At 39.0% G+C, this 144,179-nt stretch overlaps 1 protein-coding gene and 1 long non-coding RNA gene across 5 annotated transcripts; one reads left to right on the top strand and one right to left on the bottom strand.

The window, feature by feature from the left end:
* Nucleotides 1–45,209: 45,209 nt before the first annotated feature.
* Nucleotides 45,210–142,441, bottom strand: SMAD4 (SMAD family member 4). 4 transcript variants are annotated; one of them, XR_011646001.1, is made up of 13 exons: nucleotides 142,052–142,425; nucleotides 96,654–97,033; nucleotides 95,394–95,568; nucleotides 94,917–94,946; nucleotides 88,921–89,133; nucleotides 83,553–83,672; nucleotides 83,343–83,459; nucleotides 81,952–82,002; nucleotides 62,969–63,152; nucleotides 61,067–61,235; nucleotides 52,951–53,089; nucleotides 52,315–52,427; nucleotides 45,210–51,481 (listed from the first exon to the last, which is right to left on the bottom strand). XR_011646001.1 is itself a non-coding variant. In XM_004461407.5 (12 exons), exons 2-12 carry the CDS (start codon nucleotides 96,900–96,902, stop codon nucleotides 51,270–51,272), a joined length of 1,659 nt encoding a protein of 552 aa, XP_004461464.1. In that variant the 5' UTR covers nucleotides 96,903–97,033; nucleotides 142,052–142,441; the 3' UTR covers nucleotides 45,210–51,269. The 4 variants fall into 4 exon arrangements, 2 of the variants coding, with proteins under 2 accessions (XP_004461464.1, XP_004461463.1); XR_188319.5 differs by lacking the exon at nucleotides 142,052–142,425 and adding an exon at nucleotides 116,562–116,694; XM_004461407.5 differs by lacking the exon at nucleotides 52,315–52,427 and having other exon boundaries at nucleotides 142,052–142,441.
* On the top strand, nucleotides 116,898–121,240 carry LOC101433441 (uncharacterized). Its single transcript, XR_011646002.1, has 2 exons — nucleotides 116,898–116,994; nucleotides 117,483–121,240. It is a non-coding gene; the product is annotated as an uncharacterized lncRNA (long non-coding RNA).
* Nucleotides 142,442–144,179: the final 1,738 nt, after the last annotated feature.

Genomic DNA, 144,179 nt, shown 5'->3' with positions numbered 1-144,179 from the left:
CACTTCAGGAATATCCTTCTTGGTGCCTGTCACAAGGAGTTATTGTGTCATCAAATCACCCAAGAAAAGTCAAAGAACAATTGAACTGCCCAAGTGAACGCAGGGCAGGGTCTCGATCAGAAGGCAGACCCGGAAATGGGGTAGGGGGAGTCCTGGACGGGAACATGGAAGTCCAACCACCCAGGAAAAAATAACCAAATCGTGGGGTGTGCTCAGAGAACAACTTTATTATTTTATAATTTCTCCTATCATTGCCCATTTACACCTGCTCTGTGGGGCTTAGGTTCTGAGCCTGCCCATGGGTGAATCTCCAGCAACAGATTCTGTGATTTTCCTCCTCTCCAAGAATAGTGATTCGGGCTATGGGTGGGAGGCTGTTATCTCTTCCTAGATAAACTAAACTGTTTGTGTCCTGACTTGTGGGTGTGGGACGGTAAGAGGCTGCAGTCCTGCCCTTGGTAACCATGGCAACGACTCCAGTTCTGGGAAACAGTTTATCAATGCAAACTCTATAAACTTTAAATATCAAGGGAAAATGCAAACCAAATGTGCTAAAAGCTTATCTAGACTGTATAAAGTCCATACTAAAAGCTTACTTAGGATGTGGAAGATATATGCTAATTCTAGCCTATTAAGCACTGGAACAAAGAAACTATTTGGCCCTTCCTCTCTGTATAAAAGGAACTCAAAATTCTTGTTCTGGTCTGGGGTTTGAAACAGGAAACCCCTGAGTCCGGCTGGCCATCAATAAATCATTTTTTCCTACTCAAAATCATTCCCGAGTCCTGGCCTTTCTATATGCAAATAATTAAACCACTCTCAACTTCTACAACAATAGAAAGTCCTCTGGTCATTTTTTAAAATTGTCTATTAGGGAAAATTTCATACATAACAAAATTTTTAAAAAAAGAAAAGAAAGGTATAATGAACCCCCATTTAACCAATTGCCTATCTTAAACAATTATCAACAGTCATTCTTGTTTTTATCAATTCCCTTCCCAACCCCCCCCCCAACACAAACACTTTGCTTTTGCCGGAATACTTTAAAGCAAATCCTCTGATTATTTTGGGAAACAAAAATAGCCTTAGTTCAGTAATGAGTAAATCCAGCCCAGTGAATAATCTGAGAATTTCAAACTGCATTTAAAATTAACGCTTACTCTCCTGCCCAGGGCTGCTGCAGGCTGGGTGCTTTCCTTTCAAAAGGGACCTAGGTAAGTGTCTTCACTATTCCCCATCTCAAGTATCTCCTCCTCCTCCCACACACAGCTGCCTCTGATTTCTTCAGGTTTCACAGGGGTACAGTAGGAGAGAAGGAGGATGATCCCTCTCCTTCATAGGTTAGAGGCAGTGGTCAGCTAAGTCACTCATGTCTTCTTCAGGTCTTGCCTATTCAGAACTGTCCCCAGAGTTGATGAACTGATGGTGGAAACAGATGCCTGTCTAATTGCCTAGGCTGAAGAGCAGTGCATGGTGGGTAAACTGAACATGACTTGGTTGGTCAGCCTTCACTATGAAGGCTTTTTTTTAGTGGAAAGAAAGATTTGGAGGGAGGGAACAAATGCACTCCCTTCACCCACTAGGTGAAACAGAATTCTCATCCCACTTTAGGTGATCTGGCATTTCACTTGGGAATGTGGAAGGAGTTGGCACATATGGTCTTAGAGCTACACTGTCCACTATGGTAGCCACTAGCCACATGGATTCTGAAGACTTGTTATGGAAAAAATAATTTAAAATGTCTGTGATGGTTAGTCTTATGTGTCAACTTAGCTAGGGTCTACTACCCAATTACTTAATTAAACACTAACTGGGTGTTGCTATGGTTAACATCTACAACCAGTTGGCTTTAATTAAAGGAGATCGCCCTCAATAATACAGGAGAGTGTTACCTGATTTTATCTAGGTTCTTTGACTATGCTGCAGAAATGAATTTCAAGAGCACATCGGTAAGTTAAGCTAGTAATTTATTCATGTAGGAAGGGACAAGAAATGGAAGAAAATAACAGATCAGGGGCCCCAGGTAGAGAGGAAGGGGTTGAAAAGTGATAAAGAGGGCTGATTTACAGAGTAGATTATAAATCCCTCAGTTTACTTGCATGGCCACATGGCAGAGGAAAAATAGCGAGAGCAGTGCACAGAGGGCAGGATGGGTCCACAGGTGAGAAAGCTCACACATTCAGGCCTCACCATCTGCTTTTTGAACCATTAATTATGTCACCCCTTTGCTAATGCAGGGGAGGGGTTCCAGCTGTTTGCTGTTTTGATTGATTACCCCACCTATCAATCCCCCAGGAGGACCCAATGATAAATTCCTTGGGGAATATCCAGGGCTTCTCCTGGCTTCCAGAAGAAGTCTTTGCTCTGAATAGCAGAATCTTGGGGGTGGGGATCACCCAATGCCATCTTGGGGGTTACTGATGTCCACGTGGACTCTCTGCCAGGTTCCGGGTTTGTCTATTGATGCTCTGTCTTATTAGCTGGCTTCAAGAGGTTCAGCCAATCAGTTGAGACCTAGAGAGCAAAGACTGAGGCTTCCAGAAAAAGAAATTCTACCTCAAGAATGCAACCTGGGGAAGCAGATATGATTCAAACAGTTGGGTGCCCACCTACCACATGGGAGATTCTGGGTTCAGTTCCCTGTGCCTCCTAAAGAAGACAGCGAGCTGAAGCAAAAAGATGACAATGCAACAAGATGTTGATGAACAAACACAGAGGGCAGACAGTGGGTGCAAACACATCAAGGGGAGGAGAAACAAAATCTTTAAAAAAAAAAAAGAACGCAGTCTGTTTCCAGCTGCCAGCTGGATATGTGTGTGTGTGTATATATATATATCTCCTATTGGTTCTGTTTCTCTGGAGAACTCTGATACAATTGACACCATATCTTTTAATAATTTTCTATTGATTATATGTTGAATTGATAACATTTTATCTATTGGGTTAGATAAAATTTACTAAAATTAATTTCACATAATTCTTTTTAATTTTTTAAATGTGGCTGCTAAAATAAATTCCACATGAGACCCATATTTATTTTGAACAGCTTGGCCTTAGGGAGTCAGCTAAAACTGTGAGTGAAATTACTACATTTTAATACCATAATAGAAAACCTCTGCCCACCCCCCAAAAAGAAATTAGTCCTAAGGCCAAGGAAGGTTTAATCTGGATAAGCAGCTAGTTCAGGCCCTTCATTTTACATTATTGGTTGCCCTGAGGCCAGTGGCATCCCACTGCAAAGTCCTGATGCTATTTTGAGCTGCTTCTGTGGAACAGTGGGAAAGATGGGTGCCTAAGAGCTACCATACTTTCAGAAAGTCCTCAGAATGAAATAGTTGAGTATCTTGTAGCTGAATAACAGCTGGGGAGCAGGGAGGGCAGGTCTGCAGACTTCCCCTGTTGCCTGCAGTTGTGAGCCAGTAGGCAGCACATGGTCCTGCAAAGGTCTGTGTCTGAGATCAAGGAACCAGGGAAGCGGACTTGGCCCAGTGGTTGGGGCGTCCATCTACCACATGGGAGGTCCACGGTTCAAACCCCGGGCCTCCTTGACCCGTGTGGAGCTGGCCCATGCGCAGTGCTGATGCGCGCAAGGAGTGCCATGCCACGCAGGGGTGTCCCCCGCGTAGGGGAGCCCCATGCACAAGGAGTGCACCCCATAAGGAGAGCCGCCCAGTGCAAAAAAAAGTGCAGCCTGCCCAAGAATGGCGCCGCACACACGGAGAGCTGACACAAGAAGATGACGCAACAAAAAGAAACACAGATCCCTGTGCTGCTGATAACAATAGAAGCGGACAAAGAAGACGCAGCAAATAAACACAGAGAGCAGACAACGTGGGCAGGGGGTGGGGGGAGGGGAGAGAAATAAAAAATAAATCTTAAAAAAAAAAAAAAAGGAACTGGCACCCTGGGGCCTAAATCTGGCCCTCAAACCTGTTTCTTATTGGCCTGCAGTGTTTTAAATTTCTTTAAAAATTATTTGCCAACATTGGAAAATGTCATTAAAAACATGGGCTTCTCTTTTGAAAAATTAGATCCAGCGACATTGGGCTTGTTTTCCTGCCTAGCAATAGCCTGCTGGCGCTCGGTAGCACCACTGCCTTTTTCGTGTGAGATCACACCTTCTCCACGCCCTGCAGCCCTCAGCCTGCCCCATCCTCTCCCCAACAGGGGCCCAGCAGCAGTTGACAGCTATCATGGACTTGATCTATCATTTTTCTGAGGGCAGAATTAAGAGGAAAGGGAAGTCGTTTTTATACCTATGTCTCTACCAAAAGGCTAGAAAATGAAAGCTAGGACATGAGGGCTTCATATTTATTTACATACATTTTTCACCTGGCTGCTTCACCAATTTGCATCACCTTCTTACTCAACACAGACATTTGAGTTTACCATCCCAGTCTAATTTATTTCTGCTGTTTCCCAGGATGAAATGAAAGGTGACCCATTTTACCCATTTTCCATAAGGAAATAGGTGCTGAGAGGTGGCCTCAGTGTACCTGAGGGCACCTGAGGCCCAGGGGCCCTCAGGCCCAGGGTTCTTTTCCAGCTCTCTAACATTCCAGAGCCATGTCATCAGAATTTGTCCGGCCAGGGCTTGAGGTTTTTCTATCCCAAGGGTGGGAGTGTACCTCTGGGAGGGCAGAATACAGTACAATCAGCTCCCCCAACCCAGGCACAGAAAGGAAAAGGGCAGAGTGAGCCAAACCAAGGGCAGGAAGCAACCGAGAGAAAGCAGTTAACTCTGGTGAGATTTTCAGCTTGGTATTCCTGTTATTTTTTCTGTTATCCCCTCATCTTCTGTCCTTGGTCGGTGTAGCAGTTTGGTGTTGTTTATGACTTCCAGAAATAGATATTGGATCATGTTTGTAAACTGCTCTGTTCTTCTGGGCATATTAAATTATATTGGATCCAGAAGCTTCACTTTTACTTGCTTAAATAATGATTAAGGCTTTGATTGAGCCACATCAGTAGGATGTTGAGTTCCTGCTCCCTTGGAGCTCACAGAGAAAACAACATCGCTGAGGAGAAAGCTGGAGTTTTGTATGCTGGAACTCCAGAAGTAAATACACTGAGCAGCAGATATGAGAGGAAAGAGAGAAGGCTCCATGAGACACAGCAGAGGCCCCAGGAAGAGAGACAAGCAATGTGCCTGATCGTATACAGCTGGCCTTGTGGAGAGAGCAGAGCAGCTGAGCCCAGAGAGAAATGAGCCCTGGGAAGAGACAAGACTTATCCCAGCCTACAGCTGATATTGGGAGAAGCTGGGACCACAGAGCCTTAAGAGGAAGAGGAAACCTGAACCCTTGCCGATCTCGGCAGCCATCTTGCTCCAACACATGGCAACAGACTTTAGTGAGGGAAGTAACTTATGCTTTATGACCTGGTAACTGTAAGCTTCCACCCCAAATAGATACCCTTTATAAAAGCCAACTGATTTCTGGTATTTTGCATCAGCACCCCTTTGGCTGACTAATACAGGAGGCATTCTACCTTCAGGGACCTGGAGCTTAGTCCTGTGTCTTAGGGTATGTGCCATCAGCCACACCAGATGCTTCCAGCTTTCAGAACACGAAAAGCTGAGTCCCAGACAGACCTGCACCAGGGCTGGCTCCTTGACTGGAAATAGGCAGCTTCCCAGAGCCATGGGCACCTCTCAGCTCACCCACTGAAGGACTTGGAAGCTCTTACTTGTGCCCAAATGAGCAGGCAGCAGGCTGCCTCTGAAGGGGAGAGAGCTGGCCTTTGCTATAACCATGGCTTATATGTTTTAAATTTAGAACCCAATCTATTGGGGGAAGAGAGACAAAACAGAAAGTGACAAGTCAGAGCAGGCAAATGCCCCCAGCAGTGGGCAAAAGCACATTTAGAACTGACCTCAGATCTATGAATTAACACAGAAGCAGATACTTGCCTAATTGCCTGGACAGGGGAACAAGGCCTGATGAGCAAAGGCTCTGGGTCCTTCCATTCACTAGCAAATAAAGAGAGAGATGGATGGGGACAAGTGGTTAGACTGCTTTGATCTACCAGGTGAGCCACTAAATGCAGGATTCTCTTTTGCTTGCTTATTTAGCAGTCACAGCATTTGTGCTTCCATTTGCTTGTTTTTTCCCTTTGCTTGTTTTTTTTATTTTTAAAAAGTATCATGCACTGATATAGAAAGATTGCTAATTGCAAAAAGGGCAGTGTAATTAGTGTACTACTTTTATGTTAGAATGAGGAGAAATAATTTTATTCAGGCTTGCTTGGATTTGTAAGCAAATCCAATGGGAAAATGTGAAAGGATACACACACAGGCTAACAAAAATCATCGTTGGGAAACAAGGTAGATTACGACAGGGTAGAAGGAAAATGTCTGAAAGTATACATTTCAAACACAAAATGAAATTTAAAACAAATAGAAATATGATGAACTTCATAAATAATTTGAAAAGCAGAGGAGGAAAACTCACCCCTAATCCAACCACGGTAAAAGCATAGATATATTCATTTTTGCTTATTCTTTTCCTATTTTTATTAATACACTCTTACATATTACATGTGGATACAATTATACAGCACATAAATTTGTCTCCTAATTATTTCACTGAACATTGTATGCATTTCCTACGTTGCTAAATAGGATTCATTTGGTGGAATGCATAAAATTCCACCAGGTTGTTATTCCTAAAGGGCCACTGTAATTTTGAGACCTCTTCCTTGGAAGTGGGACAAGCACTGGTGAGCTGCACTTTGCTCACTGAGCTCAGGGTGAGCAGGGGGCTCAGACTGATGAACTCTAAAGCTGCTACTGGGCTTGAGGTGTACACAAAGCAGAGAAATAGCCTTTTTGCCAAGGCATCTGTAACTTGTTCATTAACCTTGCATGCCTGAGCCCCCACAGAAGGGTCCTCCATTCCCCACAGCTAAGAGTTCTTTAATATTTGCTTGTTTACACTTTATTTTGAAATAATTACAGATTCACAGGAAATTGCAAAAATAAAACAGAGAAGTCCTAGGTACAATTCACCCTGCCTCTCCCCGCCCCAAAAACAGTTACTTCTGACGTAACTATAGCATGGTAGCAAAGCCAGGAAATTGCCATTGATACAATGGGTGTGTCTAGTTCCCTGCCATTTTTTTTTATCACAGATGTAGATTCATGTAACCACCACCACAATCAAGACAAAGAACTATTCCATCACCACAAAGATTCCCTGCATGTTATCCCTTCTCTCCCATCCCCAAAACCTGAAAAACTACTGATCTCTTCTCCATCTCTATAGTTGTGTCATTTCAAAGATGTTAGATAAATGGAATTTTGAGATTAGCTTTTTCACCCAACATAATACCTTTGAGATCCATTCAAGTTGTTGCATATAGTAATAGTTTGTTCCCTTTTTACTAAGCAGTGTTCCATTCATACGTAGTATGGATGCACTATAGCTTGTTTATTCCTCTCTGAAGGACATCTTGGTTGTTTCCAGTTTGGGACTATTATAAATAAGGCTATTATGAACATTTATGTACAGTTTCTGTGTGAACATAAGTTTTCGTTTTACTGGGATAAATGCCCAGAAGTGTGATTGCTGGGTCATATGGTAAGTGTATATTTAGTTTTTTAAGAAACTGTCAAACCATTTTCCAGAGTGTCTGAACCATTTTACACTCCCACCAGCAACACATGCAAGATTCAGTGTCTTGGCATCCTCACCAGCATTTGGTATTGAGCATCTGACACAAGTAGGCCAATCCACCCCTTTCCTGGACATTAGCTGACAATTTCGAGCAAAGTAAAATTCTTTACTGGGAGTGCTAATTGCAAGGATGAGGTAAGCGTGTAGCTGCTGGTGGCCAACTTACCCCACACAAGGAGTGCCCACCTGAGAAACCAAAGGAAACACAAGAGGGTGTCCATATGGAATCATTTCAGGCCTCAGATCTAGCAATACCTAAAGACACCCCGACCTCCTAGTTACATGAGCAATTACCAGTTACTTTTTTTTGTTTTGCTTTGGTGTAAACTATTTTGCTGTATTGTGTTTGATGCACAGACGGGCCGGGCTGACCCCACCCAGACGCTGCACTATGGTAGACTGAGATCCCCAGAAGCACTGTGGAAGTTGTCCTTGAATTGGCTACAACTTAGCAGAGGAAGGATTTGCAGGCAGGCGGTGGCCCGGAGGCCCAGGCCAGAGTGGTGCTTATAGGGAGACCATTCTCTGGACTCAGTTTCCTCAACTGTAAAAGGAAGCAGTGAAGTTGGATGTCCCTATGGGCCATGCCTGCTCAGATTCCCTAATTCTCTAAGTTTCCATTTTAAAGGAAAAATTAGACTAGCTGGCACTTACAGAGGGTGTACGACACTATGTGCAGGCACTGTGCTGAGTGACTTATATAATGAATTCATTTCATCCTTATAACAACCCTATGAAGTTTATTACAATCCCCATCCTACAGATGAGGAACCGGAGGCACAACAGACGAGTGCCAAGCTCTTGTGCAAAAGAACTGGGATTTGAATTAAGGAATCTGACTTTGGAATTGTGGCTTATGACCACCGCTGGGCTCCCTCAACTTGCCTCTCCAATCCAGATGAAGGATTTTCTCCCGTTGTCTCCCCCACATCCTCATTTTTTTCAGTCTTTTCCTTCCCAGACTTAATAATGTCTTTTTTTTTCATTTTCCTTAAAAGTACTAGATTCTATTATTTAAACACTTGCATTTCTCTCTAAATGCCCTCCCATGGTTTCCCTCAAGTAATTCCAAAATGGGCATACGGTGGGGGGACCTTCACGCTGGGGGCCAGGTCAGGTGAAGACCTGTGGCAAGGCAGGGAGTGGCATATTACACAGCCCTGAAGAACAGCGTTCCTGGAACCCAAGCGAAGGAGTTGGGGTCCATCAACAAAATGTGGTAATATCCATACAATGGGATATTATTCAGCCACAAAAAGGAATAAAGCTCTGATACATGCTTCAACATAGTTGGGCCTTAAAGTATTAAGCTAAGTGAAAAAAAGCCAGACATGAAAGAGCAAGTACTGTATGATTAGACTTACATGAATTATCTAGAACAACAAATTCATAGATTAGAAGTTACCAGGGACTGAAGGGAGGGGGAAATGGGGAGTTATTTAGTAGGAACAGAGTTTCTGTTTTGAGTCATGAAAACATTTTGGTAATGGATGGTGATGATGGTAGCACAACATTTAAATATAATTAATGCCATTTAAAAAATGTTAACTTACAGCAAAGAAAAGCCCAGGACTAGCTGCCTTGCCTTCACAGGTGAATTCTACCAATCATTACAAGAAGAATTAATACCAGTCCTTTGAAAAAATTGAAGAGGAGGGAACACTGCCTAACTCGTTCTATGAGGCCAGCATCACCCTAATACCAAAGCCAGATAAAGTTATTATAAGAAAGGAAAATTACCCACCAATTTCTCTTATGAATATAGATGCAAAAATCCTCAACAAAATACTTGCAAATCAAATCCAACAGCATATTAAAATAATTATACAAAATGATCAAGTGGGTTTTATCCCTAATATGCAAGGGTGGTTCAACATAAGAAAATCAAATAGAATACACCATATTAACTGAATAAAGGGGAAAAAAACCACATGATCATCTCAATTGGCAAAGAAAAGGCATTTGATAAAATGCAGCAAGTACCCTTTTCTTGATAAAAACACTTAGAAAAATGGAAATAGAAGAAAACTTCCTCAACATGATACAGAGCATATATGAAAAGCCCATAGCTAACAACCTACTTAATGGTGAAAGACTGAAAGCTTTCCCCCAAAGATCTAGAATAAGACAAGGATGGCCACTGTCATCACTGATATTCAACATTGCGCTGGAATTTCTAACCAGAAAAGTTAGGCAAGAAAAAAGAAATAAAAGGTGTTCAAATGGGAAAGGCAGAAGTAAAACTTTTACCACTTGCAGATTCATGACATGGCCCTATAAACAGAAAAGCTACTACAGCTAATAAACAAATTCAACAAAATGCAAAAATCAGTAGTGTTTCTATACACTAGCAAGGACCAAACCAAGGAGGAAATCAAGGTAAAAACTCCATTACAATAGCAGCTAAAAGAATCAAATATCTAGGAAAACATTTACACAGAAAACTACAAAACACACAATAAAATTGTCTTAAAAGGCAAGGATAGACCTCAGCTCCTACACTCTGGTTTATTGGACTTACCCCACTCAGCTAACATGGAGTTGAAGAATGTCAACCACCACACCATGGAGCCTAGAGTGCCTACAACTGAAAGCAGGAGGATTACATCCAGTATCCATGTGGAATCTAAGCCTCCTCTTGACATAGATGTGGAATGGACACAACCAATCCAAGGTCCACAGAGAAAATGTGGCATTGGTGTGGGAAAAGTGGCCATGGTGGCTGCTGGGTGCGGGGAATGGGAGGAAGAGATGAGATGTGGAGGCATTTTCGGGACTTGGAGTTGTCCTGGGTGGTGCTGCAGGGACAATTACCGGACATTGTAGATCCTCCCATGTCCTACTGGATGGAACATAGGAGAGTATGGGCTATGATGTGGACCATTGACCATGAGGTGCAGCAATGCCCAGAGATGTACTCACCAAATGCAATGGATGTGTCATGATGATGGGGGAGAGTGTTGCTGTGGGGGTGAATGGGGACCTCATATTTTTTGAATGTAATATTTTTTTAAAAAATTAATTAAAAAAAACAAGGCAAGGACTAGGAATGAGATAACCCTGGAATGGGATGAGACCAGAATATGGATAATCTTTGGGAGCTACTGAATCAGGCAGCTGGCTCTCCTCCATCTCCCATTTGTGAAAATCCATGGAATAGATGCTCTCTTTCAGTCTTCCCAAAGCACTGTAAGGTAGGTTTCATCCCCCCCACACACACACCACCAACCACCACCACCACCACCATTTTATAGATGAGGAAACCTACCCATATTATTCTAGCTGATAAGTGGTGTTTCTGGGATTTACATCCATATCTGACTTCAGAGCTTCCTATGTGTAGTTCTTTCTACACATTCAATAAGTACTTCTTCAACAGTCCTGTGCCTGGCCCTGCAGTTATTTGTGGCCAGCAGGGGCTGGCCCCTACATGGGCAGGGACCTTGTGAAAGAAGCTGAAGTCAACACATGGTAAGTGGTGTCGGTGCCAGGTACCATGCTTGGAGACCCAAGGCCCACAGCAGCAGGCAGTGGCAGGATATTTTGTCCCTACAGCTGACAGTCGAATTGAGAAGAGAGGCTCTTGGGTAACAGTGGCCTTGAAAGTCTCTGCCACCCCGCCTGTGGAGATATGCCATCCTCAAAGAAAAATGTACCTCGTGGCACGTGATGAGAATGGGATCCCCACACCCTCACACTCCCCACAGGTTGGCACAACAGCATGTCTGAGCTTCCTCTAAGGCCTGCAAGGTTTGAGCTGTAATGCAGAGGCAACTCTTAAACAGGTCCCCCACCCACAGTCCGCCCTCTCCTCCAGCTCTCATGGGGTCTTCTTGCTCCTTCCCTAAGACCTGGAAAGTGTCTGAGCAGCTCATTCTTCCTGAGGAATGGGGTGTCCTCCCCAGAGACCAGTGCTCTGAGCCACAGGCTCACTCATTCTAAGGGTGAACCCAGCATTTCCACCATCAGGGTCATAAAGGGCTTCCTTCCAGAGCAAACCGGCTTAGGAACGTCACCGAGGTATCTGCATTACCCACACGGCTCTCAGCAGACCCTGCCCACCAAAGGGGAAAAAAATTAATGTGAAGCTCACTAGAAGTGTTCTTCAGCAATTTTTCAAATGCTTTCACCCCAGTGCAATGTATCGAAAAAATACATCCTCGCGGTCTCATCCCACACTGTTCCTCTTACCATAAAATTGTTTGCAATGCAATAATTCATTTAACATGGTGGGAGGCGGGGATTCTCCTCCTGATGCAAGGTGCTCTGAGCCCCTTCACATGGGCACTTTCCTTCAAATCTGTTGAATTTTCAGGGAACCTGGAGAGATGGAAGAGCTCTGTGCCTGGGTTTTCTCATTTGCAAAAAAAAAAAAAAGTGATGAAAATTCTCTCATAAAGTTGTAATAAGTATTAATTACACGTAATGTACTTAAAAACAGTGCCTGACACATAGTAAGTGCTTCCTAAATTTTGCTGTCGTTAATGCTCTGTTTCCTGCCTCCTGTGTCTCTTTGGTCTATAGCTCCCCCTGCCGGGCGGGCTTCCGCCAGCCTTTCAGTGACGGACCCTAAGGAGGGCTGAGACTGGGTGGGGTATGGGTAGGAACTTTACCTCTGAGACGCTGAGAGCTAAGTCATTAGAGAGGCTGTGAACCCCGCCCACTTGGGCCGCTGCCAGATGCCCTGCAGACCCCCAAAGTTGGACAGTTGGCAGAGAGCAGGTCTGTGTCCTGAGCAGAGCCTCGCCCTGGGGAGACCGACTGTGCCACGTTCCTTTGCTGGGCAAGTGAGGGCATGGCTTAGCTCCTCCGAGGCGTCCTGGGGGCCTAAAACGACAGCTGTCATAGGATATCTTCCGGAAGTCTTTGCACCACCCAATTAAATATAATAAACAGGAGGACACATGTGCCACAAGCATCCGGGTTCACCTTGGTTCGGGGCTCCCTGGCGGGCCGCTGGGCCCCGGGCTTGTCCGCAGGCGGCACCCCCCTCCCCGTGCAGGAACCCCGCCGCGCGCTGCGGGGACCGGCACCCGGGTGACCGGGTGACCGTGGTGAGCGCCTCGACGCCGAGGCCTGGTAGGGCTCAGCTTCGTGACCCTATTTATTCCTTGGACGGCTTCTATCACCTAGGAGGCGCCGGGGGAGGGAGGCGGGGAAGGCGGCGCCTCGCAGGCCGCCCGCTCACGCTTCCGTCGCGGGGCAATGGGGACACCTAGCGGCGCTGGCCGGAAGGCGGGAAGCTGGGTTTCCAAGCGCAGAGCCGGCGCCTCCCCGTCCTCCACCGAGCTGCCCTCTTCTCCTCCCGCGTTTGATGCTCCTCCCTCCACCACCCCCAGGCCCCTGGACCTCAGCTTGCCCCCTTCCTTTGGGACGGCTCCTGGGTCTCCTTTCCCAGCCCCGGATCACCCTCAGCACTGTCTGCCCCAGACTTCCGGCAGCCCTCCCAAGAGGTAGCCCAGGGCAGCCCGGCCCAGGGGAACCATCCCAGGGTGGGCGCCGCCTCGCCCTGCTCACCAGGTTCTCACCATCCAGGGGATCGTCTGTGGCCCTGAATGCCAAGGATTTGACGCACATCTCTGCCTGCAGACTCTTCCCCAGGACACCTGCCCTGGCTCCCCCCGCAATGAACGCTGCGCCTGCCAGCGCCCGGGCTCCGGTTGACAGTTCTGCCGGGGCAACTCAGAGCCAGTACTGAAGAGCCTACCGGAGAACTGAGGTGTCCCCTGCCTCATGCCCTCTCCTGGTAAAGGGCTTACTCAGAAACTAAAATCTGGCTGCAAAGCTCAGAGTGTAAGCCCCAGGATGGGGAGGTGCTCCCTGCGACCCTGAGCGCTAGGAAGTTCCTCAGATAAGGTGAGTGAGCACGCGTGGAGGTGGGGGCAGGCTGCCCGCTCCCCAGAGGAGGACACAGAAGCAAACTCCCTTGGTCAAGTTTATATTTAGGTCCATCCACTGCAAAGGGACATCCCTGAACATACTGTTTTTCCATTAAGGCACATTGTTCTCCATCTATCCTCACACCAAACCTAAGATAGTAAGTACTCCTGTCAATGTTTTCCAGATAGAGAAACTGAGGTTTTAAAGAAGTTGGATAAGTTGCCAAAGGTCAGGCCTTGAATAACAGAACTGAGATTTGAACTAACTCAGGTCTGACAGATGCCAAGACCCTGAAACCATGACACATATACCTTTAAGTGTTGCCAGTTATCCACCTAGGTGAGTCTTTGTTTTATTTTATTTTATCTTTTAAATAAGCACCCTTTTTTTTTAAGATTTATTTATTTATTTCTCTCCCCTTCCCCGCCCACCCTGGTTGTCTGTTCTCTGTGTCTATTTGCTGCGTCTTCTTTGTCCGCTTCTGTTGTTGTCAGCGGCAGGAATCTGTGTTTCTTTTTGTTGTGTCATCTTGTTGTGTCAGCTCTCCGTGTGTGCACCGCCATTCCTGGGCAGGCTGCACTTTCTTTCACGCTGGGCGGCTCTCCTTACAGAGGCACACTCCTTGCGCGTGGGGCTCCCCTGCATGGCAGGGCACTCCTTGCCCGCATCAGCACTGCGCATGGGCCAGCTCCACATGGGTCAAGGAGGCCCGGGGTTTGAACCGCGGACCTCCCATGTGGTAGACGGACGCCCTAACCACTGGGCCAAGTCCGTCGCCCTAGGTGAGCCTTTAAAAAGTCACTATAGTTATCACAGGTTCGTTCTCGGTGGACTCCCTGTGTGAGGAGTCCTTTTTTGTCGGTCCTAAATATACCAAGGAAAAGCACCTCCAAGAGCCCGGGATGTAATATATAAATCCTCTTGAGCTAACTCTGCCCCACGTGACCTCGCAGACTTGATCTGACCCCATCCCACAGTCCTCCCCACCTGCCTTCATCCAGCCCAAGGCCTGGTGATCACAGTGGGTTCACTTAAGGACCTTTGTAACATGTCACTGTCCTGCCCACTACTCACTTCTCCTGAGAGAGACCATCCTGTCAGGGTGAAGTCGCCCACCCTCACCACCTCAGGCCTCCAGGGCCACCACCATCCAGCCAGGCCGGGAGTCGGCCTGAAGCCACCAGCACCCATCACAAATGGAGCACGAACAAACAAACAAAGGAATGACATAATATGTGTTCAGAACAACTTGCTGGTGGCCTGGTTTTCCAAGAAAACGAAAAGCTCTCCCGGGCTTGTTTAGTCAGAGCAGCAGGTCAGCAGCGTTTGTGAAGTGGCGCTGGCTTCACACTGCGGGGATGTACTTGCTTCACCTGTGGCTTCTTTCCCTTTTTATTGGCCCATCAGTAATGCTTTTGTGGTTGCTGGCCTGGCTGTGTTTACTCCAGCTTTAAGTGCCCGTGTTTTTCTCTCACCTCTCTCATGTCAGATGTTAAAATGGAATATTAACTTGGAATATAGCCTCTCCCTCCCGGGCAGTGGCAAGAAGCATTCTAATGTCAAAATAAGCCAATGACCTCTAATTCTTACTGAAATTCAAACTCCTCTGAGCTGGTACTTAATCTTCATCATAGTCTAGCCCCAGCCCTCCCTCCCTGCTGTTGCTCCCTTCACTCCCATACCCCTGGGACCCCAGCTGCTCTGGCTGCTTGCCAGCCTCATGGAAATGCCCAAGGTGCATCCACACCCATGCATTTTCGGTGTCATTCCTGCAGTCCCTTTCCTGTTTCCTGTTGAAATCCTCCACAATCTTCAAGGATCAGTTCAAAGACCACCTCCTCCAGGAAGCCTCCCCTGATCCTGAGTCAGAAACACTGAGTTCTTCCTCAGGAGGCTAGTGGCCCTGGTTGACCCTCTTTTAAAGTACTGACCACATACTGCTTTGGCCTGAAGCAAATTTATGTTGCTCCCCTAAACTTACTAAGCAGTAATGGAGATAAGCCTAAAGACCACTTCACTTAATAGTTGAGGAAAGCAGATGCGGTTCAAGCAATTGGGCTCCTGTCTACCATAAAGGAGACCCAGGGTTTGATTTCTGGGGCTTCCTGGCAAAGGCAAGCTGGCCCATGCAGCGAGCAGGCCCAAGCAGAGAACTGGCCCACAAGGAATGCTGGCCTGTGTGGAGTGCTGGCCTACACAGAGTGCTGACCTGCGCAGCATGCTAGCCCATGCCGGAGTGCTGGCCTGTGGAGTGGGGGCCCACACAGAAAGCTGGTGCAGCAAGATGATGCAACAAAAAGAGACACAGAGGAGAGACAACAAGACACAGCAGGCCAGGGAGCTGAGGTGGCACAAGAGATCGAACACCTCTCTCTCATTCACAAGGTCCCAGGATCGGTTCCTGGTGCTGCCTAAAAAGAAGACAGGCAGACACAGAAAAACACACAGTGAATGGACACAGAGAGCAGATGGTGAGCACAAAACAACGAGGTGGTGGGGAGGGGAATAAATAAATAAAAATCTAAAAAATATATATTTGAGCAATCAATAAAAAAGGCTGAGAGTTCCAGAAAGATGGTGGACTAAAAAGACATGGGACTCCTCTCTCCCAGAAAAATAGCTAGACAGGCAGAAATGGCCTGGAAAAAAATCTCCTAGGATTTAGGACACTAGGGGAAGGATGGGCCCCATCCAGAGGAGAGAGGAACAAAGGATAAGAATCACAATGGCAAAACTCTGAGTTAAAAGCACAGCAATGCTGGTATTCTCCCCCACCCTGTAGACACTTTAGAGTTCTCAGATCTCAGGGACAGTAGCTACAGACAAAAGGGACCCCAGGGATTTACCTCCCCAGGAAAGGGGAGAAAAAGGGACACAGCTAAGGCTGACTCAGGTTTTGACCCACGAATTTGATCTGCTGTGTCCCACGAGCCCTTCCAGGCTTGGCAGCCTGCCAGGGACTCAAGAGATCCAGACTACTCTTCTCAGTCTCCCTCTCTACTGAACAGTACTGGTTGTTGAGAATGCAAAAGGACGTGGAATTATTTCCTACCTGGGGAAAGGGAGGGGGTTGCCGGCAAAGCTGGAGAACTCTCTCTGAGAAATTTTGAATGACGAGGCTCTTGGCCTCCAGAAAGGAACCTCTGGCACATTGATCCTGTCCCTGTTGCAACAAATACACTCTGACCAAGCATTGAACTAAGAGGGCTTCTAAAGAGCACCACCTGCTGGAAAACCAAAGAGGTACAGGTGAAGAAATTAAAAGTAAGGGGCTTTTTCTGGCCTTGACAGCCTTCCTCCCCAAGGCCCTAGGAAACAGGTCTGTAACCCATTACTGGGTCCAGAGCCCAGTTTTCATCAACTAACAGGGACACTCTTAAAGACCCAGAACATGTTGAACAAAGAATCAAAGAACAGTAGTAACACACAGCCTCCCACTACTAAAACCCTACAAAAGAGAGAGAAATAGAGCATCTGAGTACACTCACCACCCTAATCAGAAGCCTACACATCAGCAAAAAATTTAAAGCCATACTAAGAAAATGGAAGGAATAGCCCAAGGAAAGGAATATATCAAAGACCCAGAAGAGATGCAGGATTTGAGACAAATAATCAGAGATGCCCACAAATTTCCAAAATCAAATTAATGAGTTACAAGACAATATGGCTAAAGAAATACAGGACATCAAGAAGACAGTGAGCACAAAGATTTTGAAAGCCTGAATAAAAAAGTAACGGAACTCATGGGAATGAAAGACACAATAGGTGAGATCAAAAACACATTTAAGGGGGAGTGGATTGGCTCAAATGGTTGTGTGCCTGCTTCCCACATACTAGGTCCCAGGTTCATTCCATGATCCCCAGTACCTAAAAAAAAAAAAAAAATAGTGATCTTTCTAGAGCAAGAAAGAAGCTTTGACAACCCATATCCATGAACCAGTGAATGGATAAATAAAATGTGATATATACATTTTTTAAAAACCCAAACATTAAAGGGGAACAGATGTAGCTCAAGTGGTTGAGCACCTGCTTCCCATGTATGAGGTCCTGGGTTCAATCACAAGTACATTCTTAAAAAAAAAAAAAAAACTAGAGGCATATAACAGTAGACTCGAAATGATAGAAGAAAGAATTTAAGTGATAAAAAAAGATAGAGCAGCTGTAATTGAAGAGAGAAAAGAATGGAAACACTTGAGCAGGGGTTCTGGAAGTTGATTAATAACATGAAACAGGGAAACGGACTTTGGCCCAGTGGTCTACCATATGGGAGGTCCGCGGTTCAAACCCCGGGCCTTCTTGACCCGTGTGGAGCTGGCCATGCGCAGCGCTGATGCGCGCAAGGAGTGCCGTGCCACGCAAGGGTGTCCCCCGCGTGGGGGAGCCCCACACGCAAGGAGTGCGCCTGTGAGGAAAGCCGCCCAGCGTGAAAAGAAAGAGCAGCCTGCCCAGGGATGGCGCCGCCCACACTTCCCGTGCCGCTGACGACAACAGAAGCGGACAAAGAAACAAGACGCAGCAAATAGATGCCAAGAACAGACAACCAGGGAAGGGGGGGGAATTAAATAAATAAATAAATCTTTAAAAAAAAAAAAAAAAACATGAAACACAACAACATACGTGTCATGGGAGTTCCAGAAGGAGAAGAGAAGGGAAAAGAGGCATAAAGAGTATTGAGGAAATAATAGCTGAAAATTTCTCAACTCTCAGGAAAGAAAATGAATTTACATGTCCAAGAAGCACAGTATACCCCAATCAAAATAAATCCAAATAGACTTACTCCAAGATACATACTACTCAGAATGTCAAATGGCAAAGATAAAGAGAAAATTCTGAGAGCAGCAAGGGAGAAGTAAATAATCACATACGTGGGATACCCAGTAAGACTTAGTGCAGATTTCTCATCAGGAACCATGGAGGTGAGAAGACAGTGGTATGATACAATTTGGATACTGAAAGAGAAACTGCCAGCCAAGAATTCTTTATCCAGAAAAATTGTCCTTTGAATATGAAGGTAAGTTTAAAATATTCACAAACAAACAGACACTAAGAGAATTCATTAAAAAGAATCCACCTGTGCAGGAAATGTTAAAGGAAGTCTTACAGGCTGAAAGAAAAAGACAGGAGACAGAGGCTTGGAGGAGAGTATAGAAGAAAGAATAGCAGAAAAGAAAACCAAAAGAGTAAAAAGACAGACAAAAATAAGATATGACATATGAAAACCAACAAATGAAATAGTGGAAGTAAATAATGAATTTACAGTAATATCATTGAATGTGAATGGATTAAACTCCCCAGTCAAAAGATATAGGCTGGGGAGCAGATGTGGCTCAAAGAGTTGAATACATACCTCCCACATAGAAGTTCCTGGTGCCTTCTAAAGAAGACAAACAAACAACAAGCAGACATCAAGCAAAAAAAAATCAGACAACAAGCAAAAAAACCAAGCAGACAATGAGAAAAAACAATGAGAAAAAAAAAAAAAGCAAGAAAACAAGCAGAATAACAAGCAGACAACAAGCAAAAACAAAACCAGCAGGGAGCGGATGTAGCTCAAGCAGTTGAGAGCCTGCCTGGGAGGTCCCAGGTTTGGTTCCTAGTGCCTCTTAAAGAAAAAATAAACAGACAATGAGCAAAAAACAATGAGCAGACAACGAGTACATACAACAAGCAAAAACAATGAGCAAAACAGATGAAGGAGCCATTTCTGGGGGGAATGTAAAAAAAATCAATGTGAAAAAAAGGTATAGGTGAGGAGCAAATGTGTCTCAAGCAACTGAGCGCCCACCTCTCACATGGGAAGTCCTAGGTTTGGTGCCCAGTGCTTCCTAAAGAAGACAATGAGCAAACAATGAGCAGACATCAAGTAAAAACAACATGCAATGAGCAAAAACAATGAGAGGTGGTGGATGTGGCTCAAGCAGTTGTGTGGCTGCCTCCCACATGAGAGGTCCTGAGTTTGACTCCAGTGTCTCCTAAAGAAAAAAAAAAAAGAGCAATAAGAAGAAAAAGAGATCACAAACAACAAGCAAAAACAGCAACAAAAACAATGAGCAAACAGACAAAGGAGTCATCTCAGAGGTGGGGGGTGAGATATAGGCTGACAGAATGGAAAAAAAGCATGAGCCATCCAAATGCTGAATATAAGGGACTCATCTTAGACCCAGGGATACAAACTGGCAGGAAATGAAAGGTTGGAAATAGATACTCCACAAAAACAGTAACCAAAAATGATCGAGAGTAGCTATACTAATATTGGGCAAAACTGACTTTAAATGCAAAAAAGTTGTTAGAGATAGAGAAGACCATTATATATTAATAAAAGGGACAATCCATCAGGAAGAAATAACAGTCATAAATATCTATGCACCTAACCAGGATTCCTCAAAATACATGAGGAAAACTGGCAAAACTGAAGGGAGAAATAGACATCTTTACAATAATCGCTGGAGACTTCAACACAACCCTTACATCATTAGATATAACAACTAGACACAAAATCAACAAGGAAACAGAGAAATTGAACAATATGATATACAAGCTAGACCTGATACATATACAGAACATTGCACCCAAACTCAGCAGGTTATATATTCTTCTCAAGTGCCCATGGATCTTTCTCCAGGATAGACCACGTTAGGTCACAATGCAGCTCTCAATATATTTATTGGAATTATACAAAGCACCTGAAACTGTAAATTACCAAAAGATAGGAAAGAGGTAAATTTGCAAATGAGTGGAGGCTGAACAACACACTCCTAAATAATTAGGTCAAAGAAGAAATTGCAAGTGAAATCAGTAAATATAGAGAGAAGGATGAAAACAAGGACAAAACTTTATCAAAACTTAAGGGATACAAAGAGGCAAGATGGTGTCAGAGTAAGTGCCCCATATTATCGTTCCTACTAAAAAATGGCTGAGTGGGGACAAAATCCTGTCCAAGTGAGCTGTTTTGGGAACCCACAAAGCAGGCAGCTGCTGGACATCGATCCAGAGAGAGCACAACAAAAAGAGTGATAGCTCAAGGTAAAACTGCAGGTTTCTGCCGCTCCCCCAGGGCAAGAAGCCAGTTTTCCCTGAACCTCAGGGACACACAGCCAGAGGAGAAAAACTCCAAGAGTGGGAGGGTTCTGTTGAAGGGTGGAGAGGGGTCCTACGAGTGTGGGTTCGATTGTCGGGACCCCCCCCTTTTTGGGCTTTGAAGAGCATACCAGCTGGTTTGAAGAGAAACCAGGAAGAGAGGAGAGGCGAATCTGCTGAGGCAGCTCGATTTACCTAACCTCTGTGGGTTACGTGTGGGACAAGGTAGAGCCAGGCAATTAACTAATCCTGTGCAACACACCTAAGGGAGGGGGATAGTAGGAAGTGTTTGGTAGGCTTCCAAGAGCATATTTAGGGTTCCCAGCAAGGTGTGGATGGTCTCTCATGCTGAGATCAGCTCAGCGATAGGTTGGCTAGAAGGGAAGGCAGTGCAGAACTTTAGGAAATAAAGGACAGAGAGAGACACACAAGAAAGGAGATAAAGATGGGACCAGGGGACTCACAGCTTCTGGAACTGAGAGGCTCAACCCTAGTTTCTGCATCATATTTATTAGGAACTCCAAAGCAGCTGTTCCTCATCAGTATGGTGACATTTACAATAACTGGGGACATGCAACAAACAGGGAACAGGTAAGACAGTTTCCCACAACACTCTCTCAAACAAACTGAGAGACATTATTTTCTGTGGTCATTTGAATTTTGGAGGGGAGCTCTTACACAGGCTTCCTGCTGCCCTGAGAGAGGAGGAAATAAGAAAGGAAGAAAGGGGGAAGGACAGATTTCTAATTAATTTCTTCAGTTGCAAAGAGTCTACCCTACCCCTGGAAGAGGATTTTTTTGAGGAGCAGGTCGACCCAGAAGGAGGATTTAGCTCCATGGAGGAGTCTCAGCCTTGACTGTGCAAGGTCTCTGGTCAGTTCCCAGCTCCTCTTAGAGTAGTGACACACTGGGAAATTAGCTGATACTTTGAGACAGGGAAAACATAGATATCATCCTTGTATTAGCGTCCCTTGGGTCTCTTATTTTCCCTAAATAAGAGCTTAAGGGGGAAGTCTGGTTTTGTTATTGTTTGGTTTCCTCCTTGTTTGAGGGCTTGTGTTGTGTTTTTTTTCTTGTTATCTACTCTTTCCTTCCTCTTTATGCCCCCCCCTTTTTTTTCCTTTTCTTTTTTTCTTTTTTCAATTAGGTGCCACAGGCTTGTTTATTGTTTGCTGTGCTTCCTCATCCTCAATATCCTCTTTTCTGTGTGTACTGATTTTGGCTACCAGTGCTATCTCTTTTCCTTCCTACATCTTTCTAACTTCTGCTGTTGCTCCTATATTCCACCTTTCTTTGTTTAGCCCCCAATTTTTCTGGCTTTTTATTTCTAACACTTCTCTTCTGTTTTCTATCTTTTATTAGCTCTTTACATTATTGCCTTTTTTTTTTTCTCTTTCCCTCTTTCCTGATCATGCTAGCCTTTTAATCCTGAATAGTGAAAGATATAGTGAAAAAGAAAAATGAACTCAGAGGAATCACACTACCTGACTTTAAAACATACTACAAAGCTATAGTGCTTAAAACAGCATGGTATAGGCACATGGATAGACATACTGACCAATGGAACTGATTTGAGAGTTCTGATATAAATCCTCACATATACAGTCATCGGATATTTTAAAAGGCCACCAAGCCCACTCAACTGGGAGAGAATGGCCTCTTCAACACGTGGTGCTTGGAGAACTGGATATCCATATGCAAAGGAATGAGAGGGGATTACCATCCCCCACCTTATAAAAAATCAAATCAAGATGGATCCAAGATCTAAATATAAGAGCCAAGACCATAAAGACCTTGAAAGACAATCTAGGGAAGCATCTACAGGACCTTGTAATAGGAAATGGCTTCATGAATTTCACACCCAAAGCACAAGCAGCAAAAGTAAAAGATGAATGGGACCTCCTCAAAATTAAAACCTTTTGTACCTCAAAGGAGTTTATCAAGAAAATGAAAAGACAGCCTACCCAATGGGAGAAAATATTTGGTAACCATATATCTGATAGGAGCCTAATATCCAACATATATAAAGAAATCCTATATCTCAAAAATAAAAAGGCAAACAACCCATTCAAAAAAATGGGCAAGAGACTTGAACAGATGCTTCTCCAAAAAAGTAATGCAAATGACTAAAAAGCACATGAGAAGATTCTCAACATCACTAGCTATTAAGGAAATACAAATCAAAAATACAATGAGATACCATCTTACACCCATTAGACTGGTGGCTATTAAAAAAACAGAGGACTACAAGTGTTGAAGAAGATGTGGAGGAATGGCAACACTCATCCTCTGCTGGTGGGAATGTAGAAAGATCCAGCCATTCTAGAGGACAGTTTGGTGGTTCCTCAAAAAACTAGTTATAGATTTGCTATAAGACCCAGCAAGTCCACTGCTAGGTATATACCCAGAAGAACTGAAAACAAGGACACGAACCAATATATGTACACCAATGTTCATAGTGGCATTATTCACTATTGCCAAAAGTTGGAATAAACCCAAATGCCCATCAACAGATGAATGGATAAACAAAATATGGTATATACATTCAATGGAATACTACTCAGCTGTAAGAAGGAATACAGTACTAACACATGGGATAACATGGATGAATCTTGAGGACCTTATGTTGAGTGAAGCAAGCCAGGCTTTGAAGGACAAATACTACATTATCTCTCTGATATGAATTAAGCCAATCAAGCTGTCTCAGAGAGCTAGAGATTGGAAGATAGGCTTAAAGGAAATGGCAGGGGGGTGGGGCGGGGAGGAGGAAGGTTGTGAGCTGATGCCTACAAGGGTGAAATCTATGATAAAGTGGAGGTAAGTAGTTGTACAGTGAAGGAATAAGACGGGGGCATAGCAATACTATTGGGTGGGCTTTACAGGCTTGAGGGGGGCTAGGATTGGGAGGATGGGTTAGATGGTCTATGAAATTGGAGAGAGGGTTTGGAGGGAGCACGTGAACATGGAAGATTGTCAGGTAAATGGTTGAAATTATAATGTTGAGAAAACTCTCTAGAAAATATAATAAGGGAGGATTACTGGTTTAAGGTATTTGACGGGGGGCATCTGGCACAGGGTGCACCTGGGGCAGTCTTCTAGAGAACGTGTAAGTGCTCATCTTGTCATAGTGTGTTATATCAGTGAGTGGAGACCCATACAAAGAGTGGGAAGGTGTTGTACCCCCATCCTGTGGAGGCCTGATGTTCTCAAACAGAGGGGAGGGTTTCTCTTGAGAGCATGAATGACTCCCAATGGGGGAGGAGAGAGTAGTGTGTCAAGCTCTGAGCACTGTTGTAAGTATCTATGAATGTTGTCCTTCAAGCAGTGAAGTTTGGTAGTCATTGTGGGCCCTGAGAGGAGGGGGAGAGAGGAATAGTATAGATGGAACGGGGTAACTGGGGGGCAATGGAAGTGTTCCACAAGGTCATGCAACAATGGATATAGGCCATGTTAAATTTCACCAAAAGGTCATATAAGTGTATAGTCTAATATGTAAACCATACTGTAAACCATAATGTAACCAAAAATTTATAAGTGTACAGTCTAAAATATAAACCATAATGTAAACCATAATGGAACCATGATTAGTAGCTATGTTTCAATATCTGTACATCAGCTGTAGCAAATATAACATCCATATATAAAAAGATCATTTCTAGGGAAGGGGAAAAAGGGTTTGATGTTGGGTATATGGGAGTCCCTTATATTGTACATTTGACTTTACTGTGATCAAAAACTTTTTTGAAGACATAATAAAAAATTTTTTTAATTTTTAAAAAGGATATAGACACTGAGGAAGGAATGGAAGAAACTGTCTTACCACTGTACATATAGGGCAACACATAGTGATGAAAGGCAAAACATTGAAAACAAAGTTTTATGATAATTTTCATTTTTTAATACCCCAATTTATTTTTTACTTTATTTTAGTTTTTCTAAATTAATATGTATTCTATTTCTAATCTTTAAACCTCTCATTACTATTTCATTTTCCTACTAATTGAATTTGGCAACGTATTAGGCTTCATTTTTGAAGAAGGTCTGGATCACAGAGAGGTTCAACTATGGCAGGGAAGGAGTTGTGGGGTGTCATTGATGGAGAATGCATGGTGGGGGGAGTTCTTCAGGGCATGCATATAGTGTAAATAAATATATTCAGATATTCTTTGGGTATTGTCATAGTAGGTAGAGTAACACACGACAACTGAGGGAATGCTGAGTTTCCATCCAGGGGAGCTCTGTCACATTCCCCAATGGAACAGCAACAATCCTCCAAGTGCAAGGGCAAAGACCAGTGAAGAAGGATGGTCCAATGATGGGCCCTTTATACTAATGACTATGCTTATGAGTCTGTGTGTTTGAAATTTCAACTAGACCTAGAGCTGCAGGGTGCCTAAGAGTTTCCTCCTGAGAGCCTCCATGTTGCTCAAATGTGGCCACTCTCTAAGCCAAACTCAGCATGCAAATGCATTACCTTCCCCCCAGCATGGGACATGACTCCCAGGGATGAGCCTCCCTGTCACTGAGGGATTACTACCAAGCAACTAGTGTTTCAACTAGAAAAACACCTTGAATAAAAGGGAAATGGTAAAGACAAATGAGTTTATATGGCTAAGAGACTCCAAAATGAGTTGGGAGGTCATCAGAGGGGTTGCGCTTATGTATGTTTCAGCAGGATCCCAGAGACAGCCAAAGTAGATACAACCCCATATAGTGGTGCTCCTGAGGGCTATAGAGACACTCAAGTTCTATGATCATGGCAGATGGCTCTGAAGTTCAGTGCCTTGCCAGTGGACCCTACTTTGAAATTTGTGCTCCTGAGTGTGATAGAGTTGGACTCAGATGTGACCTTTCTACACATGCATCTTCTGTCACTTTTACTGAACCTGTGGTTGGCTCTAGGGTTGGTGTATGCTCAGGAGACTTGAATCTCTGGACTGTTCATGTGACAGCTGGGCCATGAACATCAGCAGAGTTGCAACACCTACTCTCTTTTTCATGGGACTTACCTAGGTCAGCTAAAAGGGAGGTGAGAATGGTCAGCCACCAACCAGGGAAATGAGAGAGTCTACAACTGCAAGCAGGAGAATTGCATCCATTGGCTATGTGGGATCTAAGCCCCCCCTCGATTTAGAGGTGGAGTGGACATCGCCAACCCAGGGTCCACCAGATGAAAGAGTAAAATACCGATTAGTGTGGTATTCTACTATAGAACTATTGTGACTCTAGCAATGGAAAAAATTGTATCATTGATGTGGAGATTGTGGCCACAGGAGTTGCTGAGAGCAGAGAGAGGGAACAAGAGGTGTGGCATGGGGGCATTTTCAGGATTTGGAGTTGTCCTGCATGATATTGCAGGGACAGATGCAGGACATTATATATCCTGCCATAACCCACTGAATGGACTGGGAGAGAGTGTAAATTACATTGTAAACCATAATCCATGCTGTGTATCAGTGTTCCAAAATGTATTCACCAAATGCAATGAATTTGCCACACTGATGAAAGAACTTGGTGATATGGGAGGAGTGGGAGGGGGGTGTGGGGGTATATGGATCCTCATATTTTTTAAGGTAACATTTGTATGATCTATGTATCTTTAAAAAAATTAAGAAAATATGTTTTTTAAAAAACTTAAGGGATACAGAGAAAGCAGTGTTGAGAGGGAAATTTATAGCCTTACATGCCTATATTTAAAAAGAAGGAAGAGCTAGAGTCAAAGATCTAACTGAACACCTGGAGGAACTAGAAAAAGAACAGCAAACCATTCCCAAATTGAGCAGAAGGAAATAATAAGATGAGAGCAGAAATAAATGAAATTGAAAAAAATAATAGAGAAAATCAACAAAAATAAAAGCTGCTCCTTTGCAAAGATCAATAAAATTGACAAACCCCCAGATAGACTAGCAAGTAAAAAACAGAGAATCAAATAAATGAAATCATAGGGAAGTGGATGTGGCTCAACTGACAGAGCATCTGCCTACCATATAGGAGGTCCAGGGTTTGGTACCCAGGGCCTCCTGACCCATGTGGTGAGCTGGCCCACATGCAGTGCTGCCATGCACAAGGAGTGCCATGCCATGCAGGTGTGTCCCCTGTGAAGAGGAGCCCTATGCTCATGAAGTGCACCCCACGAAGAGATCTGTCCTGTGCAATTGCAGCCTTCCCAGGAGTGGCGCTGCACACACAGTTGACACAGCAATATGACACAACAAAAAGAGACACAGATTCCTGGTGCCACCTGACAAGAATGCAAGTGGACACAGAAGAACACACAGCAAATGGATAGAGAGCAGACAATGGAGGGGAAGGGGAGAGAAAGAAATTTTAAAAATAATCTTAAAAAAAAAAGAAAGCATCTCCTAATGACACCTTATTAAAAAAATGAATGAATGAATGAGGTGAAGTTACTACTGACCACACAGAAATAAAAAAGGATCATAAGAGGATTATGAGAAACCATGTACCAACAAACTAGACGACTTAGATGAAATGGGCAACTTCTTAGAAATGCACAAACAGCCTAAACTGACACTACAAGAAATACAAGAACTTAGCAAACCACTCACATTTAAGGAGATTGAATCAGTCATAAAAAATCTCCCAACAAAAAAATCCAGTACTAGATGGCTTCAAGGTGAATTCTACCAAACATTTTGAGAAGAATTAACAGCCTGTTTAAACTCTTCCAAAAAATTGAAGAGGAGGGAAAATGACCTACCCAACACATTTTATGAAGCCAACATCACCCTAATACAAAAACCAGTAAAGACATTACAAGAAAAAAATTATAAACCAATCCCTCTAATGAACATAATTGCAAAAATTCTCAACAAAATACTTGAAAATCAAATCCAACAGCATATCAAATGACATATACCATGACCAAATGGGATTTATTACTGGTATGCAAGGCTGGTTCAACATAAGAAAATCAACATAACACACCACATTAACAATTTGAAGGGGAAAAAAAACACTTGATGCAGAAAAGGCATTTGACAAAATCCAGCATCCTTTCTTGATAAAACACTTTAAGATAGGAATAGAAGGAAAATTCCTTAGTATGATAAAAGGCATATATGAAAAATCATAGGCAGCATCATACTCAATGAGGAAAGGTTGAAAGCTTTCCCTCTAAGATTGGGAACAAGTTAGCATGCCCACTGTCTCGATTTTCATTCAACGTTGTACTAGAAGTTCTAGGTAGAGCAGTTAGACAAGAAAAAATAAATAAAAGGCATCCATGGCAGTTTGAGATTATTTATAAATCCCAAAAAAGAGAGATTATATTTGTAAACTGGTCTGTTCTTCTGGGTGTGAGCACCTTTGATTGTATTAGATTCACCTGAAATGTCTTTGATTAAATTACCTGTTAAGATTAGGGTTTTGATTTGACCTCCTCAGTAGGGCATGACTCAAGGTTGATTCCCTACCCCCTTGGTGGGCTGAAAACCACTCACTCAAGAAGACACATGGGAGAGGAGACCACCCTGTCATGCTTGATCCTGGGGCCCCAGAGAGTGCTGAGTCATTCACCAGGTAGTTTGCAGCTGAGCAGCTGAGTAGTCAAAACAAGCCCTTCCAGACTGATAAAGGAAGTCCTGAAAGGTGAGTCCCATGCCAGCCTATAGCTGAGATTGGAAGAAGTTGAGCCATGGAGCTTTACGAGGCAGGAGAGACCAGGCAGAGATTGCCCACCATCTTGCTTCAACATGTGGCAACTGTCTTTGGTGAGGAAGCAGCCTTGAATTGGACTCTTCAGGGCCTTGTAACACTATGCTTTTAAACCCAAAAAAATATCCTTTATAAAAGCCAAGAGATTTCTGGTACTTTGCATCACATCACTTTGGCTGAATAATACAGCCTCCAAATGGGAAAAGAGGAAGTAAAACTCTCACTATTTACAGAACACATGATCTTATATTTAGAAAATTCTGAAATGCCTACAACAAAGTTACCTGAGCTAATAAATGAGTTCAGCAAAGTGGGAGGATATAAGATCAACATGCAAAAATCAGTGATGTTTCTGTACACTAGAATTGAACAATCTGAACAGGAAATCAGAGAAAAAATTCCATTTACAATAGCAACAAAAAGATGCAAATACCTAGGAATCAATTTAACCAAAGAAGTACAGGACCTCTACACAGAAAACTACAAAACAATGCTAAAAGAAATCAGTGAAGACCTAAACAAATGGAAAGACATTCTGTGTTCATGGATTGAAAGACTAAATATAGTGAAGATGTCAATCCTATCCATACTGATTGAATTAGTCAGCCAAAGGGGTGCTGATGCAAAATACCAGAAATTGGTTGGTTTTTATATAGGGTATTTATTTGGGGTAGGAGCTTGCAGATACCAGGCCATAAAGTATAAGTTACTTCCCTCACCAAAGTCTATTTTCACATGTTGGAGCAAGATGGCTGCTGATATCTGTGAGGGTTCAGGCTTTCTGGGTTCCTCTGGGCTCAGCTCCTCTGTTTTCTCCACAAGGTCAGCTGTAGACTTTGAGGCTCTCTAGGCTTTGCCTCTCTCCACAAGGTCATTTGTAAACTATCAGGCAAACAGATCTGTCTCTCTCCCCAGGGCTCCAGCTTAAGACCAGCATCAAACTCCAACATCAAAACTCCAACATTAAGAGCCCTCAACTCTGTCCTTTGCCATGCCTTTTATCTGTGATTCCCCACCCCTTGATGGGCAGAGACTCAATGCCCTAATGATGTGGCCCAATCAAAGCCCTAATCATAAATTCATCATGCCCAGGTTCAGACCAGTTTACAAACATAATCCAATATCTATTTTTGGAATTCTTAACTATGTCAAACTTCTATACTGATTAATAGATTTAATGCAATGCCAATCAAAATTCCAACAGCCTACTTTACAGAAATAGAAAACGCAATTAGCAAATTCATATGGAAGGGAAAGTGCACCCAAATAGCCAAACGCACTCTAAAAAAGAAGAGTGACATGGGAGGAATCTCACTGCCTGACATTGAAAAATATTACAAAGCTACAGTGGTCAAAACAGCATGGTATTAGCATGGTATTGATAGACACATCAATCAGTGGAATAGACTTGAGAATCTAGAAATAAACCCTCACCTCTACAGTCAACTGTAGGTTGACAAACCTACCAAGTCCATGTTGACTGGACAAAACAATCTCTTCAACAAACAGTGCTGGGAGAACTGGATATCCATAACCAAAAGAATGAAAAAGGTCCCCTATCTCTCTCCCCATATACAAGAACTCAAAATCGATCAAAGACCTAAACATAAAAGCCAGGACCATAAAACTAGTAGAAATAATATAGGGAACATCTTCAAGACCTTGTGGTAGGTGGCGGCTTCTTGGACCTTATACCCAAAGCACATGCAAAAAAAGAAAATATAGATAAATGGGACCTCTTCAAAATTAAACACTTTTTCACCTCACAAGACTTTTTCAAAAGGGTGAAAAGGAAGCCAACTCAATGGGAGAAAATATTTGGAAATCACATGTCTGATAAGGGTTTAATATCCATTATCTATAAAGAGATGCTACAACTCAATAATAAAAAGACAAATGACTTGATTAAACATGGACAAAAGACTTGAATAGACATTTGTCCAAAGAGGAAATACAAATGGCAAAAAAAGAAAAAGAAAAATTATTCAACATCACTAGGGATTAGGGAAATGCAAATCAAAACTACAAGGCTTGTTCTTTTCACCATTCTCTGGTTCAGGCACACCTCTGAGTTGAAAAGAACTCTCCACTGGTTGGAATGTTCAGCTCCAAAAAGCTTACTGGTATGAGGATGAGGACAAGATCCTTCTACAAATGGTTGGTGGCACAAGGTTCTGGAAGAGCTAGTCATACTACACTTAGATAGCACCCTTTGATGTTACTGTACAAATTCAGATATACAGTGATGCTCCAGCTTATTACCAGTCCTGAGGAAGTCATCTTCTCTTGCGGCAAATTCAGGTTTCCTGATGCTCTATTCATCTGTCTTCTATAAGTTGCTTCTGATACTATGGAAAATAAGCATATATAAGACTGGCTTGATGCATTATGGATCTGAACCCATTACCCAATGAACTAATTTTACCTTCAAGGTAGCCACCAATATGCCCAGGGTCCAGTTGCTGGAAGGAGCTGAAAGTAAAGTGGCTTGTTTCCAAATGACAAATGACTCCAGTCTTAAAAGATGCTGTTGGTAAGCAGCTTATTGGTTAAAAATTCCAGTACCTTGCCTGGAGTCCAAGCAATGATTTGAGGGAAACTCTTGAGTCATATATTTCTGCTGGACTCCAGTTTACAGTTAAAGGAACTCAAATCTTGGAGGACATTTCAAGGCAATTCCAGTCTAGCTGTTCAAATTAGAATACAATTCAGCCTTTCTACTGTCTCCAAATAAAGGTTTTTTAATCTTAAAAAAAGTACAATGAGCTATCATTTCCTGCCTATCAGAAGGACCACTATTAAAAAGACAGAAAACTACAGGTGCTGGAGAGGATGTGGAGAGAGAAGAACACTTTCATTGTTGGTGGGAATGTAGAATGGTACAGGCACTGTAGAGGACTGTTTGGAAGTTCCTAAAGAAGCTGAATATAGATTCGCCATATTTAAGGTTCTTAAGGTTTAGTAAACAAGTAAGAGAAGCCAGGAAAACTAAAAAAAAGCAATAAGGGGAGAATTAACTGTACCAAATATTAAATCACATTATAGAGTATCAAAAACTAAAACTTGTGCTACAGCACATGAATGTGTGGACAAAATGATGTATTAGAATAGAAAGTCCAGAAAGTTAAAAACTTTTGTGAATCAAAGGACCTTATCATGAAAGTAAACAGACAACCTACAGAATAACAAAAAATATTTGGAAGCTACATAAGAATTTAATATCCAGAATATATAAAGAAATCCTACAACTCAACAACAAAAGACAAACAACCCAATTAAACAATGGGCAAAAGACTTAAAAAGACATTTCTCCAAAGAAGATATACAAATGGCCAAAAGCATATAAAAAGGTGCTCAACATCATTAGCCTTTAGGAAAATGCAAATCAAAACCACAATAAGATACCATTTCACAATGACTAGAATGGCTACTACTTTAAAAAATGGAAAATGACAAGTGTTAAAGAGGATGTGGGAAAAAATGAACACTCATTTATTGTCAGTGGGAATGAAAAATGGTACAGCAGCTGTGGAAGGCAGTTTGGCAGTTTCTCAGAATATCAAGTATAGAATTACCAGACACTCCCACCTGTAGATACATGCTCAAAAGCCTTGAAAGCAGGGACTCAGATATTTGCACACTGATGTTCATAGCAGCATTATTCACAATTACCAAAAGATGGAAGTTTTGATAATGGGTGGTGGTGATGGTAGCACTACATAGTGAACATAGTTAACAGTACTAGCTGTATATTTGAATATGATTAAAAGGGAGAATTTTTAGCTTGTACATATGTTACTAAAATAAAAAATTTTAAGTAAAAACTGAGGTCTGTACAACACAAACAAGGAATCCTAATGTAAACCATGGATTCTAATTAATAGTACAATTATAATAATATTCTTTCTTCAATTGTAACAAATGTACCACAATGCAGGGTGTCAATTATGGGAGGAAATATATGGGAACTTTATTTTCTAAATGATTTTTCTGTAAATCTACAATTTCTCTAATAAAAATATTTAATGTAAAATCACAATGTCTGGAATCCAATAAAAAATTAGTAGACATACAAAGAAATTGGGGGAAACGGACTTTGGCCCAGTGGTTAGGGCGTCCGTCTACCACATGGGAGGTCCGCGGTTCAAGCCCCAGGCCTCCTTGACCCGTGTGGAGCTGGCCCGTGTGCAGTGCTGATGCGCACAAGGAGTGCCCTGCTACACAGGGGTGTCCCCCGCGTAGGGGAGCCCCACGCGCAAGGAGTGCACCCATAAGGAGAGCCGCCCAGCGCGAAGGAGCAGCCCGCCGAGGAATGGCGCCGCCCACACTTCCCGTGCCGCTGACGACAACAGAAGCAGACAAAGAAACAAGACACAGCAAAAAGACACAGAAAACAGACAACCGGGGGAGGGGAGGGAAATTAAATAAATAAAAATAAATCTTAAAAAAAAAAAAAAAAAAAGAAATTGGAAAGTGTAACCCATAACCAGGAGAGAAATCAGTCAGACCCAGAAACAACAGAGGTGATAGAATTGCAGAAGACATTAAAACAGCTATTATAAATATACTTAATATGACCAAGGATATTACAAAAATAGGAACCCAATGACAAGAGAAATGGAAGCTGTAAAAATTATCAAATGGTACTTCTAGAAATAAAGTTCACTACACATTATAACAACAGATTAGACACTGGAGAAGAAAAGATCAGTGAACTTGAAGACATACCAAGAGAAACTGCTACTCAATGCACAGATTAAAAAAAATACCGAAAAAGGGGAGAAGGGGGAAAAAGCCTCAATGACTTGTGGGAAATATCAAGCAGTCTAACATATGTGTAAACAGAGTACCAGAAACATAGGAGTAGCAGAAAAAATATCTTAAGAAACAATGGCAAAAAAAAAATCTTCCAAATTTGATTAAAACTATAAACCTTCAGTTCTAAGAACCTCAGCAAGCCCCAAGCAGGATACACACATACACATATAAATGCACACACACATACACACACACCAAGGCACATCATAATCACATGGCTGAAAACTAGGATAGGGAAAATCTTAAAAGTAGCCCAGAAAAAAAACAAAGGCACATTATGCACAAAGGAACAAAGTTAAAATTACTACAACCTTCTCATTAGAAACTATGCAATACATAAAACAATGGAATATAATCTTTAGAGTGCTCAAAGGAAAAACTGCCAGCCTAGAATTCTTTATCCAGTTAAATATTCAAAACTGAAGCTAAGAGAAAACATTACCAGCAGTCCTGCACTACAAGAACTGTTAGGGAAATTCTTCAGGCTAAAGGGAAATATGCCAAATGGAAACTCAAAACTACACAAAAGAATAAGAACACTATAAATGGAATGAATGTGTTGAATTAAAGCAATTTTTAGTTCTTTAATGTCTTAAAAGATAACTAAATAAGAAACAATAACAGTGCAATGTGGGATGTATGACACAGATAAAATGTATGACTACAATGGACAAATGAAGGATGAGAGGAAAGAAATTGGTCAGACTCTTACATTATGAGTGAACTTTTTTTCAATATAAATTTTTCATTAGAAAAGTGTCTAGGTTTACAGAAAAATCATTCAGAAAATATAGAGTTCCTTTACACCATCCCTCATTATTAACAGCTTACATTAGTGTGGTATCTTTGTTACAATTAATGCAAGAATATTATAATTGTAAAAGTGGTATAATCTTATTTATAGGTAGACTGTTAAGGATATATACTGTAAATCCCAGAAAAATCAAGAAAAATAAAACAATAAGACAGTTGTGGAGAAAAAATAGTATCATACAAAATACTAAGTTAATCCAAAAGAAGACAGGAATAGAGGGGAAAAGGAACAAAGGACAAATGGCATAAATGGGAAACAAATAACAGGATAACTTTGAGGAAAATCATATCAATAATTACACTGACTATAAAGGATCTAAATATTCCAAGCAAGAGAGAGAAAGAGATTGGATTCTGTCCCTTGCTGGAACCACTGCTTTTTGTTCCCATCAGACACCTATTTGTGGAGGGGCTTGCCTGACTTATCTATTTTAAATCCTCTCCTGTACTTTCTGTAAGTTTGTTTCAGGGATGCTTTTTGCCCGTTTCTCTAGGTTTTCACTAACAACTCACTAAGGAGTGATGTCCTCTACCTCCCACCTTCACCTTCTGGTCTCCAAAGAAATAAACCTTGATGACCCTATCTCTGCTGGTGAAGGGATGTCCATGGATGATAACTTTGAGGCAGGCCTAGAGAACTGCTAGCCCAAGTTGGAGCAGGAAGGCAGAGGGCCACCTCCATAAAAATATATTAATGGAACTGAAAAGTTACCTGATGTAACTGATGATAATGAAAAGAATTTTATCATCCCTTTATAGTTTGGGTCTAAATAAGAAGTACATAGAAAAATAAACACATGGAAATGTTGAGGCAATTAACTTCAGAAGAAAAGTGGGATAAAGTTACACTTGTAAAAAAAAAAAATGTACACCAAGTGGCTCAGATGTGAATACTGAATAAATCAAAAGTTATGATTTAATCCCACTAGTGAATGAGTAACAATGGTGGTATTGGTACTTTGAGAGAGCTAAAGTCTCATTTTCCATAGTAGGAAGTAAAGGATGCTAAATTTAAAAATAATAATCAAGAAATGAGAGGGGAGCAGATATAGTTCAAGTAGTTGAGTGCCTGCTTCCCATAAATGAGGCCCCAGGTTCATTCCCCTGTACCTCCTAAAAACAAACAAACTAACTAAAAAGTCAACTTTCATTGGGAAGCAGATGTAGCTCAGTGGTTTTGCCTGCTCCCTATGTTTGAGGTCCTGGGGTTCAATCCCCAATACCTCCTAAAAATGAAAAAAAAAAAAAAATGACAGCGTGAGTAGATTATTTAGAAAGATAGTGGTAAAACCAGAAGAAACAGGAATAGGAGTAGAGAGAGTGGGATAAGAGGCTATTATCTTTCATCATAAGCCTCAAAGTAATGGCTTTTTTTGTTGTTAATGAAAACATTTATTTTGCATTGTATACAGAACCACCCGGAGTCTACAACATGACTTAACAATTACCCAGAGGTTTACAAACAGTATGTCCATCTCAACAGTGTGGTTTTGGGGATTGGAAACCCACACAAATACAGGCAGGAGTTGTGAGGGAGGAAGGGGACACAGGAGGAGTGTATTTCAGTCCTTTTTCAAAGAAAATGCAGTAGAACATTCTGAGTCACTGAAAACCTGTGCAAATGGGGCTTCTAAAACAAATGTCATTCTTTGAACTCTTACAGAAGAGATGGGAAAAGGACCTTGATAAAATAAGGGGGTATTTTCATGTAACAGGAGGTAAAGACACAGGCTTATTATTTTTTTTAAGATTTATTTTTATTTATTTCTCTCTGCTTCCCCCCACCATTGTCTGCTCTCTGTGTCCATTGGCTGTGTGTGCTTCTGTGTCCGCTTGTATTCTTGTCGGTTGCACTGGGAAATTGCGTCTCTTTTTTGTTGAGTCATCTTGCTGCATCAGCTCTCCATGTGTGTGGTGCCACTCCTGGGCAGGCTGCACTTTCTTCACATGGGGCAGCTCTCCTTACGGGGCACACTCCTTGCCTGTGGGGCTCCCCTACGTGAGGACACCCCTGTGTGGCACACCCCTGCATGGCACAGCATGGCACTCCTTGCACGCATCAGCACTGTGCATGGGCCAGCTCCACACGGGTCAGGAGGCCCTGGGTTTGAACCCTGGACCTCCCATGTGGTAGGCAGATGCTCTATCAAATGAGCCAAATCCGGCTTACTATTTTTAATGCCTCCATCTCAGGACCAAAATATTCAATAAGGACCATGCACAATCTCAGATCACTGCCCTGTTCAAAAAAGAGCTGACAGTACCCCTGGGGCCAGACCATGAAGATATAATTCTAGAAATTCCTAAGTCCCTGTTCTATGCCTTATAGCCTGTTAAAAAAAGAAATTTTTTTAGAAAGATCAGAGGGCAGTGGTTTATTTTTTGTGGAAGTATAAAGCTTAGTTCACAGTCAGCACTTGTAAAGCCAAATGAATGAGAAAGACCAAGATCAGAAAGAGGTTTATACAACCTGCTGACAAAAGGTCTCTAGTAGGGAGCAAGAGAAGAAGGCCCAGAGCATCTTCAATGTGAGGCACAGCAGGTATAGAAAGTCTGAAAGAAGGTGGGTAGTAGTCAGAAGAGAACACCCCCCCAAACCTTAATTTTAATGGGACAACTTTTAAAAGGGAAATGAAAATCAAACATTAGGGTCAGTCATGACAAATGCCATGGCATATGGAATCTATGCTCACCTGGTAGCCCTAATGTGGGACATGACTCCTGGATTACTATCAATCACTAGCTGGTGATGCAACTAGAAAGAGACCTTGAATAAAAGGGTCAACTCAGACCAGCAGAATATCTTAGCCTACATGTAGGATCATGTGTTAAAAACTGCTTTTTGACGTTGAATTAAAGGGGGAAACGGCAAAGACAAATGAGTTTATATGGCTAAGAGGCTTCAAAAAAGAGTTGGGAGGTCATCAGAGGGGTCACGCTGACACATGCCTCAGCAGGACCCCAGAAAAAGCCAAAGTAGATACAACCCTAGGCTACAGAGACCCACAGGGTATATGGTCATGGCAGATGGATTTGGAGTTCTGTCATGTCAGAGGGCCCTATTTTGGAATTTGTGCTCCTGAGTGTGATGGAGCTAGACTCAGATGTGACCTTTCTACACATGCCTCTTCTGTCACTTTTCCTGAACCTTTGGTTGGTGCTAGGGATGGTATATATTCAGGGGACTTGAATCTCTGGACTGCCCATGTGCCAGCTGGGCCCTGAGCCTCAGCAGAGTTGCAACTCCTACTTTCTGGTTCGTTGGACTTACCCTGGTCTAACACGGAGGTGATGATGGGCAACCACCACACCAGGGAATCAAGAGTGCCTACAATTGCAAGCAGAAGAATTGCATCCATCATCCATGTGGAATCTAAGCCCCCTCTTGATCTAGAGGTGGAGAGGACATCACCATCCCAGGATCCACAGGATGGAGGAATAAAATATGGATTAGAGTGGACTTACTGATATTCTACTATAAAAATATTGTGACTAGTAATAGAAGAAATTGTAGCATTGAGGTGGAGAAAGTGGCCACAGTAGTTGCTGGTGGTAGGGAGAGAGATGTGATGTGGTGGCATTTTTTTGGACTTTGAGTTGTCCTGAATGATACTGCAGGGTCAGATGCTAGACTTTATAAATCCTGCCAAAACCCACTGAATGTACTGGGGGAGAATGTGAACTACAGGGTACACTATTATCCATGTGGTGCAGCAGTGCTCCAAAATATGTTCACCAAGTGCAATGACTGTGCCACAATGATGGGGGAGGTTGTTGGTGTGGGAGGAGTGGGGTGGGGCAGTGGAGGTATACAGGAACCTCTTGTGTTTTTTTAATGTAACATTTTTTGAGATTATGTATCAAAAAAATACAATTTACAAAAATGATGGGGGTAGGGGTGGGGAGTGGGCTTTATGGGAACCTCATGTTTTTTAATGTAACGTTCTTTGTAATCTATTAACTTTTATTTAAAAAGTATTAAAAGAATTTTTTTTAATGACAAAGCCATGTCCAGCTCACCAAATAGGTCCTGGCTGGGAGATATTTTGTGTGCATAGAAGAGGGCAATGGGCTTTAGTACACCGTGAATCTTTTGGCAAGAGAAGGGACAGAGTCCTGGTTGCTGACCTATTAAGGACTGGACAGAGTAGAACTAAAAGCTCCAATGTGACTGCAAATTCTCTGTAACCAGCTTTGACCCAGGGAAAAGGGGCTACATTCCCAATTTAGAGATGGTGGGGGGCAAAACTGACATGTCACATGCATTAGTCCTGGTCATCTTACAGTTGATGGGCAACTCCTATCAGGAAGGGGAAGGGAGCTGGTTGAGGGAGAGGGAGTCACTTCATCTTTTAAAGTCTTAATCATACTAATGACTTTTTAAAAATTAACCTTTTATTTTGAGATAATGGATTCACATGTAATTTAAGAAATTATACAAAGAAAGTGCATATACCCTTTCTTTACTCAGTTTCCTTCAATACTAACATCATTCCAAAGTACAGTATCGCAACCAGGATATTAACATTGATTCAGTTAAGATATAGAACATTTCCATCACTAAAAGGATCCCTCATGCTGCCCTCTTATATTCAGACACACTTCCCTTTTCTCCTACCACTCCTTAACCCCTGGTAACCATTACTCAGTTCTCCATTTCTGTAATTTGTCATTTCAAGAATGTTATATAAATGGAATCATATATAACTATATATTGGCTTTTTTCAGTTTGCATGATACTCTGAACTCCATCAAGGTTTCTGCAGGTATCAATAATTTGTTCCTTTTTATTGCTGAGTAGCATTCCTTTATATGGATATATCACAGTGTGGTAGAATTATGTATCCCTAAAAAGATATATTGTCTTAATCCACATTCCTGTGGGTGTGAATTCATTTGTAAACAGTGCCATTTGAAGATGTATTATTAGTTAAGGTGTGGCCCAATTGCATCAGGGTGAGCCTTAAACCACGTTACTGGAGTCACTTATCAGCAGAAAAAAATCTGTATGCAGTGAGTCAGAGGTCACAGCAAGAATCCAGAAGTCAGAGGACACTGAAGAGCAGACACAAGATGAGATCACCATGTGATAGGTGGCAGAAATGCAAGACAAAGAACCCCAAAATTGCAGCAAGCCAGCACTAGAACACTACAGACTTCAGAGAGAAAACATGGTCTTACTAATGCCTTGGTTTTGGACTTCTAGCCTCTGGAGGAAACTGTGAGACAATAAATTCCTGTTTATTAAATCACCCAGTGTGTGGTATCCATCATAGCAGCCTGGCAAACTAAGAGTTTGTCTAACCACTCATCTGTTGAAGCACATCTGGGTTGTTTCCAGTTTTTAACTATTTTGAATAAAGCTGCTATAAATATTTGGCACAGGCTTTTTGGTGAACATGCTTTCATTTCTCTGGTATAAATGCTCAGGAGTGCAACTGGTGGGTCATATGATAGTTACATGTTACATTTTTTAAAAGAAACAAACTGTTTTCCAGAGTGACTGTACCTTTCTACATACCCACAAGCAATGTATCAACGATTCAGTTTCTCCATATCTTTGCCAGATTTGGCATTGTTATTATTTTTTATTTTAACTAGTCTGATAAATGTGTGATTTTGATTTATCTTTTCCCTAATTGCTAATGATATTGAACATATTTTCATATGTTGTTGTTTTGTTGTTTTTTTTTTTTTTTTGCTATCTGAATATCCTCTTCAGTGAAATGTCTCCATGTCTTTTGCCCATTTTCTAGTTGGATTTTTGGTTGTATTGTTGAGTTTTGAGAGTTCTTTATATATTCTACATACTAATCCTTTGTAAGAAATGTAGCTTGCAAGTATTTTCTCCTTGCCTATTCCTTGTCTTTTCAGGCTCTTAACAAGATCTTCCATAGAGAAACATTTTTAATTTTGATGAAACGTGATGTCAATTTTTCTATTTATGGATAACACTTTTGCTGTCAAGTCTAAAACCTTTTTTCCTAACCCTAGATCCTAAGGATTTTTTTTCTAAAAATTTTATAATTTTAGATTTTACATTTAAGCCTGTGATCCATTTTGAATTTTTGCCTGAAGTGTGAGATTTAGGCTTCAAAGCAACTTTTCTTTTTTTTTGCCTATACCTGTCCACTTGCTCCATTACCATTTGTTTAAAAGGCTTTCACTGAGTTGCTTTGCACCTCCGTGAAAAGAAATCAATTGGGCATATTTGTGTGGCTCCATTTCTGGGTTCTTTATTCTGTTCTGTTAATCTGTGTCTATCCCTCTGTCAATACCATACAAACATGGTACAGCTATGTATTAAGTCTTAAAATCAGATAGATTGCTTTCTTTTACAAAATTATTTCATTCTAGCTCCTTTGCATTTCCACATACCCTTTAGAACAATCTTGTCTATATCTACAAAAAAAAATCTTCCTGATTTTTTTAATAGGAATTGCATAAAACCTGTATGTCAGTTTAGGGAGAAGTGACATTTTTACTGTGTTGAGTGTTCCAATCCATGAGAGTATGCCATTCCATTTACTTATTCTTTGATTTGTTTCATCAGCATTATGTAGTTTGCAGCTTACAAGTCCTGTGAATGTTTGGTTATATTTACAACTAAGTATTTTGTGTGTGAATAGAAATCACATGTACTTTTAATTTTGGTGTCTATAATGCTCACCACTAATATAAAGATTTATATTTTTGTATATTGATCTGGTTTCCTGCAACTTTACTGACATTGCTTATTAGTTCTAAGAGTTTTAGAAATACATTGGTGTAGTAGGATATGGGTTATAATTAGTTCGTAGTTTGTAACAAGTGTTTCACAACCATGAAGGGGGTGTTGGTGAGATGATATATGGGGGTCCTGTGAGATGATATGCATGTTTGTTTTGTAAGTTTACAACTTTTACTATACACTTAATGTTTATGTATATGCATGTATATGCCAATAAAATTTTATTTATAAAAACACTGGTGTACTTAGACCATTTACATTTAATGTAATCATCTATATGTTAGGTCCTTAAGTCTGCCTTTGTTTTGTTTTCTGTTGTGGTTTTTGTTTCTGTTCTCATTTTCCTGATTTTTTTGTAGATAACCTGAACATTTAGAATTCCATTTTGACTTATCTATAGTGTTTTTGAATGTAGGTTTTAAAGTAGCTTTTTCAATAATTGTTCTATTAAATATATGTATGTAAATAGTTGTTCTATATACATACCACAATCTACTTGGGTCATTAATTTATCAGTTTGAGTGAAGTACAGAAAACTTAACTCCCTATACATCCTTTTAGTCTTCCCTGTTTATAACTGTCTTAAATATTTCCTCTATATGCATATAGAACCACATTAGACAGTGTAATGTAAATTTTGCTTCAGCCAAACCATGCAAAAAACTCAAGAGAAGGAAAGTCAATTGTATTTACCCATATTTTTGCTTACCATGTTTTTTCTTCCTTCCTGATGTTTAAATTTTCCTTCTTTTTATCATTTCCTTTCTGGTTGGAGAACTTGATTTTTTTTGGATAGGTGCAGGCAACTCTTGCTTCTCCATCTGAGAAATGTCTTGATTCCCCCTTCCTTCCTGAAGGATATTTTTACTGTATATAGGATTCTGGATGGACAATTCTTTTTCAGCACTTGGAAAATAATAAGACACCTCCAGTTGGCCTCTATAGATTTTGATATCTGTTGTCTATTTTGTCTATTTTTTCTTTTAGTTTCCTTAAGTTTGGTTATATAACATAGTGTGGATTTGTGTTTATCCTAGTAGGAATTTATTCGGCATTTTGATTCTGTAGATTTACATCTCTTGACTTCAGGGAGTTTTTATACATTATTTCAAGTACTCTTTCAGCCTTTCCTTACTCCTCTCATTTGGGACTCCAGTGATACAAATGTTAGAGCTTTTGTTGTAGTTCCAGAAGTCACTCGGGCTTTGTTTTTTTTCCCCTTTTATTTTCTTTTGTTAAGATTGGGTAAGTTCTACTGTTCTATCTTCCAGTTCACTGACTCTCTCCTCTGACCCCTTCATTCTGCTGTTGCACCAATCCATTGAATTCATTTCAGTTGTTTTCTTCAGTTAAAAAAATTTCCAGTTTTCTTTTCTCTGCTGAGACTTGCATTTACTGTCTCATGGGTTTGAAGGCTAGAAGTCCAAAGTCAAGATGTCAGCAAAGCCATGCTTTCTCCCAGGATCAGAAGTGTTCTGGTGATAGCAGCCCTCCATCACGATGATGTCCTTGGCCTCTTCCTGCAGATCTGACTTGTGGCTTCTCCTGGTTTCTGGTCTCTTTGTGTCCAAATTCCCTTTCATTATAAGCCTTCAAGTAATACAGATTAAGATTCACCCTTATTCAATTTGGCCACACTTGAACTAATAATAACATCTTCAAAAAGTCCTATTTTCATATAGGTTCACACATACAGGAATGCAGATTAAGAACATGTGTCTTGTTGGGGACATGATTCAGTCTGCCACTCTTTGCTGAGAGGTTTTACTTCTTTGCTGAGACTTTCTATTTTTTCCATTTGCTTTAAGCATTTTTTTTTTTCATTTCTTTTTCAAGTAGTTTAATAATGGCTGTTTAAAAATCTTTGTCAGATAATTCTAACATCTATGCCCATCATGGTGTTGGCATCTATTACTTTGTAATCCACCTTGAGATCTTCCAGGTTCTTGGTGTGATGAATAATGTTCAACCGAAACCTTTATCTATTTATATTGTTATGAACTGTGCATCTTATTTGTTGGCTTTTTTTTTTTTAAGGAGGTACTGGGATTTGAACCCAGGATCTCATACATGGTTAGCAGGTGCTCAACCACTGAGCTACATATGCTCCCCTTAGCATCTTATTTAAACCTATTTTACCTGGCTTCCTATGACACTGCTCAGGCAGGGGAGGTGGGGGATGCCATCTCCCACTGCCAGGTGGGGGTAGAAGCTTATGTTCTCCACTAACTCTCCACTGACACCTAAGGACTGTGTGGCTTGTTACTCCCCTATGGCAATAAAAGTCCTGGTTCACCCTAACACACGGGTTCTTAACAAGGGATCCCTGAGCTTCATTTGAAATTTTTTAAAACTCTTCTTGGGGGGGGGGTGTTGGTGTAGGTGTGATGTATTTATTAAGTAATACACAGTATAATATGGACTTAGTAAGGGGTCTGTGGTTTTCACCTGACTGGCAAAGGGGTCCAGGGAACAAAAAAATGTTAAGAACCCCTGCTCTAACATCATCTCTGTAGGAGATAAGGATTCCCCACTCAGTCTTTGCTGGTGTGGGTGGTGGTAGGGCCACAGGTTTTTCTGTGGTGGTTAACTGGTAAAGAGCAGTTACTTCTAAAATTTTAATTTTCTATCTTTATAGGCTGCCCATTTCCTGTACTTTGGCTAAAGACAGGCTTTGTGTTGGGGCTTTTTTGTTATGTACCTGTTGGCATTTCCAGGTTGCAGGTTTCTACAGCTCCAAATAGGGATATGGGTGGGGGGGGGGGGGGAGGCCGGACAGAAAACAGTGAATTCATCACCATGTCATTCCTCAGATGCTGAGATCCTTAGCCAGAAGTCTGCCGCCTTCTCCCTACATCCACATTTCTTATGAAAGTTTTATACATTAATGCATAGAAGTTTTAAATATATTATATTTAGGGGGAGGAATAGGGAAAAATACATCTGCTCCATCCTCACAGAAACAAAAGTCCACAGTAGTGAATTTTGAAAGTATGTGTATGTAAAAAAGTTTTGCTTGATAAAAAAATACACGTGTACACATTTACTTTATAAAAATTAAAAGCATACTTCCGTCAGTTTCATATATAACAACATAACAAATGGCAAAAAAAAAAAAAAAAAAGTCTTTTAGAATAGAACAAGATTGTAGATGGCCTTAAGCCAAGTAGTGAAATTTTAAGATAACAGGAAAGAGGATAAGAACTTTAGTATTTGAGCCAGCAAATGACCTAACAAAAGGATCTTCAGAAATCATATGGTAGACTGGAATAATAGTGGAGGAACCAGCAAGCATTGGTTTGATGGTTAAACAAGAGTCTATTTGGCTCACCAAAGTTCATCAGTCCTGCATTTAGCATCACATACAAACCCAGGAACCGTGAGCTACCCATGTTCCCTGCTACAGCTAGAAGGAATGCTGGGGAAAAGGTGGCTAAAGGCCCTGCTCTCTTATTGACCCGTTCTTCTGCCATACTAAGGATTTACCCCACTCTTAGGCCCCAGTCAGATAGCTTATCTGCCATCTGAGGATAGGGTGAGAGCGCCCTCTTCCTTCCCAAGCACAACACAGTGCAATTTAAAGTACCTAAGTAGGCTACACAGCACTTGGCATGTTAGAGTTTACTATCCAATGAACTGTCATTTCATAAGGTCTTCCTGAACCCATTTTGTTCATCTGTCTGAAAGCAGGTGTTGGCTGAACACATAAAAATAAAGAAGTGGATGCAACCCCAAAAGTAGACCCAGATGTAACAGAATTATTCTTTTAAACAGAAAGGACTGAGGGTGAAAGGCATTACAATTTATCCCACTAAGACAGATAGGCAAAGGCTTAAAGAGGGATTGGGTGTTTCCTAACTTTTGAAGTTGACATTTAAAAATAAAGGGTCAAAAAGAGAAGGCAGCCAAGAGATGAAGAATACACACAACCACCCATTCTCCTGAAGCACTCCACAAAGCAAAGTGTTTCCCCCCATCTGACTGTCACTTACCTTCCCCTTCAAGTTCCAGGTTAGAATACTAGAAACATAAAAGTTGGCAAAAGGTGAGAACAAGTCTCTCAGCCTAACATATGTCTATGGCACTAATGCCAGCAAGATAAAAACACTGATTTGGTCATGCTATTTACAAGCCATTGCTATAGAATCACCGACACACACCCCCACCTCGACCCCCATTCCATAAAGGAGACAGGCAGATAAGAGGGAAATACCTTCCTTAATCCTTAGATGGGCAATGGCAGGGTCCCCAATTTCCAATTTCTGCCTCCCCTATAAGCAACCTGGTTCTCATAATGCCCGAGCATCCATCTCTTCTCCAACTACTCCCCCCAACCCTACTCCATCCTCTCCTTTTAGAAATGACCATAGAGTAGGTACTGTTCTTCCAGGGTTATATCTGAAATGTTGTGTTTCCATTTCAGTGGTTACAAAGGAATGAAGGAAAATGTTGACCTCAAGTTTGATAATACTCTAAGTGTTGAAACTCTTTCTAGAATCAAGACATTTACAAGCTTAAGAAAAAGAATGAGGACATGATTTAATTTAGCTTTCTCTTTTAATCAAAAACACACTTTGTTACAGAGTTCTCGGGAAAGGTTCAACTATTTTTCAGCCACAGACTTTAATCAGGCAAAAGTATATGGAAAGCCACAAAGGAACTATCGGCACTTCAGCTGACCAGTTTTCCCAAAGGCAGAAAAGCTAAGTGTGCCTCTACACTGGGTTTTGGAAGAGCTGTATTCATCAGACTTTGGAGTCGAAGACAGGGTTGGGAAATATTGCCACCAATTCTGTCTCCAAACTTCCAATCCTCTTTCATACTAGCCTCTGAAGCTATCACATTTCTAAAGTACTGATAGAGCCCAATACTTGGAGGAAGTTTAGCCATGTTTAGTCTTTTAATCAATCCAAGCCCATGAGTCCTTCTATCAATGACAAGCAGCCTTGGCAAGAGCAGTTGGTTTCACCCTTTCCTCTCCAGCTACCACATAGCTGGCCTCTACCAGGACTCTTCACCCCCAAGGAAGGCTTCCCAGGTCCTCAAAAAGCCAAAGTTCATTAATTTTGCTCATCCAGACCAGGGTAGACTTGACAGAACTCTGAAACGAATGGTCCAGACAAAAGTCTTTTAAAATCAAAATGGACCTAAAAAGAGCCAAGAATAAAGTGAATAACTATCCACTGTTTTTTTCTTGAGTTATATAAACCTTTGTAATTGATGTAATTCAGAGGAATGTCTGTTTTGAGCAGAGGAGAGTTCAAAAACTAAAGACTCAAAGTAATGGCCTATAACATCACTGGGCCTTAACTGTAGGTTTTCAGTCCATTTCAGTTGGAAAAAATTTACCAGCACATAGCACTTAGGATTGTGTCACACACATAACCAACCCAAGAGCTAGAATGTCATGGCTCAAAGAAAGACTAAATAATCTGTTTAAGAGAGATGATAGAAAACTGTGGCTTCCCTTCTACCACTTTTTTTTTAAATTATTATTATTTTTTAAGTATTTTATTGCAGCCTCCAAGGTGGTGCTAGGCCTTTGGTTAGAATTTAGTCTTAAGGACATATTATGTAACTTCTGTCCATAGAAGAATATTAATAAAATATCAAGCCTAGTCTCATTCGAACAATATGGAAATAAGTAAAAAGGCCCCTCAAACAGCAGAGTAAAGATAAGGAAGAAATAAAAAACTGCTGTAAGGTAGGCAAGGTCACTTAAAATTTCAGAGCTGGAAGAACTAATCTAGTCCAACTCCCTCATTTTACAGATGAGGTAACTGAGGCCAAGAGGAAAGTAAATGACTTGCCCAAGGTCACACAGCAAATCAGTGGCAGAGCTCAAACTAGAGAGTGTAACCATCTGGTCCTGGCCCAGAGCCATTCATTAGTTTCAAGTTGAACAAAAACACTGGCTCTGAGACCTCTTGAGAGAATCCTAAATAAATTTTGTGCAAAGTATCTACATAAATGGAGAGAAATGATTGTCTTCATCAGAGTTTTCTCCTTAGTCTTTTCTGTATTTAAAAAAAAAAAAAAAAGGTTTCAGTCATTATGCAAGTCTGATGTTTTAATCCCTGAAAGCATCAGCAGTTATTTTAGCTACTCCTTGGGGTGGGATATCAGAACCTCAATTCTCAACAAGGCACCTATAGGTCAAAAATATCTGCAAAGGTGAGGAAGGCAGAGATAGGGCTTAAAAGATCCTAATTTGGGAACCCTTATACCCCAGTTTTTGTATGAGCAGCTTCAAGTGGAAGCAATGAAACCTTTCAAAATAGAAAACACAAGTATGGCTCACTTCTCTTACCTACCTGAAACCCAACAAGAATCAGGAAGCACTCAGCAGTCAAACTAATGTCAAATGCCAATGCACTGAGTGCTTTTCAACATTTTACGGCAAAATTTCTCAGGTCCAGTCCCAAAATTTCTACTTCTGTTCTAAAGAAAATACTAGTTAAGTTTGGTTATCTGGTTTCCTTGCCCAAGCAGTTAGAAACAGTGAATCAGAAATGGAATGGGAAAGTACTAAGAGGAGGAATATTAACCACCACCCATTAAGAGGTAGCTGTCACAAAGGAAGCAGACTAGGGATGGAGTAAAGAAACTAGAAATTGGAAACCTTAGCAGTCTGGGACCATGTAGTAAAGATAAAATAGTGCTGCCTGTCCAAGTATCCCCTGAGGTCCACAAAGACAGCTAATTATAAAAAAAGAACTTTAATTTTATATATTCTCTAATCTACATATTCAATAACACTGTCAAAATTGACTAAAATAAAAAAGACTTAGTGCTTAAATAAGGCAAGTTTGGATCATGTGGAAAATCCCATTCCACAGTGATACCAGATAAACAAGATAATCAACCTAGCAATGCTGGGACAAGAAATGAGAGACAAGGTTGAGCCACTTTTTATGTCCTTCCTGGTATCTTAGAAGGGAAGAAACTACCTAGTTGCCAGAAAAACATGGAAGGCTATTCTCTAAATCTTGCAAAGAAGGGTTTAGGAGACTATTTACAGGTGCAACAAGATGGATTTTGCCGTTAGAACAACAACAACAACAACAAAGCATGTCTTCATGCCAAGTGTTATGTATTAACTTTTCAGCCAAGCCCTGCCCACAAGAGTTGTTAACTGACTTTACAGGTAAATGTTTTCACAGGATCATTTACCTCACTAATCTAAATTCTTCATTTTCCCCATCTACTATTCTTAAGTAAAATGCCAGAAAAATAAATTGATGAAGAGAGCACACTACAGAAAAAAGTATTCTACCCTACTCAGATAATAAAACTTCTTCCAAAAGACTCTCAGAAAGGATCTAAATTTGACTTTGCATAAAACAGCTAGTGAGTAACTATTAATCAATTACCACCAAACCATGAGTAGAAACTTAGATTCTTTAACCACTGCAGATCCCTAAGGAGCATTATGAAAAAAGACAATTTTTCCCTTCCCCAGATGGGAACAGTCAAAAAGACAGCTGCAACTTGTCATTCACAAATGGCAATGAATTTTTACAATAAGATCTTTATCATCTGGAAGACAGGGATTTTATTTGCCCTCAAAACTTCTATTACAAATACCATCCCTCAACCCCCACAACAAACTCATCCCAACAAAAACTGATTTTTAACTCTGAAATACAACACAGTTAATGTGTTCAGTTTATTTGGATGTTGCAAGTATGGTTATCCCTAAGCCATACCATACCATTCAACCTGTAAACTTGAACTGTTTACAGTAGGAATGGGTCAGGAAAACTATTTAGAGATTAAGTCAAACACAAATGAGGCATGTTTCCCAAAAAATAAGTTAATATGGAAGTGATTTATTATCATTATCTTTTGTGTACCAGGAAGAATCAACTCCTTGGGAAAAAATGCAAAATCACTAAGGATTCTCTTTGATAATGCACTGGAAGGCACTGGACAAAAGAGGAATGGGACTCATACTGGAATTTTAAAAGTACTTAGATCATCTCTCACTTGGCTTTCACTGAAATCCAACATTTTGAGAGTTTCTGAGATGTGAATTAGCTAGAGAAAATCCACCCATGTCCTCAAAATAATCAGATTCTGAGAAATGCAGAAATTCTTTTACCCTTAAAATATCCATAAAATTTAAAAACTAGTATTCCTTAGTCTTACTCAAAGATAACTACCTCTAAGAAATAGAAACACAGTTTAACAACAAAGCTCCCTGGAGTACCTGATTGTAACATTCTACTAGATGTTTACTCAAAAGCATGCAATTGAATTTAGGTACAAAGGAAAAGCCATTAATAACTAGAAATGCGTCTATATTTTTTGGCTGTTGGTAGAAACAAAATGGGTGACTTGGCCCCAAAGAGAGACGTGTTAGCAAATATTCTCCACATATGTTCTCCAGATGATTAAATATAAAAATCTTCCTTAAAGTAGAAAAAGAGGCAACAGATTCTATCACAGAATGATTAAGGTTCTAATCAAATAATCTAGATTTTTAAAAAATATCTGTTATTCCAAAACTCTCTTCCCTCACTACCATTCTTCATTCACAGTAAAATGGACCTAAAGTCAATAATTCCTAGAGAATAGAAAAAACTTTTTAAAAATCTGCCAATAAAACTTAAATCATTAAATTGTTAACAAGTTAAAACTAGATCTTTAACTCAAGAATTTTAAGTACTCCTTTGAGTACAAATGAGTTCTGGTAGAGAAGTTATTTACAAAACAGGACACATGTAGCTTGAATTAAGATCTATGTTTTAATCACTGCAATAAGCAAACTCGGTGGTTTCTAAGATGGTCTTAAGACCTTCTGAACAAGGAAATAGAAAAATTACTCATTTAAGTTAATATAAGGATGACTATCGTGCATTAAGTGTTTGTCTAATCTCAAACTTATAACACACACCTTTAAAAAAATCTTACAAGTTTACAAAGGTCCTCCAAGCAAAATTTTTAAGCATCTGAAAGATAAGCCTTGTTTTCATTTCACACTATATATCCTGCAGACAACCTATTTATCTTGTAGATAATCAAGCCTATTTTTGCTACAGTAAAAAAAAATAACCACCTCTTCTCATGATTCATAATGTCCATGGGGAAGTCCTGGTAGAGTATGAGGGAAAAAAACCAAAGCTGCCCAATGGTACCGGCTGTTGCCTGTCATTTAGTAGAAGGGGTCTCACCACTGAGATTGGACTCAAAAGTGCAAAAGGGTTGGTAAAAAAAAATCTTAAAAATCAAACCTAGAATTCAACTTTGTATGTCGAGATTTTTATTTTTACGACTAGCTAGGTAAAAAGCATACATATTGTGTCTGTGGTACAGTCAATACATCTGCAACTTTTCTACTTAAATTCTCTATACAAAGTCATTGCCAACTGATATGGTCATTGATGGCATAGGGCTTAGAATAACCAAAAGGTATAAAAAAGTCTGCAGTCTTGCCCCAAGATAAAAACAAAAAACAAAAAACAACCGAATTTTAAACAATGTTATAACATACATACATGATTTAAACATTATAAGAAAAAAAATCACACATCAAATCAAGTACAAAAATATCCAAACTACCTATTATGAACTGCATTGTTTCCATTATTCTGCACAATATTTAACAAAGAATTTAGCAGTTTCCAAAATACTCATTATTTAGTTTAAGCATTGCCACCTTTGCAGAACAGTAAGATAGTAGGTGGAGTGACACTGCTTTTAGTGTTTTTGTTTTTAAAAAATACAAAACCTTTCCCTATGAATTAATGAAGGAAAGAAACCCCTCTCCTAGGCTTCTTATAGTAACCAACCTTGGTGCCTACAAATAAAGAAGAATACATCTACTGTTTAACAGGGGAAAATTATAATTCTTGATAAACAGTTATCCAATGGGGATAAAAAATACAATTTTAAATGACAATTCTTTGCCTGGTAATTTTAAGGAATTCTCAATAAACACACAGATTAGTGTCTTCCCTTGGCAAAAATAAAACCAAAGTGCAAGACAATCTGAACTGAAAAATCATCTTCACTAGTTTAACTTGCAAAAAAAACAATATTCTGGATTAAAGGTTATAGTACATTACTATCTTTTTTTTTTTAACAGAGTAAAGTTGCTCGTGGTAAAATTAACTCACCCACATGGCACAATAATTTGGAGTAAAGTTTGTTAACAGTAACAACTTATACACAGAATAACATAGGTGAATTAACTTTGAGAACTTCTCTGCCTTTAAAATCAGCAATATTGAATTTATTCTGTAGAATAACACACATATCTATGTTCTGCATATAAAAGGCTCTAAGACATTTTAAAGGGCTATGTTTTCCAGCATTGGAATGATTCCTTCATATATAACTGGTGAAGATTTAATAAGAATGTGTTTTTCCTGATCTTCAAAGCTTTGGAGCCATGCCTAAAAAGTTCTAAATAGAAAAAAAAAAATTGTTTAAATCCAGTTTCTGTCTGCTAGGAGCAAGGCAGCAAACACATTTTTCAACCCTTTATGAAAAGATAAAGCAGAACAAAAGTGAAATATATCTTCAGATTACAAACAGGATTGTATTTTATAGTCCACCATCCTGCTACATTAAGGGCCCAAAAGTAAAAGACCTCAGTCTAAAGGTTGCGGGTCTGCAATAGGCATGGTGTGAAGCACTTCATCTAGGAGTTGGAGGGCCCGGTGTAAGTGAATCTCAATCCAGCAAGGTGTTTCTTTGATACTCTGTCTTGGGTAATCCGGTCCCCAGCCTTTTACAAAACTCATCCTGAGTATGCATAAGCGACGAAGGTCATCTACACCAATTCCAGCAGCAGCTGACAAACCTAACAGGAAAGATTTAGAAGACATCAGATAGACAGGCTGATCTCTTCCCTATCCTCCCTATATTCTTATATTAATAAAGTGATCAGCTGTGTTTAATTCATTCTCCTCAGCATACAACTTCTCTGTCAAAGTGCCAAGAAGTAACTGTAGATCTAAACTTTATAGGGACCAAAAACTTTTGGTTAGGACAGTTTATATTCCACATGTGTCTTCTAGCTACCACCACTTACAATATAAATTACCACAATCCACAAACACCCCACCTATTTTTCTCTTTAGAAGTAGAGGTGAAGGGATAAGAAACAATTGGTTTTAAAGAGGCAGTACATATCTGGAGGTTGGTTATAAGAACCATAATGTCTGTCTAAACAGCTTAGTTCAGTGAGACAAGACTGTCAACAAGATAGTTAATATTCCCAGTTCTACTAAAGACCTCTTGGATGACCCAGTTCATGTTTCTGCAGTGTAACAGAAATAATGCACTCAATATTATTCAATGGGGGCAGGAGATGAAAATGAGAAACTTAATATTTCTGGATTCTTTAGTAAATGCTGTTTATAACATTAAAACTAAGAATTTAATTAATGGTTTAGATGCCCAAAATTTTAAAAACCAAATTCTCTAAATAAACATGCCTTATCTACCTCTAAATTAGAAACTCCTGAACATAATTCACAATGGAGACTCTGCATCTAATTTTCCAGTCAGAACATACATATAGTCAATGTGCATTCACCAATATTACAATGAAACTAATGGGAGGAATTTGCATGTACTGTAGAGAAACCTGCAGGGCCACTGCAGTTTTCTTAGCCAGTGTGATTTGCTTACCACACTGAAGAGGTTAAGAACAGGGGTTGAATGAATCACTAGTTATGCCTTCAGACGTGGAAGATGGGTGCCACGTGTTTCCATCATAAAAGTCTATAGTCAGGAGTTTAACTCTGCAGTAAAAAATTCCCCATCAGTGTGAAACCTGGCACACAGTTCAATTTTACCCTAAAATTAAAAAAAAGTCTACAAGTTATCAAAATACCACCCTCACTTTGTTTTTCTCCATGCTTAAATTTTTTTTTAAATGGAGAGATGCCCAATTCTGAAACTGAAATATGCTTTCCTTACTAGAATAAAGCCAAGCACTTCAGTGATTACAACCCACCCTAAGTTGGTGAGGTAAGAATTATAAGCATCTAACAAAAAGGGAAGTTGGATCAATATAATATAACAATAATCCCCTTCCTCCTTCTTTATCCATACTCCCTTTCTGATATAAAAAGAATGAAAACAGGGCTTTAGGTAAATGGAAACTATTACAAAAGAACAGTTTTTACAAATTCAAAATTAAGATCATCCCAGTTAAAAAACATTTTAATTTCTATTATTGCTTAAAGTAACTTATCAATTGAACAAATAAAGATAAAATGCCAACTATGACACTTTTTTAAAAAATATCAAAATCATACTTACTGATAGCTGGAGCTATTCCACCTACTGAGCCTGGGCCAGGGATGTTTCCTGCAACGGCTGCTGCCTGGGCGGCAGCTGCAGCTTGTGCAGTGGCTGCCTGCTGTTGCATCTGACGATGACACTGGCGCAAATCAAAGACCTTTAAATGAAATAAAGTATAAATTTAATGTTATTATAAGTCCATCAAAAAAGATCCTATACAGCAAAAATCAATTTATTTAAAACTCAGATTCATTTAGCTGTCACAAGAAAAGAATTCATAATTTTTTATTTTTATGTAGATTATAATTGGTATAAAATTAGTTCGGAAAGATGGCTTGGGGCTCACACCAAGAGACAAATTTCACTATCAGAACAGCACGGTTTGCCACATGACTCTGTATCCTTTTACTAGTTCAGTGCAGGTCAGTTGTTACTCTACTTGTGAAAAGTCACCCATCTATGCAAAATAAATGATTAAGAAATCACCCCCAGCCTTTCATAAGTAAATTGCTGGAGAGTTTTCTTCATGATGGAGTTGATGGTGCTGGTCACATTACCATCTTCTTTTCCTTATCTTCCTGCATCATTCTTGCTATTTAAAGGAGTGATAAATGACATTATTACAATATAATGACAATAAATAATGAAAATGATAAATGACTATTACTATATACAAAATATCTACATTTTTCAGAGATGCATACTACAGTACACAGGGCAAAACAATACATTTAGGGCTTGTTTCAGAATACTTAAGAAACACAAGAAAAAAGAGATCAAGCAAATGTAAAATCTTAATGACTACTGAAACAAGATGAGTATATGGAATTCACTGAACTACTTTTTTCTGTTTGAAAATAATCAAATTTTTTTTTTAAAAATGCCCTAATAATGATTGAAGTGATGAATGTACAACTATGTGATTATACTAAATACTATTCATTGTACATTCCGGGTGAATAGTACACTTTATTAATATGTATCAATAAAATTGATATTTTTTAAAAAGGTTAACTTCAAACCCTATCACTGCTATCTGCTAACCGGGTAAGTTTATTAATCTCTGTGGAGCCTCAATTTTCTTATTTATAACATGCTAAGTGTACATACTTTTATAGGCCTATTGTAAACTTGGCATAGTATACAGTAAGCCGTCAATAAATATTACTTATTATTTGTTACTTATCATTTTGTTTTTGGCATCCTCTGTAGTCATTTACGTTTACATGAGGTGAAGCAGAGCTTATAAGTAATTTCCGTGTTCTTTATTATTCAAGCCAAGGACTGGAATACTAAGGAAGAAATTGCTACTTCTACTGTTATCCTCATGAAAATTCTAAAATGTTCTTTCAATAAGCAACAAATTTGGAATTTTTCCTGTAAATCACATATTTCCACAAGATAAAAAAACACTATAAAAATAAAATATGGAACATAAATACCCATTGTCAAATCTAAAATAAACATCTTAGAAAAATTTGTAAAACCACCTTCCTAAAAATAATATATTTGCTTATATGTGCATTAAAAAAAATGCAAGAGCACACAAAAAGTGTCAGTGGTCACCTATAGAAGTTGTGGGAAAGGAGGACAAGGACAGCATTAAAAGTAAGGCTGCTCAATGAAAACTTTTTAATTCTGAACTGTGTGACAACATACTCTATTCAAAAAGTAAACTAAATTTTAAAAAAGCCTCCCGGTATGCACAAAACACCCAAATGTAAGCAATCAAAGAATGCCTAACTTATAACTTTGTCAGATAAGTTTTAGGATCCAAAACATTAATTTTCAATTAAATTTTCCTTGAAAAACATTGTCTTTAACCAGGGTATTTACATGGCCCACAAAAGCACACAAATAACAGATAACAAAACCACTCTCTCCAAATAAAAATCATACTTCTATTTACTTATTTCCCTACTCAATACCTATCCCCTCAGAAAGTCTTTTCCAAATGGCATCAATGAAGGACAAAGCTTAGATTATCCCATTCTCTTAAGAGATATGAATGTCAAATATATACATGTCTTAAGACTTCAAAAAAGAGTATGACAAAGGCAAGTTTTAGAAATCAGAGATCCCATAATGCCAGATAAAAAAACACTACATTCTCATGAGTTCACAACAGTCCATTAGACTCTGAACTTTTCCACTGGGCTATAACCTCTTGAAGACATTACCTAGCACAACACAAAGCAGTGCCTCGAATATTTTGAAAGCTGAATAGCTCTATGTATTAGTCAGCCAAAGGGCTGCTGATGCAAAACAAGAAATTGGTTGGTTTTTATAAAGGGTATTTATTTGGAGTAGGAGCTTACAGTTAACAGGCCATAAAGCATAAATTACTTCCCTCACCAAAGTCTATTTTCACGTGTTGGAGCAAGATGGCTGCTGACACCTGTGAGGGTGTTCAGGCTTCCTGGGTTCCTCTGGGCTCAGCTCCTGTGTTTTCTCCACAAGGTCAGCTGTGGACTGAGGTAAATGGCTCCATCTCTCTCTCTGGGGCTCCAGCTTCAGCATCAAACTTCAACATCAAAACTCCAACTTTAAAAGCCCTCAACTCTGTCCTTTGCCATGCTTTTATCTGTGAGTCCCCATGCACCAAAGGGTAGGGACTCAACACCCTACTGGCACAAGTGGATTACATGATTACTTAGTCAAGCAAACCTCTGAATCCAATATAATCTAATCTTCCCAGAGGGAAAGACCAGTTTACAAACATAATCCAGTATTTCTTTTTGGAATTCATCAATAATATCAAACTGCTACACTATACAACTATTTTTGTTAGTAATGTACATATGTAATCTTAATACATGGATTAAAACTTACTTACAAAATCCCAGGTTCAAATATGCCTACAACATTAAGACTACACACACACGCACACACAGCCATGAGTTTTAAAAAATAACCAAGTGGTCCTCACACATGGGTTCTCTATGACGTTGGAAACACCTGCAATTATGACTATTCTAAGAGCAGCAACACATATTACAGATAACCACAAAGATCAAAGAGAAACGTTCTGGCTTTTATCTGCAGATATAGTAAAAACGACACATTAGGCACCCCTGCAAACCTTCCTTCATAGTGAATTATTTAAGCAATTATAGCATCAAAACCAGAAGACATAATTATTGGCTATACTGCTAACTGAAACCTTACTATTACATATATACAGATCCTTTTTTATACTGGATGGTAAAATTAAGGATATCACTGAAATGCTACCATCTTCCTTTGAGAATCTGAACAATGCAATTCAAAGTAACCAAAAGTGTTAAATATAATTTTTGGCCCAGTTCCATAATATACTGCCCATACCCCATACTTGAACTAACAATTCAACAATTCTGCTTTCGCTTATTTGACTGTTTCCTGTGGTTACTCTCATATAAGCTTATTACAAATCTATCACAAACCTATTAACACAGATGAGTATCTTATAATGATCACTGTAAACATCTTCAAGATACTGTCTTTCAAATCAGGAGACAAATTTTGGCATTTTTCTTTCACAAGGCTTAAATGAAAAACTAGATCAGTTAGAATCAACACTAGGAAACAATAACCCAGAAAGAGAAACTGATGATGGTAGTATATGAGATACCCAAAAATAAAACTGTGAAGTCCTATTAAGGACTTTCTAAGTTGTCTAGCCTAGAGACAATAATCTCAATATATGTGATGATTTGAAATAAATTTAACTGGAAAACATAAGAAAATTCAACCTAGGCGACCTGGCTAAAGTTTAGAAGCACCCTGTGCCCACTTCTCCAACATGTTATCTGTTCAAAAACAATCCTGATTCAACATTAGTCATAAGGGAAATGCATACAAAACCACAATGAGATACCAATTCACACCAACTAGGATGGCTAAAATAAAAAAGATAAAAAGTGCTGACGATGTAGAGAAATCAGAACCCTCATATACTGCTGGTGGGGATGTAAAATGGTGCAAATCACTTTGGGAAAAAGTCTAGCAGTCCCTCAAAAAGTTAAACATATAGTTACCTTATGATCCAGCAATTCCACTCCTAGTTATACACTCAAGAGAAATGATAATATATGTTCACACAAATACTTGTACATGAATGTTCATAACATCATCACTCATTGTAACCAAAAAGCGGAAACAACCTAAATGACCATCACCTGATGAATGGATAAAGGAAATGGGGTATATCTGTATTATGGAAAAAAGGAATGCAATGCTAATACATACAACAACACGGATGAACCTTGAAAAACACTATGCTAAGTTAAAAAAAAAAAAAGTCAAAAAGACCACAATTACATGATTTCATTTATATGAAATGTCCAGAAGAGGCAAACCTATAGAGACAAAAAGTAGATATGTGGTGGTCTAGAGCTGGGTTAGTTTCTTTTTAGGTCAGTGAAAATGTTCTTAAATTGACTGTGGGGATGGATGCACAACACTACAGAACGTATTAAAATCATCAGGGAGCGGATGTGGCTCAAGCAGTTGAGGTCCCAGGTTTGGTTCCTGGTGCCTCCTGAAGAAGACACACAAACAGCAAACAGACAACAAGCAAACATCAAGCAAAAACAACAAGCTAAACAACAAGCAGGCAATAAGCAAAATCAAACAAGCAGATGTGGCTCGAGCAGTTGAGCGCCTGCCTTCCACATTGAGAGTCCTGGGTTCGGTTTCTGGTGCCTCCTAAAGAAAAAAAAACAGACAACGAGCAAAAAACAAAGAGCAAAAAATGAGCTATCGGGGTGGTGGGAACCAATGAGGGGAGCAAGTGTAGCTCAGTGAATGAGTACCTGCTTCCCAGGTATGAGGTCCTGGGTTTAATCCCCAGAACCTCCTAAAAAACAAAAATAAAAACAAAACAAAACAAAAAAATGAACTGATCATTTTAAATTGGTGAATTCAGTGGTACCTCAATAAAGAAGTTTAAAAAAATAGCCATCATCAAAAACAAGGTAAATTTCTATCATCAAAAAAAAACAAAACAAAAATCAGAGGGAAAAAAATACTGAACAAAAACTCAAAGAGAATGGCAGGGACTAATTAAAGGCAGGAGGTACCTAGGCCCCAAGATCAAAAACAGGGAATAGAAGAAAGAGACCATAGCCAGGCTCACTGGGGGTTCTACAACTATGCACTTGTCTGTGAATCAAGTACTGGTAAAATATTTTGACAATCAATTCAGAAATTCACCTAAGAATAAAATGCTTACCCATGGCAGAAGAGAAATCTATGCAATGGGAATCAGGCTCTAGGCAAACATTGGCATTAGAACTCAATTTCCTCAAAGGACAAAATCTCCCTACCTTCTAAATATAAGAATTTTTTTTTAGGAGACACTAGGGCTTGAACCTGGAACCTTGTACATGGGATGCAGGCATTCAACCAACTAAGCTACCCTTGCTCCCCAAGAACTGTTTTTGAGATGTGGACCCCAGGGTGCCAAGCTAAGGCAAAACTGTCATACAGGGAAAGCAATGACAGGGAGAAGACAATAAAGATAAAATGAATTAATTAATTCTCTCAAGATAAGCTTGCCAATAAACATAAAGTGTTTGTTTTATGGGGTGGAGTGTAAGGCCATAAACCAGAGAAGCCATAAATACCTATGTAAGAGAAAAAACCCCTCCATATAGAGACATCTTAGAGCATGTGTGCACATTCCTAAACACGATAGCTATCTGGTACTAAACTACTACTACTACCTATCAGTAACTTTAAAAAAACAAGTTTAGGAAATTGCATATCCCAACATAACTCTGTGCCTTCTTTATTCTTACCCTATATAACCCCCTATAACCCCGTGCATGGCGAGGAGCACCACTCTGAACATCCTGCAGCCCCCCAGGACCAGCTTCCTAGTTTGTAAATTCCCTAATAACTAAAATAAACTATTAACTACTTTGCTAAATAGATATGAGTAAATCCAATACCATTTAAAAATAATAATGAAAATTATAAAGCACAAATAACCAAAAACAAAAATGGGAAAATTGGGAAATAACAAATAAAGATAACCCCCTCTTCCAGAGTCAATTCCTGGTAAGACAATGTACATACCATCTAGACTCTTGAGTATACATAAACAAACACAAATATCCATGATATTATTTAACAAAAATGGGATCACACTATATGTAACATTTATTAACCAGCTTTTCTATGAATACGCTATCAATAAACATGTAATTTAATATCATAATTTTCCATTCCATTTTTCTACCAACTGATACTAAAACTCACCACCTATTGCAAAAAATTTAAACAAGAAATTACTACTGGGAGCAGGTGTGGCGCAGTGGTATGAGTACCAGGTTCCCATGTACTAGGTCCTAGGTTCAATCCCTGGTACTACCTTAAAAAAACAAAAAAAAACTTTACTAATTCTTTTAGGTCTAATAAACAGCATTATGACTATGTTTTCTTAGAAGTCTTTATTGATTATTGATACTGGAGTATTCTGAGAGTGAACTAATATGATGCTTGGAATTTATTTAAATTACTCTAGAAGAAAAAAGATAGGAAGAGAAACATTAAGCAGGATTAGTAAGATTCTGATAATTGTTGAAGCAGGATGATTGCGACAAGGGGATTCATTATTTTCTCTACATGGTATATTTAAAAGTTTCCATTTAAAAAAATGATCCCAGGGGAGCTATTGTAGCTCAGCAGCTGCACCTACTTCACATGTATGAGGTCTTGGGTTCAATCCCCAGTACCACCGAAGAAAAAAAAAAAAATTCCCCATATCCTATAACTGAACTGCAGTGACTGAAAATGAGATCCTGGGTTTCCTCTTGTGAAGCAATCAAATAATTCCATTTTTCTAGACACCATTTGACTGCATTATTTGTATCCAAAGCAATTTCCTGTAAATAAGTGGTGATGATGAGATACAGTTAATTCCACTAATTTACAATAGCTGACAATGAAGATGTTTAGGACGACTGTAAAAAATCTGAAATAAAAAATACACTGATGTAGGATACAGTGTAAACTACAATGTACACTATAATCATCACTTAGTGGCGATGCTCTAAGACGTGTTTATCAACTGTGGCAAATGTACCACACTAACAAAGGACGCTGTTGATGTGGAAAAATGTGGGAGGGCTAGGGATCAGGGCATATGGGAATTCCCTATATTTTTTTGTGTAACATTTACATAATCTAAGTTTCTTTGAAAAAAAAAAATACACTGAGAGGAGCAGATGTGGCTCAAGCAGTTAAGCGCCTGCTTCCCACATGGGAGGTCACAGGTTCGGACCCTGGTACCTCCTGAAAACAAAACAAACAACAAGCAAACAAACAAACAAACCAACTCAGGGGAGACAATGGGGCTCCAGAGCTGAGTGCTGGCTCCCTGTGTACAAGTTCCCGGTTGCAATCCCCAGCCCCAGTACCTCAACAACAACAAAAAAAAAGCACATTGAAACTGTTCTAAAAATTTTGTGGTGATGAATGAACAACACTATGATTTATACTAAAGGCCAAGGGATTGTATACTTAGGATGGGCTGTATGGTAAGTGAATATACCTCAATAAAATTGCTTAAAAATAAAATTTACAGCCCTCTAATTATAATCCTCGCTTTCAAAAGCAGTATGTTATAAATTAAAATTGAGATGGGTAGAATACATAGTAATTAGTGAAAAATACCTCCAGCTTAATTTGCAAAGTGACACAGTGAAAAAAAAGACACAAAAAAACAGGGTTGAAAATTTTTTCATTTCTTGAGTCTTAAATTTGAAAAGCTATTAATTTTAGTATACTGTTCCATAAAATCCTGAAAATTGGCTAAGATGAAATTCTGGAGTTTGATTTGTACAAATTTCATATCAAAGGAACCCAAGTTTGGAGTTTTCTCTGAATTAATATATTCTTCAAGAGCCTATGTACTACTCTAAAAATTTTAACAAATTTGCTAATGAAACACTAGGGAATGAATGCAACCACAAAACTATCATGTCAATAAATGTTCCGAGAAAATGTGTTCTATACTCAAACACAATTTCTGATTATCTAATAGGTAATGAAACATTTTTTCACTCCTCCCACCTTTATCTCAATTCTTTAAAAAGGTAAATATAGCTTTCCAAATCTAAAACATTCAAGTAAAATTGCAACTAACCTTTATATATGCACTTGGGTAGATCTTATGAACAGCATCTCCAGGTGCACGCCCAGCTTCTCTGTCTAAGTAGTAACTCTGTACAAAGACCGCATGGTCGCTAAGGCACCTGACCCAAACATCACCTTCACCTTTACATTCCAACTGCACACCTTTGCCTATGTGCAACCTTAGAAGGAAAAAGGAATTACATTTAAATTATTTTGTTTCGATGATCTTTTTTATTAGAGAAGTTGTAGGTTCACAGAAAAACCATGGCTAAAATACAGAGTTCACATATACCACTCTATTATTAAAACCTTACATTAGTGTGGTCCTACATTTCAATTTTCTTAAGTATTTAACAATAGTTTAGTTCAGATTACAAAGCATCCCCTCAAAATTAAAAAGAAGAAAAGATACCACACAGCACCATAAACAAGAGATAGCCATTGTTAACATTTTTTGTTTTTAATCTGGTTGCGTCATCTTTTTTTTTCTGTTTTGGTGCGTCACTTCACCACACAGGGGCCTTGCCCCTCTCCACGCTGCCGCACAGGTCTGGGACAACTTTTTTCTTTTTTTAACCAGGAGGTCCCGGGCACTGAACCTGGATCTTCCATATGGTAAACAGGATCTCAAGTGCTTGAGCCATTGCCACTTCCCCATTATTAACGTTTTGATATATTTCCTCTCTTTTCTATCCATATGTAATAATGATGAAGCTGTAAGTAGTGCTTCCACGTGTCAGTAACATTTAACATGAATTCTCACATTACCTTCACAACAATTCAATGATGTTAAGAACTATTTATTCCCTTTTTATAGATGAAATGACTAAGGCTCAAAGCTATGCTGTCCAAATCTGTGGCTATCAGCCACACAAAGCTATTTAAAATAAAAGTATATTAAAAATCCAGTTCCTCAATAATATGAGCCATATTTCAAGTGCTCAATAGCCATATGTTGCTAAGTGACCACTGTTCTGGACCACATAGATATAAGCCATTTTGTATATCATATAAAAGTTCTACTAGGCAGATCAGAGATTAAATAATTTGCCTAAATCACGTGGCTTGTGAAAGAGACACTGTCCACATTTCTTTAAAGAACTGAGGTCCTTCAGGACCTAAAATTTTATGTTTTCCTGTAATATTTCGTCGTAAGCCATTTTCCACACTTCATTATATAAACTCTAACATGTTAATGCTTAGATAAAAAATTGAAACATTAGCTTATAATTTAAATAACCATTTTCCTTTTATTGATTTTTCAACATTATTAATATAACTCACAGAAACATGTTTGTACATACATCTATCCTCATTTTATATTATGTCCTCTCAATAGATTTGTAAACATAATTTAGGATCAGAGGAAAAAATAATCAGGTTTCCCAACTGGATTCCAAAAAAATCTAGCTACTTTTCAAAACACAGAAACCTCATAAAAGGGGAAGGGGAAGCTAATTTTTAAACAACATTTATTTTAATGTTATTTTAATTTATTTAATCTTATTTAAGGCTATTTTAAATAACAAACATCTACAATTTGAAAATGGCAGGGAGTAGATGTGGCTCAAGCAGGTGGGTGCCCACCTCCCACACTGGAGATCCTGGGTTCAGTGGTTCAGTTCCCAATGCCTCCTAAAAAACAAACAAAAAAACAAATGAAAAAACCAAGTCAGGGAAGCCAATGTGCCACGGTGGTTGAGCACCAGCTTCCCATATACAAGGTTTCATGGTCAATCCCCCGCCTCCAGTACCTCAAGAAAAAAAAAAAAAGGAATGCTCACAAATTTGCCATTTTTGAGATGACATTTAGTTCTCTGTATTCAATCTATACCGAAAAATATGGCCACAAATTAAAGACAATATACTATGCTTACTTTTTAAAATAACCATCTAACCATACAATCAATACCTTGCTCTCTCAATGGCTTCTGTCCTGTGAACATTGGAGAGTTGACCCAAGCAAAAGCGATCTCCTCCAGAAGGGTCCACATATCCATCAACAGTAACAATAGGGCAGCTTGAAGGAACCTTGAATGTCTCTCCTACCTGAACATCCATTTCAAAGTAAGCAATGGAACACCAATACTCAGGAGCTATATAAGAGATAAATGGGAGAGAACATCCACAAATGTGAGAAAGATAAAAGGTTTTCACTTTCATTCCACAAGACAAAGCTTTTCCTAAAATAAAAGGTAAAGGGAAGGGGAAGTAGCTGTGGCTCAATCAGTTGGGCTCCCATCTACCATATGGGAGGACCTGGGTTCGCATCCTGGGGCCTCCTTGTGAAGGCAGGCTCGCCCATACGCTGTGGAAAGCCGTCAGCCTGCAAGCGCCGCAGAGAGCCAACTCATCAAGGTGGGAAAAAAAAAGGGAGACAAGCAAAAACACAGAAGAACATACAGCGAATGGACACAGAGAGCAGACAGCAAGCAAGCCGCAAAAGGGGGGGAGGGGATGGATAAATAAATAAATAAATAAATACATACATACATACATACATACATACATACAGACGCGAATGGACACAGAAAGCATACAGCAAGCAAGCTGCAAGGGGGGGATGGATGGATGGATGGATGGATGGATGGATGGATGGATAGATGGATGAATGAATGAAGACACAGAAAAACACATAGTGAACGGACACAGAAAGTAGACAGCAAGCAAAAAGCCGCAAAGAGGGGGAATAAAAAACTTTTTTAAAAAAAAAAGGGAAAGGGAAGGAAAGGGGGTATGAAACCACTCAAAGAAACTGGATTAAAATGATGCAATGCATTAAAAAGTAAGAATTCTCATATCATCTATTTTCTAGCTCAGTATGTAACACTGTTCTTAAAGCTCTAAAGACAATTTTAAAAATCTGGGGAGTTGATGTGGCTCAGTTCAATCCCTAGCCCCAGCACCTCAAAAACAGAAAAGAAAATCTGAAATTTATTTCCTACCCCAAAGGCAAGTCAAACTGAGAATTTAAAGAACCAGCAAGTAATTAAAATCTAAAATTCTTTTACCATGATGTTTCATTTGTCTGCACATAACATTTTCTATGTAGTCTGAATTTTTTTTTCTAATAGACACACTGACCCTTTAGACATATTTCAAGGAAATGTTCTTGAGTAGCACTAATCCATGGCATATTTTAAGATAAAGGGCACAAGTAAGCAAGCTATCCGGAGGCAAGGTTAATTTCACTCTAACTACACAGTTGTTATACACAGGGATTCTCAATTTATCTCTTGGGTAAAAGGTCATTTGTCCCATCTTTTTACCACAGCAAGAGATATTTTCAGTAAAGTCTATTCATGCTAACTACTACAATTTTAACTTTGAAAATACATTTAGTGTATTCATTTGAACAACAACAAGTAATTTTAAATAATTTTAAAAGCTTGGGGGAAAATGAGACACAATTTGCTTTGCAAAAAATCAATCAAGTATTTCTAATTTTTTCTTGGATATAACAATTATTACATAGAACCCATAAACAAGAACAAGAAAATATTTGGTTTCATTCGTTAACTCATTTTAGGAGATATTTATAGAGTAGGAATCATTCTAAGCACTGTAAACCAACAGTAAACAAGACAGCTACGGTCCCCTGTTCTCATGGAGGTCGAGAGGCAAATGAAATAAGCAAACAACAAAAGAACAAACAATTTCAAGTAATGATAAACACAGTGAGGAAAATAAAACTCTATGGGACAGATATTGACCAGGAAAGATATTTCACACTGGACTGGGGAGACAGCCTCTCTAAAAAGATATGTGAAACACAGTTTTTTCTTTTTTTATATTTTTATTTGTTATATTAGTGATATAGTTTAGGCTGCAGATAAACCTATCCCTTATTGGCAGGTTTCAGTATTCTCTTTATGAACTTTGAATTAAAACATGAAGCCATAAAATTTTCAAGAATGTGGTAAGAAACTATGAATGGCCAAAAATAACTTATCTCTGCAAACCAAAAAAACGTATTTTTTAAAAAACACATAAAAACAATGCATCCAATTGCTTTTCATATATTTGTGTGTTATGTAAATATAACTCAATAAAAAACTGCTTGGGAAGCAGATTTGGCTCAATGGATAGAGAGCATCTGCCTACCACATGGGAGGTCCAGGGTTCAAACCCAGGGTCCCCTGATCCATGTGATGAGCTGACCCATGGGCAGTGCTGATGCACACAAGGAGTGCCATGCCACACAGGAGTGTCCCCAGCATAGGGGAGCCCCACGCGCAAGGAGTACACCCTGCATGGAGAGCCACTCTGCACAAAAAAGGCACCGCCTGCCCAGGAGTGGCACCACACACACACAGAGCTGATGCAGCAAGATGACACAACAAAAAGAGACAGATTTCCGGTGCCAATGACAAGAATGCAAGCAGATACAGAAGAACACAGAGAGCAGACAACGGGGGGTGGGGCGGTGAAGGGGAGACAAATAAATAAAAAATAAATCTTTAAAAAAATAAAAAACTGCTTAATAACTAATTAATAGCCCAAGAATAGTCAGAAACAGCAGCTATGTACAGCCGGGGAAACAGGGAGATTGAGAGGTGAAGAATTTTCTTGTTTGTCTGTTTTATATTATTATTATTGAAATAATGAAAATGCTCTAATAATGACTGAAATGATAAATGCACAACTATGCGATTATACCAAATACCTTTGATTGTACACTTTGGATGAATTGTATGCTTTATTAATATATATCAACAAAATTGCTTTGTTTAAAAAAAAAGTCAACAAGGAAAGTACTTTCCAATGAAGAATTCATTAAACAGGATAGATAGAATGATATACCAAATGCGGCATATTCTTAAAAGCTAGAGGGGTCTGGTATCTGGATGGGGGTTATGTTGGATTTTCCCTATGGATTTTATATTATTTTTGCACATGTTGTATAAGTCTCAAATTTTTTTCAAATAAAAAGTTAATATTAAAAAATAATGAAACAGGGAAGTTGATGTGACTCAATCAGTTGGGCACCAGCCTACCACAAGGGAGGTCCTGGGTTCAGATCTCAGTGCCTCCTAAAGATGAGCAGACACTGCACCCCACAGCAATGAGCTAGATGCTACACCCTGCCACAATGAGCTAGATCCCACAGCAACAAGCAGAGAACTGAATGAACAGAAGCCAGCAGGCACCACAGCTTGCAGGGAATGGATGTGGCTCAGGCTATTGGGCACTCGCCTCCCATATGGGAGATCCAGGGTTCAGTTTCCAGTGCCTCCTGGAGAAGGCGAGCAAACAATGAGCAGAGAGATGAGAGAACCATCTGGGGGAAGGGTTGATAAATTTTTAAAAATAATATAAATAGGACAACCAGTTAAGATGGCAGCAGAATAAGTCGTGCCTAGAGTCAGCTCCTGCTACAGGGCAATTAGTAAACACCCAGTGCTATCTGGAGCCAGGTGAAGCACCTGTTTGGGGGCTCCAGGAGACCAGAAGAGCATCCTGCCACATCCCTGGAGGAATAGGAAGAGGATGCTGCCCATCTGCAGAGAAGACTCGTAGGTAGAGTGCTCCACACCACAGAGACCAGTGCCCATCCTCCACTGGAGAGGCATAAGCCTCCTTGGGAGCTGTTCTGTGGCTGGAATTGAAAGCTCCACTTCCCAAAAATGCGGGAAGAAGAGACGGCTGGGCACCAACTTCAGCTACTGATGAGTAAATTCAGCGGGCTAAAGTATAATCCTGGGAAGAGCTAAAGTTCGAGCCTGTTCAAGCCAGAAAGAGGCCAGTAGCCGCCATCTTAACTCCATGCCTGGCAGGAGGGGAAGCAGGGCAGACTGAAAATTACAGTGCTGGTAGGGACCGGCTTCTTGCTACCCAGATCAAATTGTAAGCCCCAACTCCACCTCTGGGAGGGAGGAAGTTGGGGGGACCTACACCAGCCTCTCCGGGAAATTACCAGCCAAGCCGCGGAGGCTGGTGAATATCCTACTTTGACAGCACGAGCCACCCCAAGAGCTGTTCTGTGGCTGGAACTGGAAGCTCCATTTCCCAAAAATAACAGAGGAGGAGACAGTTGGCCACCAATTTCAGCTACTGACTGGTGGATTCGGCTGGCTAGAGTATAATCCTAAGAACAGCTAAAGTTCGAACATGTCCAGGTCAGAAAGAGGCTGGCAGCCGCCATTTTTACTCCACCCACAGCATGAGGAAGCCAGGCTGATGGAAAATTACAGTGATGGTAGGAATCAGTTTCTTTCACCCAGATTGGCCTGCAGGCCCAGCCTAGGCATCAGCCCCACTTCCGGCAGGGAAGAGACTATCCAGGTAACTACAGATACGTCTGGCTGGCACAGACTGAATAATCAGAAGTCTACTGGGACAACCGCAGTCATCTTGGACCCGCACTGCACAGACTGCTGCCCACACCTGCAGCTCCATCCCGCCCCAGGCAGGGGAGAAAGGAACATGAAGCGTCATCAGTTCTCTGGGCAACTAGAGTTTAGGCGTGCATGATTTGGATTATTCCACATACCTGTGACTCTGTCCCTACCTTTGGCAAAGGAGAAAGTTGGGAAAAATTTCATTAGTCCCTGGGGTAATGTGGGCAGCTTGAGTCTCCATGGCTTATAGAACCAATTACATCCTTGGTTCCTACTGCACAACCAGCAAGGGAGAAATGGCAGGAAGCCCTAAACTAAAGAGAAAAACTGAACCCAGAATAAATACTCCAGTAAGCCAGATGCTAAGACACCAACAAAAAATTACAATCCAGACGACGAAATAAGAAGATATGGCCTGGTTAAAGGAATAAGATAAGCCTCAAGGTGACATAAAGGAGTTGAGACAACTAATCACAGATGTTCAAATAAATCTAAATTCAGAGAGACGGCTAAAGAGATTAAGGATATTAAGAATATTGGGTGAGCACAAAGAATTTGAAAGCATACACAAAAAAATAGCAGATCTTATGGGAATGAAGGCACAATAAATGAAATTAAAACAAAACACTGGAATCATATAATAGCAGATTTGAGGAGGCAGAAGAAAGGATTGGTGAGCTTGAAGAAATGGCAGCTGAAAGTGAACATACAAAAGAACAGATGAAGAATGGAAAAAACTGAACAAGGTCTCAGCAAAGACATGCAAACATACACGTCATGGTTGTCCCAGAAGGAGAAGAGAAAGGAAAAAGGGGCAGAAGGAATATTTGAAGAAATAATAGTAGAAAATTTCCCAATCCTATTGAAGGACATAGATATCTATGTCCAAAAAGCAAAACATACTCCCATTCGAAAAAATCCAAATAGACCAACTCTGAGACACATATTCATCAGAATGTCAAATGCCAAAGACAGAGAGAATTCTGAAAACAGCAAGAGAAAAGCAATGCATAACATGTAAGGGATACCCAATAAAATGAAGTGCTGATTTTTTACCAGAAACCCTGAATGTAAGACAATGGTGGTGTGATATATTTAAGATACTACAAGAGAAAAACTTCCAGCCAAGAATCTTATACCCAGCAATACTGTCTTTCAAAAATGAGGGTGTGTTTAGAATATTCACAGATAAACAGAAACTGAGAGAATTTCTATCCAAGAGACCAGATTTTCAGGAAATTCTAAAGGGTTGTGCTAGAACCTGAAAAGAAGAGAAAGGAGAGGCCTAGAAGAGAGTCTAGAAATAAAGTTATATCAATAAAAGTAACTAAAAGTATCAAAAGTGTGATGAAAGTAAAATATGACAGGTAAAACTCAAATAGTCAGGAATAAATTTAACCAACGATGTAAAGCACTTGTATTCAGAAAACTGCAACTCAATGTTAAAAGAAATTTAAAAAGGCCTAAATAACTGGAAGAACATTCTATGCTCACAGATTGGAAGACTAAATATCATTAAGATGTCAATTCTACTCAAATTGATATACAGATCCAATGCAATCCCAATAAAAACTCCACCAGCATTTTTTAAAATTGAAAACATGATCATCAAATTTATTTGGAAGGGTAAGTGGTCCTGAGTAGCCAAAAACATCTTAAAAAGGAAAAGTGAACTCTGCTCTCTCGACTTTAAATTATATTACATAGCTATAGTGGTAAAAACAGCATGGTACTGGCATAAAGACAGACACAAAGACCAACAGAATCAAACTGATGGTTCAGAAACAGACCCTCACATATATGGTCAAGTGATTTTTAACTAGCCTATCAAACCCACACAGCTCGGGCAGAACAGTCCATTCAATAAATGGTGTTGAAAGAACTGGATATCCACAGCCAAAAGGAAAGAGGACCCCAATCTCACATCTTATCCAAAAATTTATTCGAAATGGATCAAAAACCTAAAAATAAAAGCAAGAACCATAAAGCTTCTAGAAGAAACTGTAGGAAAATAGCTTCAAGACCTTGTGGTAGATGGTGGATTCTTAAAAGAGATAAAAGGAGAACTGAGATGGACTACTGATGTTTAGTATGTAGAAGTTTTAATTAGCTTTACTGTAAAGGTGTGGAAATGTAAAGAATGGATGGTAACACATATTAACAGCTAGTTTATAAATGGGGATGTGGCTGAAAACGGTAGTCGAGGTATGTAAATGCCAATTAACAGAATGCTACAGAATGTTCTAGGAACAGAATAGCAGAGTAAACCAAAAGGTGGATGAAAACTGTGGATGATAGTATAGATGCAAGAGTGTCCCTTGTTAGCTAGAGCAAATGTACATCACAATTATAGGGTGATGGGAATGTGGAGAACCATGGGACAGATATAAACCATGGGACAGATATAACTGGAGTGAACTATGGACTGTGGTTAGCAGTAATAACATAATATTCTTGCATCTATGCCAAAGATGTACTGTGCTGATAATGGGACAGTATGGAAAATGTGTGCCAAATGTACACTATGGATGTGGTAACAATCAGACAATATTATATTATTTGTAACAAATGTTCCACCACAGTATGGTATGTTGATAAAGGGGTGCTGTTTGGGAATTCTACACATGTGCATGATATAATGTTTTATAAGTTTACAACTTCTGTCATAAAAAATATATTTAAAAAATAATAGGCTGGAGGGAAGCAGCTGTGGCTCAATTGACTGGGCTCCCATCTGCCATATGGGAGGCCCTGGGTTTGCGTCCTGGGGGTCTCCTTGTGAAGGCAGGCTGGCCTGTGCCCACGAAGAGCTGGCGCAGCAAGATGACACAACAAAGGGAAACAAGCAGACACCAAAGAATGTGCAGCAAATGGACATAGAGCAGACAACAAGCAAGCTGCAAGGGGGGAAATAAATTAAAAAAATAAAATAAAATAAATAATAGGTTGGGTTGGGGGTAAAATACGCCAAATATAAGGTAAGGACTATAATTAGTAAGATTTTGACAATATTCTTTCATAATTTGTAAAAAACATCTTAACAACAATGCAAGGTATTAGTGGAAGGCTGATGTATGGGAACCCTGTATGATGTTACGCGTGTTTGCTTTGTAAGTTCACAACTTTCACTATACACTTACTGTTTATGTATGCTCATATATAAATGATAAAAAGATAATAATGGGGGGTTGGGAGAAATTACTCTGGTTAGTAGTAATATTTTGACAATGTTCTTTAATCACTAGTTAAGAAGGTTTAACAATGCAAGGTATTAGTGGTAGGATGAAGTGCGAGAGTTCTGTATGATGTTATATATGTTGTTTTGTAAGTTCACAACTATTACTGCACACTTACTGTTTATGTATGTTTATGTATGATTGATATACTTTAATAAATTTTTAAAATGTAAAATATATAAACATCTTTTTTTAAAAAAAGATTAAAACAGACCATATGAAGACTGAGTGATTTAAAATCTTAAAAAGTCAAATGTTTCCTATGCAGATCAAAGACTAGTCTTAAGTACATATAGTCTTTCAAGTATACTTGGTTGTAACTACAACACAAAAAACTGGTGATATACTAAAATGCCTTTTTAGCCAGTACTGAAGTATTTATAAGATTAGTTTTTAATAATAAAATTCTTTATTAAAGACATCATATTATGCCATGAATAAGAAACTTCAGTCACAAAAACTGATAGGTATACCGGCTTGAAGCTAAAACTAAGAAGGCTGTCTCAGACAAGAAACAATTACTCAATGTTTTGGAAGCAAAGAGCAGTAATGGTATTTAAAGGACATCTTTAAACAATTTGTCCAAATGGCAAATTTTGTTGCAAACAATGAATCTACTGTGTGTGTTCACAATCCTGAGTAAAAAAAATGAGGTAAAAAAAATAGGCATTTCCTAGTTCATACTGAAGAAAGCTATCCAGAAGTTCCATGGTGAACAATCTTTTCTCCATATTAGTCAATTTCAAGAGGAAGAGCAAGTTTTATAAACTCCATATTTAAACAAGAAAAATATACTTTATTATCATAAACTGCGACATCTACAACTGCACTTAAACTTTATTTCCCAGACACCAAAAGGATTTTTGTTGTTTCCCTAGTATTTCAGAAGCCATACGAAAAGCATGGTTAGATAAAGCTGCATCTCTGAACAGATTTTGTATGAGCTGAACAGCTAGTACTGAAAAGTATTTTAAGAGCCTTGAGGATAAAAAGAAACTGTCATACGAGTTACATCACAGACCAGGGATGAAAAAGACCACGTATTAAGATATTCTTAAAGCCTGGAAAGACTGGAGGAAGGGTTACTAACTGGGTGGACAGAAAGGGCTAAAGGTAAATCTACATGGGTCCCAGAGAATTTGGTGGTGTTGGGGACACAAAATACTATGTGAAAAATTTCCCAACTTTACTTTCAATTTGCTTAACAGTCAAAGGGGTACATTCTTATTTTCAAAGCAGCAGCTAATAGGAAATACCCATTAAGCCTTTCTGGAGCTCTCTTTGCTCTCTTGTTCCAAAGACCAAGTGCCCTAAATGACAATCCTGCAGATTCTCAAAACTAGCATCAGAACCGAAGGCTGGACTTAACTCAGTTAAGAAAGGGCTTTCTTAAATATCCAAACTCATCTGAAAGGAAGTTAAATTTGTTAACAATGACATTTTGAGTTTCTTGTTTCTGAAATTACTGAAGCTAAGCAAATCTCATAAAGCCTATGGGTTGCTTGTCATTGGTCATAGTTAAATAAGTGAATAACATGAATTTATTTTTACAATATAAGAGTATGGCAAAATGTTTTTGTAATAGGAAAAGATAATTTTTTTAAAGATTTTTTAATTTATTTCTCTCCACTTCCCCACCCTCCCCCCACAGCTGTCTGCTCTCTGTGTCCATTCACTGTGTGTTCTTCTGTGTCCACTTATATTCTTGTCAGCGGCACTGGGAATCTGTCTCTTTTTGTTGTGTCACCTTGCTGCGTCAGCTCTCCGTGTGTGCGGCGCCACTCCTGGGCAGGCTGCACTTTTTTCGCACTGGGCAGCTTTCCTTACGGGGCGCACTCCTTGTGCATGGAGCTCCCCTATGTGAGGGACACCCCTGTGTGGCACGGCACTCCTTGCATGCATCAGCACTGCACATGGGTCAGCTCATCACTGGGTTAGAAGGTCCTGGGTTTGAACCCTGGACCTCCCATGTGGTAGGCGGACACTCTGTTGAGCCAAAGCCACTTCCAGAAAAGGTGATTTTAAAGCACATTTCTATCAATGTCATTCACTTAAAATGGAAAATCTAAGTCTCTAAAGCATCCTCTTTAATTATTAATACAAAAATAAAGTTATTCTTGAAAAAGCTAAAAATTTTGGTTAAAGCATATAAAAGAAATCATTATAAATCACTTTAAATTATTCCTTTTATTATTCAAACCTGAATGAGATGCCCTGTGAGAATCATTTTGAACACATCTTGAATGCTGGATGGTTCCAAAGTACTAGAACAAACCTGCACTGGGGAAATTTGGGTTTTTAATCCACTTGTGAATTGCCAAAAAAAACCCTCAAAGACAGTGAAGAAACCCTTCACTTTAATTTGTAATAGATAAATAATTTGATGACTATATCTCAGCTTTAAGTGGCTATGTAGGGCTGGGAAAGGATAGTGGTATTAAGAGGTAACTGCTGAGGGGTGTGAAGTTTTTTTTTTTGAAGAATGAAATTGTTCTAAAATTTTTTGTGGTGATGGATGCACAACACTGGTTATCCTAAAAGCCAATGATTGTACACTTTGAAAAGACTGTATGTTATGTGAATATATCTCAATAAAACAGCTTTTTAAAAAAAGAAAGAGGGTAATCAGAAGAAGTCCATGAAATACAAATGATTAATCTTTTCCAAAAATATTTTTTCAACATTGGTATTCAAGTTGGAAATCACCCAGTGCCTGACTAAAATATTTAACACCAAGATAATGACCAATACTAATTATTTTCCTTTTTTTACAATTTATATTACCTGTAATTTCCCAAAATATTTATTCAGCTAACTTCAAAATTTTTCTCAAAATAGATTTCACTACATATTATTGATTTTTATATATCAGAGGGATATGATTATTTCCCAAGTCTCTGACAGAATATTTTAGCAAATCTTAATTGATCCCTAAATGGCTAAACTGATCATACACCTAATCCAATTTTTTTTCCAATTTGGTTTCTTTTCTATTCGTTCATTCAACAAGGAAATTAGACATGTAAACTATTCATTGTAATTTAGTATAACTAGAAAGTACTAGATAATGGGTGACACTGGATTAGGAAATGGTGTGTTTGAGTGGGAACTTAAAAGGATTTGCCACTTTTAGAAGCATAGAGTGCATGGTAGCCAGAATCCAGGATAGCCCCCAATGAGTCTCACCTCCCTCTAATATTCACATCTTTGTATAGTCCAGTCCCTCCTAACAGAATAGGACATTGAAGAAACGATGATGTAACTTCCAAGGCTAAGTTTTAAAAGACACTGAGAGAAAAGAACAAAAATTAAGAATAAAAAAAGTAATACAATGAAAGCAATACACACACAAAAAGACACTAAGACTTCTGTTTCGCTCTCTCCTAGATGATTTGCTGTAGGAGAACCTAGCTACCACACTGTGAAAACACTCAGGCAGCTTTATGGAAAGATTCACACAGAGAGAAACTGAAGCTTCCTGCTACCATCAACATTAACTTGCCAGGTTATGTTGCTGAACTACCCTTAAAGTAAACCCTCCAGCCCTAGTACAGCCTTTGGAAGATGGCAGCCCCAAGACTTCATGCACTCTCTTGAGGCACTCAGAGCAAGAACCACCCACTCACACAGCTAAGTCATTCTGACTCACAGAAACTGAAATAATAAATGGTTATTTCTGTAACCCACTCAGTTTTAGGGTAATCTATTGCCCAGCAACTGATAACTAATAGGGTACAAGATCTATCAGGCAAAGAAGAGCATGTGCCCAAAAGAAAGCAGAAGGACAATACAGCCTAGCAAGCTTAGGTAAGTAGTTCAGAATCATAAAAAGAATAGCAAGAAATGAGGCTAGAGAAGTAGATGGAGACCAGAATCAGAGACTCTCTCCTTGCCCCACTAAGAAATTTGTACTTTTTCCTATGGCGAAGCAATGAGGAGGGGAAATCATTGCAGGATCTTGAGCAGAGAAATAGCATAACCAGATTTAAATTTTATAAGAAATACTCTGAGTAGCAGTAGAGATTAGCTGGTGAAGAGGAAAAGAGGAAGGTACTGGGACTGAAAGATTTCCTAACAGAGACATCAATTTTAATAGTCTTGCAAAAGTACAAGAGGAGAAATGAACAGTCTTTGGTTGTGAATGCTAATAGGCTCCAGAGGAGTTTTTACCACAAAACTGTTCTCAATTGCTGAATCTATTAAAGGTGTATGCACAGAGCTAATCGCCTCCTGCAACAATTTGGACAGACACCTTTTCAGGATCATCCTCAACACTAAAAGTCACTTTAGTCAAAGACAGAGGTTTTTGTTTGTTTTTTTAAGATTTATTTTTTATTTATTTCTCTCCCCTTCATCCCCCTCTCCCCCTGTTGTCTGCTCTCTATGTCCATTCACTGTGTGTTCTTCTGTGTCCACTTGCATTCTTGTCAGCAGCACCAGGAATCTGTGTCTCTTTTTGTTGCGTCATCTTGCTGCATCAGCTCTCCATGTGTGGCACCACTCCTGGGCAGGCTGTACTTTTTTTGGGTGGGGCGGCTCTCCTCGGGGGGCACACTCCTTGCACGTGGGGCTCCCCTACGTGGGGGAAACCCCTGCGTGGCACGACACTCTTTACACGCATCAGCACTGCGTGTGGACCAGCTCACCACACAGGTCAGGAGGCCCTCGGTTTGAACCCTGGACCTCCCAGATGGTAGGTGGATGCTCTATCAGTTGAGCCAAATCCGCTTCCCAAAAGAGAGATTTTAATGCCAATGCAGGCTGCTACAAATGCATATCCTCATAATCAGTTAATGCTATTCCCTAACCACAAAGAGGTGGTAGCCTCAACATCATGATCTATCATAAAAAGAATGAAGTAAAGCTATCAATAGGCCAAAGCCAACTATGAATCCAAATGACTAGCTATATGCCACCACCACCTCCACCTCACCATCCCATCAAAGACAGGTCACTCTTTACAGCCATGATTACCAGTCTCACAGACAATCTCCAACTAAACCATAGGAACTCTAAGACCTCCACGTTGCCAGAGGCCACTCTCCATGATGCTGCCTCAGTGATGACAAAAATTCTCCTTGATCCTCTAGATTACCCCTTCTTATCACAATATATTTATTCATATATACCTAAATTAAGATTCTGATGTAACTATTCTATTCATAGAATTTCAACAACAAGCAAAATCAAACTACTAAACAAGATTATTGAGCAATGCTTTAAAAAGAGAAAAGAAATGATATCTATAAAATGCTGGCTAGTAGTTACTTCTGGGGAATAGGAAAAGGTTTTAAAGCAAAATGCATGAGGTAGGGTTTCTGAGACGCTGCAATGTTTTAGTTCTCAATCTGGGTGGTGGTTATACCAATGTTGGCTTTATTGTTACTCATTAGACTGAATATTTGTTTTATATTCTGTATTTACATTTCTCCATAAAAATGTTTATGAAAAGGTCACTAACCCATAAAAAATGTTTAAAATAACAATGAATATGCATGTAACATATAGCTGGCAAATATGTATGGTTAAAAAAATATTTCTGCCTCACCAGCAGCATTTTAATTCTTACCAAAAAACAATTCTTTCTGCCTCCTAAATCAGCAAAATTTTATTAAACTAGTACATCTACTGCTAATGAGTATGGTAAAACTGGTTCTCATATCCCAATGTTGTCACTGTAAAGCATTTGGCCTTCTGATCCAGAAATTCTGTAAATCTCAAATAGAAATATGAGAAAAGATATAAGAGCAAATATCTTCCCCTCAATGGGTTTTTTTTTTACTTTATTTTTAAAGAAGTTTTAGATTATAGAAAAGTTACATCAAAAATATAGGAAATTCCCGTATGTCCCACCCCCTCCCCTTCTCACATTTTCTCCTACTAATAATACCTTTCATTAGTGTGGTACATTTGTTACAGCTGATGAACAAATATTTAAGTATTGCTACTCCCTCAATGCTTTTTAATTCTTTTAACAGCTAGAAGAAAAATGGGAATCAACAACAAAAGAAAATTTCATTAAGAAATTTTCTTAAATGATTAAGAAAATTGTGTTGCTCTATTTGAAGAGCTGCAAATTATCCTTTACATTGATCACTAAAATGTAGCTATATTTTAAAAATAAACTTTAGGAATATATACTGACTTATTTATGTATAAAACAATGTAAACGAGATTTGCTTCAAAATAATCCAGCAAGGGAAAAGTAGGTGAGTGTAAATGAAATGAAATGAGATTGGCCACTAGTTGATAATAGTTGAAAATGAAGCATGAATGCATAAGAAATTCCCTATACTATTCTGGTATTGGTACATGTTTGAAAGTCTTCATAATAAAGTACTGTTGTTTTTTTTAATTAGGGTATAAACGAGTTTATGGTTTACAGAAAAATTAAGGTGATTAGTTGAAATGATACATTTGCATCTTTTTAAGATAAGAAAAAACATGAAGGGGTGAAGGAAAGGAAATAAAATTAAACTTCTCTATTATACAATGTACTTAAGATATTTTATGTCCTACTTCCAAACTTTCTCTGCTTTATTACTTTTATAATTTAAAAAGTTACATAAAACTTTGAATAAAGCTACTTAACTATTTACTCTTCTAAATATTTAATCGAATAGTTTCTAAACTCCAGTCAACCTGTGATATTCTAAATCTATCTTCTAAGACATACACAGTGAATAATTTCTTTTACCTTAATATTCTTTCTTAGTTTTTTAAGCTATATTTTTACAGCTGCTTTACTTTGAAAATTAGTTTTCTTCTGCTGCATATTTATATATTCAATTCTCAAATCAGAATTTCAGTACTTTATATCTGAGCTGGAAATACAATTCTTTTCTTTTCTGTCAGAGACTGTTAAAATGAATATAGACAAGAGAAAGTCAGCAAGATGGTGGCAGAGTAAGGAGCTCCTAGAGTCAGCTGCTGTTACAGGGCAGTTAGTAATTACCCAGAGCTATTAAAAGCACCTAAAAAAAAGGCACCTATTAGGGGACACTCCAGGAGACCAGAAGAGCATCCTGCAACATCCTTGAAGGAATGGAAGAAGAATGCCCATCTACATAGAAGATTTGTAACTAGAGCACTCCACATGCCAGAGGGTGGTGCCCATCCTCCACTGGCCAGGCAAGCCACCTCAGGAGCTATTCTGCAGCTGGAATTGGAAGCTCTACTTCCCAAAGACAGGGGAAGAAGAGATGGTTCAACATCAACTTTAGCTACTGATTAGTAAACTCAGCTGGCTAAAATACAATCCTAAGAACAACTAAAGTTTGAACCTGTCCAAGTCAGAAAGAGGCTGGTAGCCACCATTTTAACTCTCCCCCCAGCAGGAGGGGAAGCTGAGTGGACTGAAAAATCACAGCGCTGTAGGGACTGGGTTCTTTTCATCCAGATCAGACTGCAGCTCTAGCATAAGCCCAGTCCCACCTGCGGGAGGGAGGAAGTTGGGGGGACCTGCACCAGCCTCTCTGGGAAAATAGAGGCCACACCGTAGAGGCCGGTTGCTCTGGCAGCACAAGCCATCTCAGGAACTATTCTGTAGCTGTAATTGACAGGGGAGAAAAAGATGGCCACTGACTTCAGCTACTGATTAGTCAATTAGGCTAACTAAAGTATAACCCTAAGAACAGCTCAAGTTTGAACCTGCTGAAGACACAAAGAGGTCAGTAGCTGCCATTTTGACTCCACTCCCAGCATGAGTGGAAGCCAGGCTCACGAAAAATACAGTGCCAGTAGGGATTGACTTCTTTTGCAAAGACTGGCCTATAGCCCTAGCTTAGGCTTCAGCCCCACCTCTACCAGGTAGGAAGCTGGTGACCCCTGCACCAGCCTCTCCAGGTAACTGCAGGTACATTCGGGTGGCAAGGACTAAATAGTTGTAAGTCAACAAGGGCAACTGTGGTCATTTTGGACCCACAAAGCATAGACTGCTGCCCACACCTGCAGCTCCATGCCTGCCCCAGGGACAGGAGAAAGGGACCTGAAGCTTCATCAGTCTCTCTGGGCAGTCTAGGCCTGCACAACTTGAATTATTAACACACGGCTGTGGCTCTGACCCTATCCCTGGGCAAAGGAGAAAACTGGGAGAAGCTTCATCAATCCCTGGGGCAATGAGAGCAGCTTGAGCCTCCACAGCTCACAGCACCAATTACATCCTTGGCTCCTACTACACAACCAGCAAGGGAGAAAAGGGCACAAGAGCCCCAAATTAAAGAGAGAAACTGTACCCAAAATAAATATATCTAATAAGCCAGATGCCAAGACACCAACAAAAATTTACAATCCACACCAAGAAAAAGGAAGCTATGGCCCAATTAAAGGAACAAGATAAGCCTCCAGATGACATAAATGAGTTGAGACAAACAATCATAAATGTTCAAAGAAATCTCCTTGATGTTCAAACAAATCTCCTTAATAAATTCAATGAGATGGCTAAAGAGATTAAGGATAAGAAGACACTGGATGAGCACAAAGAAGAATTTGAAGACATACATACAAAAACAGCAGATCTTACGGGAACGAAAGGTGCAATGAAATTAAAAATACACAGGAAAAAAAAACATTCGAATCATATAATAGATTTGAGGAGGCAGAAGAAAGGATTGGTGAGCTTGAAGAAATGGCCTTTGAAAGTAAACATACAAAAGAACAGATGAAGAATGGAAAAAATTGAAAAAGTTCTCAGGGAACTAAACGACAGCAAGAGACATGCAAACACACGTGTCATGGGTATCTCAGGAGAGAAGGGAAAAGGGGCAGAAGGAATATTTGAAGAAATAATGGTAGAAAATTTCCCAACCCTATTGAAGGATATAGATAACCCTGTCCAAAAAGTACAACATACTCCCATCCAAAAAAATCTGAATAGATCAACTCTGAGACACATACCAACCAGAATATCAAATGCCAAAGATAAAGAGAATTCTGAGAACAGCAAGAGAAAAGCAATGCATAACATATAAGGGATACCCAATAAGATTAAGTGCCGATTTCTCATCAGAAACCATGGAGGCAAGACGACAGTGGTATGATATATTTAAGATACTACAAGAGAAAAACTTCCAGGCAAGTTAATCTTATATCCGTTAAGATTGTCTTTCAAAATGAGGGTGAGTTTAGAGTATTCACAGACAAACAGAAACTGAGAAAGTTTGTAACCAGGACACCAGCTTTGCAGGAAATACTAAGGGGTATGCTACAGTCTGAAAAGAAAAGACAGGAGAGAGAGGCTTGGAAGAGAGTCTGGAAACAAAGATTATATCAGTAAAAGTATCAAGAGTGATGAAAATAAAATATGAAAAATAAAACCCAAATATTTTAGAATAAACTTAACTAATGATATAAAAGCACTTGTATTCAGAAAACTTTAACTCATTGTTAAAAGAAATCAAAAAAGACCTAAATAATTGGAAGAACATTATTCCATGCTCATGAATTTGAAGACTAAATATCATTAATGTCAATTCTACCCAAACTAATATACAAATTCAATGCAATCTTGATAAAAATTCCATTTTAAAAATAAATGGAAAATACAATTATCAAATTTATTTGGAAAGGTAAGGGGTCCTGAATAGTGTAAACATCTTCAACAGGAAAAGCAAAGTTGGAGGACTCGCACTTTTGGACTTTCAAATCATATTACCTAGCTATAGTGGTAAAAACACTATGGTACTGGCATAAAGACTGACACATAGACCAATAGAACCAAACTGATGATTCAAAAACAGACCTCACATCCATGGTCAAGTGATTTCTGACAAGCCTATCAAAACGCCCGAGCTTGGGCAGAACAGTTCATTCAACAAATAGGGCTGAGAGAAGGGAATATCCATAGCTAGAACAAGGAAAAAGGACCCCTATCTCACACCTTAAACAAAAATTTACTTGAAATGGATCAAAGACCTAAATATAAAAAGAACCATAAGGCTTCTAAAAGAAAATGTGGGAAAATATATTCAAGACCTGGTGGTAGGTGGTTGATTCTTAAAGGAGATAAGAAGACAACTGAGATGGACTACTGATGTTTAAATGTATATAAAAGTTTTAATTAACTTTACTGTAGAAGTGTGGAAATGTATAGAGTTGATAGTAACACATTATAGTTTGAGTAACAACTGGTTCATAAAATGGAAATGTGGCGGAAAAGGATAGTCTAGGGATATATATGCAAAATGAAAGAAAGCTAGAGAATAATCTAGGGACTGCCTAACACAGTAAAACCAGAAGTGAATGAGAACTGTGGCTGATGGTACAGATGCAAGAGTGTCCTTTGTGAGTTACAGCAGATGTACATCACTACTGTAGAGTGGTGTGAATGTGGAGAAGCATGGGAAAAAACAACTGGAGTGACCTAAGGACTGTGGTTAACAGTAAAACTGTAATATTCATGCATCTATGCCAAAGTTGTCCAGTGTTGATAATGGGGGAGTATAGAAAAAGTGTGCCAATTGTATGCTATGGATCAGATAATTGGTGATATTGTAACAAATGTTCTACCACAGTGTAATATGTTGATAAAGGGGTCCTGTGTGGGAATTCTGTAGATGTGCATGATTGTTTTCTAAGTTTACAAATTCTTCCACATAAAAATATATTTAAAAAATAGTAAGAGTGGGTTGGGGCAAAATACACCAAATATAAGATAAAGACTATAGTTAGTAGTAAGAGTATAACATTCTTTAATAATTTGTAATAAATGTCTCAAAATGCAAGGTGTTGGTGGTGAGATAATGTACGGGATCCCTGTATGATGTTATGAATGTTTGCTTTGTAAGTTCACAACTTTTACTATACACTTATTGTTTATGTTTGTTCATGGAAAATGATATACTAGTAATAACGACAATATAACAATAAAAATAATAGGTTGGGTTGGGGGAAAAATACACCAAATGTAAGATACTTTGGTTAGTAGTAATATTTTGAGGATGTGCTTTAATCATTAGTTAAAAATGTTTCCCAACAATGCAAGGTATTGGTTGTAGGGTGAGGTATGAGAGCCCCATATGATGCTATGTCAGTTTGTTTTAGAAGTTCACAACTATTACTACACACTTACTGTTTATGAATGTTTGTGTGATATACTTCAATAAAATTTTTTAAATGCTCTAAAAAAAAAGAATATAGACAGTATATGTGACTGTATCAGCTACTCTTAAAATGTTGATAAACTCATTTCATAGTAAACATTGTACTTATTTGAAAAGTTATGTTACTCTGTATTATATTAAAATCTATGTGTTTATGTATGTTTCAATTGCCATAAAGAAAACCTAAATACAGGGAATCAATTTTAGAAATACACTTACCAGGATGATTGGAAATGGGAGGCTGGAATGCAAGCTCATTGTGAACAGGCCCTAAAGAAAAGACAATAAAAATCCCATTTTTATTTATTAAAAGTTTTCTAATATCAAAACTTTTAATAAACCTTACTAAAATATAACTATCATATCTCAGGAGTTGTTAGATCGAAGTTATGAAATTTCTAAGAACTTAAAAGCTTAGGTTACTAGATTAATATAATAGCCAAATATGCTTGTGGATACTTAATAAAAAAAGGCTAACATATGAGTCCTATGTACCAAGCACTGATACAATTCACAAAATAGTTTTACATGCATTATTGCATAATAGTGAATTATTCAAGTAACATGTAATACAGTGCCATTTATAATGCAATGTATAATAATTCAAATTAGGCCCAACAAGTGTTTACAGTCTATTAAGGATGTTTACATAATTGAATAGTAACTAACATAATTAATAGCTTCTTATATTTTAAGATATTGTGCTAAATACCACACATGGATTTACTATTTTTACTTCTCATAGCATCCCTTGAGGCAGACACTATTATTACCCTTTAGCTTACAAGCTTAATCACTACACTGGCCCAGACAACCATTAGATATTCTATTCTCTTAAAACATGGAAAAACAATAATATAACTGAAAAAAAAGGAGTATACAACAATAAATATATACACATCATGATCCCTCCCACCCCCAAATTATATATCCATTTATATGACTGGAAGGAAAAATATGCCAAAATACTAAAGTGGTTATCTGTGGGTGGTAGGATTCTGGGTACTTTTATTTTCTTATTTACACTTTTCTGTATTTTCCAAGTTCTCTCTGATAATACCAATTTTATAATTAATGAAAAGGATTTAATATATATGAAAAATTTACACTTTTAATTTTACTAAGTCAAATGAACAGTGTTCCTACTTCACCTGAAACTAGAGGATATGGTTATCAGTAGGTATCCCTCCCAATCACGCCTGCACAAACTACTGATAGATTCAACACCTAAGTGTTTACTACATGCTGAATACTATGGTGAAGGAAACCTCAAAATGCTGGCATTCAAGGGATTTCAATCCACCAAGGATGGATACACAAGACACACAGGAGATTCAAGAATATACACAAAACAAATGAATGGAAATCAATGTGATGTTAATGAATATTAGCAACAGAGAAATAAATGTATTTAGTAAATATTACTCTACTAAAACAAAGGTAATAACTATGAAAAATAATAGTATTTACTAAAAATAATGAAAAGCACTAATCATTTAGTGAAACTAAATTAAAGGATAAACAAAAGATGTAAAAGTATTTTTTAAAAAAAAGAAAGAAAATAAAGTCCTCAAAAAGAAAAGGCCCTTACAACAAAAACAAGAGCTTACAGTAATGTCCGGGATGGGGCGGCATAGGCGGGTGGTGCTGAAGATGGCCGTTTTGGTGGTGAGGCAAATTAGGTGTGTATGGTGCAGTTCTACTTCCAGTCCAGGTGGTAGTGCTGTCTAAAAATTAAGGCCCACAAGGATTAATTTGCTTTTACAAAAGCTGCCTATTTTTCTCAACTATTTAGAAGATTTAAAAAAACATGTACATACTATGGTGGTAAGTAGCTGGCTGACCAGCAAATCCATTCTGCTGCTGTCCTGGCTGAGGCCCTGAAGCTATCTGCAACAATCCTTCACTATGGCTGCCTGCCAGTATACTGGCTGGCTGACCTGGAGGAACAAGAAAACATTAATACGGTACATTTATTGGTGCAATCCTATGGTTTTATATAATAAGTGAAGGACCAACATATCTGATAAAATACAGCTATAATAGGGGAAATAATGGGAACTTATCCGTGTCCTATAGAATAAAACAAAAACAAAAACACTAAAGTCATCTACAAAGGCAAACCTTAACCTGAAAAAGTTCAAAATTACTTTCATAAGTAATGTCCAGCTAATTTTAGTGGTCAATTTCTACACAAATATATTTTTTTAAATAAATACCCTTTATTTATTTTTTTAAGATTTATTTATTTCTCTCCCCTTCCTCCCCACCCACCCGCCCCGGTTGTCCGTTCTCTGTGTCTATTTGCTGCGTCTTCTTCTTTGTCTGCTTCTGTTGTTGTCAGCGGCATGAGAATCTGTGTTTCTTTTTATTGCATCATCTTGTTGTGTCAGCTCTGTGTGGGCGGTGCCATTCTTATGCAGGCTGCACTTCCTTTCGTGCTGGGTGGCTCTCCTTATGGCGTGCACTCGTTGCGCGTGGGGCTTCCCTACGCGGGGGACACCCCTGCATGGCACAGCACTCCTTATGCGCATCAGCACTGCGCATGGGCCAGCTGCACACGGATCAAGGAGGCCCGGGGCTTGAACCGCAGACCTCCCATGTGGTAGGTGGAAGCCCTAACCACTGGGCCAAGTTCACTTCCCCAAATATTCTTTAAATCCAGCAAAATCTTACTATATGCTTGGCTTATCATAACCTCTTCAGAAGCACATCAGCTCACCCCTGGCCACTGAATCAGCTCTCTCTGGCTCTTTCTGATTAGGACCCCAAAAGTCCAGGCTCAAGAAAATGCTGAAATCTGGAAAGTTAATAATTATCAGCAATGATACTGGTAATGTCTGGGAAAAGAAAAGCAGAGTAGGCAAATATTTTAAATAGGATGTGACATGGAAAGCAAGGAAATTAAAGAAGGTCTAAGCTCTGCTGACCTACCAATATATACAGCATCTGCTAGTTAAAAAAAAGAAAAAATTCATTATCAATCTTTTTTGAAATTCTTTCATGTGCTTTTAAAAACTAAGAATCACCTCTTTTTAAGAAAACCTTCATATTGCTGAAATTACAGGAAATTAGTTGTCCTCTCCACATCTAAAATGCCAGGAATACTAACACCTTCCTCTGGCTATTTTCTATTCTATTCCAAAACCATTCTATGAGATTTCTTATTGACCTGTATTTTTAAGACCTTTTTTTTTTTTAATGGAAAAAGCTCAATTTCTTAAAGCAGGTATTAGTCAATTGTTTATCTCATTTGGAAAGCACTGAAATTCCATAGTTATTTGTCACTGGAATTGCCTCATTCTTTTCTCATCTAAATGGGAGTGTAATCAGATGAAAGAGTAAATGACATCATTGCTCAAAGTATCAAGGAAAAGAGACATTTTTCTCTTTTCTACAGAGTACATTTCCTTAAGGCTAAGACCATAAAACCAAAGTCTAGAGAATGTTTCAATACTTCCTGAATTATTTATTTCTAAAGATGATGTTTTAGCAACCTCCCCTCCTACTTAACTCAAAAAATTTTGCAACACTTAGCTACACTTCTGGCTTTTTTCCACTTAGCATGTTTTTTTTGTTCTGATATTAACATTTTGTAGTATTAACATACATTTGTTCAGCTTCAAAGAAACACGGTCTTATATATGCAATTTTACCCATATTCATATCTCACATGTGATCTTACTATGCTATACAGTTCCATGGTAATATTTTAGCCTTCCTTTCAGTAATATACATGACCTTAGACTTTTGCTTTAGGTCACTTTCATACCCACATCGTAGTACTGCTAGTTATAAACATTAAGCTGGGCTTTCACATTTTCTATCCATTTCCAAAGTTTAACACACATCCTTTTTACCAATTCTGCACAAGTTAACCCTTAGCTTTCCATTCTCTAAACTCATTCAATTTTCTGGTAACTCGTATTGAAGTTATTAACTCCATGAGATTATACAATATATTTAATTCATAACAGCACAATCATACAGTATCTGTCCTTTTGCGACTGGCTTGCTTCACTCAACATGTCCTGCAGGTTCATCCAGCTTTCATTTGCTTTACAACTTCATTTTTTCTTACAGTTGCATAATATTTCATTGTGTGAATACACTAAAGTTTGTTTATCCATTCATCAGTTCATGGACGCCTGGGCTGTTTCCAACTTTTGGCATTTGTGAATAACACTGCTATCTGTTCATGCCACGGCTCTCAGTTCTTCTGGGCATATATATACCCAGTAATGGTATCGCTGGGTCATATGACAAATCTATATCCAACTTCCATAGGAACTGCCAAACAGTACTCCACAATGGCTGTAACATTCTATACTTCCACCAACAGTGAATAAGTGTTCCTATTTTTCCATATCCTCTCCAACACTTGTAGTTCTCTGTCTTTTTCATAGTCACCATTCTGAGAGGTGTGCAATATCTCATTGTAGCTTTGATTTGCATTTCCCTAATCACTAGTGATGGTGAACATTTTTTTCATGTGTTTTTTTGACATTTTTAATTTCTTTTTTGGACAAATGTCTATTCAAGTCTTTTGCCCACTTTTTTTTAAAGTTCATTTGTTTTTATTGTTGAATCGCAGCATCTCTTGGTATATTATGGATAGTAAATCCTAGTCATTTATGTGATTTCCAAATATTTCCTCCCATTGAGTTAGCTCCCTTTTCACCCTTTTTTACAAAGTCCTGTGAAGTGCAAAAGTGTTTAATTTTGAGGAGATCCCATTTATCTATTTTTTTCTTTTGTTGTGGGTGCTTTGGGTGTAAGGTCCAGGAAACAACCATCTACCACAAGGTCTTTAAGATGTTTCCCTACATTTTCTTCTAGTAGTTTTATGGTCCTGGCTTTTATATTTACTTCTTTGATCCACTTTGAGTTGATTCTTATATAAAGACAGAGACAGGGCTCCTCTTTCATTCTTTTGGATATCTTTTTGGATATCCAGTTCTCCCAGCACCATTTGTTGAAGAGACTCTTTTGTCCCGTCAACATGAACTTGGAAGGTTTGTCAAAAACCCATTGGTTGTAGATACACTTTTATTTTTAACAATTTCCCATGCTACATACTTTAGCTAACTTACAGAAACTATCACTACAAGGAAAAATTACATGATTTTAATTTAGATATTTACAAAGAAACCCTAAACATATCAGCTGCCAAATGAACACAAACTTTAAAGAATTAGCTCACTGTCCAGTTATCGATATTGCATGTTTCCAGTACACAATTCCAAGTATATAAGATTAAGTTAAAAAATACAACTACCAGAGCATAGAAAATAGCCTTCCAATGTCTATTGTAGTACTTTTCTTTCAATGTCATCAATATAATTTTTGAGGTCTAAGAGAACATGTTGCTACAAGTTCTAAAACAGTATTTACTAGTTGATGTGAAAATTGATCCAAAAAAATACTAAGACAAAATTGGCTACATTCAATTCTTATCAATTTTTTCTAATCTTTAAATAGGACTCAGTCCCAGGGAACAGAACATCCAAAATAAAGTCACTTTAGGAAGCATCAGTAAAGGCATGCAAATTCAATCACCAGATATATAAAGCGAGGTAACAGTAATACTATAGAACTAATCTATACTCACAATGCTGTAAACTACATTCTTTTATCTTCCATCACTACCCACTCCATACTCCTAAATGGTAAATAAATAAAGCTCTGCCAGGTTCTAAAATATGTGCTTAACCTGTATTGCCCGTTTATAATTTGCTATCCAGAAAATATTGTCATCTCTTACATAGCAAACAAAAAAGACACTACTTTGAAGTGGTAGAATTAAAAAGGGAAAATTTAGTATACCTTACTTGAAAATTCACAATTACAGAAATCAATGGACCAAAGAACAAATTCCAAAAAACAAATTTCTACATTGAATCTGATCTCTGATCTGATATTAAAATAAAGAGGGGAGCAGATGTAGCTCAGTGGTTGACTGCTTCCCATGTACGAGGTCCTGGATTCAACCCCCAGTACCTCCTCACATACATAGATACATACATACATACATACATACATACATAAAGCCCCCTTTGACAGCAGCTAACAAATCTGTCCAGGTCTATCTGGAAGTAACAATATACTACTGATGTGGACTTAGACCCATTCCTTTAGCAACCAGGTGCAAACAACACTATGTACATGCCAAGACAAGAAAAATTCTACCCTACTTGCTGACCAGCAGACTATTTTTCACCATTAATCCAACCTTTGGTGACTAAAAATAAATAGCAGTACTAACAGAACCAGTTCACTATTGCCTTGACCAGGCATAATGAAAAACTGAACCTGATAGCTCTCTGCCTTCTATGACATAGCAGGAAGGAGCAATACCTCTATGAGGGTAAGAACCCTTTTTTTAAAAATTGCCATTTTAACAATTTTTGAGTGTGCAATTCAGTGGCATTAATAATGTCAACAAGGTTGTGCTACCATAACTACCTTCCATTTTACTAAAACTTTTTCAGCACCAAAATAGAAACATTTTACCCATTAAACAATAACTACCCATCTCCTCTACCCTTTGTTCTGGTAATCTCTAGAAAGAACACTCTAGAAACACTTTTCATGAAAAAATAAAATAATGTACAATTTAGCTTAATATTCAAGTTAACTAAAATACTTAATGTCTATCTTGGAAGATCTAAGTAATGAACAAGTTTGTCAAGATACCTTTTTCTAAGTCAGCATGAGATGAATATGATGATAAAGTAATATTCCCCCAGATAACAAAATAAGAATGCTGTATTAAAAGAACACTTGCAATTCCATTAATACAGGTCTTTATAAATACCTTAGTTCAAAACTACTTTTGCTAACTATTTAAACATTTCTTTAAAATCTATCTTAAAATTCAAGAGGATTCTTCACCATGAAATAGTAAAGTACAAATTAGATCATTAATCTCAATCGATATTATAATTAAAGTCATCAACCTAAATTCTAAATGACCATATGTTAATATAAGAATCTTCAAGTAAATTACAAACACCAGTTTTTTCCAGGACCGACCTTAACACCTATCTAATACTTGTTTGCATATGAAGGATACAGCAGCACTTTTAATTTTTACTTACTAGGAGTTTTTCTCCAAGTGACTTACAGATACATACTTAATGGTTAGGGATATTCAACTTACTGACTACATGTGATTCTACAACTCACTTGTGGAAGCCACAGGAATGTTGGGAAAGTTGGTGGTGCTGGTAGCATTAGAATCAGGTGGGGCTAACAGAGCTGGGGTGCTGTATGTCTCAGTCGACGCCCGATTACTTGGTGGATGCTGAATGGTTTGAATTGAATGTCCTTCGGTGGATAATGATGGCTGTCCCTCAAAGTCATGAACATATTCGTCCTTCACCAACATACTTGGTGGAGCTATACAGAAAATTAAATACATTTTAAAATTTTGTAAGCTTCTATTCCCAGAAAAAAAAACTCTTATATGCAAGCAATAAAATACCTAAAACCAACAATACTGAAAATGATTCAATTCAGAATTTTTTAAAACTTATGTTTAAAGTATACAACTTTATCAGCAAAAGCCATTCATTTAGTAGCAGTATCAGATACATTTTATCACTCAATCTGACTGAATCCTTGGAATCTGAAGCTAGACTGTATTCCTACAGATGCCGACAAAGGTACAGAAGAGATACTCCTCAGTTTCTTGATCAACCTAGAAGTAATAATCACCTTAAAGACATAAAAGCTAAGCAAAAACCAAATGGCTGGGGGAAATGTTTATCTAGTTGAGAAGACAAATCATTCAGGCCAAACTGAGATTAAGTACTAACTACCTCTTTTTGCTAATTTCAAACTGTGGATATATGAATGGAGTCTGATAACTATCCAATTCCAGGATCTATAATTATTGTTATATAACATTCTTTGAAAGTGAAATGCAATGAAGATCACCTAAAGGTTAGAACCAGACAAAAAAATCCTAAATGAGAAGTTGAATTGAAATTTCCTCTAGAAGCCCCACCCATGTAACGATGCTTACTATGTGGTATGAAAAAACTCAATGATCACCTAAGAGGTTATACCTTAATTAGCAACATTAGACTCTAACTGATACAGCATAACACCTCTTCTTGAACAAACTGAAGAATAGTTTGCTTTGTTGTGAGAATTAAAAAGAAAAAACCAAGTTAATATGATGCAACTGAACTGCATTCTTATGGTCAACTATTCTCTGCCCAGAAACTCCCCATTTGTTTTCTGGTTATTGTCTTGAGGCTTGTTTTTTTATCTTTAGCAAACAGTCCTTTACTCCTTCAAATAGATATGCTGGACTAAACCTACTCCAGAATTTTAAAATCTACTGATCATAAAGGTCCCATTCTTAGAGCAGTCATTAAGAACCAACACTATGGCTTTCTTTAATTCCCCAATGTCAATCTTGAAAAATCTATTACTTGTTGTAGCAGTTTGACATGGTTATGAATTCCAAAAATAGATACTGGATTATGTTTATAATCTGGTCTGTACCTGGGCATGATTAAGTTAAGATTAGAGCTTTGATTGGGCCAAGTCATTCCGGCGTTGAGTCTCCACTGCTTGGTGGGTGGGGACTCACAGATAAAAGGCATGACAAGGGACAGAGTAGAAGGGTTTTTGATTTTGGAGTTTTGATGTTGAAATGTGATGCTGAAAGCCTTAAGCTGGAGCCCCATGAAGTAAGCATACAGAGGAAAGAGAAGGCAGACCCAGAAACAGAGGAACCCAGGAAGCCTGAACCCTCACAGACATCAGCAGACATATTGCTCCAACATGTGAAAATGGACTTTGGTGAGTGAAGTAACTTAGGCTGTATGGCCTGGTATCTGTAAAGCTCCTACCCCAAAATACCCTTTATAAAAACCAACCAATTTCTGGTATTTTGCATCAGCACCCCTCTGGCTGACTAATACACTTGTAAATACCAATTAGCGACATGGCTATTTTTTTTTTAATTGAGAATTTTTTAAAGCTGCAAAGAGTAATTAATTACTCAAATTCCTACGAACAACCTCTTAGAAAGCATTATGAAGGCATCCATCAAAAGTCATGAAGATGTTGATACTTCCAAGATCCGTACAGTCTACTCTAAAGTGTTTCTCTATAGAAAATGCTATGGCAACAAAAATAATCAAAAGGTTTCTTAATATATCATTTTATAGATTTAGATATATATATCCAGTAAAAATTGAACCCAACCACCCACTAGTCTTGGTCAAATCATAAAAAATAACACAAAGAAAAAAGTTGTTGGCATTAAATGGATAATGTGCATTTATTCAATCTTTTATTATACTCTTCAAAAAAGTTCTCTGATTTTCTTCATAAAGAGCCTAACATCTCTATTTAATTGCTGAACTACTTAGCTTTTTTGTTATTACAATGACTGGGATCTTTTTATCCCCAATGTATTGCTATCACTAGCACGTAAGAAGAAAGCTATTAATTTGAGGACAGAACTTGACATTCATTGCTTCTGCTTTTCAGTTGTCTCTTGGGTTTAATGAGCAATCACAGTATCTCCAAATTCTAAATGCATTCTGCTTTTAAATAGTTATGCCTCAAATTCTTTTTCTTGCTTTAGTACACTGATTAAAATTTCTCATACTTAAGTTTGGGACTTAAGTCTACCAGCCCCTTTACTCAAATAAACGAAAATATATGCTCTTAGAACTGTAGGTATCAATAAGGATAGATAGTTGCAATTATTTTTGCCAAGAGAAAAAAAGCAGGGGAGTGGATGTAGTTCAAGTGCTTGAGCCCCTGCTTCCCATGTACAAGATCCAAGGTTCGATTCTCAGTACCTACTAAAAACAAACAAATTTCAAAAACTAACTGTCACTGGGGAGTGGATGTAGCTCAGTGGCTGAGCACCTGCTTCCTATATGAGGTGCTTAAAAAAAATAAAAGCAGATTATGAAACACTATTGTACACTATGATCACATGTAAGTCTTAAAAATCATACACTATAGGTTTAAAAAGACCCAGAACTGGGTGTACTGTATGCTTTTTATGTAAGAAAGGAGGGAAATAATAAATATATTTTTGCATAAAGAAACCCTGGAAGGAAACACCAGAAACTAATAGAAGTGATTACCTGAGGTAAAAAGGAATGGGGGCAAGGATGGGAGCACTTCTTTTCACTGTATACCTTTTATTAGTATTTTGACTTATGAACCATGTATTGCTTATTCAAAAAAATAAAATAAAATAAAAAATACATAGTATATATTTTTAAAGTCCAGGAAAACAGACACCAAAAACTGTTAAGAATTTCTCTTAATGGACTGATATTCAACAAATTCATTCATTAAAAAAATATTTATTGAGCACCTATGTTCCAGGCACTGTTCTAGCACTCGGGATGCATAAATAAATAAAACAAAGATCCCTGCCTTCGTGGAACTTACATTCTTTTGTAATATTTTTCTATTTGTTTAAATATTGAATAATAAGGATGCATTACTCCAGATCCTCTTAGCTGACTGTGCTCAAGCAAGTTCCTTGATCTCTCCAGGCATCAGTCTGTTCATCTGGTAAAATGAGGATACTCCTACCTACCATGCAGCAGTATTATGAGAATGACGACAGAGTATCTGTAAAATCATGTAGCAGTACCTGATACAAAATGAGTATTTAGTAAGTGTTATTATTTAACCTTATTTTTTGAGCAGTGAGACTATATTTAGAGCATAGTAATAAAAAATGTTCTATGAGGGGTAAAGAATATATTCTCTTTAGGCTACAATAAGGCTGAAGTCACTGAGCTCACCCTGGGTCTCTGCTCTTTTATGACCAGGAGCAGTCAGGCCATAGCATTCATAAGAAGGTATTGTCACTGTCCTATTTACTTGTCTTTTTCCTCCACTATACTATGAGCCCCCTAGAGTGGAGAAAACATATCTTAGCAGTCCTAAAACCACACACTACCAGGCAATATATGCTCACAAAATATTTGCTACAACAAATAGGTTGATAAGGTCAGGAAAAGTTTATGTAAGATGAAGTTTTCATGGAAATGATTATCACCAAGACCCCAACTCAAAAGTGAAAGAATTATCCCATTTTCTTAACTCTTAGTAACCTGGCCTTATATTATTTCTTTGTCCAAATCTAGAAAAGACTATGAGAAATACCTTTCTAAGGAAATAAGTCAATGAAGACTGCCTTCACAACCACTAGGGGGAACCACAAGGCAGAATAATGTCCTGGAGTCACTCACTGAAAGAGGCTATCACAACCACACAATCCCGTAACAGATACTACATCAGCAGTTTTAGGTTAGGGGGGGAGTGTGATTAGGCTTCATAAATTTTGACCTCCTCATACCCATCTACCCCAGGGAAATTCTGATAAGTTATCACTGCAGTCTCCCTACCTCTAACATCCACTGAGCTAAAGGTTTCAATTCTCTAAAAACATAGAGAATAATGAAGATCTGAAGGGTGTTTACTTTTAAAGAAACAAAGTTATGACATCAATGTCTATGTGGTGAAGAGGTAGGGCTTTTTAACCCATAGAGCTATCCTTCCCAGACCACTGTACCATCAACCTACATTTCTCAGGACTTTACTAACCATTAACAAGTATCAGAAGGCACTAAGTCTCATCTATTATTAGTGATATGAAAGAAAAGTGGAAAATAAAAACAAGATTTGCATATTCTTCCAAACTGTTGTTAATGTCAGATATTTCTGACCCACGTTCCTAGCTATTTCTAAGATTCTACTACAAGAGGTGCCAAGTCACTCATTTCCCTCCAGAATAAAGGCACACCTTTCTCAAATGGCAATGGCTCTCTATCAAAGTTTCTCTGCAAATTAATTAGTTCTTACTGAAATTTTATTTCATTAACATGTTTTAACTGAGTAAAAACTTAATAGAACTCTGTTCTCAAATATTACACTGACAAACAAAACACATGCACATTTGTTTCATTCCCTCACTTCGGAACACTTAAAAGATTAGCTCAGCATATATGTTAAAAGTACCTTTATTTTATTAACTATTTATTCAAAATGTAGCAAGACTGAAAAAATTGAAATATATGTCCATTTTAAACCATCCTCAACATTATCATTCATAAAAAGTTAGGCTGATATAAAGAAAAACCAGGATTGGTATTTTTACAGGATGTTATATATGACTGCAAATTATCAAACTTTATGGGTACTTAGTTAGCCCTTTTAAATTGACCCTGAGGGAACAGATGTGGCTCAAGCGGTTGACTGCTTCCCACATGGGAGGTCCCGGGTTCAGTCCCCAGTGCCTCCTGAAAAAAAAAAAAAACAACTCAAGGGAGCCAACATGGCTTGGTGGTTGAGCACCAGCTTCTTGCACATGAGGTCCTGGGTTCAATACCCAGTCCTGGCACTTCAAAACAAACAAACAAACAAAAACAATAACAAAAATTGACACTGTGAGATTTCCTTCTGAAATGGTTGTTTTTTTTTTTTAAGATTTATTTTTTATTTATTTCTCTCCCCTTCCCTGTCGTGTCTGCTCTCTGTGTCCATTCGCTGTGTGTTCTTCTGTGACCGCTTCTATCCTTATCAGCAGCACCGGGAATCTGTGTTTCTTTCTCTTGCGTCATCTTGTGTCAGCTCTCTGTGTGTGCAACGCTATTCTTGGGCAGGCTGCACTTTCTTTTGCGCTGAGTGGCTCTCCTTACAGGGCACACTCCCTGCGCATGGGGCTCCCCTATGCAGGGGACACCCCTGCATGGCACAGCACTCCTTGTGCACATCAGCACTGCGCATGAGCCAGCTCCACACGGGTCAAGGAGGCCCGGGGTTTGAACTGCTGACCTCCCATGTGATAGGCAGACGCCCTATCCAATGGGCCAAATCCGCTTCCCCTGAAATAATTTTTATCAGTTCAAAAACTATGCCTTTGTATTTATGTTTCTGGTGCACTGTTCTATCCTACTTATAAACTACTTTTAGTAATTAAATAGAAATTCAAATCCAACAAGCAACTAGCCAATTTGAATCCAGTTTTAGATGCTGAGCCAAGCCCCCAAAACCCCAAAAAATTTACATTCCTAAAGTAGGTTATTTTTTATTAGTGTTACTAGCACACAAATTCTAGTTCCACCAAAAAATGGAGGGGAAGGGATAAAAGAAAACAGAGGAAAGTACAAAAACTGATTACTTACCATTACTCTGCAGTGTTAATCCTGAGAGGTCTTAATTTTTTTAAGGGGAAAAAAAAATAAGACATTAATCATTACTGTGAAAATATTTTCCTTTGTATCTAAAATTACAGAATATATAATCAAAGCACAATTACAAAAATTCAAGAGTAGTATTAATGCCATCTAACAATAAATCTTAAATACATAAATTATTCAATTTTATAATGCTTTCCATCTAATTTTCAAAAAACAATGTTCTAAATGGGCAATACCAACTACACACACATACACACACAAAACAGTTTAAGCAGTCAAAATACAAATTGGTTCACAAGTTCAAATTTAAATATTTATATTTCATTAAAAATGTCTGCTACTGTAACCATACTTTAAGTCCTGGGCTATATCCAAATCTGTAACTTATCTCAGAAAAATTAAAACATTATTGGGAGCCTTTTTCTTTTTATATTTCTAAGGATAAGAGCAAATTCTTCTTACCAATTCCAGGTGATACAACTCGTTCATAGTGATATGGATTCACACAGACACTATCACATTTTAAGTCAAAAGCATACTGACAATATTTAACATGTTTTAGTTCATTTTTATGAAGATCAGGCCACCTCCAGAGACGGGCATAGATCACATGAGGAAATCCTTTCCGACCAGCCACCTAGTAAAAATAAACAACACTGACTGAGCATCTGTTATGTGCCAGCATTCTACAAAGCATTTTATGTATGTTCTCATTTTATCTTCACAACTGTGCAAAATCAATATTATAGTTCCCATTTCATAAATGAGAACATGAATACTCAAAATAATTTACTTATCCATAGTTGCAAAGAAATACATCAGAGGTACAATTTGGACACAGGTATGATTTCAAGGTTTGTGCTCAGGTTTTAAAAATGCAAAAAGTGTGAATTTGTTTCAGAAACCATGCTTAAAATCCAGAAATAAAAATTCTGCATGTAATTACATAAGATTTCTGTAAGTTTCTTTTAAAATATTAAACACAGGAGATATACTATGTAATTGTATGTGAACAATGTGACCAGTGAAAATACAAGCTTTCTACTCCCTGAGTTTGAAGATATGCTTGTACTCTTCTACAACTCTGTTTTTCATATAATAAATGTACCAAACATATGATATTGGATTTCTAAATTATAAAAGGAACAAGTAGTTGAGATACTTAGACATACGTACACTGCATTTACAGCATAATTACGGTTTTTTAATGTGCACACAATACCAAAAAGAAAAGGACAAATACCAAAATATTAGGCAGTTTTCTCAGAGTATGGATTTTCTTCTGCTTTGTATTTTTACATGCTGAATCCTCTACATTAAACAGTGGGCCGTAGGGGTCAGAATATTAAACTTTCCTTTTTTCTTTTTTTTTTTCCGTTTTTTAATCCTGTTTTTTCTTTATTTTCTTTTAAATGTTACATTCAAAAAATATGAGGTCCCCATATAACCTCCACCCCACCCACCCCATCCCTTCCACATCAACAACCTCTTCCATCATCACAGCACTTTTTAAATATATTTTTTATGTGAAAATATATCTTTAGTGAATGGAAGGCATTTTCTTCCACATATATTCCCATCATCATATCAGTAGAGGATGCACAACATCTGAAGAGATGGAGCAAATGCTAAATTATCTTACATTAATTTAAGATGAAGCATAAGATTTTTTTAAAATCTGCCACCACACAAGATATAGAAAAACACCAGTGTAAGACTAACCTGAAGCCTTCCATCCAGTGTTCTCTGTATGGTAACACATTTGCTAGGATGAGCTCCATTTGTAGTTATAGCTGTTATTAAAGAATCCAATTCATCCTTTTTCTCCTTCAGTTTCTTTACCAAACTTTCAATTGCTCTTTTTGCAAATGTTTCACTCTCTCCACCTTGTCTATGACACATTAAACTATGTACAATGCTCAAACAGGCATCATTACTTGTTGGCGTATTTGTAATAGACATATTGTCCATTTGTTATAAAGTTATTTCTTTAAAATCAAATGTCTCCAATTTCCAGAGCAATTATGATCGCTTGGAGGCAGTGAAAAACAACAGCTAATGTTGTAAGGAAAATAGTTAAGACATGTGATATTCAGGATAACCTAAAAAAAGAGAGAGAGAGATACATAAATATTATAACGTATTTCACAAAGTAGATTCAGTTACTTGGGAAAAAACTGAAAAGCTCTAGTTAAGCCAAAGACTCAATAAGTATCATTAAAATTTGGTGCTTGGAGTTTAAAATGACTTAATTAAGTCATTAATACAGAGGCATACTCAATCAGACCTTGTTTTCTGCCATAGTCACCCCAGGGTATAATCTAAATACAACTATTTAAAGGCTTACTTATGAAGACTAACATTTTTAAATACTCTTAATTAACTAAAACCATTTAAACCTAAAAGCCTATCTCTAATACTACATATAAAATTCACCATCACCAAGCAGCAAATGCTGTTTACTGGTTAACACCCATTTTTGTTAAAAGAGACCACAAAAATAAACAAAAAGACAAATAACCCAATTTAAAAATGGACAAAGGATTTTAAAAGACATTTCTCCAGATTGAAGTGATGAATGTACAACTATATGATTATACCAAATACACTTTGTCCACTTTGGATGAACTGTATGCTTTATTAATATGTACCAATAAAACTGATTTAACTTCCCCGCAGCGTGACTCTAAAGATATGAGCCTCCTTGGCACTGAGGGATTACTATCAAGCACCAACTAGTAATGCAACTGGAAAAAGACCGCGACCAAAAGAATGTAAACACAAATGAGTTAATATGACTAAGAGACTTCAAAGTGAGTCAGGAAGTCATTCCAGAGGTTACACTTATGCACATCTCAGCAGGATCTCATTGACTGTCAAATAAGACACTACCCCAAAAAGTGGGGCTCCTGAGGGTTCTGGTGAGGTCACTATGGTGAGGACAGACAGCTCATGAGTTTGGTGCCTTGCCAGAGGGCCATACTTTGGTGTTTGTGCTCCCCAATATGAGAGAATTGGGGTTGTGGTATCCCTACACATGGCTTTTCTGTCCCTTCTATTCGAACCTACAGTTGGTGCTGGAGGTGGTAGGTGTATATATCCAAGAGACTTGAATCTCTGGACTGTCCATGTGCCAGCTGGACCCTGAGCCTCAGCAGAGTTGCAACACCTACCCTCCAGTTCAAGGGACTCACCAAAGACAACTAACAAGGAAGTGATGCTGGACAACCAGCATACCAAGGAACCAAGAGAGTCTATAACTGCAAGCAAGAAAGTTCCATCCATCAGCCATATGGGACTGAAGCCCCCTCTCAATTAAAGATGGAGTGGGCATCACGATCCCAGAATCCTCAGGATTAGGGAATGAACTAGAGCAGACTTACTAGTATTTTACTATAGACTTATTGTGCTTCTAGCAATGGAAGATTTTACTGATGTGGAGGCAGTGGCCACTGGAGGTTCTGAGGTCAGAGAGTGGGAAAACAGGTGTAACACAGGGGCATTTTCAGGACCTGGGAATTGTCCTGAATGGCACTGCAATGACAGATACAGGCCATTATATATCTTGCCATAACCTACAAAATTCTGCAGGAGAGAGTGTAAACTGCAATGTAAACTTCAACATAACAACGCCATGCTTAGTGGCAATGCTCCAAAATGTGCTCATCAATTGCAATGAATGTACCATACTAATGAAGGTTGCTGTTAATGTGGGCAAATGTCATCAGTGTGGGGAGGAAGGTATGTGGGAATTCTCTATATTTTTTATGAGACATTTATGTAATCTAAATACCTTTAAAAAATAAATTTAAAAAAATTTTTTTAAAAAGACATTTCTCCAAAAAGCATCCAAAAAGCATATGAAAAGATAGTAAGTATCATTAGTAGTTATACAAATGTTATACAAAAGCACAAGGGAGCAGATGTGGCTCAAGCGGCTGAGCTCCCACCTCCCACAGGGAGGTCCTGGGTTCAGTTCTCAGTGCCTCCTGAAAAAAAAAAAAAACTCAGGGAAACTGATATGGTTCAGTGGTTGATGCATACTGACAATATTTTTAAAGTTTTAGTTCATTTTTATGAAGATCAGGCCACCTCCAGAGACGGGCATAGATCACATGAGGAAATCCTTTCCGACCAGCCACCTAGTAAAAATAAACAACACTGACTGAGCATCTGTTATGTGCCAGCATTCTACAAAGCATTTTATGTATGTTCTCATTTTATCTTCACAACTGTGCAAAATCAATATTATAGTTCCCATTTCATAAATGAGAACATGAATACTCAAAATAATTTACTTATCCATAGTTGCAAAGAAATACATCAGAGGTACAATTTGGACACAGGTATGATTTCAAGGTTTGTGCTCAGGTTTTAAAAATGCAAAAAGTGTGAATTTGTTTCAGAAACCATGCTTAAAATCCAGAAATAAAAATTCTGCATGTAATTACATAAGATTTCTGTAAGTTTCTTTTAAAATATTAAACACAGGAGATATACTATGTAATTGTATGTGAACAATGTGACCAGTGAAAATACAAGCTTTCTACTCCCTGAGTTTGAAGATATACTTGAACTGTTTTAAAACTGATAGCAGTGATAGCTGTACTTTATACTCTTTAAAAGGGTGAATTTATGGTATGTGAATTATAGTTTAATAAATAAATCTTTAAAAAAAAGAAATAATATAGAAAATTAGTATTAATGGAGAATCCACTCAACAGACACAAAACTAAAGTTATCAGACATCAAGATCTCATGGGGCCAGAGTGGGTATAGCTCAGTGGTTGAGTGCCTATTTCCCATGTACAAGATCCCCATTCAATGCCTGGTACCTCCTAAAAAATCTAAAAAAAATTTTTAAATCCTACATGAAGAGGAATTGAAAGGTAACTGCCAAGGGGTGAGAGATTTTTCTTTTTTGGAGTAATAAAAATGTCAAAGACATGAAAAGCTGCTTCTTCCTGTATGGGGCTTATAATTAGTTGAGGAGACAGGCATTTATATGAAATGCTTAACAAAAGAAGGAAGCAATGTTAAATGCCAAGTGATTGATATAGACACTAAGGTAGCAGGGAGAACAGAAAGGAGGAGATGGATAGCAATGACTAAGGTAAAGAGTCATGTAACTTTGTAAGAATGTGGGGGCGGTGAGAGAGAGAGAGGTCAAAGATGATTTAAAGAGCTTTCCATTCCTGGGCATTTGAGTGGAACTGGGTCATGACAAAAAAGGAACAGGTACAGGTATAGGTAGAAGACTGATAAACTAGTTTTATTAATTTCTTTGCGGGATTATAAAGATTAAAGTAAACAACAAGGGAAGCAGATTTGGCCCAACGGATCGGGCGTCTGCCTACCACATGGAAGGTCCAAGGTTCAAACCTAGGGCCTCCTGAACAATGTGATAAATTGGCCCACATATAGTGCTGATGTGCGCAAGGAGTGCCGTGCCATGCAGGGGGATCCCCCACATAGGGGAGCCCCACGCGCAAGGAGTCTGCCCCGTAAGGAGAGCTACCTAGCACTAAAAATGTGTAGCCTGCCCAGAAGTGGCGCAGCACAGACAGAGAGCTGACACAGCAAGATGACGCAACAAAAAGAGACACAGATTCTCAGTGCCACTGACAAATACAAGCGGACACAGAACACAGAGCGAATGGACACAGAAAACAGACCACTGGGGGGGGCAGGGGAGAGAAATTAAAAAAAAAAAAAGACCTCAAAAAAAAAAGAAACAGCAAAAGAAACAAAAGTAAAACAAGCATGGAATGCAACAAAAGACAAACATAAAACAACCCAGACTTCAATCTTGATTTTTCTGGTTTATTCTTACACTGAAGGTCTTTTCCAATTTTGCATGGGACTTTTTTTTTTGGTATGGAAATATATTTATTACAGTATTGTTTATTGTAACAAGTAACTGGAAAGAGCCTAAAATTCACAACTGGTTTAGTGGGGGTTTTTTAGCAATTTTACTGAGATATTGCTAAATATATAAAATGCAGTCAAAGTTTATCTTCAAGGGCGTTTTGGAGTGAGAGGAGCTGCAATTTACACTAAGGAGCTAGACAAAATTATTAAACTCTTTGAGCCTGGATTAAAAGGAAATTCAATAGAGCTCAAAGGAGTAACTATATATAGTGTTCACCAAGAAGTAGCTGTTACCTGAATACTAAAATGTATATTTTAATTGCTTTAAAAGGAGACTTTCCTAGAACACATTTTGCATTTTCTCCCATTGAAATGTGTCAAAGAAAATTCAGGAGTGTAAACTATCAATCTGGAACTCACTACTCAAAGGCCTATAGGAGCCAGGCAAATTATAAAAATGAATATAATGTGCCAGAAGTAATGAAAAACATTAAGAACTCTAAGTACATGCCCATTAAAAGCAAGTAGCCACTACTCTCTTCCAGCTTATTCTTGGCATTTAAGAATAATAGCTGGTTGTTGCCAGATCTTCAATTTAAAGAGAAGCTATAAAATGTCCAACTGTAAGTGAAATCTCATTTTTAATGACTGAAAACTTATTCATGGAGAAAGGGGAAGAAGAGAAGGTAAGAGAAATCACCACAAAGGCCAAAGAAAACACACTCAACTCAAACCTGGCCCAAGAGAACTACCAGTTAGAATTCTCTGCATGCCAATTTCACAGTTTTAATTTCTAGACCAAAAGCTCTCAGAGGCGAGGATGTACACTTCTTATTCATCATCATATGCCCAATTCCTAGGACATGTTAAGTGCTCCAGGCTGCCAAATGAACGACTTTCTGCATGTGCTTTCAGATCAACTTCACCCTTTTCCTTTGCCTAAAAACACTCAGACCTATCTTATCCATGTGTAAAAGTTCTTGACATCCTTTAAGATGCAGCTTGAATGTCTCAATTTCAACAAGAGTTTTCCCTAACACAGTTTCCTCTCTGCTCAATTCCGGAAGAGCATTACTTCCTTGGTGTGTTTCCTATTTGTTCCCTGGTATGTTTTTTGACTCATTTTCCCAAATTTAAAACATACCCCTGTTAAAACTCAACACATTATAGCTACTTGATTATGTATTTGTCTCATACTTTCTTGCCATAAATCTGAAAACAGCAGTGCTCTCTTACTTCAGAAATTTCCACATCATGCACAGTTCCTGCCATATACTAGGCAAGTGCCTGTGGACTGATTATACCTTTTTAAATTATTAAGACATATATAATATAAAATGTGCCATTTTAACCAATTTAAGTGTACAGTTCAGTGGCATTAATTACATTTACAATGTTGTACTACAACCACCACCATCCACCTGCAAACTTTTTCATCACCACAAACAGAAACTCTGTACCCACTGAGCAATAACTCCCCATTTCTCTCCCTCCAGCCCCTGGCAGCTTCTAATTTATTTTCTGTTTCTTTGCATTTATTCTAGATATTTCATACAAGTAGAATCATACAACATCTGTCCTTTTGTGTCTGCCTTATTTCATTTAGCATAATGTTTTCAAGGTTTAACCATTTTACAGGATATATCAGACCTGTATTCCTTTTCATGGCTAAGTAATATTCCATTGTATGGATATACTACCTCTTGTTTATCATTCATCTGTTGTAGACTCTGGCTATTATGATAATGTTACAATGAATACTGGTGTACAAGTAAGTATCTCTTTGAACCCCTGCTTTCACTTCTGACTATGGCTCTTTTAGGCTGTGGAGTTCCCTTAAAATAAATTTTGAGCAGTGCACATATTTTTATTGTTGAAGTCATTTTCTGATATTTCATTCCAAAAGATTTGTACCAATTTATAATGTACTTTGGGAAACGGACTTGGCCCAGTGGTTAGGGCGTCCATCTACCACATGGGAGATCCGTGGTTCAAACCCCAGGCCTCCTTGACCCGTGTGGAGCTGGCCCATGCGCAGCACTGATGCGCGCAAGGAGTGCCGTGCCACGCAGGGGTGTCCCCCGCATAGGGGATCCCCACGCGCAAGGAGTGCGCCCCATAAAGAGAGCCGCCCAGTGCGAAAGAAAGTGCAGCCTGCCCAGGAATGGTGCCACACACACGGAGAGCTGACACAGCAATAAGATGACGTAACAAAAAGAAACACAGATTCCCGTGCTGCTGACAACAGAAGCGGACAAAGAAGAACATGCAGCAAACAGACACAGAGAACAGACAACTGGGGCGGGGGGGGGGGGGAGGAGAATAAATAAATCTTAAAAAAAAAAATATATATATATATAATGTACTTAAAGTGTTTGAGGGTAACCACAATCTCACTATTAGATGTTAGTTCTAAAATTTAATCTATTTTTGAAAACATGTAGCATTAAATTTTTAATTATAAATTTCTTTGCACACTAATGACAATGACCTTAATTCTTTTTTTTGTCTTTATTTTTTTTATAATGTTACATTCAAAAAATATGAGGTCCCCATATACCCCCCACCCCCCTCATCCCATTTCTCCCCCCATAACAACAACCTCCTACCTCATCATGAGACATTCATTGCATCTGATGAATACATCTCTGAGCACACTGCACCTCATGGTCAATGGTCCACATCATAGCCAACACTCTCTCACATTCCACCCAGTGGGCCATGGGAGGACATACAATGTTCAGTAACTGTCCCTGCAGCACCACCAAGGTCAACTCCAACCACATCACATCTCTTCCTCCCACTCCCTACCCCCAGCAGCCACAATGGCCACTTTCTCCACACCAATGCCACATTTTCTTCGATTACTAATCACAATAGTTCATGAATAGAGTATCAGTAAGTCCACTCTAATACACTTTATTCCTCCATCCTGTGGACCTTAGAATGGTTGTGTCTACTCCACATCTATGTCAAGAGGGGGCTTAGACTGACCTTAATTCTTAAATATTGCTTTATGCATTTTAATGTTTGCCTTGTTCTATTCCTATGGCCAAAAGTAGCTGAAAAATAATTAAAAGTTCCTTGCACAGGAACTGATGTGACTCAGCGGTTGAGCGCCAGCTTCCCATACACAAGCTCTTGGGTTTAAGCCCCAGCCCATAGTACTTAAAAAAAAATTTTTTTTTCAAGTGCGCTGTATAAAAAAATTAACACCAGCAGGGGTATAGAGATTTAATCCTAAACTAAACACTGGCATGGAAATATAGTAGATAAGGGTGCTACACCAGTATGAATAAAATTTTATGTTCTAATTAAAGCACTAGGCAGCATGATTGGGAAAGCTAGCATCTCTTTCAATTCTATCATCCATAAACTGGGAACAATATCTGCCTTTCCAACTTGATAGACTTAACTATAACAATCAAATGCAATGATGTATATAAAAGCAATGACAACCAGAAACTGACCAACTCAGCAAACACTGTATCTATCATGTGTCACAACTGGAGGGGAAGGTGGGGACAGAATACTACTGGGCATCTAGAGGGTAAAGGTCATGCTGCTAAACATCCTGCACAGCTCAGTCCCCCACAACAAAGAATGATCCAGCCAAAAACATCAACACTGTCAAGGTTAAGCCACTCTGGGTCATTCCTAATTTCAAAGAGAAATGAGGGAGGCAGAAAGTGCAATACTAGTGCCAAAGGAGAGACATGAGACTATTGATGGAATACTACTAATGACTACCACATGTAGATAAGAATTTGCCAGATTGAAAGAAAACCCCTGGAAAAGGCAGAGAAACAAAGAATGAAGACGTTTCATCTAGAGTATGCTCATGGTAGGAAAAAAGGAAGGAAGAGTAGCATTAGATTTGTATTAGAAAGAAAACAACAGTGAAAACATGGATGATAACCTTAGAGGGAAAGAGAAACCAATTAGGAAACAATGATCAGAAAAGTGATATGGGCCTAGATTAGGGAGATGGGCAATGGAAACAATGAGGGGAGCCAATGAGACATTTTTAGGTAAAAAAGACTGGACTTTTTTGACCAACTGGATACGGGTGCTTTTAAAAAAAAAAAAAAAGTGAAAAAGTGAAAAAAAAAACAGTCCATTTCCATTTAGTTAATCTAAACTAAATGATGAAGAAAAAAAGATTTAGAAGAGGGTAACAAGTTCCAATTTAGATATACTGAGTTTGAGGTACATATGAGAAAAATGAGATCTATTTGAAAGTCTCTAACATAAACAGGTATTAAATGAAGTCATGGTAACAGAACAAACTGACCCACAGTGATAGGGTTAATGAGAGGCAGGATAATCAGCAAATGGGACAAAGAATTGAAAGGTACTCTTTGTTTTTGTATCCTATTGTTTCCTATTTGTACACTATTCTTGTGTCCTTTTGTGTCTTTTTTTTTTTTTTAAGATTTATTTTTATTTTTTCTTTCTTTCTCTTCCCTTCCTTCCCCCCACCCCAGTTGTCTGTTCTCTGTCTATTTGCTGCATGTTCTTCTTTGTCCACTTCTGTTGTTGTCAGCGGCAGGGGAATCTGTGTTTCTTTTTTTGTTGTTGTTGCGTCATCTTGTTCTGTCAGCTCTTCGTGTGTGCGGTGCCATTCCTGGGCAGGCTGCACTTTCTTTCACACTGGGCGGTTCTCCTTACGGGGAGCACTCCTTGCGCGTGGGGCTCCCCTATGCGGGGACACCCCTGTGTGGCACGGCAGTCCTTGCACGCATCTACACTGCACGTGGGCCAGCTCCACACGGGTCAAGGAGGCCCAGGGTTTGAACTGCAGCCCTCCTATGTGGTAGGTAGATGCCCTAACCACTGGGCCAAGTCCGCTTCCCTCTTTTGTGTCTTTTGTCTTTAGTATATTAATCACAACCTACCAAATGATGTTGACATATAGATCTAACAGCAAATCTATATGTACTACAAAGTCAGGGAAACGGACTTTGGCCCAGTGGTTAGGGCGTCCGTCTACCATATGGGAGGTCCGCGGTTCAAACCCCGGGCCTCCTTGACCCGTGTGGAGCTGGCCATGTGCAGCGCTGATGTGCGCAAGGAGTGCCGTGCCACACAAGGGTGTCCCCCGCGTGGGGGAGCCCCACGCGCAAGGAGTGCGCCCGTGAGGAGAGCCGCCCAGCGTGAAAAGAAAGAGCAGCCTGCCCAGGAATGGCACCGCCCACACTTCCCGTGCCGCTGACGACAACAGAAGCGGACAAAGAAACAAGACGCAGCAAACAGACACAGAGAACAGACAACCAGCGAAGGGGGGGAAATTAAATAAATAAATAAATCTTTAAAAAAAAAAACAAAGTCGGATAAACCAAGCTAATTAAAATACTCTCTAAAATTAAACAGGCTGAGAGCTGGCCTCAGAGGCTCTCCATCTTAAGATCATAAATTTTAGTTAATGAATGTTGACTTATTTCATAGATGTTTGCTTACTTCTGAATTACTGACTGCATTAAATATGTCAAACATATTTTATAGAAGTTATAAAGGTATTGTGATCAATGACCAACAAACATAAGAGAATATTTGAGAGAAGAACTTAAGTTTAACCAGGTAAAACAGGCTGGGCTGGTGAAATATCACTAGGAAGAAATTCTCAGCCTTGGCAGGAAAAAAAAAGAAAAAAAGGTGTGTAGGCTTAGTTCAACTGCCTGCAACACATGTTATAGCCAAAATTCTAAATCAAGAGCTTGAGAGTTGAGTTTTGTCAAACTAAGGCAGTTAGAGGAAAACCTCTAAAAGCACAAAAAAAACAGGTATTAATGTTTACAGAAACCTGAGAGGGGAAATAATACAATCACAGCAACAAAAAGAACGCTTTTGAGCTAACTTTTAAGATGAACTACGAGATAAATCTAAAGTTGTACTTCTTGTTCCATAGGTCTTAGATGTAGACATATTCTACATATTACTACACCAGCTTCATTTAAAACAATCAGGTAAAAATTAACATTTCCTGAATTAATAAGTTAGGTGTTATTGGAAAAAAAAAGAATCTACAAAGTACTAGAGTTGATAACTTTTTGTCTGCTACCATAACTTCTTCAGTAACTCTACCTACTCTAACTTTCAAACAAGAATTTCCCTACCTGAGTAGATGGGACAATTCCCTGCCTGACTATTCAGAGCCATTCCCTGGTCACAGAGGTTGAGAGATGGGAGAGAACCCAAACCAGGCCAGAGTAAGGACTTCTGCTGGAAGAACAGAGAAGGGAGGAGGGGGGAAGCTCTTTCTGCTGAACTTGAAGCTTGAAGTAGTTAGCCTCAAGCATACCTAAGATGTAAAATAACAGAAAGAAAGAAAGCCAAGTGATAGTCCTGATGATACAGGTTAAGAACTGGGATTCAGCAGTCTGAGGCCAATTCTTTCTCTAGACCAAACCAAGGAATTCCCTTTTTGACTTAAGCCTGACTGCTGTTTCCTAATATGTAATAATTGAACAAAAATTCAAGTAATAACATTCTCAGCAATAGCTGTGATATAATGTAACCACATAAATAAGAGAACCAATCAGTAATCTAGTCATTAATAATAGAGAACTAGTTCCTTTAAAATAGCAGTTGTTATTTTCATTACTAAAAAAAAAAAGCAGTTGTCAAATTCTTCTCAGGAACCCCTTTACATGCTTAATTATTACAGATCCCAAGTAACTTTTGTTTTTTACACTTATATTAGATATTAAAGCTAAGAAAGTTTTAGTTTTTAATAAAACTTTCATTTAAAAGATTAACAAATCCATTATGTGCTAACATAAATAATACATTTTAAGGAAAATTATTTTCTAAAACAAGCAAAACATTTAGTGGAATGATAATGTTTAACATTTTTGCAACTTTCTTTAATGTGTAGCTTAATATAGGACAGCTTGAGTCTCATAGCTGCTTCTGATTCAATGTTGTGATATGTTGCTTTAAAGTATATGAAGGAAATATGCCTCACACAGGTACGTAACTGGAAAAGGGAGAATTTTTAGTAGTCTTTCCAGATAATTATGAATATTCTTTGATTCAACACCAAATCTCAACTGGGAATTTGTAAATATTAGTTGCAATGTGGACTCTGAAACCATTATCAATGAAACCTTTGGCTCTGTTATATAAAAATCCATTGGTCTACCACGTATTTTGAATGGTTCTCCTACCATGTATGACTTTGTAACATCATGCATTGGTCATTTGGAAAATTACTGGTTCAATGAGTTATGCAGATCTTCCAAACAGTGACCCATCTCCTTATAAAATATATTAAAATATCACATTAATATTACTACCAATCTCCTCAAAAAAGTCTTTTAAATATGTGGAAGCTGGCAAGCTTACTGTGGCAGATAAAGTTGATTTCCTTGAAGTTGCAGGCTCACTTGACTCATTTTCAAGAAAATGCCTGCCAAATATCCAAATCTGAATAACCACAGTTCATCTGTCATTCTTTTAAGTAAAAATAAAACCAGTTCCCAGTAAAATACGTGGCTAGTTTAGCTCACAGCTCAATCACACAAGTGGTTTTCCTATCGATGAACATTACTCTTCAATGTGATTTATGCACACTTCCTGTCTAATCACAATATTAAAAAGACATATACTGGGAAGCGGTTTTGGTCCAACAGATAGGGCGTCCACCTACTACATGGGAGGTCCGGGGTTCAAACCTAGGGCCTCCTTGACCCACGTGGAACTGGCTCACACACAGTGCTGATGCGTGCAAGGAGAGCAGGACCACGCAGTGGTGTCCCCGTGTAGGGGAGCCCCACGCACAAGGAGCGCGCACTGTAAGGAAAGTCACCCAGCGCGAATAAAGTGCAGCCTGCCCAGGAGTGGCGCCACACACATGGAGAGCTGACACAGCAAGATGACACAACAAAAAGAGACACAGATTCCGGGTGCCGCTGACAAGAATACAAGTGGACACAGTTATAAGAACACACAGCGAATGGACACAGAGAGCAGACAACTGGGGGGGCAACAGGGAAGGGGAGAGAGATAAATTTAAAAAAATTTTTTTAAAAAGACATATACTCAAGAAGAGTGTTTTTTAAATTAAGACTTTTACTGCTTTACAAAGGACATTCTTAAGTGGTGAATCTGACATTTTCTCAAATGCTTAACACAAATGTTTGGCTGTGAAGAGCACAGTTAACAACTCATACAGTTTAGAGTCACTGCCTTGATTCACGCAAAGGTGCCAGCAGTTTACTCACCAATGCTTCTACACCATCAATACAAATGTCAACATGGTGAAATAACATGGGCAAATAACATCTCAGTTTTATTATTAAAATAATTTTGACTTCATAAACCCCCTAAAAGAAAAGGGTCCTGGTCATCACCAGGAGTCTGTGGACCACACTACGAGAGCCACTGCTTTAAAAGATGGGAAACAAGTTGAAATTTAATAACAAATGAAAATTACATTTCACAAATCTTTTTAAGTGAAGGTGATTATCAAATCATCTACTTATTCTTTCAAAAGAGGCAGTATCAGAAACACCTGTAGACTGCCCAGCCCTACTAACATACTGAGGGAGGGGCCCTACCTTTAAAAAGTACTCTAGGAGTCTGAGGGGCTGTCAGGTTGACACAACGCATACATCTAGTCTATGCACTTTATAAATTACCAAAAAGGTACTGAAACAAATTACAATATCATGAATACATGCAACTGATTAAAGGCCTAAGTAAAGAGAAAATGTGTCATTTTCTTTACAGTTCGCAAGCCACTTAATTTCAACAGCTAAACACATAAAATTCTTCCTTCAACTAATTTAGTAGAGGACATCTATGACATAGATGCAGCTAGTATATCAAAGTACAATGATCCCTGGCTTATCTTACCGCATTTAAAGTATTATTTCCAACCTCTCAATAGATGATTCAATTATTATGATTCATGTCAAATGCTCTAGTATTCATTAAAGAATACCAATGAAATATATCCTTAATTCAGATTTACATTTAGAAATATCTAAAATGGCTTGAAGACATGTACTGCACACATTCATCCACATTAAAGCACAGAAATCAGAACTTACTACAAAACAAATATTCAGTAACAGTTCTTTTTATAATCATATATAGGACTTGCATTTAAAACATGTACATTAGGGTTTGATAGATTTGAAGTAAAACCTGAAATAACTCCAGTGTCCAAAAATCACAAAGTAAAGCCTGTACTATATTAAAATAAATAGGAAAAAGTTCATTTATTTCCTTCAAAATAATATTTTACTAAAATAAAATACTAAAATAATATTTTACTAAAATAACCAAAGCCTTTAAAAATCAAGAGGTACTTTTTAAAAGAATACAGATTCCCATGCTCCTCTCACTCCATTCCCATTCTAAATTGTGTGTGGTGGGGAGGGGGGTGGGTGGCAAAGAATATTTTTTATGTTTTTTTTAATAAGCTCTTCTGAGATTCAACTATTTCTGCAGACCTGAAGAACTTGGTAATCACTTCAAGTGATGTAAATGACGGAAATGAACATGCTTCCTACATGATCACTGGATATTAGAACAGCCAACTAGTTCAACTTGTTGAGCAACCATCTCAGCAAAAAAGTTAACCCCAGAAATCAAAAGCTAAGTCAAGGTAACGTGCCCTTTTCAGGAACCAGTGAAGTGACCAGTTCATTGGAGGCTAGAAAAGTTTATGGATTCCAAGCAGATTACCCTCCTAAAACCAAATTCCACTGGGAGTTTAGAAGCTAACTTAGGCACTTAAAGTCCTTAGTCTCTAAGAGGAGCATAAGTAAGAATTTTTGAGTACTTTAAAATAAGACAACCTTCCAATTTACAAGTTCTCTCCGTGGGAAACACAGTTTCCTAAAACTTGCTGTCAGACAGTTCAAATGAATTGGAAATGAAGAAAAAAAGATGGACAACCTTGGAAGCAAAACAAATGTAGCAATAACTTCAAAAGACCCATTAAGTTAGATATGAAATGATCATATTGTATAGCATGTGTATACCACCCTACTAAAGAAAATAAAATTGACACATGAAAATTCAAAGAAAAAATTAGACAATCTTAATTGCTCAACTACTGCAAGAGCACTAACCCGGCTACCTACACCGTAGACCAAGGGTTTTTAAGTTTTTTTGTTCCATGGACCCCTTTGGTGTGGTAGTCAGGTGAAAACCACAGACCCCTTACTAAGTCCACACTATATTGTGTATTATTTAATAAATATATCACACTCACACCAATATGTCCCCACAAGAATGTTGTTGTTTTTTAATTTCAATTCAAGCTCACAGACCCCTGGTTAAGAACCCCCGCTCTAGACCAAGTGAATTACAATTCCTGGGGGGTAGAATCTAGGCATCAGTATTTTATAAAGCTCCCCAAGGGATTTCAAAGTGCAGCCAAGGTTGAGAAAGAGTGCCCTAAACCTTGAATAAGAAAGCATAAAATGATGAACACAGAGTTACAAGTTTTCCAAAATGCAAAAAGATTTCATTTAAATAATGAAATATAGCAGTGAGCTGAAAGGTATTTAAAATTATCACCAAATTTAAATTAAGATGTAATAACAAACACTCTCAACAATTGTCTTTGTTTTCTTTCTGATTCATAAAATAATTTGCATTAGCAAATAATCAATATTTAAATTATTAAAGAATGTGACGACCTACCACCTCAGTTTTAAATATTTAGGTACTCTCACTGTTAAAACAAATTTTTCTATATGACAATCATACCATATAATAGTGTTAAGGTGACACGAACTGAAATACCTTGCACTGGAGTAACTGGAATTTAGCCAAATTTATCCTCACCAATATTATACACATTTTGTAATGAGAAAAAAATTCAAAAGTTCTAAATCTGACTCATTACACCAAGCACATGCTGAAATATTATGATGCAAAAAGTATCATACTGAAAGTGGTTCAAATGAATGATCTCTGAGCATATGTGGCAATTGTTTTAATTTCCCATTTTAAAACAATCAAGTCTCCAGTAATTGTTCAGCAAAAAGCCCAAAATTTAATAATTATATATTTAATTATATTAAATGGTGTGTTATTCTAGTCAAGCTTTTTAAAATTTCATTTAGTACAGAAAATAATGAAATCTTTTTAGTCTAGTTTTATACATGCATCACCTCAGAGGCATCGTTTACCACTGCTTAAACAACAAACAAAAATATGCCTAACAATCTTCAAGAACAAAAAGGAAATCCAAATGTGTTGCACATGAGGAATGAAGTGGCTAATAAAAGATGCTTAGAGAACCATTCTTTCTAAAATCACTGGACGTAAAATGGGGGGAAGGCATGAGTGAGAGGGAGACAAAAATGAACTGAAATAAAGTTTAAAAGTGGGAGTAGATGTAGCACAAGTGGTTGAGCACCTGGTTCCCCATGTGCGAGGTCCCAGATTCGATGCCTGGTACCTCCTAAAAAAAGTTTAAACATAATAAAAATAATATGTTATCACCAATATAAGCAAAATTTTAGGCAAGATTAAACATACATTTTAAATTTAATAAACTAGACAGATCCTGTATGGTTAATTGTGCTAGTAGAGGACTCTGCAATTCACAACCAATGAGAATGGAGTCTAGTGATGTTACCTTAACACTGGTGGCTCAATGAAAAAAAGTAGCTCCCCCGCCAGAGAGCTGAAATGCAACTGCAAGCATAAATTAGTTTAAGGCATAAAACAGTTTAATTTAGAGGCAAAAAATTTAAAAGAGAATGCAGAATAAAAAAATCACAATAAATGGAAAAGTAGCTCAACTACAACATAGCTTAAGAAAGTGAAGCATAGATATTTTGATCTGTTGCTTCTTAGTATAAGCAGACTCACTTTGAGGAAAGCCATCATAAAAAGACAATGATCCATAAAACGTTTTCATTTATTCAGACTTTCTCAGCAAATTTTCATTATGTCTGCAAGAGATCTGGAGTTTTTCCCAAAAATAAGAATTTACACTGAGACTGGATGCAGCTCAAGCAATTGAGCACCCACCTCCCACATGGGAGGCCCTGGGTTCAGTTCCAGATGCCTCCTAAAAATAAATAAAAATAAACAAGCAAAACAAACAAACAAACAAAAAAACAACAGCTCAGGGGAGCCTATGTGGCTCAGCGGTCGAGTGCCAGTTTCCCACTTAAGAGGTGCTGGGTTCAATCCCTGGCACCCCCAGTACCTAAAAAAGAAAAAGAATGTATACTAAAACCACTCAGCTAAACAAAGTTTCTACTTAGACACCCCCACTTCAAAAATAAAAAAATTAAAATACAATATCTCTTTAAAGTAAATTCACCCAAAAGCCTAGAAAGCATAGAAAAAGTCACTTCTATTAATAGACACAAAATGTTTTATCAATTTTCTCCAGAAAGGCTTTTAGTTTTAAAGCTAGTATCTTAAACCTACATAATTCATCACTACCTTTAAAGACCTAGTTACTCCAAATCATAAATGCTTGGCCTCCCTTTACATTTGTTCTGTAAAAAACCCACTTAAGGAAGTAAAACCATGACTGCATATTGAAGACACATTAATGAGAAACCAAAATGTTACTTTTATCAATCATTTGCAACTTAGAATGTTATGTACTAATCTTATTAGATATGTACAATATAGAGAGAATAAGTCCTTAGCAGAAATGGAAAAACTAAGTAATTTTGTATGCTGTATTTTCAGCCCTGAATCTCAGCAGAGTTGTGGCTAGCTAACACTGGACTACCCAGGACAATGAACAAAATGATCCTCCATCCCAAATAAACAGAGTATAAGGTTGGTGCAAAAGTAATTGCGGTTTTGCACTGTTGAAATCTGTAGTCCAATACTGGCATATGTTCTTAAATAAATGTGGTTATGTTATACATTATTTTAATGTGCATTTCTTGCTTTATATTTTTTTGCTAATGACTTATTACTTGCTCTTTATTTTATATTTATTTTAGACTATGGGAATGACCTTAGACAAAAAGCAAATTCAAGCGATTTTCTTATTTCAAAATGGGTCATAAAGCAGCGAGACAACCTGCAACACCAACAACGCGTTTGACCCAGGAACTGCTAATGAACGTACAGTGCACTGGTGGTTCAAGAAGTTTTGCAGAAGAGACGAAAGCCTTGAAGCTGAGGAGCACAGTAGCCAGCCATCAGAAGTTGACAACGACCAACTGAGAGCAATCATCGAAGCTGATCTTCTTAACCTAAATCAGAAGCTGCCGAAGAACTCTACGTCAACCATTCTACAGTCGTTCAGCATTTGAAGCAAATTGGAAAGGTGAAAAAGTTCAATAAGTAGATGCCTAAGGAGCTGACCGAAAATCAAAGGAATCACTGTTTTTAAGTATCACCTTCTCTCATTCTACACACAAACCATTTCTTGACCAGATTGTGACATGCGACAAAAAGTGGATTTTTTACAACAACTGGCGATGACCAGCTCAGTAGCTGGTGCAAGCTTGCACCAAACTTGCACCAAAAAAAGGACACGGTCATTGTTTGGTGGTTGCTACCAGTCTGATCCTCTACAGCTTTCTGAATCCCAACGAAACCATGACATCTGAGAAGTATGCTCAGCAAATCAATGAGATGCACCGAAAACTTCAAAGCCTGCAGCCGGCATTGGTCAACAGAAACGGCCCAATTCTTCCCCACAACACTGCCTGACTGCATATCACACAACCAACGCTTCAAAAAGTTGAAAGAATTGGGCTAGGAGTTTTGCCTCATCTGCCATATTCACCTGACCTCTCACTAACTGACTACCACTTGTTCAAGCATCTCGACAACTTTTTGCAGGGAAAACACTCTCACACCAGCAGGATGCAGAAAATGCTTTCCAAGAGTTCGTCAAATCCCGAAGCACGGATTTTTATGCAACAGGAATAAGCACACTTATTTCTCATTGGCAAAAATGCATTGATTGTAATGGTTCCTATTTTAATTAATAAAGGTGAGTTAGAGCCTAGTTATAACGATTTAAAATTCACTGCCTGAAACCACAATTCCTTTTGCACCAACCTAATACACCTGCAAGCAAAACAGTTCCTCCCATCTGCCCAATAAGATCTAAGCCCCCACTAAATTTAAAGCGCTCAGAGTGGACATCACCATCCCAAAATCCTCAAGGTGAGGAATGAACAAATATAAGAGGGGAATGCAACCATGGACAAAGTAACTTATTAATACTGTAGTAATGGAAGAACATATAATATAGACACAAAGATAGTGATTACCAGAGATCTGAAGGATGGGAGAGAGAGTAATGGGTGGAATATAGGGCATTTTTAGGGCGCTGGAATTAAATGTCAACCACAATGCAAACTACAGACATTGGTTAGTAGCAAAGCTTCAGTATTTACTCATCAACTGTAACAAATGTACCATACTATTGTAAGATGTTAAGAAAGAAATCGGGGGTGTGAGGTATTTGGAAATCCTTTATACTTTCGATGTAACTTTTCTGTAATCTAAAATCTCTTTAAAAACAAAGTTTATAATATGAAAAAAAAGAACTTCATATGCTATATTTCAACTAAAATACATTTAGTCCCGCAACAGCAAAGGTTCTAAATCTAATTACTTTATAAAAGTATGCATTTCTGAATTTTCTATTAAGACTCTAAATGACTTCTACCTGCAAAAAGTACTGAAACCCGTTCTTAACCGAATATTCAAGCTGCTGAGACTAAAAAGATGTTAAGTCTCGCAAAGGTAAAAGGTTGTTGACAAAAATCGGCAAAGTCCACATACGTTCCAAAGAATCAATTCAAGCTATTTAAAACGATTACCTCATATCTTGTATTATAATTACTAAATACCTGGCCATTTCACCTTAACGTATGGTGCAAAGCCTTAAAAAAAAAATTAAGAAACTAATTCCAAAATGTTAAAGATAAATGTGTTCAATTTTTTTTATGTTTACGACGGTTTTCAGATGGAAAACCGCTATCAAGTTTCAAGAAAGTTCTCTTAAAAACCTCTATATCCTCAAAGAAACTAAAGTTAACTAAAAACACCAATTTCTTTGAAAATCTAGCTTAAGAAATCAGAATAGCATTTTGGGGCTTGTGATGTAGTCACCGTCCTCCACCCTACACCAATTTCACGCTCGGTACACTTCTAGCAATAAGATAAACTATATCTTTTATTAGAAGACATTTTTACTGGGGGCGGGGAAAGGGGGTGGCAGTCCAATTAGGTGCTAAACATTTTTCCCGCATACCGTCACGATAATCAAAAAGCAAGTACAGCAAAACAAAGGCAGAACACAAACCAGAATGACACAACAAGGAAGAGAAAGTAAAGGCTGAAAAGAATATTTGCCAGGCCGGAAAAAAAAAAAGAAAGAAAAACTATTTACAACTTTTATTTAGAGGTAAGATTCCTCCCCGTCCACACACTACAGCCAACCCAACGCGCAACGCTGGGGCGGACAGTGAAACTACTCAAGAACAACAAAGAGGAGCAGCGGCCGCAGCAGGATCCCTACCATCCGACTTTAACTTGGTTCGCGTCCAAACTGCGAGGGGAGATCGGGGCCGAAGCTCAAGGGACAGGAGGAACCGCGGCCACTAGCCCGCCCTGCGGCGGCCGACCCGAACCAGCTCCTCAGGCGGCCACGCTCTCTCCCCCAGCAAACCCGCCGGCCTACCGCACGCTCCCCGCCGCCGCGGCCGCCGGGAGCCCGCCCCGGGGCGGAGAAGCCGCGGGCGGGGCGCACGGGCCTGGCCGAGGAAAGAGGAGGGGACATGGCGCGGTTACCTGGGCTCGGGCAGCGGTGAGGAGAGTTGCTCTTCCGCCGAGGCTCCCCCGCGGAAACGCCGGGCTCGTAGCTCCCCCGGCAGCCCAGAGCGCTCCTCGGCCCCCGCCTGGAGGCGTCCCAGCCAGGCCGCCCCCTTCCTGAAGCCGCACCGCTGCCCGCACGAGCCCGGCCGGCTCAAGCTCCCGGGCCGCCCCGTGCCGGGGGCCTCTCTCGTGGGGCGCCCGGCTCCCCTCACCCGCTCCCGTCCCCCAGGCAGCCGGGAAGCCGAGGGGAGGGCGAGAAGGGCCTCCCGAGGAGAGCTGGCGGGCACGAACGCGGGTTCCTCCACCCAAGCCACTCCGTTACCGCAGCGGCGACGACGACCAGGGCCGTGTTGTTGCTGCCAACTTGTCGAGCGGACACTGAGCATGCGCGCGCGGAGACCACATCCGGGTAATTTCAGGGTTTGGCCCTATTCCCCCTCGGCTTTCCTTTCTCCCCGCTGCCCCCGCCCCCTGCCCCTGGTGACGGGAGGGTCGCTCTGCGCAGGCGCCCGCCGAGTAGCGCGGGTCGGCAGGCGGTTGAGAGTCCTGGATAGAGCTTGGGCCGTGGCGGAGGGCTCTGTTCCACTCTGATGGGGGAAAGGCTGCCTGGAGAGGATGGTCATCAGAGGAGCTGGCATCCCTTTCCAAAAAGTACCGAAGCCGGATGTTAGAAAGGACTGCACTCCTATAGAGTCAGAGTAATAGTTGGCGCCTAGTAAGTCTTTATGAATAGCGATCAGCGGAGTTTCCCCGCCCTCTCCCCCCTTTTTGAGGACCTGCGTGGACAAAAAAATTAGACTTTAAAGTCCAAGTGCTAGATCCGGAGAGAAGGTGGTTGTAGCGGTTTAATGTGGGAAGAGACTGACAGTGACCGCAACTTCCTTATCTTCCTACCAGCCCCGGATCACGAAATCCAAAGGTGTTTAAACTCGTGATACGCCCCCTTGGGTTATGGAGACGCACAGGACATTAATCAAGGAATCAAACTTGAGAGTCTTGCCAAGTGTCCTGAAACGTGATTCTTATTGGAAGAGTTGAGGCGGAATCTCAGAATCCATGTCTACAACACACCTACTAATTGGGTTACCTGTTGATGGAGAAAGACGTACACTGATTTTGATTTTATACTTGTTCTATTTGAATTTTTTACAATATGTATATATTTCTCTTGTAACTTAAAAAGTGTCAGAACACACTATATATATACATTTTTTTTTCACCAACCAGGAAACACTTCCAGTTGATAGTCCCACTAGAAAGTTCCGAAGTCTTTTCCTGGGCCTTGTCTCCCACTGTCTGCTGCACTCGTCCTCCCGGGCATTCACAAACAGTCCCCCATCCCCAGCCCGTTTTGTCCTCCTTTCCATCAAGTGCAGGCTTTTCTGTCGAATGCCAGGAAGTTTTTCATAAACTTATGTGTTCATGAAGACTTCCCAAGGCTAGTTTTAAGGGAATTCATTTCCAGAAATTCCACTATCCTATGTACTATTTTATTTTAAAAAGAGTTTATTGAAGGGAAGCAGACTTGGTCCAGTGGTTAGGGCATCGGTCTACCACATGGGAGGTCCACGGTTCAAACCCCAGGCCTCCTTGACCCCTGTGGAGGTGGCCCGTAAGCAGTGCTGATGCGCCCAAGGAGCGCCCTGCCACGCAAGGGTGTCCCCCGAATAGGGGAGCCACACACACAAGGAGCGCGCTCCATAAGGAGAGCCGCCCAGTGGGAAGGAAGTGCAGCCTGCCCAGGAATGGTGCTGCACACAGGGAGAGCCGACACAACAAGATGATTCAACAAAAAGAAACACAGAGTCTCGTGCCACTGACAACAACAGAAGTGGACAAAGAAGAAGACACAACAAATAGACACAGAGAGCAGACAACCAGGGGCGGGCGGGCAGGGGAGGGGAGAGAAATAAATAAATAAAAATAAATCTTTAAAGGAGTTTATTGAAGTAAATCATTCATACATAAACAGTAACTGTATAGTAGAAGTTGTGCATAACAGTAAGTTTATAGTAAACAGTAAGTGTCTATTAAAGTTGTGCATAAACAGTAAGTGTATAGTAAACAGTAAGTGTATAGTAAAAGTTGCAAACTTACAAAACAGTAAGCGTATAGTAAAAGTTGTGAACTTACAAAACAAACATGCATAACATACGGGCTCCCATACTTCTCCTCACATATGCATTCTTTTCTAAAATCGTTCAGCTCTAGAAGGCACCAAAGGACAAGAATTTCCTTTCAAAATTGTCCTTCTCCCACCTTATAAAAGAAAGTAAAAACTCTCATCCATTATTAAGATGCATGACCGGAGGTATAAGAGACTCCAAGGACAATTCGAAGGCACAGTTCAAATAGTGGTGCCCATGCTGAGAAAGTGAACAACTCTAATGAATCTGTATTAAATTCCTTTGCAAGTCAAGTGGTTTCCAATTCTGTGCTGTTACCAAAATTGAAGGAAGACCTAACTAAGCTGTCAGTTGATAGGCATTAAAAATGATTTGTTAATAGACCAATATGTGATTCTTAGACATCCACCTCAGAAGGAGCTCAGAGAATTGAGTAACATTGCTATAAACTTCTTCCATTCCAATCTGTATTAGTTATCTATTGCTGTATAACAACATTTCCACAAATTAAGTAGCTTAAAACTGCATACATTTTAACAAAGCTGTCAACCCCACCCCGCTAAGCCAGAACAGTCTATTCAGCAAATGGTGCTGGGAGAACTGGATATCCATATCCAAAAGAAAGAAAAAGGACTCCTGTCTCAGACCTTAGACAAAAATTAACTCAAAATGGATCAAGGACATAATTATAAAAGCTGCTAGAAGGAGCTTTCAAACTCCTAGAACCATAAAACTCCTAGAAGAAAATGTAGGGAAACATTTTCAAGATCTTGTGATAGGCGGTAATTTCTTAAACCTTACACCCGAAGCATGAGCAAGAAAAAATATAAATGGGACCTCCTCAAAATTAAACACTTTTATTCTCCAAAAGACTTTGTCAAGAAATTAAAAAGGCAGCCTTCTGGGAGAAAATATTTGGAAAAAATATATCCAATAAAGGTTTGATATCCTTGTTATATAAAGAGATCATAAAACTCAACAATAAAAAGACAAGAAACCCAATTTAAAAATGGGCAAAAGACTTGAATAGACATTTTTTCAAACAGGAAATACAAATGGTCAAAAAACACATTTCCCTAGCTAGTAGGGAAATGCAGATCAAAACTACAATGAGATATCATTTCACACCTTATAGAATGGCTGTTATTGAAAAAACAGAAAACTACAAGTGCTGGAGAAGATCTGGAGACATAGGAACACTCCTTCACTGTTGGTAGGAATGTAAAATGGTGCAGCCTCTGTGGAAGACAGTCTGGCAGTACCTCAAGAGGCTGAATATAGAATTGCCGTATGATCCAGCAATCCCATAACCAGAAATATATTCAGAAGAATTGAAAGCAAGGACAAGAACTGACATTTGCACATTCATGTTCCTAGGAGCATTATTCACAATTGCTAAAATATGGAAACAGCCCAAATGCCCATCAACCGATGAATGGATAAACAAAATGTGGTATATACACAGCTGTAAGAAGAAATCAGGACGCATATGACAACATGGATGAACCTTGAGGATGTCCTGCTGAGTGAAAGAAGCCAGACACAAAAGACAAGTATTGCATGGTCTAGCTAATATGAACTAAATACAATGAGTAAACTCACGGAGGTAAACTCTAGAGTGTAGGTTACTAGGAGGTAGAATGTGAGGTGAAAAAGGGAGCTGATGCTTAACATATGTAGAATTTTTAATAAGGTTTATTGTATAAGTATGGAAATGAATAGAGTTTATAACATTATAGTGAGTATAACTAACACTGCTAATTTATATATGTGATTGTAGCTGAAAGTCTGTGGATATAAATGTCAATTGAAAGGAAGCTAGAGAATAATCTAGAGAATGTATAACAGTGATTTCAGTGGAGGGAGATTGTGGTTAATAGTACAAGTATAAAAATGTTCCTTTTAAAATGTTAAGAATTTGGTGATACATGGGGAAATTATAACTAATATAACTTATCAATGATTGTTAACAGTACTATTGTAATATTTTTGCAGCATTGGCAAAGAAGATGTATCAATTCTAAGGGACATCAATAGGGAGGTATAAGGGGATATGGGATTTTTCCTTTGGAATAATGAAAATGTTCTAAAATTGACTGAGGTGATGACAGGATTACTCTGTGATAAAAATGAGAGCCCCTAAGTGAACTTTTGAATGGATTGTACAAAGCATGGGACTGTATAACAGGGAATCCAGGTGGAAGGAGAACTGTGGTTAACAGAACAAATATGAAAAGGTTCTCTCATGAGTTATAACAAATACATAATACTAATACAGGGTGTTAATAATCAGGTGGATTGGGGGTGGGGGAAATACACCAAATGTAAGATATGGGCTATAGTTCTTTCATAGTTTCTAACAAATGTTTCACAACAACGCAAGGTGGTGGTGGTGAGGTGATATATGAGAGCCCTGTACGATGATATGCATGTTTGTTTTGTAAGATCACAACTTTTACTATACATTTACTGTTTATGCATATCCATGTATGTATGATATACTTCAATAAAATTTTATTTTAAAAAAAATGGCATCATTTATTGTCTCACAGTTTCTGGGGGTCTGGAGTCCAAGCACAGCTTAGCCAGGTCCGTTGCAAGGTTGCAGTCAAGGTGTCAACTAAGACTGGGTGCTTACCTCAGGCTCGGCAGGGAAAGGATTGGCAGTATTCAGTCCCTTGCAGGTTGCACGACAGAGGACCTCAGTCCCTTGCTGGCTGTCTGCTGGAGGTCCCCTCCATTCATTGCCATGTGAGCCTCTCCAGAGGGAAGCTCACAATATGGCAGCAAAGGGGAGTTTCTCAGCAAGACAGGGTTTACAATTTTATGTAACAATCACAAACATCCTGTCACCTTTGCATCTCTGTTGGCCAGAGGCAAGTCACAGGTGCCAGCCACATTCAAGAGGAAGGGAAGACCATGGCTTGAACACCAGGAGACAGGGATCCTAGAGTCTGTCTACTCCACCATTTATTTATTTATGCAAATAAAGTTTCCTATAAACTCAGCCTCTCTTATTTCTCTTCAAGTTCCCTTCCTGTTCTTGCTCGAGGGCAACCTAACTTTCCCCTGAGGACACTGCTTTCCCTTTTCTCTCTCAAGCTGTGGTGAGACTGTTTTCAACCATAAACCTCAGAGACTGGGCCTGGACTCGGAGTTTGTGTCCTTACTGCTCATCCTTGCTCCTCACCACCCTCTCCCTCCTCCTTAAAAATCTCAATTCAGCTTTAAATTTTGTCATATGGGGTCCCTCATTGTTGTTCTTGTTCCACACCCCCCCTTTTTTTTCTTTTCACAATATGCTCCTCTCAGTCTCTCCAAAACCACTGTCTTAATCCTAGATGGCTATAATATATACTTAATAATCTTCCCAATAACCCTGGCTTCTCAGGTCCTTGAATTGTCCTCCTTAAGGATTTTGTCCTCTGTCCTAAGTCAGCCACTCATCCCCATGGTCATACTGAAGCCTGTGTTATCAAACTCCACAACTTCTTCCTAATCACAATTTCAAATTTCTCACACTGACCACCACCTCATATTTCCAGGTCACTCCTTCTAGTGCTCTAACTCCAACAATTTTTCAAACTTCATATCCTCTCTCCCATCCTTACTCAGCTTAAACCACTGGCCAATCATTATAATCACCCCCTTGTGCACGCTTTCAACCTCTTTGCCCCACTCACAACGCTGATTAAAGCCAGCTCCCACCTATTCCATGCTGGCACCCATGCAACTAAACGTGAATAGGAAATAAGACACAATTACACTGATTAATTTCACTTTAATTTCATCACCAGGAACCTCAAGAGGGCCCTTAGTGCTATCCAACAATCCAACATCCTAGATGACTATTTCATATGTCTCTGTCCTTTAACCAACACTTCCTCCCCTTGCATCAGTTAATAACCTTGCTTTCTATTTCATTGAGGTAATTGAAGCAGTCAGAAGAAAGCTTCCACAGACTCCCACATTACAGCTACCCACATACCAGCATCTGTGCCTTCTTCTCTGCCTTCTCCTCTATTACCATAGTTGAATTTTCCATGCTGCTAACTAAAGTGCTCCCTTCATTTAGGCAAAAGATCCCAGTTGTCTCTTGTCTAACCAAGATCACCACCATCACTCCAGCAATTATCCTCTCATCTATATTATCAATGTTTTCCCCTCTAATGGATCATTCCTGTATACAAGCAGCTGAATTTCTCCAATACTAAAAATCCTAAAACGTCTTCTCTTTGACCTGCTTCCACAGTCAGCGATCTCTCCATTTCTCTCCTTTTTTTGCAACAAACCTTCTAAGAATTTTCTATACCTTCTGACTCCAGTTCTCTCATTCTTTTTTTTTCCTCTTCAGGAGGACTTGTACCATATGATAGCATTTTTATAACATTCAAAAACATGCCAATGATGAGTGCGTGGAGCTGTGGTTGAGTAACTGCTTCATAAGTATGAAGTCCCAGGTTCAATCCCTGGTATCTCTTTAAAAAAAAAATGCACGCCAAACATTACATGTATGTTAAAACTACAAACGTATGTAGTAAAATCATAACCACACACATGGGGTTATGTATTTGGCATATGTTAAGTCTTCAGCTGAATGGGAGGTCTCACACCTCTCTTAAGCCCATTCCATTCAGGCTTTCACCCACACTCCTTTACCAAAACTCCTCTTGCCAAGATCAACAATGAACTTTTATATAGCTAAATAAAATGATCTATTCTCACTTTTCATCTTAACTGACCTGTCTGTAATAAATGACACAGCTAATCACTTGATTCATTTTTTTTCTTTTTAACCACACTCTTCATTTTCCTTCTTCCTCACTGGTCTCTCCCATCTCTGTCTCCTTTGGTGATTCCATCTCTTCTCCCAAACTTTTTAACCTTTCAGTGGCCAGGGACTCACTCTGATGATCTCATCCAGTCTCCTGGCTTTCAACACCATCTAAGATATATGATATCATTGGGTCCGAATTTATGTCTCCAGCCTGACCTCTCACTGGTATCAGCAATCTACTGGATACCTCAAACTTAACAGAGCACAAACTAAATTATATTCTCCTTCAAACCTGTTCCCTTATAGGAAACTCCATCCTTCTAGTTTCTGAGTCCAAAAACCCTAGGGTCATACTGGACTCTTCAACCTCATATCCATTCTCCCAAATAAATGTATGGTCATCTCCCTCACCTACTTTGGTCAAATATCATCTTCTTATTGATGCCCACCCTGACCTATTTAAAATTGCAACCCATTCTTTCCCTCATTCTCTACTCCAGCTCCCCCTTACTATGCTCTTTTCCCCCCATAGTACTTATCTTCTTCTAACATACATATATTTACTTATGTATTATGATTTTTATTTATTGTCTCTCTTCCCCCCCATAGAACGTAAGCTCCATGAGGGCAGGGATTTTTCTGTTGTGTTTACTGTTATATCCAAAGAGCCTAGAATAGCTATTGACACATAGAGGGTGCTCAATAAATATATGTTGAATGAATGAACAAGGTGTCTCATGTGTCTATACATAAACATGAAAACTAGAAAGAGTTGATTCTGAGCCCTATTTTATTTCAACAATAAAATTTTACCCTTCAATTTTAATTATTTATTTATTAAAATTGATGTTGTTTAGATCAATTTGGTATTAAAATTGTACTAATAATATAATGATGCTGTTTAGATCAATTTGGTATTAAAATTGTACTAATATAATCATGATTTTTTTTAAAAATTTGTATACTTCTGGTCACAAGAATTTCTTTAAAATTTTGTTTTAGGGAAATACAATAGATTGATCAATAAAAGGCTCTCTGGCCTAAAATACTATATTAAAATGTTCAGAGGAAAGTGGAATGGAAATACAAGGTAAGGAGAAAAAGAGTGATGTAAAATTTATTTTAAAGGAAACATTGTTCATGTATTTTTTAAAATGGATGAACATTTAAACATTTATGATATTTAGATTCTCTTGGATACCCTTAAAGAATGATGTAACAATTTCATTTATAATAAAAATGCCAATACTTACAATATGCCAGAAATAACAAAGCTTGTCATTATTTAAACTTTTGATGAAATATTTCATATATGACCTTTAAAAGTACAAGAAATACATAGTTTATCAAATTCCTTTTAGGAGGTAAGCTTGCAAGAAATTTTGAAGACCATAGCCCCAAATCACTCAAAGGGAGCTAAGCTATCACCTTTCCCTAAAACTTCTCCTGTTGAAACATCTCAGTTCTCACATCTCTCTCTAATCTTGGGGGCTAATTCTTTTGTTTTTTTTAATGGCTCCACCTCCTAAGAACATTAGTTTCCCAAAGGTGAGAATTCAGGGCTTCAACATTTTCATCCCAGGGGTGGAAAAAGAAGTCCATCACTGCCTTCCTAGAAAGGAATATAATAAAATATCAAGTTGGAAATGACCTAGCAATTGACAACTCCAGGCACATGTAAGTATCATGACTATTTAGAGTTAACCTAATATTTTAAAAAATAAACCAAGTTGCCTTGAAAATTACAATATTGATTAACCTGAACACTGCAAGTGTTTCCCACATTCCTAAAAGCAATGTAGAAAATTCTGACTTCTCTTTTGGATTAAAGTTAGAAAGTTATACCTGAAGGTGACCTTGATGGACATTTGACTACCAACGTATTTGTTCCTTTAGTTTTAAAGGAGAGCAAAGACTTGTTGAGGAAGAGAGAAAATGGTGGAACTAATGCTCCTTTTTATTCCCCCTCCCCACCAAAAAAGAGCTGTAGTATCTTCTATCCATTTCTGATCCAATGTGGGTCAGAAGGGCAGCTGTGGAGAGAATCCCAAGGGGCAGAGGGGTGGAGGCAGGAAGGAAGGAATTCAATGGGAGGGGAAGGAAAATCACAGTCCACCTATGTCTGGCAGCAGTTCTCATAAGTATTAAAAGATTTTCGGAGGCAACCATACAACACTCTTTGTCAGTCCTGACCACCTCATTCATGCAATGCATATTTTATTGAATACTTAACACGTGCCTAGTACTAAGGAATTCAGAGATAAATTTATTACAGCACATGCCCTTGAGTAACCCCCTTTCTAGTGGAGGAAGAGTGAAGTGATAATAGACAATTCTGACAATGTGGCAATGGAATACTGAGAGAAAAAAGAGAAGTAGCTAAATCTTGCCTGAGGGAGTTCAGAAGGCTTCACAGAGGAGGTGATATTTGAGTTGATCTCGAGGTAAAGGAGTTTGCCAGCAAAAAGAATTAAGTAGCATATTCTCAATATTTCCATGTTAAGGAATAATCTGCATATGCTTGTTAAGTTTTAAGGTTGAACCTATGGCATTAGTGTATCTTACAGGTTAGTTTTATAATTCAAGTCAAAATATGTAATTGAATAAATGGTATATATCTGTGATTTAATGTTGAAATTTTACCAAGTTTGTAAAAGGTATTAAAACATATAAGTGACTTTAAGAGTTACCACATTTATACATTTGGTTATAATATTAACTAATGTTATTTTAAAACTTGGAAAGGTTTTGTTTAAGTGGGACAATTGAATGCTTAGAAATAAATATATAAATGAACAAAAAAAAAGGATTGAGTTGGATTGAGGCAGAGGAAGCAGCCTAGATATATGGAGATGGTTGGTGTCTTTGTGGAATGGTTAAAAACAGTTCAATATGGGAAGTGGACTTGGCCCAATGGATAGGGCGTCTGCCTACAACATGGGAGGTCCACGGTTCAAATCCCGGGCCTCCTTGACCCGTGTGGAGATGGCCCATGCGCAGTGCTGATGCGCGCAAGGAGTGCCCTGTCATGCGGAGGTGTCCTCCCGCTTGGGGAGCCCCATGCGCAAGGAGTGCACCCCGTAAGGAGAGCTGCCCAGTGCGAAAGAAAGTACAGCCTGCCCAAGAATGGCATCGCACACACGGGGAGCTGACACAAGATGATGCAACAAAAAAGAAACACAGATTCCCAGTGCTGCTGATAGGAAAGAAGCGATCACAGAAGAACACACAGCGAATGGACACAGAGAGCAGACAACTGGGGAGGGGGGTTAAAAAATTAAAAAAATAAGAAAAAATTAAAAAAAGAAGAAAATCTTTAAAAAAAAAACAACAGTTCAATATGTAGCCATAGACAACGAGGGACCACTATCAACTACCAACTGATGATGCAACTGGAAAATGACCTTATACGGAAGGTTCAATGCGGATCAGCAGAATATCCATGTCTACATAAAATACCATGACTTTAAAATGCTGTTTGACCTAAAGTAAGGGGGAAATGGAAAGGAGAAATGAGTTTATATGGCTACGAGTTTCTAAAAAAGAGTCTGGAGGCTGGCAGAAGGTTTGCCCTCATGCACAACTGAGCAGAGTCAGAGAGACAGATAAAGCAGATACAACCCCCAGATATTGGTTCCTTTGAGGGCTAAAGAGACCCATGGGAGTTATGGTCATGGCCGATGGGGTTAACTACCAGGGCAGATGGCCCCTCTTTGGAAATGGTGTTTATGTGTGATGAATCTGGACTCAGATGGGATCTCCCTTCATAAGACTTTCATGCTAATGTGCTGGAGGTGCAGTTAATGTTGGGGTTTAAGATATATTTAGGGGATTTGAATCTCTGGACTGACAATGTGATAGCCAGATCCTGAGCCTCAACAGACTCCAGCACCTACAATCTGATTTATTGGACTTACCACACTCAGCTAAGATGGAGGTGAAGAAGGACAACCACCACACCATGGAGCCTAGAGTGATTACAACTGAAAATGGGAGGATTGCATCCAGCATCCAGGTGGAATCTGAGCCTCCTCTTGACATAAAGGTGCAATGGACACAACCAATCCAGTGTCCACATAGAAGAGGTGGCATTGGATTGGGAAAAGTGGACATAATGGACAAAGGGTATGGGGAAAGGCAGGAAGAGATGAGAGGTGGAGGCGTCTTCGGGACATGGAGCTGCCCTGGATGGTGCTTCAGAGGTAATCACCAGACATTGTAAATCCTCACAGGGCCTACATGATGGAATAGAGGAGAGTATGGGCCATGATGTGAACCAATGTATATGAGGTGCAGAGGTGCCCAAAGATGTACTTACCAAATCCAATGGATGTGTCATGATGATGGGAACGAGTGTTGTTGGGGGGGGGGAAAGGGGGGGTGGGGGGTGGGGTTGAATGGGACCTCACATATATATTTTTAATGTAATATTATTACAAAGTCAATAAAAAATAAAAAAATTAAAAAAAAAAAAATGTAGCCATAGATATATTTGCCCATGTACGAAACAAAACAAAATAAAATCAAAACACCACTTATAAAAGGTTATAGAAGGTCCAGAACAATGTGTCCAGAATATTATGTATATTATACTATCTTTTGTATTTAAAAGAAGGAAAATAATATATATTTACAATTGCTTGTTTCTGCAGAAAGAAATTAAGATTATAGCAGACACATAAGTACAGTTGCATGGAGGAAGGGTGGGAACTTAGGGGGTGGAAATTTTTCATTGTATAATTTCTTTTATTGTTGAACCATGTAAATGTATTACCTATTCAAAAAATTAAATTGAAAGTTGATTAAAACTTGAAATTCCAAGTGACAAACCTAGGCTCTATGTGGAACACACCCTCTTCTTCTCTTTTAAGACACTACTCCTCTAGGAACCGTTCCCTAATATTTGTCAGAGTTGGGTACCTTTCTTTCTGCTCCCAGCCTAGGCTGTGAGATCCATGAAGATAGAGATTCTCTTTCCTTACTTTCCCTGTGTGCTTAACACTAGGCCTTGTACACAGTAAGTGTCAGAGAATGTTTGTTGAATGAATGTATGGAAAGAGAGGCAGGAGATGAGGCTGGGAAGATAGATTTGGGGCCTGACTAAGAAGGAAGGAAGACATGCTGATGAATTGAACTTCATTTGAGGCCAGGCATGGTTTTTGTTTTGTTAGTTTTATTGAGATATAATTTACATATTATAAACTTTACCCTTTTAAATAAAAAGTTTAAAGAGTTTGGATAAATATTTACAACTATGCAACCATCACTAAAATCAAGTTTTAGAACACTTTCATGATTCCAAAAAATTCCCTTGTGCTACTCTGCAGGAACCACTGTTGCTGGTTCCTGTTGGAGAGGTTTTGGTTTTCAAGAATTTCATATAAATGAAATCACATATGCAGTCTTTTGTATCTGGCTTCTTTCATTCAGTATGATGTTTTTGAGATCCAAAATGATTTTGTGTATATCAGTAGTAAGTTCCATTTTATTGCTGAGTAGTAGTCCATTGTATGTCTATACCACGTTTTATTTCATCCACTTACTAGTTAATGTATATCTGAGTTGTTTCCATTTTTTGTGGTTGTGAATAATGCTGTTATGAACATAAATGAGCAAGTCTGTATAGACATATGTTTGCCTTTCTCTTGGGTAAATACCTAGTTGAGGAATTACTGAATGGATAAGTGTACATTTAACTTTTTAAGAAACTCCAAAATGTTTTTACCACTTCCCACTAGCAATGTACGAGGATTTCTACTGCTCCATATCCTCTCCAACTCTTGATAATGTTAGTCTTTTTTAATTTTAACAATTCTAATAGGTGTGCAGTTATATCTCATTGTGTTTTTAATTTGCATTTCCTTAATGACTTGTTGACCATATGTATATCTTCTTTGGTGATGTGTCTTTTCAAATCTTTTGACTTCTTATTATTGTATCATCAGAGTTCTTTATATATAGTAGATACAAGTCCTTGGTCACAAAAATATTTTGCAAATATTTTTTCCTAATCTGTGGTGTGCCTATTAATTTTGCTAAAAATGTCTTTTGACAAACAGTTTTAATTTTGATGAACTACAATTAATCTTTTTTTCTTTTATAGTTTTTGTTTTATGTGACCTATTTAAGACATCTTTGCTTAACTCAAGGTCAATGATTTTCTCCTATATTTTGTCTAGGAGTTTTTATCCTTTTACTTCTAAAATTTAGGTCTGTGATTCATTTTTAGTTGATTTGTGTACATGGTGTAAGGAAACAGTTAAAGTTCACTTTACTCCATATGGATATCAAGTTTTCCAGCATTGTTTAATGAAATAAAAGCTATTCATTCTGCATTGAATTGCTTTGGTACCTTTGTCAGAAATCAATTAACTATGTAAGTATAGGTATATTTCTGGACTCTTCTAGTGATCTGTATGTCCATCCTTATGCCAATACCATACTGTTTATTCACCATAGCTTTATAATGAGTCTTAAAATCAGGAAATATACGGTATCTGACTGTGTTCTTTTTGAAATTTGTCTTCACTATTCTAGATCCTTTGCATTTCTATAAAACTTTAAGATCAGCTTTTTAATTTCTATGTGAAAAATGTATAGGAATTTTTATTGGAATTGTATTGAATTTATAAATCAATTTGAGGAAAGTTGATATATTAACATACTGAGTCTTCCAATCCATGAACATAGTACACCTCTATATTTATTTAGGTCTTAATTTCTCTTAGCAATGTTTTGTAGTTTACAGTGTTCAGGACTTGCATATCTTTTGTTAAATTTATTCCTCAGTAATTTCTGATAAGGTGAATTGATTGTTTTCCAAATATTAAACCAACTTTGCATTCCTGTGATAAACCTCACTTGGGCATGGTGTATTACCCTTTTTATGCTTTGTTGAATTTGATTTGCTAATATTTTGTTAAGGATTTTATGTCTATTTTCAGGAGGGATATTTTTGTATTTTTCTTCTCTTGAGATGTCTTTTTCTGGCTTTGGAGTCAGAGTATTATAGGCCTCAAAACATAAGTTGAAAAGTGATTCTTCCTGCTCTATTTTCAAAAAGAGATTGTGTGGAATGGGACTGGCCATTTTTATAAGGCAAGTACGAAGAATAAAGCTGGAAGAAAGAAGAGTTGCTCATAGATTGTAAAACAGGAAGCTTAGTCAGTCAGATCTGTACATTGGGAGTACTATCCTGCTGACTCATTATATATTTTGTTAATGAAACAAACAAATAAGCCAAACATGTTTATTACACAAGAACAATAAGCTCAGTCTACTCACAACCTGAAGTTATTAACACCACTGCAGTGATGCAGTTTACAAATAAGACAGGGAACAGGTAAATAACATTTACATTTTTAAAACACATGATCAAATCAATAAACACAGAGAAGGCATTTGACAAAATTCAACACATACTCATAATAAAACACACTCAACAAACTAGGAATAGAAACTTCCTCAAGCTGATAATGGGCATTTATGAAAAACCCACAGATACTATCATACTTAATGGAAAAGACAGAAAGCTTTCCCCTGCTAAACAGGAGCAAAACAAGGATATATGCTCTTGCCACTTCTGTTCAACATTGTAATGGAAGTTCTAGCCAGGACAATTAGGTAAGAAAAGGAAATAAAAGGCATCCAGATTGGAAAGGAAGAAATAAAACTATTCCTATTCACCGATGACAAGCTCTTATATATAGAAAACCCTAAAAAATCCAAGAAATATTTAGAGCTAATAAATGAGTCCAGCAAAGTTCCAGATATAAGATTAAAATAGAAAAATCAGTTGTATTTCTGCCCACTAGCAGTTTACAATTCAAAAATGAAATTATGAAAACAATTTCATTTATAATAGCAACACAAAGAATAAAATGCTTAAGAACAAATTTAACCAAGGAAATGCAAGACTTGTACACTGAAAACTAATACATACATACATACATAAATACATATGTATTTGAGCCTGGGATCTTGTACATGAGAAGGTACAAGCTGCAATATAGGGAGCTACATCCACTCCCTAATGAGAGTTGTGTTTTTCATTTGTTTGTTTTTAGAAGGTACTAGGGATTGAACCCAGGACCTCATACATGGGAAGCAGGTGCTCAATCACTTGAGCTATATCCGCTCCCCAAAATATTTTTGAAAGACATTAAAGAAAATCTAAATAATTGGAAAGACATCAATGGATTGGAAGATTTAATATTGTTAAGATGATGTAGGGGTCTAAAGGGCCCCCAGCCCTGGCGTCCCCTCCCTAAGGGAAACTCAGCTCACAGTAAGCAGCTGCCTGCGTGCCCCAGGACACAAGTTAAAATATAACAAACCTCCTAACAGGAGAATAATGTACAGATGGTATTGTAGACTGTAGTTTTCTTCAGGCTGTACAATTTCTTCCTACAGTAACATCACCAGACCCCATTTTTTTTAACAAGCACTGCTTTTTTTTTCTCTCTCCCCTTTCCCCGCCCCCAGTTGTCTGCTCTCTGTGCCCATTCACTGTGTGTTCTTCTGTGTCTGCTTTTATTCTTGTCAGCGGCACCCAGAATCAGTGTCTCTTTTGGTGCATCACCTTGCTGCATCAGCTCTCCATGCGTGCAGCGCCATTCCTGGGCAGGCTGCACTTTTTTCACGTTGGGCAGCTCTCCTTACTGGGCACACTCCTTGAGCGTGGGACTCCCCTACGTGGGGGACACCCCTGCATGGCATGGCACTCCTTGCGCATCAGCATTGCGCATGGGCCAGCTCATCACATGGGTCAAGGAGGCCCTGGGTTTGAACCTTGGACCTCCCATGTGGTAGGCAGATGCCCTATCCATTGGGCCAAATCCGCTTCCCACCAGACCCCATTTATGTACTTCATGTGACCTTAGCAGAAACTCTGTTATGAAATGACTTTGTTCTGAGATCTATATATTGCCCCTCATTTTCCTACCTCTTTGCCAAGTGCTGTCTTCATTCTCTGGACTACTGCTACCAGAGAGAATATCTCCTGTTCATAAATCCCAATAAATAAAGCTCATGTCTGATTATGTGCTGGGTACATCCTTTGGTCTTGTAGCCACCTCTGCCCATACCCTTCAGGAATTGGATTGCAATAGTTGGCGAGCAGCCAGTCGGGACACAGAAGGATCACTGGCAGTAGCAGGCATGAGCTCCGAAAGGGAAAATTCGCAGGGGAAATCCCGGGTTGGCCTAAAACATCCATGTGGAGAGGAATGGCTGCCCTCCAGGACGAGTGAGAACCACCATGAGAATATGGGGACACCCTAAAAACTCCAGCAGGTATACTAACTGTGCTACTACAGGTAGCAAAGCAATGCATTTAAATAAGGAAAAGGGAGACTGCCAGATAGTGGCAGCTATAGCATGGCCCCAGTTAGGAACCTTGCAGGTGGCTACTAAGGCAGAACAAGTGGCAAAGGCCTCTGTGCACCACTTAAAAGAGGAGTTAAAGTTAGAAAGGGACAGGCACCTGGCATAGGCAGAGATGAAAGATTCTTTCACTGATGTCTGCACCAAGTTAATGATCAGTGAGTAACCCTGGCTTATAGATATGCTTGGGCTAGAGGCCACAGGCTGCCTCAAGTTCAGGTCCAGAGGATAGTAACCACCGTTGGACAGGACCCTAAGGAGGAAAAATGGGATGACAAAATAGAAAAATGGTAGGTCGGAGAATTAAAAATAATAATTTGTCTGTAATTCCTCAATTTAAACCTTTTAACAGTCTTAAAGTGAGGGTAATTAATCCAATTACCAAATTTCAGTACAAAAAGAAAATGTCCTTAGACATTTAGATCTTTTTAGATCTTTTCGAAATTATGATTAAAACAAATTAAACAATTATAGTATATACAAAACCTGGCAGTTAGTATGCTCTAAGGTTATTCACAATTCAAAAATTTTATTAAAATAGAAAGGAAGTTTTAGCCTCCTGTAAAGGGAGAGAAAAGAAGGACATTCCTTGCATAAACTATAATTTCCAATTTTATTTGGCTTAGGTGTAATCTCCCTAGGTTATAGGATATTAATAAAATGAATTAGTATTATCTATATTAAATCTTTAAGATAATAAAAATTTTTAAGTTCATGTTTGATAAAATACAGATCTGTCCTAAAGTGAAATAACTAGTTTTCACAGAAAAAAATGAGAAATTTAAGACAAGGTTTAAATGTATAAAAGTAAATTTTATTAGTGGCTAATTGTAATTTAATAAGTTTATTTAAAGGTAAAAGTAACTTATGGTTATAGGAAGTTTGCAAAAGCATTTTCTAAACTGAAATAGTTGAATAGCTAATTCCAAGAAGCCATTCGTAAATAAAAACCTGAATTGATATTGATTTTAGAAAGTAATAACAGGAGAACATGTCAGAGGCTACCTCAATTTGTACATTAAGGTGGTGGTAGAGGAAGATAATCTTAATTCTACTGGGAATCTTAGGTTTTCATAAAATATTTTGAAAGGGTTTTTTCCCCCCTGTACTGCTAATTAAAATACCTGTTAATTAACATAATTGTGATAAAGGTGTAAAAGTAAAGGGTAAAGTAGTAAAAATAGTTAAGTACATTTAATATTAACTGCATCGAAAGAATTTAGAAAGTGTATAAAAATTAAAAGAGACAAACTTCAGTATTGTCAAACTCTCTTGTGCCCCCATACCCTGCATGCTGCCTCTCCCTTTAAGTTATTGGCTATGCCTATCACTAAGACCTCTAAAACAATGAAAGTATCTACAACATCTCTGGACATGCTCCTTGAATGAATGGAAATGGAAACTATATTGCAGTTTTGGACTCCTACAGCAGCTGGCTATGGCTCAATATGTCCAAATTTACAATGGACATTGCCTCCAGCCTGGCTCTGTTTCATAGTGCCAAAGAACACAGTGCATCAGGCCAATGGAACATCAGAGCCTCCCTAGGGCCAACAGTGCTGCAGGATATTAGTGGTGTGAAGGACATGCCAAGTGGAGCAATAATTACCAAAGTAATGTGAGTAGAACTTAAACAAACAATTAATATTATGGCCTGCTCCCAGGAAGAGACAATATGTATCCTATTGTCAAACTGAAGCTTAGATCTATTAACTGTAGCTCAAATCCATATTAAGTGCTGTACCTATATACCTGATGAATATAAAGTATCTCTTCTCTTCTGGAGCATATGCAGAAGAATATTAAACATGTAAAAAGTCCTGGTAAACTTAATTCATTTTCTAAGTAGTTAATAAACATGCTTCTAAGATAAAAGAATGACTCTATTAAGTCTTTTTTTGCTTACCATATGCTTATTTTGTTGTTCCCTATATTGTCTTTGTGAGTTTATGTCTAGGGTAGTGTCTCTCCTCATCCTTCGCCCAGCTGAACAAGGCATAATCACCACTGTGGAAACTGGGGGTAGCAGTTTATATCAAACCCAGCAGGTTTTTTATCCTTTTAGTAGGACCACATATCTTCAAAATTCTAACAGTTTATTTCTTCCAAAATCATCGCCTTCTAGAACAAGGCATTAGTTATGGGGGGATTTCCTCCAGTTCCAACCAGTGCCAGACCCACCTTCCCTCAGTCTCAATAGAATAGCAGGAGTTTCACACCTGCCAGGCAGAAACTACTGCCCCTATCCAGCAAGAAGAAGTTACAGAAGAATGGCTATCGCCCTTCAGCTCTCCCTTAAGAATAAGGATGTAGGAGAGCAGATGTGGCTCAAGAAATTGGGCTCCTGTCTACCATATAGGAGGTCCAGGGCTCAATGCCCAGGGCCTCCTGGTGAAGGCAAGCTGGCCTGTGTGGTGAGTTGGCCCATGTGGAGTGCTGACCTGTGCAGAGTGCTGGCCCACATGGAGAGCTGGCACAGCAAGATGACGCAACAAAAAGAGACACAGAGAAGAGACAATAAGAGACACAACAGATCAGGGAGCTAAGGTGGCACAATTCCCACTCTGGAAGGTCTCAGACCTGGAGCCACCTAATGAGAATACAAGCAGACACAGAAGAACACACAGCAAATAGACAAAGAAAGCAGACAACGGAGCAGGGGCAAGGGGAGAAATAAATAAATACTTTTTTAAAAGAATAAGGGTGTAAACTCTCTGGGGGGGGGGGGAGTTGAGACAGGTAGCATAGGAAACAGGGAAGAAAGCTGGTCAGAATAAAGCCCACCAAAGATCCTAGTCACAAGGCCCAGTTTGAAAGTCCTGGGCTCAAAAGGAGTCCTGGATAACTCCAAACAAAAAGGCCTCCCTATTGGTTCCCTGAAGGCTGACGAGTGAAGGTAAAAAGGCAACTAATCGGGACAGCAAACAGCTGGGGCCCTGTGTGTGTTCATGTGGACTCTCCTTATGCCTAAACTAGTTTTGTTGGTGGTGATGATGTTTCTTAAAAATTGTTTTTTATTTTTTTAAAAAGATACATAGATTACATGTTACATAAAAAATACGGTGGATTCCCATAAGCCCCGCTCACAACCCCTCCCACATTTTCCTACATTAACAACATCCTTCATTAGTGTGGTACATTTGTTGCAATTGGTGAGCACATTTTGCAGCATTGCTTCTAAACATGGATTATAGTTTACATTGTAGTTTACATCTCTCCTGCACAATTTTATAACTTAGGACAAGATATATAATGGCTTGTATCTGTTATTACAATGTCATTCAGGAAAATTTCCCCAAAATGTCCCCATATTACACCTGTTTTTTGTTGTTGTTTTTTTTAAAAGATTTATTTTTTATTTATTTCTCTCCACTTCCCCCCCACCCTACCTCCAGTTGTCTGCTCTCTGTGTCCATTCACTGTGTGTTCTGTGACCATTTCTATTCTTATAAGTGGCAATAGGAATCTGTGTTTTCTTTTTGTTGCGTCATCTTGTTGTGTCAGCTCTCTGTGTGTGTATCACCATTCTTGGGCAGGCTGCACTTTCTTTCGCGCTGGGTGGCTCTCCTTACTGGGCACACCCTTGTGCATGGGGCTTCCCTACGCAGGGGACACCCCTGCGTGGCACAGCACTCCTTGTGCGCATCAGCACTGCGCATGGGCCAGCTCCACATGGGTCAAGGAGGCCCGAGGTTTGAACTGCGGACCTCCCATGTGGTAGGCGGACACCCTATCTATCCATTGGGCCAAGTCCGCTTCCTAAACTAGTTTTTAATCTCACTGTAGAAAACTCAAAGAATTTAGAAGGGGAAAATGTATGGTATTGGAAGCCTCCTCAAAGGACTCCCCTACCTCATACTTTGTTATCTACTAATGAAAATGTTGCTTGTATACTATTAGACCCGCACAATCTGCCTTAAACTGTAATTCCTGCAAATTGGACAGCATGTGACACCTTACTGGCATGGCAGAGTACAACCCATCAACAAGTTTGGAACAAGACCTTCTCATTAAATAATGTTCAATGTTTTGTATATATTCCTGATCACTCTTATAATGTCTCACAAGTTTTAAATCATATGCAAGAGAACATAAGTGTAAATTAGCTATTAATCCCCTTTTTAATTGGTTTAACTCCCTCTCTTGGCATTGGCAGCATGTCTATATAGGTTTACTAGCTTTTGGTGGAGGACTCAGGATACTGTAGTATGCAGTACTGACCTTGTGAAACGTAAATGCAGTTGTGTCCTATGGGCAATGCAAACTGCGGGCCCCTAGCCCTGGCTCCCAGTACCTAAGGGAAACTCAGCCTTCAGTATGCAGCCACCTGCATGCCTCAGGACACAAATTAAAAGGTAACAAACCTCCTCCCAGGAGAACAATGTATAGATAGTATTGTAGACTGTAATTTTCTCCAAGCTGTACAATTCTTTCCTACGGTAACATCACCGGATCCCATTTATGTGCTTCATGTGACCCTAGCAGAAACTCTGTGATGAAATGTCTTTGTTCTGAGACCCTATATATTACCCCTCATTTTCCCACTTCTTTGTGGAGTGCTACTTTATTTTTTTTTTAATTGATTTTGTAAAAATATTACATTAAAAAAATATGAGGTCCCATTCAACCCCACCCCTCCCTCCGCACCCCTCCCCCCCCCAGCAACACTCACTCCCATCATCATGACACATCCATTGCATTTGGTAAGTACATCTCTGGGCATCTCAGCAACTCATGGCCATTGGTCCACATCATGGCCCACACTCTCCCCCATTCTATCCAGTGGGCCCTGGGAGGATTTACAATGTCCGGTGATTGCCCCTGAAGCACCATCCAGGGTCACTCCAAGTCCCAAAGGCGCCTATGTGGAGTGCTACTTTAATTCTTCAGCCAGCCCCTGCCAAAGACCCTCTCCTGTCTCTAAGTCCCAATAAATAAAGCTCATGTCTAACACTGTACTGTGTTCTTTGGTCTTGCAGTTGCCGTGTCCCATGCCATAGAGGAGTTGGGTTGCAATATTCCCCAAATCAATCCACAAATTCAATGCACTCCCTATTAAATTTCATCTGCTTTTTTTTTTGCATAAGTAGACAAGCCAATCCTAAAATTCATATGGAAATGCACCCTAGTCAAAATTATCTTGAAAAAGAACAAAGTTGGAGGACTCACACTTGCTAATTTCAAAACTTACTACAAAACTACAGTAATAAAGACCGTGGTATTGGGAGAAGGAGAGACATAGAGATAAATGGAACTTAAAAATCGAGACTCCAGAAATAAATCCATATGTCTATAGTTAAGTGATTTTTGGCAAAGATGTCAAGACCATTCAATGGGGAAAGAACAGTCTTTTCAACAAATGAGGATGGGACAACCTCATATCCACATGCAAAAGAATGGATATGGAATCTACATTTTACATCATATACAAAAGCTAACTCAAAATGGACCAAAGACCTAAATGTGAGAGCTAAAACCATAGGCATAAATCTTCATGACAGCACTTTCTTAAATATGATGACATATTAGCAACAGCTTCTTAAAATATGATTACAAAAGCACAAGCAGCACAAAGTAATAAGTTGAATATCAAAAGTAAAATCTTTTTCATGTCAAAGGACACTATCAAAGTGAAAAGACAATCCATACAGTGAGAAAAATATTTTCAAATCATATATCTAATAAGGGTCTGCTATCAAGAATAAATAAAGAACACTTATAACTCAACAATAAAAAGACAACTCAATTTAAAAACAGAAAAAGGATTTGCATAGACATATCTCTAAAGAAGTTATGTGCATGGCCAATAAGCATGATCAACACCATTAGTCATTAGGGAAATGCAAATAAAATCAAAATCACAATGAGGTACCTTCACACCCACTAGGATGCCTATAATTTTAAAAAGGGAAATAATTGTTAGCAAGGATATGGAGAAATTTGAACCCTCATACATAGCTGGTGGGAATGTACAAAGGTGTAGCCATTGAAAAAAATAGTTTGGTAGTTCCTTAAGAAGTTAAACAGTTATGACACTATAATTCTTCTCCCAGTTATATACCCAAAAGAACTGAATTGAAAAAACTATGTTTGCACAAAAACTGTGTATGAATAGTCATAGCAGCATCATTATTCATAATAGCCAAAAAGTAGAAGCAACACAAATGTCCCTCACCTGATCAATGGATAAAGAAAATGTGCTAAATACACAAAAATGGAATATTATTCAGCCATCAAAACAAAATTCTGATGCATGCTACAACCCAGATGAACTTGAAAACATTATGTTAAGTGAAAGAAACCAGTCACAAAAGGTCAAATATTATATGATTCCACTTACATGAAATGTCCAGAATGAGTAAATCCATAGAAACAGAAAGTAAATTAGTGGTTGCCAGAGGATGGGGGAAAGGGGGGCCTTGGGAAGTATGAGGTTTCTTTTTGGGGTAATGGAAATGTTCTGGAATTAGATAGTGATGATGGTTGTACAACATTGTGAATATACTAAAAACCACTGAATTTTACAGTTTAAATGGTGACCTTTATGATACGCAAATTTTATCTTAAAAGCTTAGATTTTAGATGAGCCTCTCTACCATAGTTACTAAGCAAATAGTCTTTGGAGTTGGAATGACTGGGTTCAGGTCCCCACTTCACCCCTTAGTAGCTATTATTCCTTCCAAGTTTCAGTTTCCTTATCTGAGGGTAAAAAGAAAGGGTCTGAGTGAAGACTAAATGAGATAAAGACAATTAGCATGGCCCTGATGCTACATACCCTTTGTCAAGCCTGTTGCCTGTCTTTATTTTATTCAACATGAAGCAGGAATCATTCTCAATCTGCAGGTGAGGAAACTGATCCACCAAGTTATTAAAAGTAACTTGAGGAAGCGGATTTGGCTCAACTGATAGAGCATCCATCCTACCACATGGGAGGTCCAGGGTTCAAACCCAGAACCTCAAACCTCAAACCCTGGCCTGTGTGGTGAGCTGGCCCACACGCAGTGCTGATGAGCACAAGGATTGCCTTGCCATGCAGTGATGTCCCCCATGTAGGGGAGCCCCATGTGCAAGGAGTGTGTACTGTGAGGACAGCCGCCCCATGTGAAAAAAGTGCAGCCTGCCCAGGAGTGGCACCACACATGGAGAGCTGATGCAGCAAGATTGCGCAACAAAAAGAGACACAGATTCCCAGTGCCACTGACGAGAATGCAAGAGGACACAAAAGAACACATACAACAAAGGGACACAGAGAGCAGACAACTGGGCAGGGGAGAAGGGGAGAGAAATAAATAAATAAATCTTTTTTTTTTTTTAAAGTAACTTGACCCCCTTATTGAGGGTCATTCTATTTTAAAAAAGAGTCTATAGTTTTAAAAAATATCAATGTCATGAAAGACAAAGAAAAGGCAGATTAAAGGAGACTAAAAAAACATGACAACAAAATGCCATACAAGATCCCAAATTGGATCTGGAAGAAAACAATTTTTATAAAGGACATGATTGGGACAATAATATGGACTATAGATCAGATAATAGTATTGAATCATTGTTAGATTTGCTGATTTTGATAACTGTCAAGTCCAGAGCCAGGGCAAGGGTGAAACAAGCCAGGCTCCTATGGTGCAAAATTTAAAGAAGTATTCTCAGGCCCCCCCACCCCCGGTTTGTACCCTAGTATTATGATTATGTAAGAGAATATCTTTGTTCTTAGGAAGTACACGTACAACTTTAAAATTACAGGAGCACCAATGTGTGCAACTAATTCTCCAACAGTTTAGAAGTAGTAATAATAATATAGGAAGAAAGAGAAAAGCATGTGTGGCCATATGTTGTTAATTGGTGAATATAGGTAAAGGGAACACAGAAGTTCTTTGTACTACTCTTGCAACTTTTCTGTAAGTGTGAAATTGTTTTCTTTTTCTTTATTTTTTAAGTCACCTGTCCATGTAGTAAAGTCCCTTCAGCAGGAGAGCTGGAATATGAGTCCTCTGTGGCCTCCAGTCCCTACCCAGTGTGCTACAGGTATCACTTGCTGAAGCCTGGGGAGGCCTCCTGACCAGGTGACTCAGGAAGGTGCCCAGGTGCCTTAGCACTGTGCTTCTGAAACGTTAACATGCACACAAATCATCTGGGGAACTTGTTAAAATGCACATTCTAACTCTGGATCCAGGAGGGGCCTGGGAGTTTGCTTTCCTAACAGGCTCCCAGTCGAGGCCAATGCTGCTGGCCCCTGGACCGTTTTCCCAGAGGTAAAACCCAGGGCCTTCACCCCTAAGGCCTAAAATTAAAAATCTATCAGGGAGGGCAATAATGGACAGGAACAGTAAGTGATTTAGGAACTAAACCATGATCCTGATTCTATGCCCTAAAAAAATGATTTTTTGATAAATTGAGCTTTCTTTTTTCAAATCTTTTCATTCAGAAAACATGCATAGCAAGCCTACTGGAGGTCATATTTTAGGGCGAGGAATTGAATGCTGATGCACATTAACTGAAACAGTTATAATTTATCCAGTCTTTCCCTTCCCCCAGGAAACTCCAAACCAGCCTAAAAACTAGACAGTTTTAGTTCAGCAAGTGAACTTGGCATCTCACAGTCTCACTTCGTGTCACAGGCACAAGAGAGAACATTGCAGGCAGGGAGTGCTGGCGATGACGATTTCATCAAAAGCAAAAAAACATTTTAAAAAAAGATAAGAGTTGGCATCTGTGCTGTTGCATCATTTTAGTGACAGAAGAATCTTATAATGAATATTGGTGGTAAGGCTATTTTTTAGTTTTCCAACTCTGAGTGGGGAAGTATCCTACCTAAACAACACCAAGTGCTTTTCTTTTAAAGCACTTTTCTAATGCTGACCGGCAGACAACCTCGAGGAAAATAATTAACACTACCTTGGACCAAATCATAGTTGATATTGTTCTTTAAAGATTCAGGAATAATCAAGTGTCACCCTTAGAAGTGAAAATTAGGCCTGACCAACACACACTGGAAAAGAAGAGGATGCTGTGAGCATGTGGGCACCACACATCGCACATCGAATCCTCAGGGATGAGCTCTGTGAAGGACAGGATGTGGTTTGAAGACAAGACATCGTAAATGCGAATTAGAAAACTCAATCTAAGCTTTCGGCCCCAGGCTTTTGGGCAGAACCCTCCTCTCTGAGCCTCAGCACACTTACCCCTCTGGGGTTTTCTTTCCCTCTCTCCCTGCGGCTGCTGCTCATTGCGTGCGCCTCTTCCCCTTTCCTCTGGCTGGCTGACTTTCACTTCCTGGCACTTGAGGCCAGCTGCTGCCCGAGCTCCCGGGGCGGGCCCGCAGCCTGCTGTCCCGCACTTCCTTCCCTCCGCGCCCTCCCCCGCCCGTGACCTTGCTCGGAGTTCGCCCGTTGGGTCCTGCAGCCTCGCCCCTGCAAAGGAGCTGCACGGTCACGGAGAGCCGCGGTTGCTCGGGTGCGTGGATATCCACCCAGGCATCTTTAATCGGGAAGGAAAGGAGAGCACAACGCCCCAGGGTCCCCGGCCTCCAGGCCGCTGGCGGCGGCTCCCGCGCCCCCTCCTTGCAGGGAGGCGGGTTCCCACGGCCGCTCCCACCTTGTTCAGCAAATAACACCCACCCTTTAAGGAAGATGGGGTAACCGAGGGCTAAGAATTAACAAATAATTATGATTATTAATTCATTATTTAGATGCCTTTATATCATAAAACAGCAAAAGATTAATATCCGAAGTTACAGAAGCTAGCTGGAGTGGTCGCACCGTTTTCAGGGTTGCTCTAAACTTAATTCACCCTTTGTGATGGCAATTCCAGATTGACTTACCCTAACCACTCCACCTACCTGTTTAACATCCGTATGAAAAACCTTGTGACTGACTTCTACTCGGTAATTTCCCACCCCAGAACCTTGATCCCTGACGATCGTAGCTTCCTGACTCAGCCGGGTTTGGTACCCACCCCTATCTTGTTCAGCCCCTTGATGTTTATTAACGAAGGAACCTGGGTCCAGCTCCACCCCAGTTATTCATTAGCACACCCATGTTATAAAATATTAGGCCGTTGCTGGTGCAAATGAACTCTTTCTCTTTGAAACCGGGGTCTCAGGAATTGGCTTTAAAGACGTGAAGGAGGAAAGAACCCTCTTTTGCTTGGTACCAGTTCCTTGCCTCAAAAACCCTCTCTAGCCTGGGCTACCCCTGCAGCCTTCCTCTAGACACAGATAACTGGCAGGGATTACTGCCTGGGAGCTGTGAAGTTCCCTGCACTTGCCTGAGGCCACACCAGTTAGTTAGAATGCGGGTCCTGACTCCCCGCCTAACCACAGCCCACAAAGGATCGTGGAAAAAAAGAACCTTTGTTGGAGTGTTGGAACCCAAAGTCGAGGAATGTGGGTTTACGTGGTCGTGGTGGTACGCTTACAGCCTGCTCTCCACCCCTGCAGATCTCCTGAGGGGAAAATCGGAACTGAGATTCTTTGGCCAAGGAAAAAAGCCATCTTGGGCAGTCACAGGCCCAGGCCAGGAGTTTGCCCTCCTTCCCTTCTCCATCTTCCAACTGTCACCCATTCAGGAGGCCCGGTTTTACTCCTACCAATGACTCCAATCCCCCTTCATCTCCTCATCTAAACAACTCCAACCCATCCCACTAGCGTTTGATTTCATACTGTCTTGTATGTTTATATTTTTCTTCTTTAGGAGACAGTGGGATAGAGGCTAAGACTATGAATGGAGTTAAACAGACAAGAATTCAAATCCTAGTTCTATCACTGTGTGCTCCTGGGCAAGTTACCTAACTTCTCTGAGCTTCAGTTTCTTCATCTGTAAAAGTAGGTACTATAAGGAAGCGGATTTGGCTCAATTGGTAAGAGCGTCCGCCTACCGTGAAGGAGTCCCAGGGTTCAAACCCGGTGTAGTGAGCTGGCCCACGGGCAGTGCCGATGCGCACAAGGAGTGTCATGCCATGCAGGAGTGTCCCCCACGTAGAGAAGCCCCATGCTCAAGGAGTGCACCCGCGCCAAGAAGTGTGCCCCAGCAAGGAGAGCCACCCCACACAAAAAAAGAGCAGCCTGCCCAGAAGTAGCGCTGTACACACAGAGAGCTGATGCAGCAAGATGACGCAACAAAAAGAAACGCTGATTCCTGGCACTGCTGACAAGAATGCGAGCAGACACAGAAAAACACACAGTAATGGACACAGAGAGCAGACAACGGCTGGGGGCGGGGTGGGAGAAATAAAAAATATAAATCTTTTTAAAAAGTAGGTACTATAAAATACCTTTAAAACTTTTCAAATTTATAAAGATGGAAATAGATT

The sequence above is a fragment of the Dasypus novemcinctus genome, chromosome 16 (genome assembly GCF_030445035.2).
Source record: "Dasypus novemcinctus isolate mDasNov1 chromosome 16, mDasNov1.1.hap2, whole genome shotgun sequence".
Lineage (NCBI taxonomy): Eukaryota > Metazoa > Chordata > Mammalia > Cingulata > Dasypodidae > Dasypus > Dasypus novemcinctus.
Note: the sequence above shows the minus strand (reverse complement) of the source record. Positions and strands in the feature narration are given on the sequence as shown.

What these genes read in the sequence shown, in the direction of transcription:
- SMAD4 (XM_004461407.5), bottom strand. Translation starts at nt 96,902, where the DNA reads ATGGACAATATGTCTATTACAAATACGCCAACAAGTAATGATGCCTGT. An exon ending in GAAGCCATTGAGAGAGCAAG is followed by an intron (nt 61,236 to 62,968) that starts GTATTGATTGTA and finishes TTTCCTTCTAAG; the next exon opens with GTTGCACATAGGCAAAGGTG. An exon ending in ACCCAAGTGCATATATAAAG is followed by an intron (nt 53,090 to 61,066) that starts GTTAGTTGCAAT and finishes TTTCATTTAAAG; the next exon opens with GTCTTTGATTTGCGCCAGTG.